Here is a 144,179-nt window from a genome sequence, read left to right on the forward strand (position 1 = left end):
GGGTTGAGATTTCTAACCATTACTGATATACATCCAATAAAATAAACTTCATTATACACTAGTATTTGATTTCTTGCCTCTTAACTGACCGTTCAGCCTCTGAAATGTTAGTGACAACAAGTCGATTTTAGAGGCCTGTCATACCATATGAAATACTTTCTATTCTATTTATTGCTGTATAATGCTTCTTAATAAACTCCTGAAATAGGTTGTCAAAATCAAACTTAGCTCAAGAAAATCATTGTAGATAAAAGGAAATTTCTTATGGATCACATGCTAGTGCAATGTGACATGCTTATGGATTTGAATACGAAATTATATGTTACATATCTTTTATGAAAGTCTGTTAATAGAATGCATCATTGTAACAGAGGTTATTATTTACTTCAATGCCTCTGCTAGGACTCCAACTCAAGACCCCTGGCTTACTAGTCCAACTCTCAACAGATCAAGCTGAAGAGAAGTTCTCTTTAGCTGCTAGTATATTGCAGCTAGTTTTTACCAGTGTTACATACTCTTTTTCCAGGAAATAACTTTTCCTCCAGTTTCCAGGGGTAACAGGGATGGATGTCTTTGGGACAATGCTTAGTACATGGGCGTCAGTGTAGCATGTAACAGAGGTCATTATTTATTTTAATGCCTCTGCTATAATTTGATCTTTAGACCCCTGACTTACTAGTTATCAGCTCAATAGATGGAAGAAAAGAGGAGTTCCTTTAGACCTGCAGTATAATGCGGCTAGTATTTACCAGGGTTATATCATCAATCTTGGGTGACTTGAAACTTGTTGTCTAGGAATCGCTTGAGTCAAAATTCTGTTGTTTGAATGGAAATTAGTTTCAAGTCTCTATTTTTTTCCTTCTGTATCTTTGTAATTTTAGTTTGCATGACTCGAATTTCATTGAGTTGAAATTTGGGTTGAGTTAATGTAATTTTTTAGTCCCTTCAACTGTAAAGCAAGGGAAAAGTCATTTGATGTCTCAAAATTAATTTTTGTCAAAGCATCGGCACATCTTCTGACAAAATTTGTCAATACATACACAGAGTAGAAAGTCACCTGTGCATAACACATGGCTAATTATGGCGTGTAAGTCCATTGTACACACAACACTTGGTCTAAGGCAATTGATTGCCAGTTGAATTATCCAGTTGGCTTCCTAATTAGTGTCACCATCCTATAGCCATGACTTATCTGTATGTAAAAAACAAGTACACATAAAAAACATGAAAACATTAAGCTTGGTTTACTTGCATCTTTAGGAACAATAAAAACAAAACTGTCAAACCAGTATGAACCTTTTTGATAAAATCTGATCCTCACAATTCCAAGAGTAACTAATTTTCTGCATATTTACTAAAGAACTGTGGTCGAGCACTTTGTCAGATTCAGTGTTTAGACAATGAAGTGCTGAATGTCTTTTTCATTGAAAGAATCTATATCTGTTCATGGTTGTACAATGTTTTCTGTAACGGGTAAAAACATTTTAGGGCGATGTTTTTTACATGTTTATTTATTCATAATAAAGTCATATTGATACATCGTTTCTTGAAGCGTATCAAAAGCAAATTTTAATTTCATTTCATTCTCATTTTGTTAAATAAGTGATGTATACATGTGCTTGGTCAGTAAAGGGTATTGTACATGTGTGTGGGATGGAACAACATGATTACAAATGTATTTTATTGGAGTTGTTATTACATGTTTTGTTGTTTGGATGAATAAACAGTAAAAGGAGAAAGGATAAATTTGTTTATTTACTTCAATTTCCAATAGCAGATTAAACTACGCTGTTTGCATGCTATCTTAGCCCTACTTCATTCAACCGTAGTCACTGTCAGGAAACTGATATCGTCAGCCTTATTTATACACTTCGTCTGAGTCAAAATTCAGATAAGTCGAAATATTTTCCCCAGCTCCTTGAATTTTGAGATAACAAGTTTCCACTGTATTTGACCTCTACTATTGAAATCCATACTTAGCAGAGTCTGTATATTTCCAAAAAAGTGTACTAGTAATTGGATAAAATCAGGTATGGCCACAAAGAAATTTCTTAAGGTCATAGCTAAGGTTATAGCTAACTCCGCTGTTGCTCACTAGGATATGACAGATATGTGTACCTTGTGCTACAACCTTACTCACAATATTTTAGCAACAATTTGCAATTTGTTACTGTCTTTTTGGTTTGGCATAAAAATGATCAAATATGGGCTGTTCTGGTCCACTGATATCTCAATCCTCTTGTATGAGTCAGTCTGGTCAGACTCAAAAAACACCCTTTTTTTCAGTAAACCATGGTCTATGCATATTACCCAATAACAATTAATGTTCAAAACTTTTTTACATTTTCCAGAAGAAAAAGGAGAATTGCAGCTATTTTATAGTATGAAAAGTGAATATTGGAGATAGATTAAAATTAGTAATTAAACTTATAAATGAAATATTGTTAAATGTTCAAATTACATTAAATTTTAGTTGAAACTTTCAGAGACAACATTGCCCAAAATCACGACAAAGTGTTTAAAGTTTAAAAATTAAACACCCTAGCAAGGCAGAAAACTACCATTCAGTAGATGGCAATGACCTGTTTTGAATATCAAAAGATGTGATTGACTTCTTTACTTTCTTTCGAATAACTTACATGTAAATAAACTGCTAAGAAACTGCAGGTTTAATTTTGTTCTTCATTACATTCAATCACCAGACAAAGAAACCATGTACCATATTTTCCTCGATTATAATGTGCACTTTTTTTCTTGTGAATCGGATGTGCAGCTTATATACTGATGCGGCTTATGTGTGGATGAAAAAAATCAGCAGGTTAGAAAAAAAAATCACAGATAGTCTACAAGTACATCAGTATGAGACGTTACTGCCTTTTTTGTGAGTACCTGCTCGTCACATGTTTGTAACCGAAACAGTCCTCTGGAGCCATCATTTGCATTCATAGACAGGATGATTTGAAGATGGAAATAAAAATAACATTCTCATGGACTTAATTAAGCATACCTTTTAATATGAATCGTAATAATATATTCTTGACTTTCATGGTTACTTCGAAGCCATAGCGGAAGTTTACAAAAGCCTTTTGCATCTTGGGATATCGACAGGTCAAAGTACTGCAACAAAGACCAAAATCTTTAAACAGCTTCTCTTGAATTAAGTTGTCTGCATAAATTCTTTAAACAAAATCCTCTCAAGAATAGTTGAGGGATACAGGTCCATTGGCCCCCTTTTTGTACCTGGTCAGGTGTCTGAGTATTGGAGTAAAGCGAGTTTCAATATTTGACTTTTAAGCAAAAAACACTGTTAGGCCATTTAGTTTGTTGATTTACTGAAGCCTGTCAATTTCAAAGTTAATGAAAGACGAGAATGACAATACACACTTTAAGCAATTTATTCAAAAGTTATGTAGCATTATCAAGGTTCATATATAAAAATATTGTTGTTTCATTAAACAAACACTTGTGTTATTAGTGAAGACCTTGTGAAAGGGACGGAAGTCCAGACTGTGCACAAGTACTTGTATTTATCTTTTACCGACACTAAATCACTGCATTGGAGCATCCATGTAGTTGGAAATATTTATGAGCACTACAATTCACACAGAAACAGTAAACATTTAAACATCGTCCTTAAAATGTGGCATCTCCTCTATATTAACTACTCAATGGTAATCCTTATGATTCTCATTTGGTATCTAGGCCATGTACCTAATTAATTAATTAATTATGAAAACATTAGCCAAAGTACTGTAAATCACTTACATTTCGTGTGAGATCTATTTTTGCATTAATATGCAAGGAGACTCAACTGTGAATTCAATCTTTTGCGACTATTTGTACAAGAATAAATCTGGATGGCATTCATGTTGATTTCATTACTTATATCAGAGTCCTAGTCTCTAAAAACTCATCATTTGTGAGTTTTAAGTAATTTCTGGATCAGCATTCGTGAAATCTAAATGATATACAATACAAGCCAATGGTTGTTATATCAATTTCAACTGTACAGGTATAGATTCTGCATGACTGACCAACCACACCTTGAGATCCATATTTCTGTATTGGGTGTTAAAGGGCTTTCTGTATGTACTGTTTACCATTTATCTGTGTGTCTGTTTTGAGGTTTCCAGTGAATAATTAAAACATTTTTCAACAGATTTGAACCAACTTCGGTGTGTTGCTTTGTTTCCAAAAGGTCTCAAATGAGTTCAATACAATACATATACAATATTTGACAAAAGGCGTAAATATTTGCCAGCATTAAAGGACTTTGAATTCGTTAGAATAGATGATAACAGCCAGGGTCATATAAGGATGTGCCAGGTTTGGGTCATGGAGGAAAGCGAGAGTTCCTGTAGAAAAACCACCAAACTTAGGCCAGTTTCTGGTGATTGCCCCCACGTAGGTCTTGCAACCTAAAGGTGGAGGGCTATGATAAAGACGGTCAGATATCTCAACCACTCAACCACCGTGGCCGTGGCCTTGGCTCCAAGAAGAATAGCATGATTTTAATAGAATAATATTCCCATATGAACCTTGTATAAGGTTCCAGTAATATGATGCATCATGGTACAGTTCCGTATATCTGCAATGTTATTTGTTTGACACTTGAAGTTTTCAAATGATAGGTAGGTTTTTAGAGAAACTTGGTTTAATGCCGAGAGGTTGGCAGACTGTAAAATATGAAATGGTTTAATATCTACATAAAATATCCTGATTTCATTAAAAAAAAAAAGGATTTATTATGTTCACGGTCAAAAGAAGATTACAGTGGTTAAAAACAGCTTTCACATGCATAGATCTTAAAGAAACTTATATGAACGAAGTGATTATATGTTCAGTGGAAGAGATTTTCTATTACATCTTGTAAACATCTGAAGATACTTAGATATTTTTTTTATATATATCAAAGCTCAGGTTTTGTGAGGTAGTTACTGTTGTATATGTAGGATCGTTAGGTAGGAAGGACTGGAATAGTTCAGTCGGTATAGTGTTCACTATAGTCATCCAACCACCAACATGGCTATAGTTGTTCCAGGTAAGAATGACATGTGGGTGGTGGGTTACATTAGTTATACTACCTACCACTGATTCAGTACAGTGGTGTTGGCCTGTGCAAGCTTAGATGAACATCTGATATATGTGGCTCTACTTTCCCTACCCATGGTGGTTTGTGTTTCTCAAGAAGATGAAAAATGGACCAGTCTGTGCTATTGAGATTTCGTCCTTGCACAAGTTAATTTGAACTGGATTGCCTATGATGTTGTTTAGTGAGGTAGCTACCAAATATGACAAGGAGACCTTGACTCAAAATGACCTTGACTATATACTGACAAACAAAAAGTGTTATGTAAAAATACAGGTCAAGTAAGTCAAGAAGGCACAATCCACCAATCAAGGATCAAGACATATCTTTTCAATATTGGAACTCTTGAAAACAAAAAATGGCAATGCCTGTGTTTTGTGGAGAAACAAAAGAAAAAGCACTACATTAACTAGCTGCAAAGTGTTTAGAATCAGTTGTAATGTTAAGCAAACTTTAAACTACAAATATAGTTGGGATGTGAACATGTTTATATGCCATCGTGCACTTACAAAACTTTGGATTTTTTTAAGTCACTATCATTGTTTTTCCTTTCTTGATTTCAAAGCAGCTTTTGTGAATAAATTGGGAAATGAAGTAATAGTTTCCTAGATAACACTTTTTTTTAGCTAAGTACGAAAATAGACTGTTTAGTTATTTAAAGTGACTGTTTAGTTATTTTAAGTATGATGTTACCAGATAATCATTGATCATGTATCAGCTGATGTCTTACATAAATATTTTGATTAATTTTACATGTAGATCGGTAAAGTAATATAATTAATATTATCATATCATTGTGACATTACTTGTCTTAAAAATGCATTGTTTTGTGTAAAAATATTAGTTTTAGATATCTGTGGATGTGTATCATAAGCTTTTGGTCATTTAATAAACATTGTATTTGGTCTAATGACAGACATCTAAATAAGCCATTTATATTTTATGGATAAAATGATCAAATAAGCCCAATTAAAGAGGAGTCCTGTTAATTCTATGGTATCATTCCATTGTCTGGATGGAGCAGGAAATAAGCAACTTTACTGATTTTATCTGTATATCTATGTTGTACTGTTGCATATGTCATGGTTTAGATCTTTAAGGGTTTTTTTTGATGACCTTTTAAAATGCTTTGTCACCTTTGATTTTGATGAGATATTAGACGACTAGAGGTTGGTGATACTGAAAGTTTAAAAGAAGCAATGTATTTTAACTACTGAACATCAGTTGATTTATTAAAGTGGATGTAATTACCCTGAGTGATTAGTACTGAAAGTATCACATCAAGGATATGTAGGGTGCACATAGATATAGCAATAGTGCTGAAGATGACTTGAAAGAAGGGTAGATGTTGGTCCTTTTACTAGTAAGGAACATCCTGTAAATCATATACATTTTGTACACTGTAATATGGTATGTGTAAATGATATATACTGTGGTGTACAAAAGATCATGATACAAGCAAAAAAGTTGTGTCAATTCCATCCCATCTTGTACTCTGCATACATTAGTGATAATACTTTTAACACTGATCATCTGATGAAGGTGTTGTCATCAAAATGTCACACTTAACTCTTCCAGTTGTTAAGTTATGAGAATGTCTGTTTTAGAGATTGAGGGAAGGTTCAATAGGAGGAGCTTGAACCAGGACCTTTATGATGTACAAGGGAGTTCATTGCAGGAGGATGCTACAAGATGCATATTAGGGATTTATTGAGGAAACAATACTTCAGTGTTTTTCCCAGATTATAAATTTGACCCTTATATAAATAGTATTTGATGTCCCAAAATGAATAGGATCATTTTTTATGGATGGAAGGCAGGGTTCTCCTTGGCAACAAGGAGATAGAATCCTGTAAGAAAATGTCAAAAATAATTTCACCTACTGCATGATTGATTATCTGTGTCTACAATGTATATTAATACTATTGATGAAAGGATAAACTATCTGTGATCATTGTAGCTAAGCTATCAGAAGCTAATAGTTCGGATGATATTTGGGGTTTTGCATAGGGAGAAGGTCACGATAAAGTGAAATACAGCCTTCCAGGTAGGATTTGAGAGTTGGAGGGAAAGGGAGGTAGGTGCTTTTCTAAATAATATAAACATTGAAATATCTATTTTTCAGGACTGAAGTTTGTAGGCAAATAGAACACCATGTCTGACCAGGAAGAAGAAGTGACAATGTCAGTACCTAAGAACCCTCAAGACAGTTACGATCCAGATACAGATGGAGCATGTGGGGGAGGCGAGCCTTTCCGGTCTTTATCACCTGGTAGTAACTCTGTGGATAACTTAAGTATGGAGGTTCAATTCGAGGAAGAGAGTTCTAGGCATCCCAGTGAAATTAGTTCTTTGTCTTATCAGAATCTGTTGGAGGATGGAGAAGGTACTGGTCAAATATTGTCTCGGCATGAAAGTGAGGACAGCAATGATTCATTTCCACCTGATTATAGTGACAATTATACCAGTGAAAATGTTAGTCGTGGTCAAACACTTGCTGATCTTCCTTCAGAAATTAATGTCAAGTACAGAGAAAAGTTTAGTATGGGGACTTCAGAAAGGACTGGTGATCTTAAGTTAGGTAATAATTTTAAAGTTGGGGAAAGAAATGAAATTGTTATGAATAAAATGCCAATTATTGACAGTCGAGATATGATGGAGGAAATTGATTTGGAATCGAAAGATATAGTGAGTATGCACAAAGTTGATGTAGAAGAAGTTCCAATAAGAGAAAGAGTGAAAAAACGCAACAGTCTAGAAATCAGAAACAATATACCTGTGGTAGGTGAGATAAAAAGTTATGATAAAGATTTAGATCCACATACTTATTCCTCTCAAGGCGCCAAACCAAAAATACGTAAACAGTCACCAGGGTTAGCGTGCCGTGTTGGCGATGGGTCTGGGGGGAGTGGCAGTGACAGAGAGGGGTCTAGCTCTGATCGGGAACTAGAACGGCCGGTGAAAAAGGCAAATTTACAACCTCTAGGAAATGCCCTGCATCCACATTCCAATGCATGTCCAGTGCATACAAGTGATACTAAGGTTAAAGATATTGACATGATGAATGTGGTGGTAAACCCAGCTAGTAGCGTAAGATCTGTCATAGAGGAAATGTCTAATGGCTCGTCAGGACAGACCGGACCAGATGTAGAAAATGAATATGATTATGTTAAATATGCTCGCATACAAGATGGAGATTCATACGTAGGAATGCGACTGGCTTATTCAAGTACTGATGAAGGGATGAAAAGAAATAGTTTAGAAGTGAATGGATTTAGTAATAATTCTATAATTGATATATCACGTGAAGGGTCACCAGAGAAATCTTTAGTTCTGCATAAATTGGATTTCTCCTCTCAGAACGTTCTGCAAAAAGTAAATGAGGACACTCTCACAGAGATTCCATTGAATACTGTGGAGAGCATTCATGGAGAAGACAAGCAGGCATTTTCTCTGTCACCCGAGACAACAGAGTGTGATAGTGTTGAAGTAGAGAGTGTGACATCAGATGGCGATAAATCCAACCTAGGCATGCCATTGGTCGAAGATGGGCTATCTAGTAGTCAGGCAAGTGACAACGAGGATTACGTTTCACCTAATCAGGTACCAAAGTCTCCAACTGCTATGCTGAGGCAAAAACAAAAGTCTGACATCGAACAGGAAATGTTAACAACTCCAAAAGAGGATTCAAAGCACAAACAGCTGGATGCAGAAGCTATCATGGAGGATTTGAAGGCAAAGAGGGAAGCTCTTGATCTGGCTATCCATGACATTAAATCAGCCATACAAAATAGTAAAGGCATTGCCCTCAAATCACCCTTCAAAGAAAACGCCCAGGAAGAAGAGCCAGTCTGGGTCATGAGGTACAATCATATGTGTAGGCTGCTTAGCTGATGTATGAAAAATTTTGTCTACTGTTAATCATGTATTTCAAGAGTATTTATCAGGTATTTTGATGAGATTGGCAGGGACGTTCTATGGAAGAACCAAAAATGGGAATTTAAAGATATTTATCTGAAGTCTAATTGCATATATGTTTCAATATGTCTTTGTGATTGATTTTTAAAAAAATCAATTAGCATTTCATTACCAGTTAATATATTCATCTCGTTTATAATGCACATTTGTTTAGAAACTTCCATTATTTTGTTTAGCTGTACCTTATATTTAGTAAATGAAATAACATTTCTCCTTGGTTTGAGACCCTGACCAATTCTACATTTTAACAGCCATAGATGAATCAGTTTACTACACAAAACGATATTTTTAGCTTGCACATTGTAAAATATTTTAAGTATAATGAAAATTATGAAAAACACTTTGTAACTAATGATTTTTTAAAATTGATATTGAAGTTTTCTTTACAATATGTTGGGATTTTTCAGAGAGGGTGCTAACACAGAAACAAAGCCACAGAGTCAGAGACATGAAGGTGTTGGATTGAGTCCCTGTACTGATTATAGTCGCAAGGAACAAGACAATGGTAATTTTCTAACAGTTTGGAATAGTGGGTTTGATATATGATTAAGTTTCTATAAGTACATAGCCAAGTATCCCAACAATTAACTGTCATTGAAGCATTCAGGCTATGGCTTCTTGTAGCATGATATTATGCTTAGCAGTCCAACCTCTTACTCCATGGAATGGCAAATAGGATTTGTATGTATAGAGTAATATCTTATCTTCAAGCAGCTATTTGATCAAACTTCACATACTACACTACTTATAAAGGACAATAAAAACTGGGTTTTTTGAGGTTGCAGGGCCAAGTTCAAGGTCTATGTCCTTTATAAGAGCATTCAAGTTACTTAATTTCTGGAGGATTCTAGGGTTAATGTCATAGTTAATGTTTTTAGAAAATCTTGTCAATGCTGGCTATCTTATTTATTGCTCTTAAGTCAAGGTTGAACCACAAGGGGATTTGTATCATTTGCCATGCCATGTCAATATTAGGTCTTTAATCTCTCACTGCAGATTTTGGTGTCCCCAATTAAAAATTCAACAAAGATTTTGGTGTACCCAATTTAAAATCTCAGAACTGGTTTTTGTGTTTCCAAATGAAACTCGCATCAGAGGTTTTTGTGTCCCCAGTTAAAACTCACAGAATCAGTGTCCCCAATTAAAACTTACAACACAGGTTTTTGTGTCCTCAATATTGGAAAAATGTTATTTAAGTGGCAGTTTTACTATAGCTACATGGACAGTCATTGCTTGTTTGAGTCAATTGTACTGGGGTATGAAATAAAATCCAAAAAGAAATTTGAACAAATCCCACTTGAAAGATACATAATTTAAATAAAAAATGAGCTGTGTTATCAATGCAATATAAACTTGTAGAGGTGTGATGAAGTATGTATCTATGTGTGCTCCTGATCATTTGATTTCCATGATACCCAATTTGTGTTTTGTTTTTTTTATACTTACCTGTAATTCCTTTCTGCCATTATGAAAATATCCTCTAAGATTGTAGATATACATGAAGGGGTCTTGCAATTTAAAGTACCCATGTCGCTTATACTCGGATACTGTAACAAAATGAAAATTTTCTTTTCAGCAAACATTCTTTATCATGTTTCAAATTTCATTATCAGTAATTATCAAGACTACAATACTGCAGTTAGGTACACATAAATAAGTTTGAAAAGTGTCATTCTATAAATAGAGATAATAAATTTACTGTACATTAAACTTCACCAAAAAAATAGACCACAGGTGTACATTTACAATTTTAGTCATTTTGTCATATATGGAAGTTTTTTTTTTACAAAATGATTTACTTTTCATTTCGTTTTGTTTTCATATATATGTTATATGGAAACTTTGTTTGAATTTTATTACAATATTAGTTATTGACGTTAATATGTGCAATTGTGTGTATTTGCATAATCATTCTGTAATTGTGCTATTGTGTATTTTATGTAATAACCATGCTTTATACATGTGCGCAGATCTACATAGGTTTAAATTTGGAAAGAAATTGAAATTCTCAACATCTGTAATAATTCTCTAGTAATTAAAAGTTTGATTACAAAGACCAAACTAAAGTAAAGTACAAATGTTGAAACTAGCCACAGAATTATCAATACAACTATGAGCATTTGGTGGAAAAATTGGCAAAACACACATATGTTTGTTTAAGAATAAAACCATGGAAAAATATTGATGCAACTTCTCTTTTCATTTGGAAAACTAGATATATGGATAATATATGTCAATCTATAGGGAAAACATGTTCTGGTCTAATAGACAATTATTGCCACTGCTGTTTAAAGAATGTGCTTCAACAACATGTATAATTACTTGTATTTGAATGCCTATATTGTATGTTATCATTCTTTTTTATGTTTGTTATTTTTCCTTGCTTTTTTTCTTGAGATTGGATGTAAATTCATTTATTTCCAGTTTACCAAATGGAAAATGAAAAAGACCGATTACTGGAGAACCAATATAGTAGAAATGAAGGGAAATCATACCAACCTCCTAGGGGTAAGTTAGAGGATCTGTATAGTAGTGTCCAGTAGAGCTTTATGTAGGACAATATCCAGTAGTTTGATTTAAGAAAGAATTCGTTTAACAGTTAGTGACCAACAGGGATTAAACAGAGACTAAATGATGTTTTATGCCAGATGAATTTCCATAACTGTGTTAAGAAAAAGAACCGCAAACACAAAGGAATTTATTTCGATTTAAATGACTGTGTGGAAGAAAAAGAAATTAAGGAACAACTGTATACAGTGGAAACCACTTTATCTCACGTCGATTATTATCACCAATTTATTCCCTATATATGCTTTGTAATCGGATATCTGATAATGTCACTGGTGAAGTTCAGCTTGGTCCAGGGAAGTCTGGTGCATTTGGTTTTTAATTGGCTAGCATATAGATTATTTTAAAACCTTACCACGATGGTCAATGCCATGTGTGAGTTGGCAACATCCTACTAAGATTCCCGACATGCTGCCGAAACTTCAACAAAAAATATTATTGTTTCTCAAAAGACCTGATGAAATATACTCAAACATGAACTGTAATTTATGATAGATTGTGTTTGTTTGCTTCTATTTACAATGACCTATGGGACACCAAACCGCAGCAGGTCAATGAAGACCTTATATATATGTGAACACATTTTGGATACAAAGCTTAAGATGGATGCTAGAATAACTAATTCAAACTTTAAGTTTCTCAAAATGAAGTAAGAATTTGACGAATATAGAAAATTCTCATTCTCCATTTAAGTCTTTGCTGATATCGTAACCATCTTCCCCAAAAGATTTGCCCATGATACATTGTAAGGAATGAAGATTGAAAATCCATTTGGTCATATCAGAATGTCAACATTGTTATCTTTCTTTAAATATTAAAATTACAGATTGCTTAAAATATCGTGAGCACTGGTAAGGTGACCATATCATGCTTCATGACATCTGATTGGCCATTAAAAATAACCACTAATATATTAAACGTGGCATATTATTGAAGGTGAACAGTTCATTACTGTCAGCTGTTTTTATGAGCAATGTGATCCTCTGAACATGGTGTTGCAGAGATACACAGTATATATATGTATCAACTGATGGCCTTTTATGAAGCTGACACAGTCATGGATAAATGAATTATGCAGCATAATGTCTGCTAATGACATGGTAGTGTCACATACAAAGTTCACCACATGTAAACTGTGAATATGACATGATCTTTCCTGATGATTCATGATAGCAGGTTAGATATTTCAAAGAATAAACAAACAAAAATTCGGAAAATCACTGTGCATACAGGAAAAACAAAGCAGATAACAAATTTTGGTCTCCAAACCATTTCTCTCAGTTGGTGCATCAGAAAGTTAATTTCAGGGTTTAGGTGTCCACAAAAACGTGTCAACTGTTAATGTCACATTCTGTTTAATATCCAGTTTCCCCCTGGCAAATAGAACATGATGTTAATCAGGTTCCACTGTACTACTATCCACAGAATTTTTGAAAACATGGCATTTGCCAGAATGACTACTATTAAGATCAAACTGTTAACAGCACAGAATTACACAGTTTCTTGAAGTTTATTTTTTGTTTAAAGAAAATAAAACACATTTGGGCATGTCATGATTATCATAAAGCATTAAAATAAACCATATAGAAAACATCAGAAAGTTAGGTAGTAATGGGTTGATATGAATTTTGTATTAGGATTGTTTTCCTTGGTGTGTGTATACATTTACAACATGGATCCCTTATTAATACAGAAACTTTTGATTATATCAAGAAACAGTGAAAAATGTCATTGTACCAGGATACAATTACTGTGCTAAAAACTAAACCTCATCTATATAGGTAACTTTACTCAAAATAAATCTCATCTATATAGGTAACTGTACTCAAAATAAATCTCATCTATATAGGTAACTGTACTCAAAATAAATCTCATCTATATAGGTAACTGTACTCCAAATAAATAATATAGGTAACTGTACTCAAAATAAACCTCATCTATATAGGTAACTGTACTCAAAATAAACCTCATCTATATAGGTAACTGTACTCAAAATAAACCTCATCTATATAGGTAACTGTACTCCAAATAAACCTCAGCTTTATAGGTAACTGTACTCAAAATAAATCTCATCTATATAGGTAACTACAGAAAATAAATCTCATCTATATAGGTAACTACTCAAAATAAACCTCATCTTTATAGGTACCTGTACTCAAAATAAATCTCATCTATATAGGTAACTGTACTCCAAATAAATCTCATCTATATGAATTACTGTGCTAAAGAATAAATATTGTCTATATAAAATAACGGTAACAAATGATAAATTTCATCAATAAATTTTGATGTTATGGATCCTCCTTACATAGGTTCTTTATTACATAATTAAACTCAATGTAAGATGACAGTGAAGAGGTTCTTTATTACATAATTAAACTCAATGTAAGATGACAGTGAAGAGGTTCTTTATTACATAATAAACTCAGTGTAAGATGACAGTGAAGAGGTTCTTTATTACATAATAAACTCAGTGTAAAACAGTGAAGAGGTTCTTTATTACATAATAAACTCAGTGTAAGATGACAGTGAAGAGGTTCTTTATTACATAATAAACTCAGTGTAAGATGACAGTGAAGAGGTTCTTTATTACATAATAAACTCAATGTAAGATGACAGTGAAGAGGTTCTTTATTACATAATTAAACTCAGTGTAAGATGACAGTGAAGAGGTTCTTTATTACATAATAAACTCAGTGTAAGATGACAGTGAAGAGGTTCTTTATTACATAATAAACTCAGTGTAAGATGACAGTGAAGAGGTTCTTTATTACATAATAAACTCAATGTAAGATGACAGTGAAGAGGTTCTTTATTACATAATAAACTCAATGTAAGATGACAGTGAAGAGGTTCTTTATTACATAATAAACTCAGTGTAAGATGACAGTGAAGAGGTTCTTTATTACATTAAACTCAGTGTAAGATGACAGTGAAGAGGTTCATAATAATAAACTCAGTGTAAGATGACAGTGAAGAGGTTCTTTATTACATAATAAACTCAGTGTAAGATGACAGTGAAGAGGTTCTTTATTACATAATAAACTCAATGTAAGATGACAGTGAAGAGGTTCTTTATTACATAATAAACTCAGTGTAAGATGACAGTGAAGAGGTTCTTTATTACATAATTAAACTCAATGTAAGATGACAGTGAAGAGGTTCTTTATTACATAATAAACTCAGTGTAAGATGACAGTGAAGAGGTTCTTTATTACATAATAAACTCAGTGTAAGATGACAGTGAAGAGGTTCTTTATTACATAATAAACTCAGTGTAAGATGACAGTGAAGAGGTTCTTTATTACATAATAAACTCAGTGTAAGATGACAGTGAAGAGGTTCTTTATTACATAATAAACTCAGTGTAAGATGACAGTGAAGAGGTTCTTTATTACATAATAAACTCAGTGTAAGATGACAGTGCAGAGTGTAATAAAGCTCAGTGTAAGATGACAGTGCAGAGTGTAATAAAGCTCAGTGTAAGATGACAGTGCAGAGTGTAATAAAGCTCAGTGTAAGATGACAGTGCAGAGTGTAATAAAGCTCAGTGTAAGCTGACTTTTCCCAATATTTCTGTACATTTATCCTTAGTAAACATACTGATTACATTTTCTATGTACTTAAACACTGTAACGTCAGGCTTAATCTGGTTAGACGTGAGGATTTAAAAAAATAATGAAAAATTCATCACTTTTGCTCCTTCATTTTGCATGTTAGAAAGCATGGAACATGTTTCAGAGTTTTTTCCTTATAATAGACAGGAAGACCTTAGATTTTGCATGGGAGAAAAGAGGATGGAGCTAGAAAATTGTGTGCTAGGTTTAATTTGAGCTGTAGAGCATAGAATATTTTGTGAACTTAAGCTCTAATCAGATTTATCTTGTGTGTCTTGATTAATTGCTGAAGGATGCAACATCTGATTGTCATGTAATTACCTTTGTGCATGTGGATAGTGGTTTTGTTTAGTGAGAACACCATTTTCAATGTTGAACATGTTGAAGTCTTTCTCTGCATCTGAGATATAATGCATACATTGTACATGTATATATGTCTCTGATAGACCTTTATAATCCATTCAATTGATCAAGGAATCAGACTACTGAGATTGTATAGCAATGGGCTGAAAAGAATGGTTGGTTGTTGAACAGATTTTGTAGTAATAAATGTTTACATGTAAATGTGGTACCTGGTAGTGCTGTATGTCTGTGTACTGGATTTCTAGGAAGGACATTGTTGCACTGTTGCTGTACCTTTGACACATCCTTTCTGGATGTTGTCCTGATGTATTTTGTAATCTTATGTGTATTTTTTAGCTGTTTTCTTGTAATGATTTTTCCTGACACAAACCAGATGATACTTCTGAAGTATATGTATCAGCATGATAAAAGTCTTTTTGATTGTGACATCCAGCAGATGAACATGTGACAAAAACTTAGAAACATGTGTTAAGTTCCCCACATGCCTAGGTCTTACTGGTAAATACCCTATCACTTTTCATTTCAAAATTATAAATAATTGATCACCATTATTAGCATGGTGGTCACAAGTTAAATGAGATTGTTGTTGAAATTGTTGTTGAAATAAAAGAATAATGATTTAAATGTAAAATCTTTTAATAACACATTTTAAGGATATCATATTCTATAATGTTATAAATACCCAACTTGTCCTGTCTTTAATCAAACTGATCACTCTTGATACATTTCTTAAGAGATTTTGATCTCAGCTTTACACATATGTCAGCTATGACTTATCCTCAAAATCAAGGTCACTGCTGCTTTTTATAGAAAGTCATCATGCAATTTAGTGGCCTCATCGTAGTGACCTCTTTCATGATGGAACATTGATCAAGTGTTCGACGCAGGTAAACTATGACAGAACCGCTAATGGGTTGGTGTTTCAATGTCAAAAGGTCAAAGTCACTGTTACTTACTACACTTATTTGTAGAAAATTAACAACCTCTATGATGATTATGATCAAACAGTATGATGAGTACACTAACAATAAGTGTCAAGGTCACCATTACAATTTATAGAAATGTTCTTAACAGTGATAAAATTTGCGTAGAAGTGGGTCATTCATGCCTTGAAATTTTGTTCTTTTTTGTTTTTAACCACATTGGAAAGAAATACAATTGAATTTGAATTAATTTGTAAGTGGGACCAAAGCTTACTGTAATATCACAAATTTTTGTGATTAAGTGTTAAAATTAGTAGAATTTGATTCGTTTTGCTGTATTTATCAATAAAATCAAATTTCCACAGAACAGCAATATTTTGATAAAAGTATTTGGGCCAAACTTTTTTTTTTAATCTGGATACAACCATATTGTCACATGTTTTAAAATATGGATGTTTTCATTAAAAGTAAGAGTCCAGGACTTGTGTGGTGGAAAAATATCCTCTGTGAACTGGCAATGGTATATCAGTTTGATGTGACTAAAAATCTAAAAATTGAAGCAAAAGGCAATTTTCAACTACAGCATGTTTGTATGAGTTGTGTCTATTTTATATGTGATTTATTTAGATTTGATTTCAAATTTGCAGCCAGTTTTGAGTTCAGTATTTTGTTAGTCACTAGGCTATGTACCAAGGCAGTTTATCAGTGAATGTTCACCCGTCCTGCTCTACACAGAATGGAAGAGGATTTCAAATCCATCCTGTTTGAAAACTTTCAGTATTATTTTTTTTAATTTTCAGATCAAAAAAAAAAAAGGGGGAAGAAAAAAGAAAGAAAAAACTCCAAAAAATGAAATCTCCTTTTAATGATATAAAGTTTAAATCAATTATGTACACAAATTGTCTGATTTTAGAAATGTACTATGATATTATTTGGTGATCAGATTATGAAATTTAACATAAAATACATCTGTTATATATATATATATATATATTAATGTCTGAATTTCAGGTTTTCTGGAGAAACATGCGTTTTCAAACTTCTTTGCATCTTTTTAGAATTTTAATATTTAGGTACAGACTTATTTTATTTACCTGATCTTGAAGAAAATCTTCCTTCTTGGAAATTATTCTTAAAGATTTGAGTCATGTTTTGTGTTTAAATGTCTCTTATAGCAAAGTTTTTTTCTATTTTAAAAATAATTTATGTGTCCCTTTCATTCTGTGTAGAAATTTGTTTTTGTATGAAAATTTCAGTTTTTTTGCATCATCAGTTTTTTTTTAGTATGTGAAGAATTGGCATGATGAAAACACATTGCATGCTTCTTGTCTTATAGGGTATGATTCCGATGACGAGGATGATAGCGACGTTAAGTATACACGCCGGATCCTGGGTAAAAAGTATGCTTCCTTACCTAAGGACGATTCATTTGATCAACATCCTACACATAAACTTCCATCCCTGAATGGGTCAAACCATGATCTCAGTGTTCATGGAAATGGTAGGAACTCGCATAGTAGTTCAGATTCGTATTCATTCAAAAAAGCTTATCGTGTGAGTACAGGGTCACTGGGGTCGGACTCGGAGGATGTGGGCAGTGAAACAGAGGCGCCCTCTAAGGCATCCTACCTGAAAACCAAGACAGCAGGAGGTACACAGAATATCTATTGTATTATGTGTTTGTACTCTCTCCTTCTACACTAATGTATATCAGATCTCATTTCACACTTCCTTAACTCATCATAAGTGTATCCCACCACACTCCTCCCCCATCCTTTCATCACATCTCAAGACTTTCCCCCTATACCCAGCACACCTGTATATTTCACCTAATCACCCTTCAACACTGATATATCTTTTCCCCCTTCAACACTGATATATCTTTTTCCCAAAATACACATACCCTCCAACAGGTCTTTAAATTTCATCACTGTTCCCCTCCCCCCCTTCCCCCCCAAATAATACATATTTTACCTAGGGGACACTTGAAAACTTGTATGAATCTCAAAAGTTCTTTACTCCAGCTTTTAAAACCTATTCCTACCTTCAAAATCCTATATCCTGATCATTATTATTTTGTATAAACCCTTATCTGCCTTCAATAGCCACCTAAGCCATCTTCAAATACCTTTACCTTACTTCAAAGGGTTAGACACTGCGGTAAGGTAAGCCTATTTCACCTAAAATATCCTATACCAGCCTTGACAAAGTGTACATTAAAATTTCATTGATGATCTGTCATCATTTTATTTTATTTTGAAGATCAAATTTTTAAAGTCGATATGACCCTCATCCCCACCCCACCTCATCCCCTTACCCCCCAACCCCCTTCCAAACCAGGAGTTATGTACGTTTATGAGAATTGTTGGTAACCTTCTGATCACATGACACAACATTACATGACCTCTCACATGACTTTACATGACCTCACTTTTGTTGCCTCACTTACAGTGCATGTATGTGTATGGTCTGTGTATGCAAAGGTGTATGTATGTATGTATGGGCTGTGAATGAACATGTACTTTATAGTACTCTACTACTTTTTGCCCATCTTCTTTATGTTTGTGTATATTGTATGTCAAATGTACTTTCAGTCTTTTCTTAATATTTTGCATCTTGTTGCAATTTAACTTTGCCATATGGAAGTACTGTGTAGCATTTCGAGTATTTTGTACAAATATTATTTAATTTGTAGTTTTGAATGATTTTCATTGATAATTTTTGTGGATGTTAAAAAACAATTTGTCTCTCAGAAAATATTCTTTCTTTGAATGCCGGTGTGAATGCTGTTAAAAGCTTAGAACATATTTCGTGCATAATACTTTTATCTGCATTTTGTTGTTTATGAACCTTCAGGTAAAACCACCTTTTTAATACATAGACTCATTCAATACCTATAGAGGACACTATGATTTTGCTGTCTTTCCAGACTTTGACACGGATGAAGAGACTGACATCTTGCTGCAGAAACAGTACCAGAAGGACCAGTATGTAGATATACCAGAATTAAGCCAACCACCTGTTAACCGGAGTGCTCAGGTGAGCTTTTAGGGACTTCAGAATAGATCACAAGTCAGAGCTTCCTGTCAGGCTTTTTAGATAGAGGTCACATTTAAATATGGCTGCCTGTAAATTACCCAGGGAGCACCTAAAGGCAAACTACAGATTCTGTTTGGGAGGCAGTATAGGGATCAGATTTTAATAAATGAGCTTACCCAGGGACTACCAAATGTTTACTGAGAGCTCCTGTAGGAGAATCAATAGAGAGATCAAATTCAAATAAATGGGCTTAGCCAGGGACTACCAAAGGCTTACTGAGAGCTTCTGTAAGAGAATCAATAGAGAGATCAAATTCAAATAAATGGGCTTACCCAGGGACTACCAAAGGCTTACAGAGAACTTCTGTAGGAGAATCCATAGAGAGATCACATTTAAATAAACTGGGTTCAAATATATGTAAATAAGCTTATCTGGGGAACCCCCTGTAGGCCAAGCAGAGCTTCTGTATAGGACTTCATATAAGGATCACATTTAGATATACAGGTTCCACATGGCTGTCAGTAAATGGGCTTATCCGAGGACCACCTTAAGGTTAATAGAGCTCCAGTTTGGGAGTTAATATGGACAATGCATTTAAAAATACAGGGTTTACATAGCTGCCAGTAGATTGTGTTACCCAGAGACTGCCTAAAGACTTATCCAGAGACTGCCTAAAGACTTACTCAGAGACTGCCTAAAGACTTACCCAGAGACTGCCTAAAGACTTACCCAGAGACTGCCTAAAGACTAATTAGAGCTTCTGTATGGGGGTTGATATGGAGATCACATTTAGATATACAGGATTCACTGCATGATATACATGTGTTAGGTTTGTTTGTTTTCTAGTTAGTTTATTGCCCTATCTACAGCCAAGGTCATTTTGAGGTCAGACCTCCTTACAGTTGGCAGCTGTCTCACTGAACACCATCCAGAAGACCCATCACATGCTGCTCAAAGCAATTTATATAAATTAAAAATCAATATGCTTTTCTCAAGGACACAACCAGGATTTCACAGGACACCTTTTGTCTCAATTAATGAGAAATACAAACCTTGCCTGGTAGATATTAAGGAACATAGATCATCACCTGTTGTTGCCATGTCTTATGCTTTTCCAAACTGAGTTGCAATGGCCCCAAATATTTTCAATTCTTCATATGAGTGCTTTTAAATCATAGATATACCAGTACATTAGATAGAGGTTTCAACAAAATGCTTGGTGGATTTAACTTTTAAAATGTTGGAGTTGTGGGAGGATTGAAAAATGGTGAAGCTATGTTTTCAGTTTTGTTTGTTTCATGTTTCAGGCGGAGAAGCGGCGTTCTCGTGCCAAAGAAGGTGAGAAGGAGTCATGTAAGATATCAAATTTTATTCGTTTTTTGAATTTTTTATTCCTGGATGTGGCACAAGCTGGTTCTACGGTCATTCCATGTGTTGTGCTATTTTGCATTACACCTGCGTAGGTGAGTAGGAAAACCTTAAGTATAGATAAGTTTTGGGCTAAGTGCTTAAAGTTGTGTGAAAAGTTTTGGAGAAATGGCGTAATGGTTTCGGGCTTAACAGTAATTGGATGGCAATTTCTTGATATCATTATTGTACTGGACATAATGGTTGTTTACCGGGCTTATGATTAGTGGTTCTGTAGATATTTGGCTGAGGGTTTATTTTATGTAAAAAATTTGTAGCAAACTAGCATTTTCACTTACTGGTCAAACTTGGAAGGGGTGAGGGGGAAAAAAGAAAAGCTGCAGCATTTCAACCAGATGATGTAACATGAAATAACTTTTGACTTTTGTTTTATCCAAAAAAAAATTCTAGGTAAGTTTCCAAGTTTTAAACAAGAATTTCATGATACAAAGGAACATATTTGTTTCCTTTCTATGATTTTTGGCTAAATAAGTGAAAAAGTGGTGACGGTTTTAATGCTCACCTGGTTTTAGTCATTGCACAGTTTAGTGTATAGCATGACTCCTATGTATATCTGTTCTCAACCCTCGCACCCCTTCGCAGGGTACAATTTACAGACTACATACTTATTTTATTGTAGACATTATGGTATGGAAGCTTCAGTGTCTCCTCCCAAAACACATTACCTATATACAAATACTGTATTGTGGCAACAGGCTGTCCTCATATTACGTTCCATTGATAATAGAGTTTTGTTTTCAGTTCAATTGTGAATTATTTATTTTGATCTAAGGCCAAAATATTCCAATATTTTGATATGTACTTTTGAATTTTGTTGGCATTTTATGCAGTAAGACTGGTGAAATGAAATCTGGGTCAAACATATTATTTTGATGACATCCTGAATACAATGTAGGTATGGGTCTGGTTATTAACTAATATCAATGTCAAATTACTCTGTCTCTTTAAGTACTGAACTCATTTAAGACACTGGTATCAGCTATATTATCGTAGCAAGGCTCAACTAAATATAAATAAAAAGCAGGTGATTTAAGAATGTTAGAAAAAGAAATATAAGAAAAAAGTGACATGATAGGTTCTGATTTAAAATTCCTAGGAACATGAGTAAGATCAGTTTTTGTCATGTTCTGAGTGTTTGTTTCAGAAAGTCTGATATACCAGGTATACCTTTAAGGTCACAACTAGTTTATTGTGTTTTTGATCTTAAAAAACATTGATTCTACAAAAACCATGTGTAGCAGGAGTTATATCTGTCACTGCTGCTAAGACGGCAGATATTTTTCCACTGGTTTGATCAAACCCTCAAGCTACAGTTATTGTAAATGGTGGTTGATGACATTTTGTACTTTGGCTTCATTTTGATATGGGAATGTGTGATATTGTATCACATCTAGTTTATTTCATAATATTAGTATATAATAACCTACAATAAACATGTTGTGGCCTCATTCTTCATTAAATTTATTTAGCTTTAATATCTCTGATTATATAAGCAAAATCTTGGTAATATCTTTTATGAATCTAGAGAAGAAATAGAAAAAAAAACCTGAATCAAAATATGTTTTAAATTCAATAATTGTCTTTTGTTATCATGCCTCTGTCATTTTTTGCGTGGTGGTTGGAGATGGGGAGGAGGGCATTTAGCTTTACACATGTTGGTCACTTCCCATTCTGAATCCATGTCACATCTTGAGAACCTCTCAAGATGAATCATAGAACTAAGTTCTACACCTGATTATGTAACGGTGGCCATCAGTTGAGGTAAACAGGTCAAAGGTCACATTTGACAATTTCTGCAAAATCATCAAACAACCATAGACAAGCTTCAAATGAGAAAGATTAAATATGTGTGTCAAAAATACAATTTATTTCAATTATGATAATTTCAGTGTGTATGTATTTAACAATTTCTGCTTTCATTTACTGCTGTTTTAATGTTGACATATATTGTGTGTTTATTATTCCACAATTGATACTATTTTTATACTGTTTTCCTTCCCTGACAGCTGTAATTAACACTCAATTTTATAGCATTGATATTTATTTAAAATCTTGACCATTATTATTTATTACACTAACTACCATCTGTCATTAATGTTGTCTGTCAACCAGCATTTTGATTACAAACTAAATAAACAACAAAACTTTTTGAATATGAAACTGAGTAAATATTAAAGACAAAAATGATGAAAATTACATATGATAATTCATATTTCAACAAATATTGTTTGATCGAATTTCATGTATTGTTGAAATCAAAAAGCTGAACTAAGATAGATGGCGCTACAATTTTAACAAGTAGAACTGTTTCATTTATTTGCTTACCAATAATAAGTTTTCAGTATTGGCTTTGAGCACACTTTTATGTTGTAATTATCTTATTTTAGTGGAAAAGCTATGATATGAAGACTTCGTGTGTTTGTGGGACTTCAGTCCATTTGCACAGCACTGGTTTCAGTAGCAAAAATAATATTGATTGAAGGGTAGTAACTCTGCTTTCTTTATTTTTCTTAGATGATCAGGAGTTACTGCCCTTGTGTGTTCTTGTAAACTCAACAAAAATTTACAAGCATAGAAAATTGAAAAGAAATAAGCTGAATGTGAAGACAGAAATCATCATTATAAATTCTTGTTAAAAAGGATTCACATCATATAAATTTATGGTTTCTTCAATAGCAGGGTTGTTTTAAAGATAATTGCATACATATGAATTTGGAAAATGTATGATTAAAAAAAGAGATATTGGTACATTTATAATGAGCTATAACATTGATTTCTAACAAAATACTTTCCTACTGTTTTTCATGCCTCCTTTTGGAATCTTCTACTAACTTAACTAAAATATGCAATGATGGTAAGTTTACACTTGTGTAGTTTTGATTAAAGCTGCACATTTTTAAATGTTGTGTTGTTGATTGTCCTTTTAGTGATGAATTTAATTTGTAGTTGTTAAAACCAGATGAATTTTATTCATTTGTTATTTAGTTTTTTTTTTGTTTTTGTTAATTACTACAAAATTAACTTTTTTCAGCTTTATATTTGTGTTATGATTCATTGATTTTTTTTTTTTTTTTTGAAATTCAATCTGTCATTCTATTTTGTTACATGATGAAAACAGACAAAAACATTCCAGAAATGACATGCTTTTCCTTAGATCCTATGTATAATTCATATTAATTATCCAACTAAGGCAGTGCCTAAACATCAAACTGTAATGGTATATTATACATTTCACTAGTTTGGTCTTTGGTGTTTTGAACTTTTTAGTTGGTTGTTAAAAAAAAAATGAAAAAGAGATTCTATAATAGGTCTGAACATATCATTTTTGTGGTTCTTGATAGTAGATGATGTTTGAGGTCCCTGTAATATATCATTTTTGTGGTTCTTGATAGTAGATGATGTTTGAGGTCCCTGTAATATATCATTTTTGTGGTCCTTAATAGTAGATGATGATTGAGGTCCCTGTAATATATCATTTTTGTGGTCCATGATAGTAGATGATGTTTGAGGTCCCTGTAATATATCATTTTTGTGGTCCTGAGTAATATATCATTTTTGTGGTCCTTTATTTTAGCTGTTGAGTTTTTGGTCCCTGTAATATATCATTTTTGTGGTCCTTAATAGTAGATGATGATTTTAAGGTCCCTGTAATATATCATTTTTGTGGTCCTTGATAGTAGATGATGATTTTAAGGTCCCTGTAATATATCATTTTTGTGGTCCTTAATAGTAGATGATGATTGAGGTCCCTGTAATATATCATTTTTGTGGTCCTTGATAGTAGATGATGATTGAGGTCCCTGTAATATATCATTTTTGTGGTCCTTAATAGTAGATGATGATTGAGGTCCCTGTAATATATCATTTTTGTGGTCCTTGTTAGTAGATGATGTTTGAGGTCCCTGTAATATATCATTTTTGTGGTCCTTAATAGTAGATGATGATTGAGGTCCCTGTAATATATCATTTTTGTGGTCCTTGATAGTAGGTGATGATTGAGGTCCCTGTAATATATCATTTTTGTGGTCCATGATAGTAGATGATGTTTGAGGTCCCTGTAATATATCATTTTTGTGGTCCTTGATAGTAGATGATGATTGAGGTCCCTGTAATATATCATTTTTGTGGTCCTTGTTAGTAGATGATGATTGAGGTCCCTGTAATATATCATTTTTGTGGTCCTTAATAGTAGATGATGATTGAGGTCCCTGTAATATATCATTTTTGTGGTCCTTAATAGTAGATGATGATTTTAAGGTCCCTGTAATATATCATTTTTGTGGTCCTTGATAGTAGATGATGTTTGAGGTCCCTGTAATATATCATTTTTGTGGTCCTTGATAGTAGATGATGATTGAGGTCCCTGTAATATATCATTTTTGTGGTCCATTTTTGTGGTAATAGTAGATGATGATTGAGGTCCCTGTAATATATCATTTTTGTGGTCCTTAATAGTAGATGATGATTGAGGTCCCTGTAATATATCATTTTTGTGGTCCTTGTTAGTAGATGATGATTGAGGTCCCTGTAATATATCATTTTTGTGGTCCTTGATAGTAGATGATGTTTGAGGTCCCTGTAATATATCATTTTTGTGGTCCATGATAGTAGATGATGATTTTAAGGTCCCTGTAATATATCATTTTTGTGGTCCATGATAGTAGGTGATGATTGAGGTCCCTGTAATATATCATTTTTGTGGTCCTTGTTAGTAGGTGATGATTGAGGTCCCTGTAATATATCATTTTTGTGGTCCTTGATAGTAGATGATGATTGAGGTCCCTGTAATATATCATTTTTGTGGTCCTTGATAGTAGATGATGATTGAGGTCCCTGTAATATATCATTTTTGTGGTCCTTGATAGTAGGTGATGATTAAGGTCCCTGTAATATATCATTTTTGTGGTCCTTGATAGTAGATGATGTTTGAGGTCCCTGTAATATATCATTTTTGTGGTCCTTGATAGTAGGTGATGATTGAGGTCCCTGTAATATATCATTTTTGTGGTCCTTGATAGTAGATGATGTTTGAGGTCCCTGTAATATATCATTTTTGTGGTCCTTGTTAGTAGATGATGTTTGAGGTCCCTGTAATATATCATTTTTGTGGTCCTTGTTAGTAGATGATGTTTGAGGTCCCTGTAATATATCATTTTTGTGGTCCTTGATAGTAGATGATGTTTGAGGTCCCTGTAATATATCATTTTTGTGGTCCTTGATAGTAGGTGATGATTGAGGTCCCTGTAATATATCATTTTTGTGGTCCTTGATAGTAGATGATGATTGAGGTCCCTGTAATATATCATTTTTGTGGTCCTTGATAGTAGATGATGATTGAGGTCCCTGTAATATATCATTTTTGTGGTCCTTGATAGTAGATGATGATTGAGGTCCCTGTAATATTCTACATTTATTATGACTTTTTTGTATTTTCCTTAAGATGGGTAATCTGTAGCATGGAGACATCTGAGTAAAGTCATGGTGATTCAGAGTTGTTCTTATGAAAGTAATGTTAGTTTGTTATATTCATTTTTTTTCATTAATATAAACTTGTCTTACCAAAAGTGAAGAATACAGGATTCATTATGTCAGGAATATTTTGTTTGCTATGTCTTCTATAATGTATAAACATGGGATATTTAGAGTTAGGTTGGTCATGACTGTATGTATTCTGTGGTCACACTTAATTAGAATAAAGGATGCTCTGTGAATATGTTGTAGAAATATTGTAATACAAAATACAATATGTTTTGTGGTCTCCGTATGTAATTATAAAAACAATCAATGAAGTTCTTTGTACTTTATAACGATTTAATATAGCAGGTAGCTTGCTTCTTATATGAAGCTAAATGAACTGTTTTATAGTTAAGGAAATGTGTTAATTAAGTTATCAGGTAATTTTTTTTTTTTTCAGAAATTGACTTCATTTTAAAACCCTAGACATATATTTGATTGTAATGATTTTTAATGTGGGGAATGTTTAAATTGAAAAACATTTATACAATTTTTTTTCTAAATCATTGCAGTATAAAGTGTGATTTAAAACCCTGTTGTAGGATGTTGTGATAGGCCAGATAAGTAAATAGTAACTAATCCATTTGGTTGAGGTTTTTTGATATCAGTGGTGGTTTATTTTTCCCCCATGATTAGTTGTAACCTAAACCTAAGTTCTGTTTTCCATGATTCCTTGTCAATGTATGATAATATGATTATACTCAAAACCTTTATCCTACTTGATTGCTTTACGGAGTAGCACTGAAAGGAAACCTTTTCTCCTCTCTTGGATCAGATTAAAATCTTAAGATAAAATCGGTTTTGTCCTAAATAATTTGACCAACAGTAAGAAATTTAAATAAAACAAATCATGTTTCCTTGAAGACAGATTGCAATATGAGCTGGTTTAAACGAGCAGATATATAACATGTTACATTTGTTACAGTACAGGTGTATATATTTACTTATATGAGAAAATATACTCAATTTTCAATTATTTGTCATTTGAAATTTTTCGTAGTACAAATTGGTATCTGCCTTATCTGGCTTGCCAGTTTTGTGAAAAGGAAGTATGGAAATGGCAATACTAACACTGTAATCTAAACTAATCAGATCATATTATATTAATAATCATTACATTTTAAATATTATCTTCCCCTTCATCCCCACCCCTCCAACCTCCCTTGTAAAAAAGAACCCCAAATATGATTTGTTCAGAAGCTAATGACAAAAAACCTCGGTGATAATAATGACTACTTTTGGTACTTTTTGTTTCACTGTTAAAAAACATCTCAGGTTCTCATAATTTTAATAACACCTTATAATCATTTACATTTGCCTGACATATCATCACATCTAATGCTATTAGACAAAACTTGTGATTGGTCAAATTAAGTTAGTAATGTCATTGAGTACCAGCCAATGTGACCCAGATTAAGATGTCTTACAGACGCTGACAGTGCTTGTAAGAAAGAGAGCAAAAACTGTTTATACCATTGTCCCTTGCTACAGATATTTCACAGAGACAGACCAAATAGCGACCTGACATACCTTGTTGTCTGGGATACTGTCATCTATCCTACCGACTATTTATTGATCCATGTATGTATATATAGAAAACCCTGTGACAGGAAATCAGCATCAATGATGTATTGCCCTGTGGATACAAATTCTAAAATAAGAATGTGAATAAAGTGGGAAATATAAATTATATAGAACAGGGTAAGAGAAAAGTTTCTTGTAGTGATAATTAAGGAATATGGCATGGTCTTTAATAAAAGAAAATTTATGATGTAAGATCAGAGATTACCATTTCTGTACATTCACTGTTACTGATACTTTAAAATCCTCTAAATCCATTAGTTTGTTTAAAAATCTTCAGTTTTTATCATCGGTTATCATTTTTGTTATACTGTCTATGGTTTTGATTAGTGGTCAGTTTACACACAATCTGTGGTGTTCTAACTGGCTGCCAGTTTGTATAAAATCACTCGATGCATCCACAAGTTGTTTTTTTTTGGACTTGATTCAGTCTGTAGTTCTATTTTCTTAAAGATACTTTATATCACCGAGAGTTTGTATTGATTGTCAACTTTTTCTGCATAAATGTTTAGTTACTTAAGTGGCAAGGGTTACTTCACTTATCAAAATTAAAAGATGAAATTGTCACTTGTAAAAACAAAGATCACTGACATTTTAGACTGTTGAAACTCAGCAGTAAACAACTATCATCAAAGGAAAGAAAAAATATTACTAGCGAGTATTTAGCTGTCGGCACCTAATCTTAAGTGGATTCTGGAATCAGGAAACCTTTTATCATGTTTTTCTCAGGAATGACTTTGAGTAAATAGAAAAAGTATTTTCATGAATTCTGGGAAATTGCTTGCCAAAGGGTTTATGGATGCCAAGAAATTCCATATATCTGTGCATGGCACTACAGAGGGTTAGACAGTAGGAGAGGGAATGATTGACCAGGGCAAGTGCCATTCACACATGTTGTTATTTCCAGATTTCTGGCTCCATATCACAGTAGGTAATTACAAGAAGAAAGTGTTTCAAGACAGTTTTATGTCCTTGCATCAATAGTCCTATAGATAATTTTCATTTGCTTATGAATGAATAAATAGAATTTACATCATGTAATGCTGTTTATGTACATAGAAATTGGATTATTTTACATATTATCATTAATCAGGTTCTTTGTTTTTTTTTTATGTTTGAATCGTATACTAATTCTTATGAAATAAATGAATGAAATATTGGGTTAATATCTAATTATGAATGAACAGTTCTTGTGTTGAATGTTACTTCTAAGAAACAGTTGTCTACCTTGTTAATTAGAACACGTTCAATGTTTTTTGTTCAATGAAGATATATCCATCCTCAAAATGTATGACAGAAACAAACATATTTTGGACATTCATCAACACATGTGTATACCCCCTTCACCTATGAACTGTCCTGTTATCCATCTGTCTGTCCATCCCTCAAATTTTTGTTAGACTTTGGCATTGTCTCAATTATACCCAATCAAAAACAGCTTCAGGATGTGTCTCTGTTATACCCAATCAAAAAACAGCTTCAGAATGTGTCTCTGTTATACCCAATCAAAAAATGGCTTCAGGACGTGTCTCAATTATACCCAATCAAAAAACAGCCTCAAAATGTGTTTCAATTATACCCAATCAAAAAACAGCTTCAGGATGTGTCTCTGTTATACCCAATCAAAAAACAGCTTCAGGATGTGTCTCTGTGATACCCAATCAAAAAATGGCTTCAGGATATGTCTCAATTATACCCAATCAAAAAACAGCTTCAGGATGTGTCTCAGTTATACCCAATCAAAAAACAGCTTCAGGATGTTGGATTTTGCATGAATGTCCTAATTTTTTGTTTAGTATATAGAGCTACAGAAATGATAAATTTTCAATTCATTCCAAGTCTGACGTGCTTCATACTATTACTACATTGGCAATCAAAGTGGGAGCCAGGGCTTCACAGAATTCTCTTCATTAAAACAATAAAGAAATTAGGTCCTAATCTGTTGAGGAAAAAAACGATAATGGAAGTTTAAATTGTTTAAAAGTGGATTCCAGCTTAATATCAGCAATGTTTGCACCCCATGTCACAGAAGTTCCAAAATCGATATAAACATACAAATTAGCTGTGTGACTCTCTGTGAGTGGCCTGTTCTGCACCCATTAATATTTGTTTTAACGATGTCTTGATCTGATATATCTTGAGGTCATGTCAATTTATTTTTTAAATGTAGAATTCTATTAACATATAATGTCTGTTTCCATAAAATCCTGCAGTACTTACACATGTGTAAGGTAGATGACATCAGTGTATCTCCTCATTCTTCAGTTGGTTTTAAGAAAGATACATCATCATAATTGAACATACACAAAGTCAGTCGGACCTGTTTGTTTTAAAAGATTCTGTTTTCATGTTTTTCTGTCATTCACCAATTTTTGCGAATATGTATTCGTGTTAGTTTGATCCGGAGATAATTTGTTGTTGCCTTAGAGATGTTAATACTTGTTGTAGAGCTTTTTAGGTGTCTGGCATCATATAACAAGCTAATGTTCCAATCATACCCTTTTTATTTTGAGACACAAGGGGCGGACAAATTCTCTCTTGTAGCCTGGGGGTGGGCTTCTTACTGAACAAACTGAACACAGCAATGATGCGGCTTAATACCAGATGTGGGCTTATGATTCTGATAAAGAAGGTACATAAATGTAAATTGTTTAAGTATTTAATTGACTGTCCTCTAAATTGTCTATATTCTGCCACAGTTTCCCTGCGTGATCCTGACAACTCTGAAGTCTTGATAGAGGGCGTCCTGTTTCGTGCCAAATACCTGGGATCAACCCAGCTGATCTCCGAAGGGCAGCCATCCAAGGCTCTTCGCATGATGCAAGCTCAGGAAGCTGTTGGCAGAATCAAGGTCAGAATGGTGTTTGATATCATTTAAAAGAGGTTGGCTGCTTTTGATTAGAAAATAGTTCTCTTTGCTTAAATCTGATATTTTTATTTTCAGATGTGTAAACCAGAGAATTTAGATAAGCCAATTAAGTTTCTTTAATGATGAAACCAATTTCATATACATGATTAATTTTACATCTTTTCTGGAGACAAATTTCTCCACATATTTATGAAGAAAACTTTATTTTCCAAACTAAAAAGGTGCCACATGTCACATTACTTAATAAATACTAGATATCAGATTAGAAGGGGAAAAAAAAGAAATGAAATCTTGCTGATTTAAGTAAGAGACTATTTCCCTAGATATTGTAGCAACTTCTATGTAAACTAGGAGCTGTTGTGAAGTGATACAGCCTGCAACAGACAGAAAACTCATTGTGAAAGTCTATGATAACAGCTGAGTTGTTGACTTTTGTTGTAGACCCTGACAAAAAATGGATACATGTACATGTTTTTCTCACATTTTTTACATTTTGATTATTTGAATGTTTACATAATGTAAGTATGGCACAACTTACAACAAATTGTTTCTGTGTTTGAAGTTGGTGTTCAGCTGAATGTTTATGTATATTTCTAGGGAAAAATTATGTTTTTTTTTATGTATTTTCCTGGTAAATGAGGCAGAATGAATTTAATTATGTATTTAGAAAAGAATATATGTAGGTATCTTTTCTTTGATAACAGTTGTATTGCCTGGTTTAATGAGCAACGGCCACCCCGAAAGCGCTTATTGTAAGAATTAATGCATAGGCCATATTTTTAAAAACTATTTTTAAATCCTTCTTATTTACTTCATATGTAATATAATAGTGTATAGCTTTGGAATTATCACTTCTTTGTATACTACTGCTAAAACCCTGACCAAATAAGTGTCAGACATATGATTGATGATTTATATTTTGTTATTATTGGTATGAACATATAGATTTTACATTATTATTTATATCATATTACCGCTGCAAGTTCAGTACAATGAATGTTTATCAACAGCTATAAAGGAAAAAAAATATGACATACCGTGAAAAGTTACACGAGGAGTTCAGTAGGTTGAGGCTTTGTGTTGTTCAATGATACTTCGCCAGTAATAAGAGCATTTCAGAGGAGCTGTAGGGTTTTCAACATAACACAGAGCTTGAATAAAATGAGATGACAGACCAACAGTCACCAGGCTGTTAAACAGTATCTGATGAAAGTGTCTCAAGTGATCAATTATAGCTAGCAGTGACTCCAGCATATGTAGTTAGCCACTGGAAACCAAACATACAGTCTTGTGATATATACTGATACAGTATTTAGTCATATTTATTTTTTCTGCACATGGTGTTTGGTGTTGGTGGCTTGGTACAACTAAAGACAGCTTCCTAACAGATGTTGAGAATGATGTCCATCTTTAGTCATTTGATCAATCATCACTGTTTATCATACTGAAGAGTCTTCAGTTTCTTGTTATCTGTTGTACTTATTTTTTATCTTTTGTTTTTTTTTTCAAAAATATAGATGGGCATTACTACTGCTTCTGATTGTCTTATGTATTCCAAAGTTATGTTGCCTGGACTTAGAAAATTTCAAGAAACTCCAATTTATGCTAATTTTCTCATTACTCTCACTTTTCTATCATTTTGTAAACAAGAAATATATACTCAGATGAATTCTAAGTATCATGTTAGTGTTACATGGCCGGTACAAATCCAGACCTGTCGAGTGTATACCCATATATACAAAATTTCTGTTGCCCAATGCACACCATTCAAGGCTCTGTGAGGTATCAAACTGTACTCTAGAAAGACCGATAGATGCTTGGTCCAGTGTTATTTAAAAAATTGTTGAATTTGATCTAGCTTTTATAAGTAACAATAAAATTTGTTATGCCTATGATTGCTATTTAGTCATAACTAAACAGATTTCTGTTTAATTTTCAATCCATAATATCAATCAACCATTTTTACCAAACAGCACATGTGCCATTTTATTGCACAGTTATAGGCTAGACACTATATGGTGCATGTGTGCGGACAGTGTGCAGAAGATGTCAAGCATGATGTGTGGACGATCTTTGTGTGCACAAAGCTTTTGGTGCATCGTTCCTTACTTGAAAAGTACATGGAAATGAAAAAGCATTTATTTTGTTTTTATTCTGCTGACCAGCAGCATTAAACAGAAACGGTGGAGATTATTACTAATTATGTATTACGAGCAATTAGATACAGGAATTAATGGCTGAATGAAGTCATCAGCCTTGGACAACCAAGTGCTAACACTAGACAGTCTGAAAGTCTTCATGTGCAAATTATTTGATGATAGTTATACTTACAAATGAACACTAAGTGAGCCTTTATGTTTTTTTGTGAACATTTAATAGAAAATGAGTGAATAAATGAGTAAATGTTGAAATTCAAAAGATAATATGCAGAATATCTCATCTTTCTAATATCATACATTCTTAGTCGCTAATGTGTTTTGACTGATTGCACAAACCTTAGCATAGCATCACCCACTGTCCCAGGCATCAGTAGTGTGTGGTATGGTTAGCTTTCTATCTTAATAATTCTGCTTGCCTTTATTTCCCATGCTAACCTGTTGACAGGCATCGGTAAGTTTATGTATTGTTTTAAGTGTTGTATGTTACCCCCCAATGTATGTGTCACTGTGCAAACAAAACCTGTCCAAGTTAAGTCTGGATAGACTAACGGGGGAACAGCAAGGCCCTTTGACTTATTCCACAAATGTTATAGAACTGGTCTAAGTCGTGAAATTTAGATAGATGACATTGTGTATGTCTTGTTGTTTTGTTTGAAAATAAAGGTTGATCTGATCTTATTTGTGCTCTGCTGTGATCAGTTGACAAAGTATACAGACTGTATTGTTTCAGTCCAAGGAGGAGTGGGACATACATGGTTTTTTAGAAGAAAAAGAGACCCAAGACTGTTATAGCATGGAAGAAATCATTAAAATTAATACTTTGTCTTTATTCTTAAAACATCATAGTAGAAGTGAACTCAACATCAACCAGCTTGCCGACTGGTTTTTGTCCAGTTACGGCTCATAACTGACGAAACTGGTTGGCAAGAATAAAAGTATTCCACCTACTTAACCTCACCAACCTGAGGATCCTATCTTAATTACTGGACTGGCGTTGGCTCCTTCCCCCCTTTTCAGTTTGTCTTTATTCTGCTACACCTACTTCTAATCACATTTCCAAAATAATCATTAAAAATCTTGTCACAAAGCTTGAAAACTTACATGATTACGGTTACAATTCAGAATGTCTTGTGAATAATGTCCATATTGGGCAATGACTTGCACTGTTACATTGGCTGCTGTTTTCTTACAAGGATATATGTAGCAGCAATTTTATTAACTGCATATTGATGCACATTTCGATATACCTTAGTCAAGTGTAATTAAGACACCAATAGAGTAGAATAATTCCAATTTCCGAAGTACATTTACTTGAACAAGAAGGTATCTTACTTCTTCATTGTGCAATGCTTCAGTGATTTCTTACGATGGCAAACATCTACGTCTTCAAAATAAATCAAACTATCAACTAAATTATAAGAATATCTTAGCGGAAAACTACTCATCTTTGATGCCAAAAAGTCGATCTGTCCCCATTCATTAGGTCATGTCTAATATCCTTGTATTGCTCAATATGACACTTGATCACAGGGTATGTAGGTGTATAGACAACAAGAATCAGGTGAAGCGAGGCTGCTTTCAAAAGCATTTAACACAGGTAAATCTTGAGGTGACTGAAAGCATATCATCTTGAAGGAAAAACATGTTATTTCATAACCTGACAAGTCATTTGGGTAAGTCACTGATTGTAGTCTAAACATGGGGTTGACTTGAGTGGGTTGGCTTAATATACAGTGACGTGCCATAAGGTTTTCATACTTTTTTGTTCTACTATATATTCTTCATATTTCTATCCTTTTTCATTGAATTTTCCTGACTTGATTTATGAATCATTTTTAATGAAATTTTGTAGATAATTGTTTCCTGCTTTATCTCCTAATATTTCAATTGTTTTCCATCGTGTATGACCAGGGTAATAATAATTATTTACAACATGGGATATTCGGGTACCGTTTTGGAAATGAAATAACCATTTTGGTAAGCGTATGGTGTGACATGGAAATCAGAAGTGTAGATAATTTTTCATTACTCCTGAAATAAATAATGCAAAATTTGTTGGATATTATGAGAAGAAAATATGGATTTTATTTAACGAAATGGCCACATATTGTCCAAATCTATTCAAAAATGAAGTCAGGAAAATTATTTGATTAAGTTTTAAAAATTATATAAAGAATATATCATAGAATAATTTTTAAAAAAAACAGGAAAGACTTTTGGCATTTCACTGCATGACTGTTCTCTGTGTGACAGTATTTTAAGATGTGTACAGAGATAATGTCTGACTGCTTGGTATTGTAGGTTGATGTGGTAAAATGGATCACCAAATAGTTGATTTGATTGTTTTGTTTTTGTGAGAGATCTTCGTCTGATATGGACAGGTTTGGGTTTTTTCAGTGACACAGTTGCATGAAAATATCTTTATGAAAACTGAAAATTTTCCCTCAAAGACCTCATTTTTTTATGCTGAATTGTACCTGATTTGATATTGAGCATGAATATGAGTTATTATAACACTTTGTTCTGCTTATGTTCCACTTCAGTAAGGATACATGCTTTTCAATTTGAAGGTCAAAGATCATAAATCATAGGTTTGGCTCTAAGTTTTGAGTGTTGACTAGGCATGGGGGGTAAAATTCTACAGACAAAAGATGATTACCAAGCACAAGTGTCAATTTTTTTCTCATTGCTATACACTTATTTGGCAAAAGTCTAATGCTGTTTTATAGGTTCAAAGGTCATGTGTTTCACTGCAAAATTAGTTGAATGTAAATTGAACTGATGTAATGTACAGGCATGAAAGAAAAGTGTCGTGACAAAATCATCATAATGTCAGATAATTAAAACCCACAGCTGTCTTGTTTAAATTTGAAATTTGATTTCATGATGGTAATTACTGGTAGGATCAACTGTCGTTGATTAGTGATGAGAGTCCCCAAGAGGAAACAACTGACATTTTACCCCACCTTTTTCAACGAACAAGGCTGTCATAAATCTAGGCAAGGGGAAACACCTTAAAAATAATTGAAAATTTATATGTCATTGGCTCCAACAAATTCCCGAGAGAGAAAAAAAATTTCAACGTGCAATGGTTTCTTCATTTAATGACATGTCATTAAATCTTTTGTGTTATCATAGAAAAAAGTATTTAAATTCTAAAATCAATGAGAACTTGAGGCTTTCAGCAGTTGTTCAATGGCATTTCACTTCTTCTCTCAACATTCCGAGTTTAGATGAGATTTGATAGTTTTGACATTTGAAGGATTCATTTGAAAAGTGTGAGACTGAAATCCAAGTTTGATATTACTTTTATTTATACTTTTGGTGAAATTAAATTAAGAAATATTTTTAACTGATTTGATGCACTAGGAGATAGATTTAGAGACAGAAACTTCCATATCATAGTGTGTGGGATGTGTGTAGAAAGTTTGATTTGTGAAACAAGTTTATTTGTAAGATGTGACTTACTTTGGTAAGTACATTACACTACTAACGATATAGTCAATAGTACACTAGCATCCCTAATTGGACCTCAAAGCATATCATGTAGAGTAGTCTGACTTAGTCGCAATAGCTTGCATACTTCCATCAGGGCCATCAAGAATGATTGCTACAATATCATAGAACTTGATCAGTTATTAGGATAAGATATCTTAGTTTTGTTGGCTGCTTTCTTTACCTGTTTTTGGTAATTTATTATTCTTGTGATGAGAATGAAAATTGATGGTAGATGTTGTATAATTTACGCTGACAGGTTACGACTTATTTTTGCAGACACTTGGTGCACTACATTTTGGTGAAAAATTTCAGGTATTTATAGGTTTACCTGATGCACATATTACCTTTGTGTTGGTCACCTGGTACAGGTAACCTAACACAGATCTACTTATGTATGGGTTTGCCTCTGTCGACCATCTGTATGGTAGTCTTAAGCTTCAGTTGGAATCACATCGTTTTTTCTAATTTGCAAAATCTTGTTATTTTGTTGATTTATTTTCAAGAATTTAAATTTTGTTTGTTTGTTTCTTTTTGTATGATTGTTGTAACTGTATACTATGTGTGTTGTTTGTAATACATGTCTGTATATTGATGTTGTTGATAACAAGTTCTATCAGATGTTAAATTTGATATTCAACATATTCAACATGTACATGTGATAAAACAAAGACTGTGTTACTGCGTGATGACTTATTGCTTACCAATATGATTGTACATCAATATTTTTTAAACAGACTGTATATAAAAACTACTATTTCTCAGTTGGTCTAGACAGCTGATGAAGTTTGTGAGCAAGAAGTGTCAATGAAAAGTTGTGTTGAAAAGGAAAATTTTGAAACAGAACCTCTATTACAAAAAAAACCCCTTGAACTTCTGCAATTCATATAATTTCAAGTTTCCTTCCTTCAGAATATTTTAATTACGATGGGTGAAATTAAAAAAAAAAATGAAAATTCTAAAATATCATTATATTAATGCTTTCCCATTTTAAGATTTTTTTGCGGCTACCACAGAGTTCATATATTTTGGAGACCACAAAACATGAAATTTTCAAGCTGTTTATTGATCCTTTGACAATTTGTTAAACTAACAAAATGAAAGTGTTTAAGATTTAAAAATGTAAAAGAGACATCACTTGACCTTAAATTTTTTCCCCATTTTGATATGTAGGTTCCCCCTTGGTCCTTAAATGAGCCATTTTGATTTTGGGAATATTCAGACAGGCAGCAATCTGGGATTTTGACAGCAAAAGTTTGTTATTGCTGTTTCATGAGTAGAACTTGTAGGAGCCTTCACAAGTTTATATGATGTGGGGCCCCCCCCCCCTTTTTTTTTTGTTTTTTTTTTTACTGATCAGAAAAACAAATTTGCTGACAGTTAACCATCTTAGATTGGACAATTTAAGTTATCCATATTGATTCTGGGATTTTTCAAATTTGATATTCTGAAGAACAATGACAAAGGATTTGATTGAAAAAAAAAGAAAATATTGAATTTTTAAAGAATAGTAAATACTATGGTGGGCACCAAGATCCCTCTGGGATCTCTTTTCTACAAATGTGACTTCCTCATTTTGAAATTTATTTTGTGCTCTTATTGAAAGTATATTTGAGAGGACTTTCTCAAACAATTTCAGTAGTCAGATTGAACATTTAGAATGGGTTGATGTATTTTCACAGTGATGTCCCTTTTATGTAAATTTCAAGTGGTAACAGAATTCATTCAATGTGAATGTCTGAATGTGTATTGCAGAGTTATATCTCACTACAAAATAAGGACACATGCTATTCCAAAAATATTGTCCACCAGGGAATGACACTTAAACTGCTTCTCCACAATTAGTATAATTTAAGAAACATTTTAGACAAGGAGATTGGTATATCTTCGAGGTGATAGAAATTAATGGACAATTATAGGATTGTCAGACACATCTCTCATGTGGGTGATCCAAAGGTAGTAAAAATTTATTGAAAAACAGTCGAAGGGCGTCTGAGTGAAGTTGACGTTTTGTCTCATTAAATCTTAAGAAAAAACAAAGCATGAAATATATAAGTCTTGAGTGGGAATATTCTGGAAAAATAGGAAAGGAATTGTGTAATCATGAAAGTAGATGTCACGGGATGTTTGTGTGAATGAGACTGACTTTTATTTATATATCATTCCCAAGATGGACATTCACAGAGGCCTATCTAGCTTTTTCTTTTATTTATAGCTGTGCTAATAGGGCTGGTGTTCTCTTAATATTGATCTAAGAGACACTACAATAGTCTATACACATCCTCTACTTCCTCCTCTTGTGGCTGTTTTCTTTGACTATTCAGTTTTAATATTTGGGTTTGGGCATACCATGTGATTTGCTTGTATGATGATTTAAGGTATAGTGAGTGGTCAAAGAACATGTAATTGTTTCGTCAGAGCAATACTGTTGAAACATATAAACAGATTGTCCCAAAAGAAATGTAACACTTGATCTAGACCTGTGGTTATGTCTTTAACAACACCACTGGTATTTGGGAATTCAAGATCACTGCTAATTTCAAGATTAAAACTTGCACTCATGAAATAGATTTATGTTTGTAAAGTAAATTTGTGAAGACTCTCTAAACATCTATGAAACTTTTACCAAATGGAGTGTCATCATTAGGGTCAGGATGTTTTGACAAATTGTGTAAGGATGCTGCTAAAATTAAAACAGACAGTCGGACAGATATAGTAACAAGTAAGTTTTATTTTAGGCCGCTGCTAAGGCGGACAATCAGACAGACAGTGATCCAGGAGGAGATAATCCCGTTAAACAGGTGCCCGTTTCATCCATCTTGTTGTTATTCCTAGTTGGCTGCTTGTAAAAATGCTTCCATTCAGTAGTTCCGCAATGTTTACATGCTTCAAAATGTAACGTATAAACCACTTTTATACACTTTATTGCGTTTAAGTAAGAATGCCAGAATTTGTTTCTTCTAAAAGTTGATTGCAGTTGAAGAATGTTTGTGGATATGTTTTGTATTTGATGTGAGAGTGAACATATCTTTAAGGGCTTCCAAGTTAGTCAGTATGATGAAAATGAAAGCTTTCCTTCTTATATAATGAAAAGCAATTCTGAATATTTTCTGGATTTTGAAATTTTGAAAACAAAAGATAGGTAAAAGGAAAGGTAGGAGATGGCAGATTTTGATAGTGTATAAAGGTTTGACACCAAAATAGTAATACATTATTTCATCTATCCATTCACTTTCCAACCTTTTCCGTAATGACCTAGTCAAAATTGCTTATCTGTTGTGTGCTGGATCGTGATATTATGTATGAACACCATAATGATATTGCCAACACGCCATTTTATTGTAGTATCAGCTTTTTTGTAGAAAAAAATTTCTATTCTCAAAGTTTCTTAGGATTTCAGTAGCAATGTGCTCTTGCTTAATACTAATGTTGCAATCTTATCAAAAGATATGACATTTTCATAGTGTTGTCTACTGGTTTATATACTGCAAACATACAAATTTCAATGGTAATCTTATTTTAGTGATTATGCTCAAATATAATTTTTCTAAATGCATTTTTTTGTTTTGTTGATAGAAAAAATGTGATTGTGCAAATTCGTCATTGCACTAATTTGCCATAAAGTGATAATATGCGAAAACTTGATTGTGCTGAATTTCAGATAATTGAAAAAAAGGTGCAATATTTTGGAACAACATTTTACAGTACAGAAATTAATCAAGACTAAGGTCTATTTATATCATTCGTTCCTTAAAATTTCAACATGGTAAAAGTGAGTGAAAATGTAAAAGTTTGATGGAAATTACATGTGCGGTAGATATACAGACTTAAATCCTTGATTCTTAGAATCTTCATTTTACCAAATTGGTATTACCATAATTTTGTTAGGCTGTTTTTTATATAACCATCATCATGCAGATGGTAGACTATTCAAGTTGCCCTACATCCATGAACCGTCGTCGTTGAGAACTACAAAATGGATCTTTCTAAGATATTACAAGCAGGTTCACACTGTTTTTTAGTTCCTTGATTTTGGGACTGATCGGAAAAACAAAATGGCTGACAGGCAACCATCTTTGAATTAGATAAGGGAAGTTTTTTATCACGTGTTCGTGAAATGTACTTGATGGATCTTTCTCAGAGTTCACAGGTAGTTCAGCTTGGTCTCCAAGTTGTGCCGTTTTCATTTAGGGCAGATTAGGAAAGCAAAATGGCCTGCAAGTAGCCATCTTTGATCTGACAGTGAAAGATTATTATCCCTACTTCTTACTGGAATTTTCAAACATCATATAATTAATAGTAAAGCAGAAGAAAGAACAGAGCAAATAAAAGATGAAACAATGGTGGTTGCCAAGATCCTTCTTGGATGTCTTTCTTGTTAACTTCACTTTGATTTATTTGCTTCTACACCAGATATTCTTAAACATTTAATTTGCTATGATTGTGCATTTTAAAATGTTTAATGATAATTTTTGTTTTTGCTTAAACACAAATCATTTGCAGTTCGATTTTTAAAAATCAAACTTGTAATATCTTGCACCACATCATTTTCTTTGTAAATCCTATTTTCTACTCTTTTATAAGGTAGAGTGCTTTTATTATCAAAGCCCCAAATTGTTGTGGATGTAAGTTTCATGCTACGACCACTTAGATGAGTGTTCAAAAGAAACACAATAGCACCTTACAATATAAATTTTAAATTAGGTATAGTTGAGAAATAGTGATTTAAAACTCTGTACATTACTGCAAAATATAATCCATGTTCATTTTATTGTTTATTGTCTACTTCACATTGGAGTTTTACTACATTCGGATTTACATAATTTAAAATGTGTTGTGATGATATTTGTATTGTGATATGTGTTATATAAAGTAAACACAATTAGGTATTGCTTAGGAAATGTAGTAGAACTCTTTAGAAACAAAACATCAGAGAGAGGTAGCATACCTCCTTAAGTTGGTAAAGAATTTATTTCATTACTCTAATCACCACTTCAAAAATTGATATTTTAAAAATATAGATTTCAGTTCTCTATTGTTTTGAATTAAGCAAAATTTATTTTAATACTGACTTTAAAATAATGAATGTCTTTTGTTACAAAATTTGCTATCCGTCAATTTTGGTGAACCCACTTTTGATAGAAAACAAAAGATTTTTAATAACATATTTGAATTTCATGTTTCATGAAACAAAGTTTGGATTAATTGGATAGAGAAAATTCTCACACATTGCACAAAAACCTCACAGAACTGCTTAGATCTTTCACATTTCAGAATATTTTATTGTCATAATTTTACTGACAAAAGGAAATAGGCAACAGGCATAGCCTTTGAAAGCCCTCTCCTTGAGAGATGCATACAGTATCTCTTTGCTGATTATATTTATCTTTCCCAAACAATTCTGTCCAGGTGATTAAAAAGGCAATTTTTCAGTCACAATATCAGAATGTTAATGTTTTTATCTTTTATTAAGTCAATCATTCTTTTAAATCTAATGAGCAGTGGTAGAAGTGACAGAAAGAATTCTGTTCTCAAACCCAGTTTTCCCTATGCCATGTTTCACAACATCTGATTGGCCCTTAAAAATAACCACTTGTGTTACACACATTGGCATTGTAAAGATGAACAGTTCATCACTTGGTAGGTTAAATTTGTTGACAATGGTTCGAAGAAAACAATCTTCAGAGCTTGAATTAATTAAAGTCACAGAGATTTATACTCATGTATATGTAACTGCACAATGAAGCTGTATTATGTGGCCCTTTACAATAACAGTGGAATAAATTCTGCAGCAAAATATCAGCTGATGGCGCATAATGTCGCACACGAATTAGACATGATTGTCGCATTAATTTATGGTTGCAGGTTATATATTTCAAAGAATGAAACAGGCAAAAGTTCAGAAAATCACTGTGCTTCAGATAAAAAAGCAAAACACAATTTTTGTTGTTCTTAAAACAATTTTTGTTAAAAGTTTGGTACATCAGAGAGTTTACTTTGGAGCATAGACATTTTCTCCTGATAAATGACACCCGATATAAAGTGGTTTTCACTGAAGTGAGGATCAGTATAATGGACACTAGTTACATGTTTAGTGTTTAACACTGGTGTTTTTGTTTATTGGATGTGTATTGGATGTATCCTAGCAAATACTCAACTGTGCTTTATCAGCTAATTAAGAAAATGCTTGTTAATACATTTTAGCTGAAATACATTAAGTATAAACTGCTTGAAGAAGCAGAAGTAAATTGTACCAAGTCAGCATTATAGAGTTGATTGTACATCATGAATCAAATACAGAGCTCTTTTCACTGCTTTATAGTATAAATTTTCAAACTCAAACACCTAGAACAATTGATGATTTCCTTAAGGGCTAACAAGTCTCTTCATTGATTATAGTTTCTGTCATGAATTTAGATTATTGAAAAATTATAATTTTGTATCACTGAACTTGTATTTAAATTAATAGCAAAGTTGTATGAGCATTGACTTTCAGAATTATACAATTATATGTGTATTGATAATGTATTTTTTTCCAGTTCTCTCAAATTAAATATTATCATGCACACCTATTGAAAATGATGCTTCATGAGAAACATGTATCATGTATATTGAATGAAGTTGTTTTTATTGTGTTTTAAATTTAATTTCCCACAGGTATAAATTTAATTTAAAGTTGTGCTTTAAATGACCATATTAAATATGACTCTATTAGTTTTAATAGCTTTGTGATAAAAAATTGTCAAACACATTGGTGTTAGAATTATTATTCAATGTTAAATTAGAATCTGAGTCTTGCAACAGATAATGTCAGTGGCTAATTAAAATAATATAGAAATATTGATCAGGATTTCAACATGTTGATTGATTCGTTAAAGGTTTTATTTATAGTCTAATAAAAAATATGCTGATATATTTAGAGCTGAAGTGAACTATGCCCTGGAAACATGGATCGTTTTTTTGTTTTGCATAATTTGATGAGAACAGAGGTGATACTGTGTGTGGATTATTAATTTTTTAATTTGTTTTTCCCTCTAGGCCCCTGAGGGTGAAAATCAGCCAAGTACTGCAGTTGACCTTTTTGTATCAACAGAAAAAATTATGGTCCTCAATACAGACCTTCAGGTAATCCCAATCTGTCATTTATTACCTGGTTAAGTCATTGAAACTTTGGAAAAATTTTTGAATTATTCTGCTTACATTTAACATCGATATATTTCAGTATAATCGGTAGATATCCACTTACTATGAATTAATGTTTTGAAAGTTTTTTAGATATATTGGTGAACTGTTACTAAAAGTTTATAGATCAAGATGTGAAATCTTTATATAGAATTGATCTAAATTTTCTGAATCAAGAGTTTTTATTCACTTGTTCAAAGATTTTTTTCCTCTGGAAAAAAGGGGGGGAAAAAAAGAATTGAATACAGTGGATGCAAGTTGTTTGTTGTAAATAAAGATAATGCATATAAGTTAATTTTTATTTCATTTTGTTCATGAAACATTATTTGTGTGGTTTTTTTTTTTTTTCATTTTTTAACCAATTAACCTACAATGTTCACCTTACTTTATGCAGGAGATAATGATGGATCATTCGCTGAGGACAATATCCTACATAGCTGATATTGGCGACATTCTAGTCATCATGGCTCGGCGCAGGCTCTTGTCAAGTCCAGGTGAAGAAATATTACACCAAAAAAAGCAGGCAAAGATACTCTGTCATGTCTTTGAGTCAGACGAGGTAAGTTCATTTTTATTAAAAGAAGTTGTAGAACTTGATCAAGATTTTTGTGACTGAAAGGATTTTTTTCTTGAATATTGTTTGGTTGTAAAGAAAATGCAGTCAAAGATTTAACAAGCTGACATTTACTGTAGGTAACGTGGCAGCAAACTGTCACTCAAAGAAATTTTCAACATATTTATCAGCACGTTTGTTTTGTGAATGTGCCACATTTGCTGTTTTTATGACATGACAATCGTGTCCTTGTGACAGATTTAAGGCTGTGATTTAAGAATGGTGATGGTTGTGTTTTCCCTAAAGACTCGTAAAGGCAAGGAGATGCGATAAGTTGGCAATCAAAGCCGACAGCGATGGATGCATTGGATATAATACATGAAGTACTTTATACTCCCAGAGAGACTCTACACCACCTCATAGACCAAAAACATCGATACTATAGCAATAATATTAAGTTAACAATGTCAAAATGAGAGAAAATTCCCCCTCCTCTTTGTAACAGTGATCAAGAGAATAGTTTCCGGTACTTCTGGGAAATGAGCAAGGTAATTTATATGAAAATAGCAACTATGAAACTCTCTGAGAATGATACTTCAGACTTAAAAAGAGCATAACTTTCAATTAAACTGTAATTTGTAGATAATTAACCATCAGTTAGACAAAAGTGAAACAGGAAGTTGAGAATAAGAACCTTGAAGAATTTATTTTAGACAATGCATTTAATTCTTTAGAGGATTAATTTGGGGTATGTGCAACCAGGAAATTGTAAAAGGAATATGAGAGAAATTTTTTCGAAGGGAACAATACATTTGTTTCTTAGATGTACTGAAGCTACAGAATTGAATATTTCAATGATCATCATTGTTGTTTGTGTTAAGTACCTGATGTTTATATGGATTAAATGCATTTAGAGCTGTTCCTTGCTTTGGGAGGATCTGACATCAACTTGGTCACAGCTGCTTCATATGTGCTATTCACTGCTTTACTGGATTGGCTTATAAGGCCTAAAAAATACAGGCATGTGTTTCCACTAATTTGCCAGGAAAAAGATAGGGTAGGTTGAAGTATTTTTTATTGAAGGGTTGGTTGAATTGTCTTTTTATTTTCAAATGATTTTTACATGGGAGGATACATAGAGATAGAAACTTCACTTTAATAGTCCTTCCTGGAAAAGTGTTTAAAAAAAACTTCACTATAGGCACAAAAATTTAGGGTCAGTTCAGTGGGTATCTCCTTTTAATGATAAAACATAATATAAAAGAACATTGGTATGGATATTTTTGTGGTGATCTTGGTTTGGCTTAATCTATTAGCATGTCTTTCTATTCACACATGATATATTGTCAGTATGCAGATGCATCACCTCATTGACCTTTAAATTAGGTATGTGTCACATTATCCTGCCGTGAAACATTAGTACTTAATTTTACCTTCAAATTTTCGTTACATAACAAATTTGATATTTTCTAAGTTGAATCATCAAGTGTGATATTAAAGTTGTGAAAGTGACTTGATTTTGCTCAAAGTGTAGGAATTGAGGAGCCTAATAAATACAGATGAATGCTAAAGCCATTCTGTTTTAAATTGGGTATGTACTGCTGTTTTTGACATTTAGCATTAAATCTGGAGGCTGTAAGGACTGGTAGGTCTGTTACAATATTACCATCAGGGTTATAACATTTCAGTAAGATTACACTATAAAATAGCCCTGGACACTCAACATGTGACCTAAGATGGAATATGGATGTCGTTCCTTAAAGGAATATAAAACAGCAAACTGAATAGAGATTCCATTGTAGGGCCTTTTAAACAGTATCTGTGAGATAAAGTTTGGTGTTGTGATTTCACCAAACATAAGTGTTTATTGTACGTATCACCACACAGTGGATCGTACTTAACATTCCACAAACATTTTACCATTGTGTCTACTTAGATCTCTGTGGGGACAGGTGCTCCTGTCAGCAGCCAAGTTGAGAAGAAGTGCTGTCTCGGTCCTGACAGGCTAATGCTTGGTCACTAATGGCTTTCACTGTTTCTGCTGTGTGAAATAAAAACATTTTCCCATTATCTGTCATATAAACTTAGCTCATATTTCACTGGCACCTAAATACCTTCTGTTTGTCTGCATACTTTATGATTGGCTGGATTGGTGAAGTATATTTAAGTGTAAAGATTAAGTAACTTTTGATGTGGTAAGCTTTTCCTTCTTCTTAATTTGTAAGCTTAAAAAATACAGGACATGATATCATTTTAGTTCTGGCTCTTGAATGGCAAAAATTGACATGGCTTCAGTAAGGTGCTACCGTTTTTTACTCTACTTGGTAAAGTTTGATTGTTGTAAAATAAGCCCATCACATGGTAACTAAGAGCTTAAACAGAGTTGTTGTACAAGGTTTGTGAAAGATTAGTTTTTGCCAAATAAGAGTTAAGATAAGATAGATGTTTGGTATCCAGTTGTTGTTGTTTTTCTTGCCCTTTTTGTCTTCTATGTTTGATTGGACAAGAAAATCCTGACATTGCTAGTGGATGCTTACAAAATAACATAGTTCTGTAACACAAGAAATTTTGATTTTTTTTTTAAAGCTCTAAGCTGATTTGAACATCGGGGTAAATCAATATCTGTTACTGACATTGGTTGTTTTTGATGAAGATCTTCCTTGTGAAGGCTTCACAGTATACATGTTCTATGTGATAGGATTCTCAAACTTATCTGATCATGTTGTCTCATCCTAATCTTGACTCTATCTTAACCTTATCATGAAAATGGCTGAATTAGTGGATATTTCTTTCCTTTTGATTAACATTTAATTCAGAGGTCAAGATTAGAGAGCTAAAATATTAAAAATTACTATTGATTAAACTCCATTTATAGTGTTGATGAAGATTTTACCATATTAGGACAGATACCAGGTATTGATTGTAGGATATGTAGAGATTTACTACAGCAGTTTAGGGATGGAGCATGCATTTGACCAGGGACATGTTGAGTTGTAGTAAATGAATTGTCAAAGCCACGGAAACTCTGATGTGTTACTTTGTAGATAGGAGTAGAATAGACAGGGGTCCCATTGTGACAGTCCGTTAATTGGGACCCGAGACATTATCACCCTTCACACCAGGGGAGCTGCCAATATTTCCAATTGAATGATGGAGGAGGAGATTATCACTGTGGTATACGTAGATCAATGTTCTGTTGAGATGTGGTTCGATGAATGTCCTTTCCTTGTACAGTGTGACGCATGAAATCATCTCCTGACATCATCATCATTTTCCTAATGGAATTGGTACTACAGCCTTGAGTCCTTCTACAGATTACTGGGAAATCTCTGACACTTAGACAAACCAACAGAATGGTACTACAGCCTGGAGTCCTTCTCCAGGTTACTGGGAAATCTCTGACACTTAGACAAACCAACAGAATGGTACTACAGTCTGGAGTCCTTCTCCAGATTACTGGGAAATCTCTGACACTTAGACAAACCAACAGAATGGTACTACAGCCTGGAGTCAAACAGGTGACAGGGAAATCTCTGACACTTAGACAAACCAACAGAATGGTACTACAGCCTGGAGTCAAACAGATGACAAGGACATATCTGACACTTAGACAAACCAACAGAATGGTGCTACAGCCTGGAGTCTTTCTCCACATTACAGGAAATCTCTTACACATAGACCAGACCTAATGGTGCTACAGCCTGGAGTCTTTCTCCACATTACAGGAAATCTCTTACACATAGACAAACCAACAGAATGGTACTACAGCCTGGAGTCCTTCTCCAGGTTACTGGGAAATCTCTGACACTTAGACAAACCAACAGAATGGTACTACAGCCTGGAGTCTTTCTCCACATTACAGGAAATCTCTTACACATAGACCAGACCTAATGGTGCTACAGCCTGGAGTCCTTCTTTCTGGGAAATCCACATTACAGGAAATCTGACACTTAGACAAACACATAGTCTTTCTCCACATTACAGGAAATCTCTTACACATAGACCAGATCTCATGGTGCTACAGCCTTGAGTCTTTCTCCACATTACAGGAAATCTCTTACACATAGAGCAGATCTAATGGTGCTACAGCCTTGAGTCTTTCTCCACATTACAGGGAAATCTTTTACACATAGACCAGACCAACAGAATTATAGTACAGCCTTGAGCTTTTCCCCATATCATGGAGAAATTTTAATTCAATGTTTCTAAACTGTTTGTGTTTATAAGATATTTTGGTTTTACTGTATAACTGCCCTGCTTAAGGTGCCATAACACCCATCACAGGATCAATTACAGAACTTGGAAAATGGTCTCCAAATGAGGAAACAGATCTGATAGTCTGAAAGTCAGATAGTTTTATAAAGGGATCTTCAAAAGGAAACGAAAACCATCCCCTTGTGATACAAAGTGTGAACTATTGACCTGGCCTTGTATGTGATTGTATTTGTCTGGACATCAATTCAAATCTTTGTTAGGAGACAAACGACATTATAGAAATCTGTTCTGTGATTTCCTCGCAGAAACCATTGATGTGAACCCCCTGGGAGCTGAACTCATTTCAAGGATGGTAGAAATTAGACCAAATATTCATTTTTGTGGAACTGAACAAAATATTCATTAAAAAGGCATCTTTATTTCATTGTTGATCCTACGTTACATGCACAAGTACGTTTTTGGGTTAAAAATGGTAAAAATGCATTTACTTGCATGATGTGTGCATCCAAACATTCAGTAGAAATTGATCTCCAGGAGCCAAGAAATTGATCTTAGAATAATCAGCTAACATGTCATATCAATGATATATAGTCCAAAACTTGACAATATTCTCTTCAAAATTTGTTATCTCCTTTACTGTCTTTTAATAACTCTATTTAATTATAGGTATGATACAATTGAAGAAAAAAAAAACTGCCTAATGCTCGTGCATCTTGTTTGTTTTCTTTGACGTCAGATATGTCACACTGTATCATTGATTTAACTATCCAATTATCCCTTATTTATCTTCTATGCAAAACCAGTTGTCTTCACACTAGCTCTAATCAACAGTGTTCAGTGTTTAAATCACAGGTACAAGTCATTCTATACCTATTAATGACCAATCCATTTAATTACAATCTCCATGAGTTTTATTTCAAGTATCGCTGTCACATCAAGCGCACGCAACCTGACATAAATTGAGGCCCCAGCTTTGTATATGTAAGCAGCTGGTATGGTAATGGTATACTGTAAACATGTATATGTGAATTGTCTTTGCATGGTAAGCATGAATAAGATTAGTTTTAAAAAATAATTAATTAAATCCATTGTCGGATAAGTCTCAATCGGCATACTTATATGTCAAAGCTAACTCCTGTTATTACACATCCAAATGGACATGTGCTCTTGGCTTCTGCTTAGATGTGATATCCAACATGAAGGAAAATAAAAAGGAAACTTGCCAATCTCTTAACAGTTAAACATGTAAGTGTTGCAAACGATTATCAAATTATAATCAACATATTTTTCAATGTCCCAAACAGGCCACTCTGTCTTTGCTGATCATTAGTTTTTTTTGCCTTGTTAGGTGCTCTTACATTTTCAAACACTTTGTCCCAATTTTGCATGATATTGACTCAAACGGTTTGCATTGATATATACAGTAATTATCTTATTTATCATTGTTGTTCATAGATAAATTGTCAAATCCTTTTTGTGTCAGTTATGAGTACTAGATAACCCTTAAAATCAATGAAGGCAGCCTCACAGAATCTTTGTCTCTGAAACTTATAGCTATATAATGCCCTTGAGTGTGTGAATTTTTGTCCCTCAGGTTTTCCAAAGTTCACCTTGTCAGCCAATGAAAATGCATATACAGTGTATTCCTTTTGTGGTATAGCTTTTTATTTATACAACAGTGACTGATTAATTGATGTCTGGGGAATTGAATGACAACCACCTATTGTAGTAAGAAATATGAATTGTTCATAAGGAGTTTCTAGGATGAGAGAAAAATCCAAATAGATAAAATTGTACTTTTTTAAGTTAAAGGAGTCCTATGTGTCACCATGTTGACCTCATTGGTAAAGCACTTGTTCTCCTTCAGATGTTTTTGGACTGAAGTTTTATTGGAACATTGTACTGGATTTGGGGAACTTTTTTGTGTGGATCACAAGAGAACCTATATTTGTTCTAGGACACCAGAGAGCCTCACTCTCACATGGAAATTTATCTTTGTTCTGGTTCACTGGAGAGTTTATCTGTGTTGTGGGTCATGAGAGAATAGTTGACGTAGATTTTGATATGTTGGTACATCTAATACGATCAGTATCATTAAGCATTTCCAAGGTTCAGTAACTGGTACTACTTTGATGGAAATTCAGAAAGATCAGATCAGAAAAATAAAACAGCTTTCACGGTTGATTGAACTGGATAGACTTTAAAAGACATGACAGCTTTGGTGGTCCATTGGGTGGGGTTTGGTGGTTAGAATAGTTGGATGGTTAATTCAGCTAAGTGATGTTCAAAATATAGACAGGGCTTTGATGATAGTTTATTTGGGTAGTATTCAGAATGTTGTACAGATGACACACAAGTTAATAACACCTTTTTTTTTAAAAAAAAATCAAAGTTAGATAAAGCCAAATAATGAATTTATCCTCATCATATAGCTGTCATTCACGGACTTTTCAGTGATACTCAGGACCTAAATTTTGAAACCTTGGAGGAAAAAAATCAAAGTAATCAAAAGAAGTGTTAACTGTAGAAATGGGACAGTGTATTAAGCCCCATAACTCCATGAATTTCACAAATTTTACATGTCTGATAATTTTAGAAAAGTACATGTGTATATGTGTTTAATTGATGGAACATTTTTTATTGTAATTTATGTGGCAAGACTTGAAAAAAATTGCTTGAAGTAATTTTGTAGACAGAATAGGTTTGAAGCAATTAAGATGGATGAGATTTGGAATTATTTATACACAATAATGTTGATGGTAATTGGTTTGAATGGAGTTTAGAATGTAGAATTAATGATACTATGCAGAAAAAGAAAAAAATTAATATACTGTGTTAGTGTAGTATACATGAAAATTGTTTCATTTGTTAACAACAATTCTGCCAATTTCGTTTTGAAGAAAAGCACTTCATAATCTATTAAGTTTAGAATCTTGCCTTTGTAAGCAACTGATTTATAACAGTTACATTATTTGGTGTTGATAGTATTATGGGTCAATAGTTGGATGATTTATATAATATTGTTTGTGTGTATCTGTGGCATCAGTAAATCAAATTCCTAATCTATACCAAGGTCACTATATCATGGCAGCTCTTACCAAGAAAGAGCAAAATGTTAATCTTAAATCAATTATTGTCTTCAAGTTGACATAAAGCAATCCATAAGGTGTTGTTCATCATGGATGCTGATGGGCTTTCATACAAACTTATGTAGACCATGCTGTCTGGCTACAGGAAGTCAACCTATTGCCAATTCTAGTTGGACAGGAGCACTCTGTTGAGCAGCTTGACGGGGCTATCAGAAAGAGCAACGTCTTACAAGAGAATAGCGCATAGTTGGATTGATTTCTAATCATTTGTCAAAAATGTTGTGAGAAAATCATTATTCATATCTAATTTTGGGTCTGGTCATTTTCATGGAATCTCATACAAATAGTTTTGAGGATATTAAGTCAAAGGTCATGTTTTACTAATGATAGATCAGAGGTTAAGTTTTCAAATCTACTGAATATTTTCCTTGTTTTTATTCACATTGTAAGAGAGTATTTAGTATAGCAGGTCAAGTTTCATCCTGCAGGACATCATCATAATTCAACACAAAAAGTGAAATCTTTATCTTCCATGATTTTACCCTTCATGGCAAGTACCATTTCAATCATACAAGCTTTGTTTTAGTGTTCAGGGTGAAACAGTATTTCTGTGCTAGAAAGACGAGAGTAAGTTGATTTCTTAACAAAGCAAAAGCAGTTGTGTGGATCAAGACACAACAAATCACACATTTAAATTCTAACCTCCAAGGTATAAAGACACTTTGTAAAATTGCATTTGAAATTTCAAGTGTAATTTTGTATTAATGCTAAATTTTACAAATTTATGATAAAAACGGTGATTTAAAATTGATAATCTTAACCCTTAAGAGTAGAAAACCAGAAATTTTGCATTCTGTTTTAGAATTCTTCTGTAGCAAGACCCTTGAGCACAATCCTTTCCCTTCTATCTTCTGTGGTCATTTCAATCATCTCTGGTACACTCTACACACCGTAGTCATACCATTGACAATTAGCTATTCGCAGTCAGTTATTTCCGCAATATTGCCTCACAGTACACAATAAATCAACTTGGTCCATTTTAGCTATGATATTGGGACAGCCTTGATTTAATATCTTAAAGCTCTCTAATGAGATTCTCATAGGAGGATCATCAAAAGATGGAAATCTAATGGTTTCATTCTACTGATCAGAGCCAATGTGAGAAACATTGAGACCAATGCATAAATAATGACTTGCTGGAGGGGATAGAAATATAGATTAAGTGGAGAGTTAGAGAGACTGACTTATAAAGGAGATAAAGAGATAATTTCATAAGAAAATGCCATGATACCCAGCTTAGTTCTGACCTACTCCTCAAAGAAGAAAGTATCTGGATGTCTGCATGATGTCATATCATGTTATCAATCATTATCATTAGGGTAATTACTCAAGGATTAGAATTCAGTAGAGAAAACAGAATGGAAACTACCTATGTTTATTGAGCCACAATAAATGCTTTTTAAAATATTGATATTGTTAGATTTTAACTTACATATATATATTTCCAAGTGCAAATGAAGTCAATTGTTCAGTGAAGTATGCTGTTCTGTTTATAGGATTTTTGCTGTATTAAAAACAAATGCTGATGGAATTAGTTTCAGATTTATATTTATTTGAAGAACGCATTAATTAAGAAATGAAGGTGGTCATAACAACACCATAACAAGGGAAATAAGGAATAACTATCATCATCCTTAACACAGTGGTCAGATGGGGACAAAACAGCATTATATACTATCATCATCCTTAACACAGTGGTCATATCACCATCCTTAACACAGTGGTCAGATAGGGACAAAATAGCATTATATACTATCATCATCCTTAACACAGTGGTCATATCACCATCCTTAACACAGTGGTCAGATAGGGACAAAATAGCATTATATACTATCATCATCCTTAACACAGTGGTCATATCATCATCCTTAACACAGTGGTCAGATAGGGACAAAATAGCATTATATACTATCATCATCCTTAACACAGTGGTCAGATAGGGACAAAACAGCATTATATACTATCATCATCCTTAACACAGTGGTCAGATAGGGACAAAATAGCATTATATACTATCATCATCCTTAACACAGTGGTCATATCATCATCCTTAACACAGTGGTCAGATGGGGACAAAATAGCATTATATACTATCATCATCCTTAACACAGTGGTCAGATGGGGACAAAACAGCATTATATACTATCATCATCCTTAACACAGTGGTCATATCATCATCCTTAACACAGTGGTCATATCATCATCCTTAACACAGTGGTCATATCATCATCCTTAACACAGTGGTCAGATAGGGACAAAACAGCATTATATACTATCATCATCCTTAACACAGTGGTCAGATAGGGACAAAACAGCATTATATACTATCATCATCCTTAACACAGTGGTCATATCACCATCCTTAACACAGTGGTCAGATGGGGACAAAATAGCATTATATACTATCATCATCCTTAACACAGTGGTCATATCACCATCCTTAACACAGTGGTCAGATGGGGACAAAATAGCATTATATACTATCATCATCCTTAACACAGTGGTCAGATAGGGACAAAATAGCATTATATACTATCATCATCCTTAACACAGTGGTCATATCACCATCCTTAACACAGTGGTCAGATGGGGACAAAATAGCATTATATACTATCATCATCCTTAACACAGTGGTCAGATAGGGACAAAACAGCATTATATACTATCATCATCCTTAACACAGTGGTCATATCACCATCCTTAACACAGTGGTCATATCACCATCCTTAACACAGTGGTCAGATGGGGACAAAATAGCATTATATACTATCATCATCCTTAACACAGTGGTCAGATAGGGACAAAATAGCATCATATACTATCATCATCCTTAACACAGTGGTTAAATAGGGACAAAATAGCATTATATACTATCATCATCCTTAACACAGTGGTCAAATAGGGACAAAACAGCATTATATACTATCATCATTCTTAACACACTGGTCAAATGGGGACAAAATAGCATCATATACTATCATCATCCTTAACACAGTGGTCAAATAGGGACAAAATATCATTATATACTATCATCATCCTTAACACAGTGGTCATATCATCATCCTTGATACAGTGGTCAAATAGGGACAAAATAGCATTATATACTATCATCCTTAACACACTGGTCATATCATCATCCTTAACACAGTGGTCAGATAGGGACAAAATAGCATTATATACTATCATCATCCTTAACACAGTGGTCAGATAGGGACAAAATAGCATCATATACTATCATCATCCTTAACACAGTGGTCAAATAGGGACAAAATATCATTATATACTATCATCATCCTTAACACAGTGGTCATATCATCATCCTTGATACAGTGGTCAAATAGGGACAAAATAGCATTATATACTATCATCCTTAACACACTGGTCATATCATCATCCTTAACACATTGTTCAAATCAGCTGGTCAGCATGAAATTATTGTTTCTTGGATGTGATGTGAAGGGCTGTTTCTTGGATGTGATGTGAAGGGCTGTTTCTTGGATGTGATGTGAAGGGCTGTTTCTTGAATGTGATGTGAGGGGACTGTTTCTTGGATGTGATGTGAGGGGGCTGTTTCTTGGATGTGATGTGAAGGACTGTTTCTTGGATGTGATGTGAAGGACTGTTTCTTAGATGTGATGTGAGGGGACTGTTTCTTGGATGTGAAGTGAGGGGACTGTTTCTTGAATGTGATGTGAGGGGACTGTTTCTTGGATGTGATGTGAAGGGACTGTTTCTTTGATGTGATGTGAGGAGCTGTTTCTTGGATGTGATGTGAGGGGACTGTATCTTGAATGTGATGTGAGGGGACTGTTTCTTGGATGTGATGTGAAGGGACTGTTTCTTTGATGTGATGTGAGGAGCTGTTTCTTGGATGTGATGTGAGGGGACTGTATCTTGAATATGATGTGAGGGGACTGTTTCTTGGATGTGATGTGACGGGAATACTGGTCAAGAAAGTAATAGCCCAGCAGGAATGTTGGTTTCTTGAGGTTGGATGGATAGGATGCTGGTGATAGAAAGAAGTCTTAAGTGACCTTATGCCATCATCTTTTGTCCTTAATCATTCCTCTGCATCATGCATTGTGCATTGTCCATCGTAGACTATTTACATTTTTACAGTAGAATGCTAGGATGATAGGCTTCCAGATTTGTTCAAATGACTGACCTTGACCTTCATTCACGGTCACAAATATACATTTTAATTCCAAACTCAGTTGGATCAATTGATTGAATTAGATGACTAATGGAATATCAGTGTTTTTTGCATTTTAGTCTATATAAACCAGAACATTATGTGCATTAATTCCATCTATTATGAGTTTATGGGCCTGAATTTTGTACAGGTCTGTTATGTTTACCTTCACTGTTATGTTTACCTTCAATATTTTTCACTGTCTTGTATCTTCATGGCACAAAGTTTAGGAAAGAAACTTTGGTTTTTTTCTGATACTGGCAATAATAATTACTAATGGATGTTCTAACACAGAACCTATTTCAGTATTTCATTTCTTTTTTTAAAAGTTTTTCAAAAATCCACTTCATATTTATTAAAGATAAGAATATCCTGAAATTGGCTTTAGACCTAAAAGGCTATGTTGCAGAAAACTGATCAATCGTAAATTGGTTTTTGACAATTTTAAAGAAAATGTTGTTAATTTCAAAATTTGTCTCTTAATATATCCACACCCAAAGCTATTTGTGATAAGGAAAATGTTTGTAATTTTTGGGGGCCTGCCCTTACCAGGGATAGCAGCATAAGTTTCTGTATTATGTATTCATATAATAAGTCCATCTGTATATTTTTTACAGGTCTTGTAATACAGATAATACTCAAGATGTTCACTAGTCCATGCATCTGTGCTGCTAACACCTGAATGATTAAGTAATGGGATTTGTAAATCACTGTTATGGTGGTGCATTGAGCTCTATCAACATTTCTGACCAATTAGAGGTGTATATATAGGTATGTTGTGTGTCACAAGAGGATAATTATCAGCTCAGCTTATACATGTATATATGCCCAGACGTGATCATTTCGTGGACTTAAGTCATATCCTGTGATGTTGTAACATTGAAATGACGATAAAAACCAACATCATTAAATTACTAGTCTGAGCTTAAGCCATATGTATGTCTGCTGAAACATTCTTTTAAAAATCGACACCCAATAATGCATTTTATATGTCTTAAGGTTGGAATGTAGGGTCTTCCGAAGGATGTTGATTTTTCAAAATGATGCTCAGGGTAGCTATAGAAATTATTATAGTTTTTCTACCTATCACACAGGGAGTGAGTTGACATAAGACATAAAAAAACACAGGAAAATGGCATAGATCGTACATGTAATCTAGCATGTGTAAATATATTTCTTGTATCTATCCATCACACACATGCTAAAGAAAAGGGGGGACAGCTAAAAGATCTAAGATTTTAATTGTAATACGAGAAATGATATAATGATTGGTACAAAAACTGAATTATGAATTGTAGAAATTTGGTTAATCATATTCAAAAGCAGTAGATGTTCAAGCATACATCTTGACAGTTCAAGCAGTTACAATCAAATTAGATATTTCAATACCAAAGGTATAACTTTGTAAACACCAGCAACTGCATGTATGTACTTATACTTACATGTACAAATTTGTTCTAGTAACACAATAAGCTGATATAGGATGGAACATTAACACCAGGGATTCCGTAACTTTAATTAATGTAATGAATGTTAGGAAGTGGGATGATGCTAGGGGAGAAGGGAGAGAGTTGGCCTGGGAGTTTTTTCTAGGATGTGGAGCAAGTGGGGAGTCAGTCTAGAAAGGATGCTGTCCATAAGGAAGTTAGCCTGGAAGATTGAGTTTAGACTGTGAGGGAATGGTGAATCTGTCTAAAATATTTAACTATGATGGAAACATTTCGCATATATACACACCCAGCAATTGACCTACTTTACAATTAATCCTGAGATTATTAGTGAGCCACTAGGGAAATAAGGCTAGCTTTAGAATAGCTTTCCTTTAGTTGCCGTTATGCTGTCCATTAATAATTTATGTGTAAATACTTCTGGGTGTAATTCAATGACTACAAGATGACATTTTAAGGGGCTTGATGACCATACTCAATATCTGATGTTTTTTTCCCTGAGAGACAAGCACTTTACATTTTACGGCTATTTGCTTGTCTGTTGCTGTTTGAGAGGGCAAGCCAATATAGGCTGGTCATGCAATGACAGCTCATTTCAATCCCAGCGACAGGGGCCTGAAATTCTAACATAATTGGGAGAAAAATATGTATTGGTGTGGTCAATTTAAACCTTTGATGGAATAGACTTTTATATGGGGAAAATTTGGTTGTTAGACATGCATGCATTATGAACATATCAAGAGAATTGACCTTTGTAGGCAGAGTTTGACCTTCACATTCATTTACGTTCATATTTGAACTGAGTCATAAATGTTACGAGTTTTGGGTGTGACCTTTGAAGATTTCTTAAATATGAAAATAGAATATGATATTGACCTCTACATAGTCTGACCTCTTCCAATTTATTTTTTTGAAATTTTGACATTGGATTTAACTGTTGAAGATGAGGTCTGGCTTCTATGATCTTATTTATCTGAACTCTTAAGACTGACCTTGACCTCTATAGATGTGGTCTGACCTCCACAAACATATTTGTTTGCATTTTTGAATTGACCTTTAAGATTTTAGACATGATCTGTCATTTACAAACCTATTTGTTTGGGCTTTGAGACTGACCTTTGTAGATATGGTCTGACCTCTAGCATATTCTATGGTGAATTTGAGTAGTTATTGACTAGGCCTTACAGAGTAGAGTCCTTTGTTCCATACATAAATACTTGCTGTCTGCTTCTCTCAGTCAGGCCAAAGCAAGTTCTGCATTTATAGATTTACCTTCCTGAGCTATGTGTCCAGCGTGGCATGCTTGGATACCACATACACGCTGTTTGCGGGGTTCAGGTAGGATTTTTCTCCCCCAATATCTGCATATATTGATATTGAAGCAGTTTAAATGATAGAGCACTGAGCTGTACAGTAGTTAGTTGAGGAGAAAACGGCATCCATGTCTGATGTCTCCTGATCTGGATTTGAATGCTACAGAGCTGACTCAGAAGTCTATGGGGCTAGTTGTACTAGCTTTTATAGAATTCTTGCATGTTGTGGAAAAAAATCTGTGATGCTGGCATTTTTATTCTAAGTTACACCCAACACACTGTGTATTTGATTACAGACAGTTCTGATTGTCAATACTGGATGATAAACACTGTTTAATGTTGCACATCACAGAGATAAAAAGAACTGGATGTTAGATTGGTGTAATTGTGTCCTAGACTTTCATCAACTATATTGGGGCATAATTTGGATCATAGGTAATCAACTAAAAATTTCTAAATATTTCTGATATTACTAAGGATGTTACTTGTTTATGGATACTATTTACCTGTCTTGGCTTGTCTGAAATGTGAAATATGGACATGCAGAACTCTGAGAAACTGATACTGCACCAGATAAAATCTACCGATGATAAAAAGAAACAGTTTTATAGTTCAGTTTTCATCAATTCACTTGACATTTTCTAATTGTTTGATTTACGCTGTGTGTTAATTCATTGGATTTGATGGAATGTTCTCAAACAATATGTGACATTAATGTTTCTTGGAGTACCTTAAATAGGTGTCTCGCCGATTGGCCGGTTATCGATTGGTGCTTACCAATTAGTGTGTCTATAAAGCCTCATTAACACCTGTTATTGGTTTTTAAAAAAGGATATTGTGGCGTATTTTAATTCTGTGGCTGAGTTATTAAAGTTCTGCTGATGAAAAATTCAATGGAAAGTTGATAAAAAATGACAAAGATGATTATTGTTTCTTCTGCCATAAAGCCAAGTAATGGTAAAACCGACAGCTAGTATTTTAACAATCTCTTACCCAATATGGATAATGACCATATTTTAAGAGGTCCTCCCAGCTGGAACTCCCAGAGAAATCTACTAATGAGTTTATACAGTCTTGTCATTGGCATTCCTAACTCAAGGATTTAATAGAATACATGCTGGGAAATCATACTCCCAAACTTTTTAGGTTATTTTTATTTTCTGAAGACGTGTTTGGTTTGATAGAGCATGCCTCTTTAAACAGAGACAGCAGCTTGAAGAGACAAATACATTGTTGTTGTGACTAGTTTGACATCGACTTCCCAGTGTAGACTCTGGAGAAATGTATGACACAACATTCCCAAACAAAATGTTCGCAATCGGAGGAAACTTCAAAATCTCGGACTACAAGTTCAGTGCTAAATATGAACCACTTGATGTAATTTGTGAGACACAAAATGAGGTGAGTTTCATGATTTTAATCATATTATAACTGAAAATGTTTTCATAGATTTGAGATATATTGTGTTAATCAGCCAGATAAATTCATTGGTGTGTGTCTACTTGTGGTTCTTAAACGTAGTACCTTAATGAGTTGCACAGTAAATACATTCAAGAAGTAACATTTTTTTTAACAAAAATGTGCAGCAAAGGAAATTTGGGACAAAAAACGGCACAAATTTTGAGTGATATTACAAGATACATAGATCTGGAAAAAATTTAATTTCAGGCAATGTTGATCTTGTCTCTGGAGTCTGAAAACTGTTATGGAATCTAGTCCAACTGCATTCTCTTTGGTAAATGAGTACAAGAAATACTGCAGCCTAAACAAACCTTTTTATTCAAAAGACATATCTCCAGTTACAATCAGCTTTTACAATTGTTGCTAAAAAATTAAATTTGATTGTAAAATCAAGAGACTAATTGTATTGTAATTTTTTTAATTTTATCTTGACCCTTGTTCCAAAAATGTAGAATATTAAGAACTGTGAGAATTAGTAAGGTAGTTTGTCTGTTTTTTAATTTCCAAAATGTTTTATCTTTTTTCTGGAATGTACAAAATTTTATCATTTTGTAGGAAAAGTATTTCAATATATTTCTCATTTTGAATATTTGATACTTTGAGATTTTCTTTTGAAAAGAAAAGATAGATCTAATTCTGTGTTTTATATTTATTTATATTTATACATTTGTCTGTTCGTCCATCCATCATAATTTTGTCTTGAGCATAACACTAAAACTTTAAAAAATATAGATATGAAACTTAATAGGTAAATGGATCTCAATGAGGAGAAGTGCAGTGCACAAGAGGCATCACTCACTTTTCTATTATGATTTTTTAAAACAAAGATTCCTGAAAAATGTTTTTAAACCATTGCATCTGCCAGTTCTCTTGTTTTTCATAATTGAAAACAACCAAGAAATATTGATTTAATGGACCTTTTTCTTTCTTATATATATTTCATATATTTTTTTTTTTTCAAATTAATATTAATAGGAAATGTTTATTAAAGTTGACATGAAATTTGACAGCAGTTTATTATAAGGTTAAGGAACCTTGTGAAAGTGTTTGATCACCTAAACAGGGTCTAACTGGTGTTTTCGGACTGACCAGGTTGGAAGCTAGTGATGAAGCCGACCAAGACGAAATATTGGAAAGACCATAGACATTCGACATTTCTATAGAATTAGTAGGCATTATGACAGAAGTCTTATATTACATGTTTGTGAAGGTCCCTGGTACAGTTTGTGATTTGATAAGATCAGTTAAATTTGCTTTTGATTTTCTTATAAAGTTAGTGAGAATATTTTAATGTCAAAGGTCAATAGACCTTAAATAAGAATTATAAATAATTTGAAGTAAACTGACCAAGTCCTAGATTTTCCTGGTGATCATTAGGTAAGATGGTACAATCAGGTGATCATAAGTTAAGATGGTACAGTCACGCGATCATTAGTTAAGATGGTACAATCAGAGGATCATTAGTTAAGATGGTACAGTCAGGTGATCATTAGTTAAGATGGTACAGTCACGCGATCATTAGTTAAGATGGTACAATCAGATGATCATTAGTTAAGATGGTACAATCAGGTGATCATTAGTTAAGATGGTACAGTCACGCGATCATTAGTTAAGATGGTACAATCAGGTGATCATAAGTTAAGATGGTACAATCAGGTGATCATTAGTTAAGATGGTACAATCAGGTGATCATTAGTTAAGATGGTACAGTCACGCGATCATTAGTTAAGATGGTACAATCAGATGATCGTTAGTTAAGATGGTACAATCAGGTGATCATTAGTTAAGATGGTACAGTCACGCGATCGTTAGTTAAGATGGTACAATCAGGTGATCATTAGTTAAGATGGTACAATCAGAGGATCATTAGTTAAGATGGTACAATCAGGTGATCATAAGTTAAGATGGTACAGTCATGCGAACGTTAGTTAAGATGGTACAATCAGGTGATCATTAGTTAAGATGGTACAATCAGATGATCGTTAGTTAAGATGGTACAATCAGGTGATCGTTAGTTAAGATGGTACAGTCACGCGATCATTAGTTAAGATGGTACAATCAGGTGATCATTAGTTAAGATGGTACAATCAGAGGATCATTAGTTAAGATGGTACAGTCAGGTGATCATAAGTTAAGATGGTACAATCAGATGATCGTTAGTTAAGATGGTACAATCAGGTGATCGTTAGTTAAGATCGTACAGTCACGCGATCATTAGTTAAGATGGTACAATCAGGTGATCATTAGATAAGATGGTACAATCAGAGGATCATTAGTTAAGATGGTACAATCAGGTGATCATAAGTTAAGATGGTACAATCAGGTGATCATTAGTTAAGATGGTACAATCAGGTGATCATTAGTTAAGATGGTACAATCAGATGATCGTTAGTTAAGATGGTACAATCAGGTGATCATTAGTTAAGATGGTACAATCAGGTGATCATTAGTTAAGATGGTACAATCAGGTGATCATTAGTTAAGATGGTACAATCAGGTGATCATTAGTTAAGATGGTACAGTCACACGATCATTAGTTAAGATGGTACAATCAGGTGATCATTAGTTAAGATGGTACAATCAGATGATCGTTAGTTAAGATGGTACGATCAGGTGATCGTTAGTTAAGATGGTACAGTCACGCGATCATTAGTTAAGATGGTACAATCAGGTGATCATAAGTTAAGATGGTACAATCAGGTGATCGTTAGTTAAGATGGTACAATCAGAGGATCATTAGTTAAGATGGTATAATCAGGTGATCATAAGTTAAGATGGTACAATCAGAGGATCATTAGTTAAGATGGTACAGTCACGCGATCGTTAGTTAAGATGGTATTATAAGGTGATCATTAGTTAAGATGGTACTTTCTTTCAAATGGAAGATAAAAATGGTGGTCCCATGTTTCTCAAGTGTTCTTGTTCAGAGATATGAAATACTTTCTGTAAATCTTGAAAGGTGAGCACTTTAGGACTATTATCAGATATAAAGTGTGGAAAATTATCTAAACTTGCTAATAAAGACCACAAAAACAAGGATACATTAACTCCAGAAATCTTTGATTTAGAAAAAAAGGGAAAAATTGTAGTTTAAACATATTTTTTGATTCTGGGACTACTTTCCAGTACTTTCATCAGTATTTACATTTGTTTAATACTGTCATCATTATTCACCTATTTGCCATTGATAAGATCAACAAGATAAAACTGTCATGAAAAGGGAGAAACAAAAGTTTTGTGTTTTTTTACTCCGAGGAATTTAATTTCCAGCATTTTGGTGTGTAGTCTGAAATACTTCATGATGTTACTTTCAGTAAATTTGTAAGTTTCCATGAAAAAATTTTGAGTGCTTGAATTTTCCTTCTTTTGTGTATTCCATGATTGTAAGAAAAGACAAGTGAAACTAAAAACTACCCAATGTTGGCCTGAACACGAAAAAATCTATCTGACAGAAGGATCTTGTTTGACATTGAAATTATCATAGGAATCGTTCTGGTTGCAAACATGGGTGTGCTTTAAACAAGCCCTCTAACACTAGATTGTAAATAACTTGTTTACTAATTTGCTTCATTTGAGGAACATCTACATAAATGTGCCATAATTTGAACAGCTAATTGATAGCACAAGTCTGAGGATCAATATCTTCTTTTCTTCAATTTAGTCCCTAAGGGGCACCGTTGTCAAAGGAAAGAAAAATCAAACGGATGCGAAGGTTCTCGACTGGAAAATTACTTCTTTCTTTAATTAGAAGAATCAGAGTACGTAGTATTTTTCTCGGTTTAAGTGCAATATTGAAAACTATAAAGGTTCACAGTCACAAATCTGTGATCGATGTTGCACTTGAAGATGATTCTGTAATCGTATAATGGTACAAATCTGTTGTGTGAGACAGTGTGCAGATTAATTTCATCATCTAAATTAAGTAAACAATTCCATAATAAATTGAAATAAATCAACTCTCGGAGAAATGCTTCGAGAGAAAAGATTTTTTTTTCTCATTTCTTTGTGATTATTGGAATCGTAGTCGTGTTGCATTGTCATTACCTTGTTAAATACATCAAGTTTGTGAAAGAAAAAATATGTAGAACTTTAAAAGTTCAGAATTTAATGGAATTTTACAAAACTGATGAATTCATTACATTTGTACTCTTAAATCTAAAAGACATTTGACATTTTATGGTGTCAAGTTTGACAATTGGAAATCCAGTATTATCAATCTATTTGGTAAGACTTTAATACTCTGGCTTAGTGTGCATGGTGAAGCAGAGCATGAGAAATCATGTTGACAGTCATGTCTCAAATGGGAAAACCTGTTTTCATGTTATTAAACATAAGTGATAGAAGTCTTATTATAGAACTCTAATTCACAGGCTTTTTCAGAAGCCCTAAAGCAGGTGCTTTGTGTTGATTTAGTCCCTAGTAGAAAACAGCTTGTAATGTACTGTTCCATTTAACTTACTTGTGGGATATAATAGACATTTGTTTTATATGTGTGTATTTGCAGTGGTGAGAAAAAAATCTTTTAGTTAAATAAGTCTTTGGAGGAAAACTAGATTTATTCATGAACATTATACAATTTGCTTATAGTTCAAACATGAAACCTTTCACGGAAATAAACAAGTTGAAGATGATTATGAGGAAATTTTATGGTTGTCATTATACTTGTGCAATATAGAGTTTACAGTTTTTGGTGCTATTTAGTATTTCTGGTGGTTCGACCATTGTTAATAATCTTGTTCCCATATTTGGAATGTGACATTACTTAATTGACTATGGTTTACATTGAGTGTGCCATCAATGAAGCAGAATATACTTACCCTTCTGCAGTACCTGGTCTTAATATTCTGGTATATTTTAAGGGGTCTCTGTGTAAATATTTCTTTTATTAATAATTTATCCTGGTTTGATCAAATTTTGATTAAATTTTTGTTTGATTTATTGTTATTTCCTTTATTGTATTTTCTGTTTTATTTTGATGTTGTTTTGTTGTCTATTAATTTGACAATTTCTTTCCCTTCTCATCTGTCATTCTCTCTGAGGCCATACAAAAACTACATATTTTTCTGTTACTACAAATATATTCATCCATCAGACACAACATATTATAGGGTGTCTGTCACACTGTCACGAAACATGGTTCCTGGCAGGAAGCAGAGTGTACATAATTTCATTATGTTGATATTGACAGTATGACATTTTACAGCTGCTTCCCTACACAGATAGGACACATATATAATTCACTCATATTAATCCTTCCGAGATTTAATATAGATATTAAAACTTCTGCTAGACTTAATTATTTTGGTGTGATCCCTGCCTAGCTATCTATAATTCAATGCTTTTGGGAATAGAGGGGACAGGAGATGAGCTTTAGGAATGTGTCTGGATAATTTGTTGGAAAGTTCCTCATCATAGTCTTTATTGTCAAGGGACTGTGGAATCCATTACCTAATGCCAAGTCCCTAAAAAATCTGCTGGTGTTCGTGATATGCTACTTGTCTAGTGAGAAAAACTTGTACCTGCATTACGTTGTATTGTCTGCCATAGGAATCTGGCTATTTGTCCTGAAATCGACAAAGAACGAAAAAGACAAAAAAAAAAAAAAAAAATTGGGAGAGGCACAAGAAGGGGTTAAGATTGGAAAAATGAACAATTTCCATGGTGACTGTCTTTGGAATTCTAGAAATCTGTATAAAGCATACCTTCAAGTGATGTGTATTGTAATTTGGCTTCAGTCTATCTTGAGATCTGCTGAAAAGTCTTGTTAATTGATATAGAAATCTGTATTACATGTGTATCTGGGATGATGAAACAGTAGTCCTTTAATCTAAGATAATGTTTATTAAATCAGTTTAACAAAATGATTGAATAAATGGAAAGTCCTTAAATCTGAAAATAATTGAATGTTTGTTAAATCAACTTATTAGTTTCTGAAAACACTTTTCTTAACTCATTTATTGATTTTGAACTCTCACATTGGTTTCTGAACTCAATCATTTTGGTTTCTGAACTCACTTATTGTTCTCGGAAATGAAAGTAACGACTTTAAAAAATTCTAAATACAGAATTTATCACGTGGACAGTAGATAATGCTTTATCTTCAGTTATCTAGATACTGATGTCCTTAGCAACATATGGTTTGTATTTAGTTGGTGGGTGTCATAAAGCTGTAGCTAGGCTGTCTTCTTCATCCCATACAGAACCTTGGTGAAAACCTGTGGTATTGTCATGACAATGAGTTCACTTGCCTCATTAGGTAGCTACTGTCAAAACATGACTGACAGTATCATCAATATCTGCATATTTCTCAGCTGATTGTGCTTGTTATATTTATCAGAAGGAAATCTAATGTGTACTTTTTCTCATTGATGAAGCTGGTCAATACAGTTGGTTCCATTGTTGATGTTTCCTTGTAAATTCTCTACGGTTTAGTTTTGAAACCATATGATGAACTTGATCACAATATGTGACATTAGTTGATACCTTGTCTCACATGGTTCATACCATTCAAGGCTGGATGACTCCATTTTATACTAAGTTGATACATTCCAGGCTGGGTGACATGTATCAACACTGTTTGGCTCCATGCTTTACTAAGTTGATACATTCCAGGCTGGGTGACATGTATCAACACTGGTTGGCTCCATGCTTTACTAAATTGATACATTCAAGGCTGGGTGACATGTATCAACACTGTTTGGCTCCATGTTATACTAAGTTGATACATTCAAGGCTGGGTGACATGTATCAACACTGTTTGGCTCCATGCTTTACTAAGTTGATACATTCAAGGCTGGGTGTCATTATCAACACTGTTTGGCTCCATGCTTTACTATGTTGATACATTCAAGGCTGGATGACATGTAACAACACTGTTAGGCTCCATGAAATACTAGGTTGATACATTCAAGGCTCAATGACACCATACAACACTGGTTGGCTCCATGATTTTCTGGGTTTATACAATTCAACGCTGGTTGACACCATAAAGATCACTGGATTGGTAACATTGATTTTTTTAATATATTAATGGAATCTGGCCTTTTCTTTTCCTTTTGTAAAAACTTGCAATTTACCATGTAACTCTACATAATACTGTAAAATTTCAAAGGGGAGGTAATAGCTGGATAGTGAGAATATTGACCTATGTTCCTACCCATGATGATTTTGTTTCTCAGGAACATTAAGAGACAAACCGGTCTTTACTGGTGTGGTTGTATCTCTGGAAAGACACTTGACACTAATTGCTGTGTATGACATTTGACAGGCTTTCCACATGTTGTTCAGTGAAGTTGTCACCAGCTACTACAAGGCGGCCACGCCTCAAAATGACCTTGGAAGTTCACTAGCTACTACAAGGCGGCCACACCTCAAAATGACCCGAGAAGTTCACTGAGTGAGAAACCCTACAAACAAACCAGTGTAAATTCAAATTTGAATTACAACGTAATTGAAATACCAGTAAAATCCAGTATTTTATATTATGTAACATGGCTATAGTTACTATTTCCAGTCATTGGAAATAACTGATCATGTTTTGTCTGTCTTCTCAGAAATCTTTTAAAATGTGAGACCTGCACACGGAAACTGGTGATCTGAACCAAGGCTAATTAGAACAAGGTTTCCTTTGGAGAGCAGAGTTGTCATGGTGATATGTACACGACACAGATGCTAAATGCCTTGGAGGGGAAGTAGCAGCAAGCATTTTAAGGACCTCTAATAAAAAGGCCACGGTGGCTTGAAATATAATTTGCTTCTAAATCTTGCCGTTCTTAAAGTTTTGCATGTGCTGAATAGTTGACAGGATTAAGGCTGGATATCTTCTGTAGAACAAGCAGTCTAGTTTCTATTGGGTGATGTAATTGTTTTTGGTTAATCATTGGGAGATTGAAGGCTATCGTAAACAGAATGCTGTAGAAATCTTGGTGACTACTTCTTGTACATGAAAAAAAGAGTTGTTCTGAAGCCTGGAGACTTGAAGAACAGATGTATTTTGTAGACTTGTCGAGAATAATTTGTGTATTTGTCAAAACTGTTTGTTGGTAATTTAGGAATTTTTAAAAAATTGAAAACAAAGTTTGGTGTGTTTGGATTAAAGTTAATCTGCTCAATGAATTAGAAGATAAATTTTCTATAAAAGAACATATTCTGAATATCTCACATTTTTCTGGCCTTTCAAATTACTGAAAAAGTTTGGGTGTTATTACATTAAAACCTAATAAAAATTTATTACATACTTTTCATAAATTGGCTGTTTCATGGAAGGGCTATATGGTTATGTATTATAACAGGTATTACAGTGTTAAACAGTTTTGGCACAGTTTGTCCTAATACCATATTTCGGATTAAATAGGTGCTATGATATATATAGTGCCTAGTACTTATCTCTCTTGGTACAGCCATGAAAACTGATCGAGCCCCCTCTACCTTAGTGTGGTGAATATGTATATTTTGAATACGAAATGTGGTAAGAGTGTTAGGTTGGGTGAGAGTGAGCTTATATTCAGCTAATATGACATTCCTCCACACATGCAACACCTCTCCACATGTCATGCCAATATGTTCAAAATTGTTTTCAAGTAAAGCCTACCTTTGTATACAATGTTTTACATCCAAAATAATATATGGCATTGAAAAATAATGTTTTCAATTTTTTGTGTGGCCTGCAGAACTGGCAGACACTTAGGGATCACTTTGTCCGTCGTCACACGGCGGCCGCATCCGTACGGAAGTTTTCTGGACTTTTTTCGATTATGCTTTGAGTTATCAAAATGAAATTTAGTATATGGCTTCTTATTGGAAGGGTACAGATCAAGTTCAATTCCTTGCTGTCTGTAATCCTTCTTGACAGAGTTATGTCCTTTTAAACTTAGAAAATTCTCTAGGAATATTGTTTTCTGGACTTTCTTTGGTCATGCTTTGAGTTATATTTTGTATATGGTTTCTTGTTGTAAGGGTTCAGATTAGTTTTGTTTCTTGGCTATCTGTGACTCTTCTTTGCAGAGTTATGTCTCTTTGAAAATTCTTCGAAAATATGGTTTTTTGTACTTTTCTTGATCATGCTTAGAGTTTTTGAAATGGAACATGAGAAATGGCTTCATGGTCAAACATTACAGATAAGGTTCGATTCATGGCTTTCTTGGCAGAGTTATGCCCCATTGAACTTGGAAAATTTTCTTGGTTATGCTTTAAGTTATCAAAATGCAATTTTGTATATGAGTTAATTGTCAAAAGTTACGCATCACATCGAGTTCGCTTCTTGACGGTCTGTAACCCTTCTTGGCAGTGAAATGTCCCTTTGAACTTGGAAAATTTCTCAGGAATATTGCTTTGCACAGTTTTCCCTTTATGCTTCGAGTTATAAAAATGAAATTTGGTATTACAACTTTATGGTTGAACGTTGCATATCAAGTTCGATTTCTGGGTGACCGTGACACTTTATGCAGGCGACACATACAGTTCCAAGGAATTCTTGTTTTTATTTACAAATTAATTTTGAAAGGAAAGCAGCTACAGAACAGTTCATACCACCAGTTAAAGCATGTGATGTACATTTGTATTTAAAAAGTAAAGGAAATTGAACTCATTCATGTCATTTATTTGTAGATGTTTTTACTGCTGAATCATCATTTGGATTTATATTTTCTATAAGTTAGTCCTGGATATCTGCAAATGTTCTCCTTTACGTTTGACAAAAACACACATTATATGGAACCAAGTGAACATGCCATCATGTGTAATTACATTGTACAACTGTCACAAAACAGATTTCTACCCCCAAAAATGACAAGCCAGGATAGTAAAACTCTTTTATACAGCATCTGTGTAATTATATATATTCCATGTTACATCTGAAATTTATTTCATACCAGTAACAGTTGTGCTATCTACTTATGCAGATATGTACGTACATATATAATTGAATATCACAGACACATGATTCTCCACTGATTTCATTATATTTAAACATTTTCATTCTTTCTAGTTTGTACAGAAGGATATGAGGTGTTTAGGTAAAGAAGAATGTTTCACTGTCAATCCAGGGTATCTTGAAAAAAAAACAGGATCATATGAGAAATCTGGACATTCTGTATTACTGTTTACATATTAAACATGATCAGTCTGAGTAACTCTTCAATGTATAACAAGTTATTTCTACTGCCTAAAAGTAGGCATCGGGGGCATAGTTTGAGCAGCATCATATTAGTTGTAATGTGGATTATGATGTACCAGAATTTACCAAAAACCTAAATTGTGGCCAAAACTCCTTAAGCTTGTGGAGATTATCCCATTATCCCAAGTATTTCATGGTTGGTAGGGGAAAATGTATTTCATGGTCGGTATGGGAAGCATAACACTACACTGTATATTATACAACATTTTTACCATATTTATAAACATGCCCTACAATGATGGTATACAGTTCTGAAGGTGTATTTGTATAAACTTAAATTAAATAAATTTTAATGTATTTCATGGTAGGTAGGGGAAAATGTATTTCATGGTTGGTATGGGGAAATGTATTTCATGGTAGGTTGGGGAAATGTATTTCATGATTGGTATGGGAAATGTATTTCATGGTTGGTATGGGAAATGTATTTCATGATAGGTATGGGAAATGTATTTCATGGTAGGTATGGGAAAATGTATTTCATGGTAGGTATGGGAAATGTATTTCATGATAGGTATGGGAAATGTATTTCATGGTAGGTATGGGAAAATGTATCTCATGGTAGGTATGGGAAATGTATTTCATGGTTGGTATGGGAAAATGTATTTCATTGTTGGTGTGGAAAATGTATTTCATGGTTTGTTGGGGAAATGTATTTCATGATTGGTATGGGAAATGCATTGCATGAGTAACTGTCAGTATTCTTGTTATCATGGTAAAGCATTATTGTTCTTTGAAGCTAGTATTTTAGTAGGTACTTTATTTCTTAGGTGTAATATCATCAGTGTGAAATTATTACATATTACCGATATGGTGCCATTAACACAGGCTCATACTAGACTGAAACTCTTGTACTCCTACATATTCCTGGAGTTTACCATAAGTGCAATCCGAGAAAATTATTGTAGGCATTATATGTCAGTGGGATGCATCAGTTTTCAAGAAAATGCCAGTACATTGTCTGTTTATGGTATGATATTGCCAAGATCAGGGCAGATTTGGTGGTGCGTGATTCTAATGCCATGTGTAGACATTTCAGTGTTTCCATTGAACTACAGAATACATTCTTATACTTCACATGCCTAGCACAAACATGGTTTAGTCTTCAACAGGTTTAGTTTGAAGCAGGTTTAGGTTTTTCAAAGAGGTTTTAATGACATCTTTGCATTGTATTCCATTAGAGGCGTTTCTGTGTGACGTACAGGGTATTAGTCGGCCCAGACTTAGGTTAAAAATAATTTACTGTTGATCAATATTTGTATAAGTTCAAGTCTACTTAGTTTTTGCTAATTACTGCTTTACGTCCTATAAACAGCCTGGGTCATTTAAGGATGTGCCAGTTTTGTGTGATGGAGGAATGCGGAGCTCTCCTAGAAAAACCACATACCTACTGCCATTACTAGGCAACTGCCTCACATAGGTTTCGAACCCATGACCTAAAGGTGGAGGGTTAATGTATCAATTAAAACCTTAAAACTTTAGTCAGCATGGTAACTAATCAGTAAACAAATCTATTTATAGGGATGAATGGTTTAATTTATGGATCTGAGTTAATGTGAAATCTGTTGGCAGTAGTAGTTTTTTTGTAGCTGAGGCATAGTCATTGGCACTCTAATGATGTAGTCACTGGTGATTTAGCTATGAAGATGTCTTGACAGATCGTGTTGAAATACTATTTATCAAAAACATTCACAAATTTAGGTGTATTTACTGAAATAAACATAAATCAAGAAATTATAAAATACATTAACATTGCTCAATTGATTTAGTGGTTATGTGAGGTGGAAACAGGATTTTTATAGGCCTTGTTATGATGTTTTACTGTGTAATCTGTCTGCTCAAATAATCATGTGTAGAATAATTTAATGTTTTTTACTAAATGGTATTGGACCAGAAACCTGTTGCCAATTTGATATTTTCGTTAATACTGTATTGTCTCTCATAACATCTTACATGATTTTAATTCATGTATTCCTTTGGACCAAGTCATATTCCAGTTTGAACAAAAGCAACACATCTCATGATATGTCAGTTTTATAAACATGTTAATCAATGGATTTGTTATCATTTCTACTTGACCAAGATTTACATGGTGAATGTTGTCCATGAACACACCCTTCCAGAACACTTTGTTTTATTCTCCTTCTTCATTTTCACATAAATCTTTCTTTTGTTCACATTTTGCCCCAGTTTTATCAGATTGGAGTTTAACATTCCATCAACATGTCAGTAATTTATTGTTTTTGTACATTCTGGGTTAGATTACAAACACTGCTTTGACCTAATGCAAAAATAAGAGAAATGACATTCACACCTCATCGGTATCATCCCTGTACATAAACTTTTAGAAAATGTATTAAGAACTAATTAAGGATTTCTGATCTGAAATGTACTATTCTTGATTGCGATATGATAATTTTCTCTAATGCCTGTTATCATTGCTTCTAGTGCGGTTGCTGGAATTTTGGTTTCTCTAAAAACATCTGTGAGAGAGAGAGAGAGATAAAGACAAACAAACAGATAGACAGAAAAACAGCAGAAAGAAAGAGAGACATGAAGAGGGAGAAAGAGAATGTACATTTTAAGAAACATCAGTGAATAGCAGACATTTGTGATAGTTGCTCTATATAATGATTAGATGTGTCACATTCTGTGTGCATCAGTAAGAGATAGTATACCACAGTGGCAGATATAGGAGTGCCTTTATCTCATATATTGATTTAGTATTACCAATCTTTTTACACAGAAATTTGTGTTTTACTCCAAGCATGCTTAAATTATAATTTTGTAATTAAATGATTGATTTCATTTTCGCTCTGATAAAATATCTCGCACTGTGCAAGAACATTTGCTAAATCAACACAAAATAATTTCAAAATTTTCTGCATGCTGTCCTTTCTCAAATCTTTTACAATCCATTAAACACTTGAGCTTGGTGCTAAATCATTTTATTTAATCTTTTTAGTTATGTAATTGAAGTGTCTTAAAATTGAAATGGTTTCTGTAATGTCTATGGAAATTATTTCTGCCCAAATATCTAACTTATTTCTCACCTTCAATCTTTTTCCTTGGTAAAATCTAAACATCTTTTCAATTTGAATGTTCAAATCTATCTTGAAAATTATTACAATTCAATGAAAAATATCTCTTTCCACATACATAGCTTAAAACTTTACAGACATGTTAAGCAGGAAGGTTTAAATAGAGATAAAAGTAAAACAAAAAAAGAATAAATCTTTCACCCTGATATTCAGCATAATCCCCTACCATGAATCTGATCCCATCAATAAATTTCACATGAGGTTGATGGAATATTGGCTTGTCGTAATTCCCTTGTTTGTGCAGATAATATGCTTTAAATCAGGGAGTGCTTTCCTTATCTCAATGCTTCTTGTGTTACTCAGCGATTTAGCAACTAGCAATTAAAATATGATATTACCATGCCACTGATAGCAAAATACTTCATACAATTTGCCTCCAAACATAGATGTCCTTCAAGTTATGGTCTTTACATTGAGTTTACTTATAATTTTGAATTTGTATATAATTTTTGAAATTAACGGTATTTAGAAATGTTGCTATGAATCTCACGTGATGATCTTGTGTTGCAGTGCTTTTAGTAAGAATATTTCATAACATACAAGTTAATCTTCAAAGTAATTCTGTAAGTTTTTATTATATGTGTAATACTAATCAAAATGAATGGATTGTCAATGAGTTGAAATGAAAAGCATTAAACAGTGTACTGGTATTGAAAATCAACTGAATGGCTCCTAAATATGAGAATTTTCCTTGTAAACCTTAACAGTTACTTTGATTGCACATAGAAATCAAAAGCATGGTATATCAATATCTAGTATCAAGCATGCAGAGAAAGCCAAGTCATTGCCTGGGTTTATAGATAGCATCTTCGAGTAAAAACCTCGATATGACTTGATAATCTGTCATATTTTAAGGTGCATGATATGTGGCAATTTGCCTATACTCTGCCATCATACTCAAGTTCTACACCTGATGAGACTTTGGTTGTCATATGGTCCAGGTTAAGGGGTCAAAGGCCACACTTTGCTAGTTTTAAAATAAAAAGACCAGGGATTTGGGGTCTTGTCCCTGCTAACTTGATTTTTATTCTATTCAACTATTTGACTGAATCAGCAGTTGGTTCTTCCGTTACTTTACATTCAGGGGAATATTGATTTATGCTTGAAGCGATTTAACTTTAATACGAAAGAGTAGACCTTGGGGCATCCGATTGTATTCTAACATAGCTAGTTCTAATGAAGGCTTTAAGATACCATTGACTGAACCTACGCCTCTGTTTGATTAAAGCTTTAATCTGATCTAGATTACATACACTAGACCTGTTTTAGTTTGGTGTGGTCATGCTACTATTTGATTGATAAGAGTTGATCAGGTTGTTACTTAAAAAGATTATAGGGTTCGGTGTCATTGGTATGGAAACATCGTTATCACTTGACTGTCTTTATTCTCTCACCTCTGGAGAAATGTACACAAATATTGATTAAACTACAAGGCTGGATAAGAAGACTTGAAATCCTGATGGAAACATCTTTCAGCAGCATCTTAATTTATTTTTGAATGAATTCATTGAGAGGAAAGTTAGAAGTTGATGACCTAGTGTTTTTATATTGCCATGTCTTTGAATAGTTCAGATGTTTTGCATCCTTAATAGAATACCAGTTATTTGAAACTGTCTGTTACTGTAACATTGGTTTTCATGTTCTGTGATATTACACTTGGTAAACCCAGTTTTTGACCTACTTAAACATACTTTATAGAAAGTTTGTCCTGAGGTTGATATATTGGTACAAGAGAACTCAAAGGATTGCTACTGAATAGTGCCTGGTATCTTTTACCTTTTCAAAGATCATTGGGTTTGTACTTTTGTATGGTTACTTAATGTATACAGTAGTTTATAAAACACAGTAATTAACACTCATTAAAAGGGAGATTATTACTAATAAAAATCACATACTAGGTAAGGTAGCATATGCCTTTAACTCTGATGCAAAATCATGCAGATAATGTTTCAGATGATATGTATTTGTAGTTCTTGACAAAGTGTAGTTTAATTTGCTAGACACAAGTGTTGCTGCATGTTACATGAATATGGCCTCTTTATGTAAATGGGACTCAAAATCTAAGTATGTCAGTGTCTCTGTCCTACAGAGCTTCAGACCTGGACCATTCTTCATACACAGCATTGCCTTTCACCAACGTGCTGACAGGAAATGGTGTTTCAAATCTGCAAGTATTGAGTTACTTTTGATGATTGGGAAATCAATAGTATTATTTAGAAAAGTTTGTGGCAATTGGTCAACGATAAAATTGCAGAATCGTTCTACCGGAACATTTCCTTAACTCTGTTGATATTGATCGTTATGAGGAAATAATCTTGTTAATTATGAAGGTTGATCTTGTTATTGAAATTTCATGGTGGGACTCACAGCTTGTTTTTTAAAAGCTCTAAGATTTAACCTTTCCAGGTGTCATTATATATTAGGGCAGTCAGATAGAGCTTCAGACAGAAGACATTGTGGAGTCTGTTGGATTCAAACAGAATTAGATTTAGTTCACTCTTGTGAAACTTCTGTAGTCTTTCAAGTAAAAGTAGATTTTGTTCACTCTTGTGTAAATTCTATACCATGTCAAACAGAACAAGATTTTGTTCACTCTAGTGTGAATTCTACACCATGTCAAACAGAACAAGATTTTGTTCACTCTTGTGTGAATTCTACACCATGTCAAACAGAACAAGATTTTGTTCACTCTTGTGTGAATTCTACACCATGTCAAACAGAACAAGATTTTGTTCACTCTTGTGTGAATTCTACACCATGTCAAACAGAACAAGATTTTGTTCACTCTAGTGTGAATTCTATACCATGTCAAACAGAACAAGATTTTGTTCACTCTAGTGTAAATTCTACACCATGTCAAACATAACAAGATTTTGTTCACTCTAGTGTGAATTCTACACCATGTCAAACAGAACAAGATTTTGTTCACTCTAGTGTGAATTCTACACCATGTCAAACAGAACAAGATTTTGTTCACTCTAGTGTGAATTCTACACCATGTCAAACAGAACAAGATTTTGTTCACTCCTGTGTAAATTCTACACCATGTCAAACAGAACAAGATTTTGTTCACTCCTGTGTAAATTCTACACCATTTCTAACATAACAAGATTCTGTAGTCTTTAAAATAAAAGTAGATTTTGTTCACTCCTGTGTAAATTTTGTAGACAGATGTATTCATATCAATGCTGTACAATATTCTACAGGTTTTCAACCCTGCTGTTGTATACATATACAACTGAGTCATACATAGGTACAAGTCAGAATTATTGTACACATAATTATTGATATATCAAATTCCCTTCAGAATTTCAATATCACAACATTAAAGACTGACTGTATCTTGGGATTTCTAATCCAGAAATGTGACTGACCTAGTGAACCCTTACTTTTGATAGATCATGTCCAGTAATTAACACTGGTATACGTACCTGGAGAGATTGGCAAGGTGCATCATATTGATGTGGCATTGAGTACAAAGGATTGTGGAACAAAGAAGTTTGTCACGCGGCAGTCTCGCTGGTACAGCCATTTGTCTACAGATTCAATAAGCGTAGACTAGGCTCAATTCATCAGGGAGGGTGTCGGTATTAATTTGGCTCAGATCCGATAGCCAGGCAATCCTTGCAGTATGGAAATGGTGACTAAGCCTATCCAAGCAAGTGTATAGCAACAAATTTGAGACTTGTTAAAGTGTCTTGTTCAAACCAAAGCAATAAGAGGGAAATTTCAGTTATACTTAGATTCACTATCACTTGTTGAAGCTGAGATCCAGCACAATGATACCCTGTCATAACCATTTTTGATGTCACAAAGAATAATGATAACAAAATCTTTAACACGGCCAATACATAAAGTGCTTTGTGGTTGGATAATTTTATTACATTAAGAAGCTTATTTACCTGTACCCACCCAAGTAGCCATGTTTCAGGGCCACTTTTTATTTTAAGAATTTTCAATTGTCTCTCTTGTGTCAAGTTAACAGATTTCCAAAAATAAAACAGGAGGAAAATATCTGATGATGGTAATCACAGCTCATTCATATTTGCACTAACTGATATCTGTGAAATGTCTGAAACAGAAAGAAAACAATAAATATTTAATGTAGTTTGGAATGAATTCAAAATTCTACATAACCAAAATCACAGATAAACTTGAACAGTTGTCAGAAAAGTTTCATTTTAATGCTTGTAGGTTCCTGGTTATTTGAACACTTGGGTTTAATATTTGACAGACATATGATTTTCCTAGTGTGTCATTCTTAATTAATTTTCTTCAGCTTGTCAAAGGCAATTAGAAACTAAATTAAACAGGATTCTAGTCATAGAAAAGTTGCTGCCATGATGTTTAATGACTAGTCCCACTGGAATGGATCCAATCTTCTTCTGAAACTAATCATCTCATCTTTTTTTTTTCTTTTGGGGCTGTTGATATTCTTTCATGTTATGTCAAGGAACTTTGGCCACAAAATACCTTTGACTGCCATGGGTAACATTTGACTTTGGCCGCTGGCATATTGGTTGCGATTTCTGATCTTTGAAATGTTTGACCTCTGACCTTTTATTGTGATTTTTGACATGGAATGCTAAACTAACAAATAGGAAAATGTCTTCTTAGTTAATCCTAACTTTGTGGATATTCACATTTTAATGAAATAACCAGGTCTTTGAAATCAATGAAAAATGTTGTCCCTATAGATTTGAATCCTTTTGCAATTCCATAATATCAACTAATTTTTTTTCTTTAACATACATTTGTACCATAGTGTTTCTGTTGTTGATTTATCAAGTGTCTTACCCTTTGTTATCCCAAAAGGTAGTGATTTTAGTGTGATAGTCAATATATCTGTGAACTTCAATGACCTCCTGTCACCTTGACTTATAAATCAATGAACTAACCTTGATTATACTGTTCTCAGACTTTCCTGTAGACCTTGATGTAACATTTATTTTGATCAACTTACTGTAATCCAAAAATGTGTTGTACATTTCAGGCCCAGCTGATAGCCCAGTCCATAGGCCAAGCTTTCCAGGTGGCCTATATGGAATTCCTGAAGGCTAATGGCATAGAAGACACTGGACTTATGAAGGAGATTGACTATCAGGATGTCCTCAATCAACAGGAAATCTATGGAGAAGAGCTGAATCTGTTCTCAAATAAGGAAAAACATAAAGAGGTTAGAATATATCAAAAACTGGTTCATGTCAATTTTTTCATTTTGGAAAAGGGAGGAGGAGGATGGCAGAGGATATATAGTGTTACCCTTGTCCCTCCTGTTCGTCTCTCCGTCCATCTGGATTTTATTTCCTCACAACAACTTTAGCATTACTCAATAAAATCAAATAATATTTTGCATGTCTTTTGAAAGGACGTGTCAAACTTTGTATCTAATCACAGACCAGATGTTGTGTAAGGAGATACAAACACAGACATTAATATATCCTCCCATGAATTATTAAGACAAAGTTTACGAGATTATACCCACAAGTAAAATTACCAAATCTTATCAGTGGATCAACATTGGACCAAGTATTCTGTAAAATAGACTAAGCCCTGAAATTAATGTCTTCTCTATATACTTTACAGACCATTCCATAGTGTCTCTATATACTTTACATACCATTCCATAGTGTATTAGTTTTTTTTTGTACTGTCAGTGGTGTTTCCCTGCACTTTCCTGGTATAAAAATACCTGGAAAAAAATCCATATTGAACACACACAAAAAATGAGATGAAAATTTTTGTGGAGAAATATGTGAAAACGTGTGTATAGTTTCTTGCAGAGCAGCAAATTTTCTCACAATCAAACTCTTCTCACCTATGTTTTCCATATACAATGTGTACTCTGATAAAATTTAACATAGTTAAGTTCCTCTTTGTAATCCTTGAAAATCAGGTTTCATTGCATGAACTTATAAAGGGTTTTCTAAAATTAAATGTATTTTTTTAATGTCACTATTGAAAATTTCCATCAAGTTTGAATTTACACTGATTTCAAGATTATTCACTATAGGTTGAATTTATTTTTGAAAGAGTTATGCCCCATGTACTAAGAAAATTTCAAATAATTTATAGCTTCTGCACATTATCTCAGTCAGACATTTTTAATTGAGATTTGGTATATACATGTATTATGGGAAAATGCAGATCAAGTTCTTTGGGTTGGATGATATTTGATAGAGTTATGCCCCTTGGACTTTTGGAAAATTTGAAACAGTTCACATTTTTAATTTTGTGCCCACAGGGGCATTCAGGTGGTACTGACATATCTAGTTCTTTTCGAATATTACACTTTTAAGATTCCTAAATATCCTTATAAGATTGTGTTTAAACATTTTGGTTCAAAATTCACGAAGTGTTTTGTTTACATTTTTGAGGTGATTAAGCTATGCTCTAGGGGTACCAGGGGAAATCTTATGATTTGTAATATAAAACCTGTTAACAAATTCTGAAGCAATAAATTAATGACTCATTCATAACATTAACAAATTTATAATCAGCACATTCAGAACTGATGATGCTTGACAGAAGTAAATCCGGGGATGAGACACATTACCAGACAATCTGATTCTATAAAGCTGATATCTGCCTGTTTCCACCACCAAATGGAACTATTAATTGTCTTATTATTCGATCATTTTTCACCACTAGACACATTAACCTATGAAAACTCGAGCAAATGAATCCTAGACCCCTGCCTGTCCTTCCCTTACCCCCTGTCCTGCCCTCCCTTGTTTTTTTCCGGTCCTTTTCTCTCACTTTCTTAGTCATAGTGAAATCTGGGGTAGATGTTTATAAATTGATTAAATGCTTGCTTGGAGTTGAATGTTTTCTCAAATATTTTTGCAGTTTTATTGTGTTTTTTAGAGCTATCCTAGACAATACACTACTGATACCATCCATTGTCTGTGACAATCGCTAGCTGCTGTGATATATCTAGAGTCAAATATAGCCAACACATTTCTCTTTAGCGTTTGTCAACGTTCACTTCTCCACAAGACTTTATCAAATTACACCAATTTCAATTTCATTTTGGCAAATCAGCAATGTTCACTGAAAACCTTGCCAGAGCTAGTCAGCAAATTGATGGAATTGGTGTTGGATGTAGAGGGAGAAAAAACCTGAACTGACTCATCTAGTTAGGGAATCTGTTATACTACAGGCAGAGGGTGACTTGATTGATTCAACTTCTCTCTTTTTCAAAATGCAGATGGAAATATTTGGCATGTAAACATATTGCTTTAGCTGCCGTTGGCAATCTGGTATATGTGAAGAAAACTATGTTTGGATGCTGAACAAGAAGAAAAAAGCTACTGAAAAACGCATCTCTAAATTAATGTGCTCCCTTGGTTTCACAGAGCTGTTATGTAATATATTTAAAATCCTCGATATATTTTTTGTGATTTTCGTTATGAAAATTACATGTTTTCTACGATGGATCTATAGAAGGGATATTTAGGGATGATCAATAGAATGATTGTACCTCTTATTTCTGACTGCCCTCCCACATACATTGATGTTTTATAATACAATACCAAAATCAAAGAAAAACCTCATCTCTCTGAAATACAGATTAACACCAGTAAAGGTAAAAGGCTCTTATCTGTTCAATATGGTTCATGTCTCATGACATGAATACAAAGGGGGAAAATAAACAAGAGCTGTTGAGAGCAGCTTAACTTGTCTGTTGATGACAATTATATTTCAATTTAGTAAAAACCAATTAATATTCAAAGTTGCACACTTATCAATATATATATATCAACTATAGTGATTTATGACATCCCTTGAAAAATAAAAGTTTAAAAAAAAAAAAAAAAAAAGAGAAACTGGGATAAGAAATTCTTCAGAAAACAAATAGGGAGAGGGGGATTAGGATGGCATGTATAATGTTAGGATTTCTGTAAAAATGAACTGGTACATTTCTCAATGCTTTCAGCAAACTGAGCGAAAGATTACATCCAAAAATTTGCCAGAATTCAATTGCCAAAAAAATCCTTAGTTCTTTCTGATAAATTAATATCGCAGCCCAAATCTAACCAGATATTAAATATGTGTACTGGAATTTTTGCAGCATTCAGAAACATGCCAAGAATTCAATTTTTGAAGAAAAAAATCCTTATTTCATTCTTTCTTATAAAACATAGCAACTGAAATTACCATCAAGCTAAATTTCAACATAATAGTACACATATTTCTTTATACATTTGAATATTTAGTTTCTAGCTGCAAAACTTAAACTGAGAAAACATCAAAATTCCTGTTAATCAATATTCCCCTTTCTCTTTGCTAAATGATTTGCAGATCTCCAAACTCCTGGCACACATATTAAGTTATTTACTGGAACATTTCAATACATGCAGCAGATATTTAACCTGACTGGCAATGCCAACACCAGAGTGACTACATAAACATTTCTCCCATTGTGTGAGCTGAAAATGGATCAAATTCATGGGTTAAGTAACTCTCCATAATTATGTTTCTGATTTTAATATTAAGGTGTGGTACTTTTAAAAGTCATTGCAAATATTTTTTTCTCAAATGACTTATTAAAAAAGGGTAAGGAAAAAGATTCTGTCATCACTGGGGCATGTATTAGTGACAGATCCCAAAATGTGTACCAAGCCATCTCCTTTGACAATGGAGTACTTCAATCTCTATATGTTGATTTGCGAGTTACAAAAAATTGGTGAAAATTGAAGCTGACATTTCAAACAAGATCAACAAACGACAGAAAATATTCAACAATAACCATGAAAGGGTCAGAACATAGCTACAGTTGTAAGTTCTTCACTGCAAGCTGGATAAATACATTAGTCACGTCTTCGCTGTCTACACTGTTTTTATGACAATTTTTACGACACATTGAAATAATGTCACAAACTTAAACAATATGAGCAAGGTTAAACTAACAACAATGATTTATGTTCCCTAACTCTAGGTCATCCTGTACATCAAAGATTGATAAAGTGATAAGGGTGTTTGTTCTGTAGAGGTGATGGAATACTATATCAAGATTACCAAAAAAATAATGTGTAATAACATCATCATGGCGTCATAGAGACAGTTCTCTGTTTTTCAGAATGAAGTGTTCTAGTGAGACTATTCATTATGTATCAAAGATGTACTAAAGTTTGATAATTTTAGAAAGTTTGAAAAAGTGCCATGTATTTCTAAGTACTGTAATTACTGATATTAAACTCTCTTCTGATAGAAAGCTATTGACCTGAAATTGATAATTAGTGTTCAATGTGGACATTACAAATACATAAATTTTCAAATTTGTAATCCTCAGTATATCTTATAGATGAGGATCTTAGGATGATTTGTAATGTAAAACTGATACAGATGTATCATTTAGTCATCTTAAAGTTCTAATTTTTGGCACTCTGATACTTGAGTGCTGGACTCCAGATTTTCCCTTAGGACTCACTCATATTTTTGAGAACCCACTTAGTCTCTTAGTAATGAGAATAATCAAAATTTTGGAACTGGTGTCCTGGACTCAATGTAATATGTCTAACAAAAATTTCTGGAAGTTCCATCAAACAGATAGATTCTTAGTAATAGGTGATAATGATCACGACGGCCATATTAATGACCAGGAAGAACTGGACTTTCCAACTTGTGTCTGCCGTATCCTCCATCAGTTGCTAGGTCAGATTTTAGTTAACATTGTAGACTTCCTATCAATAAAGAATTGCTCGCAGATATCTAGGTTGTCGTGTCCTGATGTGTGACAGGGCGTCTGTTTGGTTGTGTCACACCACAGGACAGACACGTTTGTTTAGATTTATTAGACAAGACTGTCTGATTGTGATGTTTTCTGATTCTACACTCCTAAGCTCCATTAGCTTAGGTAAAACTTTTCTAGCCCAACGTGAGATGTTACACTGATTTCATGATCTATATTTGTATTGACTCCTAATTTTCCTTTAACAAATTTCCTTTTTTGTTCATGTATATTTGTCCTTTTTTAAACAGGGTTATTTATTTGCCCTTCCTTTAAACAGGATTTTTTATTTGTCCTTCCTTTAAACAGGATTTTTTATTTGTCCTTCCTTTAAACAGGGTTTTTAAATTATCCTTCCTTTAAACAGGAATATTTATTTGTCCTTCCTTTAAACAGGGTTATTTATTTGTCCTTCCTTTAAACAGGAATATTTATTTGTCCTTCCTTTAAACAGGGTTTTTTATTTGTCCTTCCTTTAAACAGGAATATTTATTTGTCCTTCCTTTAAACAGGGTTTTTTATTTGTCCTTCCTTTAAACAGGGTTTTTTATTTGTCCTTCCTTTAAACAGGGTTTTTTATTTGTCCTTCCTTTAAACAGGAATATTTATTTGTCCTTCCTTTAAACAGGGTTTTTTATTTGTCCTTCCTTTAAACAGGGTTTTTTATTTGTCCTTCCTTTAAACAGGGTTTTTTATTTGTCCTTCCTTTAAACAGGGTTTTTTATTTGTCCTTCCTTTAAACAGGGTTTTTTATTTGTCCTTCCTTTAAACATGATATTATTTCTTCATTTGTTATTTATGTCTTTTCTTTAAGCAAAATCATATTCTGATATTCTGATAACTGTTGCCATTTTAAGCTAACATGATGCCTTGGATGTTGCTTTGATATATGGAGTGGACATTACACAGAAATTGACAGTGTGATTAGTGGTATTGTCCACACAAAGACAATCTCAGCTACATCTCGGCTCAGAGGTGTCACACCAAATATCTGTAATCATTCGTCAACATGTCTTCCTAACAATTCAATATTGTGGCTGTAGTGAGCTACAACGACTACAATTTACATCCGTAGAGCAGGATAATAGCCACTTTAGATTTTCATGCCGTAATATATGTCTTCAAAACAATGCTATTGTTCAATATTTTGTGTTTCAAATCCAAATACAGCAGCTTTCAGATTAATTTGTAGATTCCTGTCTTGAATTCTACATTCAGTTCCAAAGTAAATTACAGGTTTTCTTAGGCAAATATTACTGTCATACAATACAGATTAATTACTGTTAAAAACTACCTTTAAGCATTATCAGACTTTTGCTGAAAAGAATTTGACCTAGTCTTATTGTCCTTGTATTTTTTTCATTAGTCTGTTTTTAAGTCTCTCTTTTGTTCATATTCTGCCCTAGTTAGATCAAATTCAAGTATTTTTTTCATTAGTCTATATTTTAGTCTCTCTTTTGTTCATATTCTGCCCTAGTTAGATCAAATTCGAGTAATTTTTTCATTAGTCTGCATTTAAGTTTCTCTTTTGTTCATACTCTGCCCTAGTTAGATCAAATTCGAGTCTGAATTAAGGTTCTGTTGATATGTCACTGTTTCCTTGTTTTTGAAGCCTTATACACATCACTTCCATGTTCACCATAGTTAAACCTGAACTGTTCCAATGTCTAATATTTCACACAATATATTCCCTGCTAAAGACACCCCGTCTAATCAGATACACACCCCCTCCCCTTTTTTCTGTGGTCAATTTTAAACAGGACAATATACATGTATATCACACGATGTAAAGAAAAAGAACCCAGATATTTGTGATTAAGGAATCACAAATAACAACTATTTAAACATATTGATCAAAGTCTCATTACAGTCAATCAAAAAAGCCATTAAATAGCACACTGTAATATTACCACAATGTTTAATGGCCTGGACTATGATAATTACATTCTGAGGTATCTCCCATGTCAGAGTCAAACTCTCACTGTATGTCTCTTACTATGATATAGTTTTTGATGAACTTTGAAGCCTACACTGCAAGAGGATGTACTTATTAGTAACCACACAACAGTTGTTACTAGGTAAATTGTACAAAATTTAACTTCAAAGATTTTATCAGGTGTATTGAATTCATGCTATTCACAAACTTTTCTGTGTTTTCAAATGATAGTGATGACTGTATCTTTGGTTACAGGTGATAGTGATGACTGTGTCTTTGGTTACAGGTGATAGTGATGACTGTATCTTTGGTTACAGGTGATAGTGATGACTGTATCTTTGGTTACAGGTGATAGTGATGACTGTATCTTTGGTTACAGGTGATAGTGATTACTGTGTCTTTGGTTACAGGTGATAGTGATGACTGTATCTTTGGTTACAGGTGATAGTGATGACTGTATCTTTGGTTACAGGTGATAGTGATGACTGTGTCTTTGGTTACAGGTGATAGTGATGACTGTATCTTTGGTTACAGGTGATAGTGATGACTGTATCTTTGGTTACAGGTGATAGTGATGACTGTATCTTTGGTTACAGGTGATAGTGATGACTGTATCTTTGGTTACAGGTGATAGTGATGACTGTGTCTTTGGTTACAGGTGATAGTGATGACTGTATCTTTGGTTACAGGTGATAGTGATGACTGTGTCTTTGGTTACAGGTGATAGTGATGACTGTATCTTTGGTTACAGGTGATAGTGATGACTGTATCTTTGGTTACAGGTGATAGTGATGACTGTATCTTTGGTTACAGGTGATAGTGATTGACTGTATCTTTGGTTACAGGTGATAGTGATGACTGTATCTTTGGTTACAGGTGATAGTGATGACTGTATCTTTGGTTACAGGTGATAGTGATGACTGTATCTATGGTTACAGGTGATAGTGATGACTGTGTCTTTGGTTACAGGTGATAGTGATGACTGTGTCTTTGGTTACAGGTGATAGTGATGACTGTATCTTTGGTTACAGGTGATAGTGATGACTGTATCTTTGGTTACAGGTGATAGTGATGACTGTATCTTTGGTTACAGGTGATAGTGATGACTGTGTCTTTGGTTACAGGTGATAGTGATGACTGTATCTTTGGTTACAATTGATGATAGTGATGACTGTATGACTGTATCTTTGGTTACAGGTGATAGTGATGTGGACAGTGATAGTGATGACTGTATCTTTGGTTACAGGTGATAGTGGATAGTGATGACTGTATCTTTGGTTACAGGTGATAGTGATGACTGTATCTTTGGTTACAGGTGATAGTGATGACTGTATCTTTGGTTACAGGTGATAGTGATGACTGTATCTTTGGTTACAGGTGATAGTGATGACTGTATCTTTGGTTACAGGTGATAGTGATGACTGTATCTTTGGTTACAGGTGATAGTGATGACTGTATCTTTGGTTACAGGTGGACTGTATCTTTGGTTACAGGTGATAGTGATGACTATCTTTGGTTACAGGTGATAGTGATGACTGTATCTTTGGTTACAGGTGATAGTGATGACTGTATCTTTGGTTACAGGTGATAGTGATGACTGTATCTTTGGTTACAGGTGATAGTGATGACTGTGTCTTTGGTTACAGGTGATAGTGATGACTGTGTCTTTGGTTACAGGTGATAGTGATGACTGTGTCTTTGGTTACAGGTGATAGTGATGACTGTATCTTTGGTTACAGGTGATAGTGATGACTGTATCTTTGGTTACAGGTGATAGTGATGACTGTATCTTTGGTTACAGGTGATAATGATGACTGTATCTTTGGTTACAGGTGATAGTGATGACTGTATCTTTGGTTACAGGTGATAGTGATGACTGTATCTTTGGTTACAGGTGATAGTGATGACTGTGTCTTTGGTTACATGTGGTAGTGATGACTGTATCTTTGGTTACAGGTGATAGTGATGACTGTGATTGGTATGACTTATCAATCTTACCTAATGTTACAGGTCATAGTGCCAAAGCTGAAGAGTGAAGTGTTGGGGATTGTGATCGTTGAGTCAGGGTGGGGCTCCATGGTCCCCACAGTGGTACTAGCCAACATGGCTCCGACAGGACCTGCGGCGCGGTGTGGGCAGCTCAACATAGGGGACCAGATTATATCTATCAATGGGATAAGTCTTGTAGGTCTGCCCCTGTCTGCCTGTCAGAACTACATCAAGGTAATTATGAGTTATTTTATATAATAAGTAAACTCACCACAATGTGATATTCTCTTTAGTTTTTGTATTCAGTGTTACTTCTATGTACAAATACTGATTTGTCTAGATAACGGCCCCAGGAGCTTGAAATAAGTTCAACACAGACAATATTTGTGTAATAATTTAATACAACAGAATGTATTTAATTGATACTTACAGAGTGCCAAAAACCAGACAGTGGTCAAGCTGACTGTTGTACCGTGTCCACCAGTGGTGGAGGTATTAATAAAGAGGCCAGATGTGAAATATCAGCTGGGATTCAGCGTCCAAAATGGAGTGGTAGGTATCAAAAAGTGGAGAGATCAGTTCTAGGTTTTGTAGGAGAAATCATTGCAGCATATAATGCTATCTCTGTCTCCAGTCCTATCACATTGTGTCCTATTCCAAATCAATGTCATCTTGAGAACCTCTCAACAGATTTAAATTACACTCATAGTATCATTACATTCTAAACCGTATCATATTGAGGCGATCATCAGTCAAGGTCAAAGGGTCAAATGTCACATTTCACATCTTCTGCATATACAGAAATTTCCAATTTTTTCTGATGTATTAATTTTAACATGGGACTATAATTTCTGTTAATCTAATTTCTTGCGTTGTTCTTCAAAAAGCAATAACTCTTTGTATTTTGAGAACAAAGTTATTTTCTATTAACGGTTGCCTTGAGCTTTTTTCTTGACAACTTTTTGTGTGAACAATTCCTTTGTTGTCTGCTCAAGGCCATCATGATGATGAAAATTGCTCATATTGAGTTGTTCTATTTGGTGAAGGCAATAAAACTGTGTTAGTACCATCTTATCAAGTTATGGAGAGTTTCTGGCAGTTTCTGAATTCTCCAAGTGTTCATATCTATAAAAAAAACATGAATCTCTATGGTTTCTGTCTTCTCTAAATGGTATAAGATTAAGAGGAAAATTGTGAAAGGTAAATGTTGGAGGTTGGGGAGTAATTATTGATGTTTTTTTAGGTTAGGAAGTTAATATGTAAAAATGATTCATAACATGTCACTTCACTTTCTGAAGGTTTATGTTTATCCATAGAATATTCAAGTTTATCTCAATTAATGAAAAATTATTTTGGGGTTTTCCTTACTATTGTCTATGAATGCCAAAATTAAAAAGAGACATAAAAACATTTAGGTAAATTAGCTTATTCATCAAAAAAATTATGTTTGAACAATTTTGATAGAGAATTTTTTTTGATGAACATAACCTCAAGTGAGTTTCCATTTCATATGAAATTTTTATGACTCACAATCAGACAAATTTATAAGATTATGTTAAAATATGAAATTTAGAAAGCACACGCCACATGTCTACTACAACATATTATAGTTGTCATCTCGTGTACTGCATTATATGCTTTCCATACAACTAAGGTTTTACTAAGAGGTTGATCAGCTATAGGGTTTCAGGCAGCCTTACAAGGTGAACTTTAAGTAATGATCTGTCGCTAGTTTAGAAAAAGTCTTCCCATATACGTCAATTTAGACATTATATAGGGAGTGCTAGATGCCAGAAAGAATAATTCTAAAAATCCTGCTTTTGTAGACAGTAAGTGGAATAATCAATAAAAATGTTACGATATTTCAATTAGTTACATGGCCTGCTAATGAGATGTAAAAAGTGTAACCAACATAGATTAATAACCAGCTCAATTGGCTGAATAAGTTTACAAAGTTCATTTGAAACCTAGGAGAAACATTTCCCTTCCCCACACCGTCATGTGTTCCTGTGATGTACTTCAGTGTATAAAAGTGAATTAATTGATGTTAAGTTATGCTCTTGTGATGTTTATTACAGATCTGCAGTTTACTGCGTGGAGGGATAGCAGAGCGAGGGGGTGTGAGAGTCGGACACAGAATCATAGAAATCAACAATCAAAGTGTTGTAGCAGTACCACATGAAAAAATTGTCTCCCTTTTGGCAAACTCTGTAGGAGAGGTAAATTATACTTTGAATAGGATAACTCCTTACCTTATTTAATTTTCTTGTGTTATGATTTTGAGACGAGATGCTATTAGAACAGTGTCAAATGAAGTATAAAGTTTAAGATACAATACATGTATATATTTTCAATTATAGTAAAAGTTTCCCCGATATCAATAAGTGTATTTGATGTTTCAGATCCACATGAGGACAATGCCCACCTCCATATTCAGGTTATTGACCGGTCAGGAAACGCCGCATTATTTATAGTGACTGTGGACAAATTTTATAGATGTGTTAAGGTATCCACGAAAACGTGTTCAACTACAGCTGAAATGTGATTGTTGCCTGCGGAATAGTGTGGATAATTTGTTTTGTGATAAATTGTACCGCTCTTGTCCTAATCAAGGTCAACTGGATCTTACCAACTACAAATTGTCTATGGTTTTAAATTACATCTACTCTCTACAGTTCTGTAGATTTGTGACAAAACAGACTATTTAATAGCAACATATGATCGTCAGCAATGTATATGGGTTCTCATTTTTCATAGGAAACAATTATGTGGGATAACTACCTGTGATATACTCATAGTAAAACGTAGAATATTTAAGAATAGCAAAAATGAGTTTTGAAATGAAAGTATTAGTCTGAAAAAATGAAGAGAAATAATATCTTGAAAGTAATTATATCAAAAAGGGAGAGATATTTTTTTCAAAACAAACCCACAAGTGGGAGAAATAAGCTGCTGACTGATGTTTTTTTTTTTTTTTTTTTTCTCATTGTTGTTTGTTGTCTTCAAGAATTTAAAGAGAGAGAGAGACAAAAAATCACCCACACACAAGGACATTAGGAAGAATTTTATAAGGTATGCAACTGGTTGCTGTTGATTAGGACATAACAGTACACAACATACACTGTGCAATGACTATATATATGTATGAACTCTTTACCATGTGTATTCGAGGTGGCATGGTTTGGAGATATGAGAGAGAGAGGGCTATGTATGTATAATTGAAATGTATGCTATATTGAAGAGTTTTTAATGCTACTGTAATTCTGAGTAAAAGTCTGTAAAATTGTTAAATATCTTTGTTTATAACCATATACATGTATGTTAACTATTCATATTCTCATCTACAGCACGTGTTGTGGCTGGGGTAAATATTCAATTCACCCATCATCATCATTGTGCAATCATTAGAAATTGGTAGAAACACATTGTCTGGGAGGAATTTTTCTCATTTAATTTAATTTTATTATGATAAAAATTGATAGTTTGAGACATAGCTAAATTTATAGGAAAATAAAAATTAGTAAATCTATTTTAGGATAACAACTGACCTTTGACCAAGCTATGCTGGTAAATTATCCAGTTGAAGTCATTCACGTAGATCTGAAGTATTCTTCTATCCTTTAGGATTTGTAACCTTGTGCAGACAGAGTTTCTCAAATTAACACATATTCTTTTCAGCTGGTATAACATTACATAAGTATTAATACATTTTGTTTTATATGCATGTGTCTCATGCACAAGTGTTAATGTGTCTTCTTAGTAATGAAGAATTTCAAAATCTCAAGTGACTATAAAATAGCCATCATTTAACAAAAGCTTTGTTGTGTTACGATTTAAAGGTGTTCCTGATGAATTTAAACATTGCAGATCTTATCTATTAAATTATCTAAAGTATTGAATTAAGGCTTTATGAGGCAAGTTGTTTATGAAAAATAAACACATCTCGAAGCTTTAGCCAGTCAGACCAAGTATTGGTAGGTTATTTATGTATAATCCTAGCATTGTGGAACCTTTCTAGAAATGTCCATCCAACTTTGATATCACGCTGTGTTCGGTAAAATCTAGATACTTCAGCATTACAAACTGTGATGAGTTTTACAGGTACAAGATTTAGCAGTATTACAGTTTCTTTGGTTGTTTTGAGGAGCTACATCATTGATTCTGCAGTAACCCTAGGGTGGGGGACACTTCAGAAACAGATTATCACAGGACAATGAAACTGGTGTATAATTATACTGGGCAGCAGTATATATGAGAATCGGGCTTATATCAGAAGAATAAGGCTTATTACTGATGGTAAGCATATTATCTGATAGATATGATTGTACCTTTATTTTAGCATTTTTAAACGGGACAGAAACTTTAATCTCATGTAGTAATACCTACAGGAATATAAAAGTTCAAATAATAAATTTGATATTATAACATTAATTTGATGATATTATCAGGAAGTCAGTGGCAACATTGAAGGAGTTTTTGTGAATTATAGGGATCATTTGACATGTGATTTAAGATCTTATCCCAAAGACAACCGTTAAGATTTACGATGTATTTGACATTTTTGGTCAAATTGTTAGTCATTATTCCTGTCCATTTGAAAATTGTTTTGCCATGAATCCAATATATTTGTAACAGATTGTCACTGTTTCAGTGTTAAAAGTACCCAAATACTCATGATAATACTGAGTCTGGTGATTTACACCATGTAAAGTAAAGTCCTTAAGAAACATGAAAATTGAAGTTTGTGGCAAGTTGTATATAAGTACAATGTATACATGTTCATTTACTTCAAAATAAAAGATGAAGTTCAGAACAAAACCAACAAAAAAACTAAACAAGAATGACCAGAATCTAGCGTGTATACTTTAATGAATGCGGAAAGGTTATTCTCGAGTTTCTTTTCAGGCTCATACATTTTTTTTTAGGGTTTTAGGGTGATTGTTTCTCAGTCCACACTGATTAAGGGAGATAATTTGCTATCCATCGTATTTGTGGGTAAAATGTCTATATGTAGAAGATAATGTGACTTGGAGACACAACTGCAATAAAAGCCTGTTGACGTTTTAGGTAAGAATTGACCAACTGGCTGTGTCCAGGAAAGAATAATCAAATTAAAGAATATTACAGAAATCAAGAGGTTGATAGACAGCTTACATCTATATAGGTTTTTAATATCTCTATTATATTAATTATATACTTAACATTCAAAAGATATTCTTCTGTAATTTATGTAAGTTTACTTTTTGAAAGGAGGAGTTACATTTAATGCTGTGTATACTAGAAAATATTGCCTATGACCATTATCATGAAATATCTGATTGAATATGAAGTTTGTCACAAGTCACTTTCATAATTGTGGGGGAATTAACTGTAATTTATCACTAATCAGTTTAACTGCTTAACAGAAGAAAGCATTAAAAAATATTTATATTCAGTTATATTGTTTAGCATGGGTCGTTTCCCACTGTAATTGTCACTGTTCGTTGATTAATTTATTTGTGCAATATGTACTACTAGGCTCTGCAATACTGATTATCTTATTTATTTTAAAAAAGGTAAAATGTGAATCATTTTAATTATTATTGACCTGCCTCATTAGTAGCAGTACTTTCAACAGCGAGGTAAGGAGACTGATGATGTAATAGTCCGTAGTATTCTCTTTATCCTGAGGGACCAGAATATCATCTAAGACTCCAGGGGAGTTGGCTTACTGTAAAATCCTATCTAGTCACACATATTCACAAACACATGATTTCACAAATACTGATCAAGAAATGGATTGAAATTTGCAGTTAATGACATATTAGAGACCAGAAATCTTCCAAGACTCTGATATTGGTAACGAAATTAACATGAATGCCATCCAGAGTTAATTGAGTACAAACAACCACCAAGGATTTAAAGTTGCAATTGTCTCTCCTTGTATATTAATGCAAAAATAAATCCCACTTGAAATGCAAGTGATTTACAGTATTACAGAGCAACAAATCTAAATTTATTTTGTTGGATCATGTACAATATGATGTATATCAGGTGAGCTTAAAGCCCCTATATATGCATCATTTGATAAATTCACATGAATCAGAAAGTTTTTTGGAAAACTTTCACTTTATGAATGTGGAAAGATAGATAACCCTCAGGTTAAGCATCTGTCTAAAATAAATTGATGGGAATATTGAAACAAGTTAGAATTTTAAAATTTGTTCCACTGGAAACACCAATGAAATATTATACAAAGTTCCGAATGCCACCACAGAAAAACCAAGTAACCAATTTACATACTCAACATTGGAATGTTTACTGTGCATGTCACACTTTTTGTGATGTTATCACAAATAGCATGCAGGAATATAGTTATTTGAAGACTTTCTGTGTATTATACATGTTTGTGATAAATAGAAGCATCTCGCATAAACACCTGAAGGATTTTCCAACTTTGGTTTGGCAATGGCTGTAAATGGATACTTGTTTACAGAGAGTGAATTTTAACAGCTTTGATATCAATACGAAAGTGATATATTATCTTAAGTGTTTCTGAGATCAGTTAATTTTTATAATATATCTATTACAAACGTGGATCAATTTTTCTCTTAAGGTTTCTAGTGAAAGTTGTGCATATTGGGTTTTTAATACCAGATACAGGCTTGTTACTAGTTGAAGACAGACAAGAAGGAATTAGTATCAGTGCTCCATGTAGAATATGTGCATATTCCTGATTATCTTCAAACTGATTTAATGGTCTGACAGTATGATGTGATTAGTTTGTTTTGATGTCTTTTGGTTGTTACACAGTTACTGTGTCTGATTCCACTTTCGAGCAAGTGTGAGAGTTACCTCCCATATATTGCTTAAACTCATCCTGTAAAACTCGAAAGTTAGACCTTGAACTACCTGCTATGGTATGTAAGGTTAATTTCAATGACAAAGCTTTGCCAGCAATCAAAACTTGTGGCACACTTTGTATTATGTTTACCAGCAAAGGTTTTTTTATATGGACTGTAAATATCCGTTTTTGGTATAAAGTATGTCACTGATTATATAGTACTCTTCATACAATTTAAATGTCATAAGGGATATATGCTCAATGTAATTATCAGTTTAATAAATCTCACTTCTTTTTGTTTAGTTGATATACAGACTTGCTATGCAAGGTCATCACTGAAATTTGAATTTGCAAATTAGTGGAAATAAAAAAAAAAACATTAGCATTAAAATATGGGATATTTTAACTCATTTCAAATTGAGCAGCGATGCTGCCTGTATTACATGTACATGACTTTTGTATATGTACATGTTGATGCATTATATTTGGTTGTAAGCATTCTTCAGTTCAATGAGAGGGACTAGTCTCTCAGGTACAAAATTCACAGCATTATTGGAGAGATAATACCTTGAGAACATGTCATAATTGCAGTCATTTTTAGCACACCACCATACAGAAATTGACAATTTTCCTTTATAGATTTACCAGATATGTTAGATTTAGCCCATGTAAAAACCTTAATTTGAGTCATTCTGATGCATCTTAATACGAAATTTCAAAAACTGTTTTCTTAGATATATATATATACATGTATATATACAGCAGAGGTGATTTGGTACTGTAATCCTGGTGGTTTGTGCTGTGTAGTAGAAATACTTGAGATGTAAGTGACCTTACAAAGGTAGAATAACACTAATATTTATTTGTTTTTGTGTTTGTGTTGTTATTATGGTAAGCCCAGTGCTTACATCTGTTGATATATATATTTATGATGTAATCTATTATCAGTGCTATATACAAGCCCCCCGTGTATTTAGTTATTATAGTAGTTCTTAGTCGTCTCTGTGTAGGAATTTTCATACCCATAGAGATCTTTGTTTTGTTTATTTTTTGTTGATTCTGTGATACGGTGTAATTTTAATTCTCAAAATCTTGTAGATATATGTTTTTGTGAATGCTTTCCTGTAATTTATTCCTACTTTAAGATTAAATCAAACTAAGAAATGGGAGAATTAAGAAAAACAAACTGGAGTAAAGTGAACTGCATTAAAGTACACGAAAAACCAATTACCTGTACAATCATGTTACATTCCTTCCTTGAATCGAAAATGGTTGTTTCATCAATATCTATTAGAATATTGTGTAATTTTTCGAATGTATTTTCATTGTTTTTTTTGAAGCTGTTACAAAAGGCCCCTGTAATTTCTATGATAAGCTTTAGACCAAGAGCTGTGATGGGTGTAGCCACCTCTGTCAGACGATAGTGCTATGATTTGTGAATCATTGAAATCCATTCTAGTTACTGACACAACTCTCTTTAAAATAATTACGCATCAAAATTATCAAAACTATTTAAAATCTATGAAATAGATTAGGTTTACTGTTCTTTTAAACAGTTATTGTCAGGAATGATGATTCAGAATTTATTTAAATTAGTACATGTAATCATTATTACCTAAGTTACAGTACATTGTGTATGATAATAAAACCCATTACTTTACTTTGACCATGCAAAACCTTGTTTATGCCTTTGATATTGTGTAAAATTTCATCTTTGTGATAAATTATTGGATTATCAATCCTTACGCTTGTCCAACGATAATATGTCATGATTTTTGAAACCAGCTGTTGTTCCTGTTCTTTGTCTAGTCATTATCAATTTTGTGTGTTATTGTAAGAGTGAGTGATGTCTGGCAGGAGATATTGTGACACAATAGTGGGGATGTGCATTTTTGTTCCACTTTGATAACATACGAAACAGATGTTCTGTGTATTTCTTAACAACATTTGCTGTTCTCATAATTTACCTCAGCGGTGATATATAATCAATGAAAAAACAGCCATGCTTACCTGTGTCTTCTCTGTTGTCTCTGTGTTTCTGTGGCATACGATACAGATGGTTTATATAATGTTATACAAAAGTATGGCTCATACAATATTACACAAAGTGGGGCTCAGATGGCATTATACAAAGTATGGTGCAAACAGTGTTATACAACATTAATGTATGACCCATACAATACTATACAAAGTATGGCTCATACAATACTATACAAAGTATGTACCATACAATATTATACAAAATATGAATACAATATACAAAGTTTGGCTCATGCAACATTATACAAAGTATGGCTCTTGAAATATTGTAAAAACTTTTAACTTGCATGTATACAGTATAATATATTGTAGGACTCATTCAATATCATACCAAGTACTAATCATTTCCAGATACATAAAATGTAACTCATTAGATGTTGTACAGTGTAGGAATCCTCAGACATTGTACAACTCACTAGGTACTGTTCATTAACAATATGACTCTTGCAATAATGCAAAAAGTACAGATCATTATTGTCCAAATGCTGCTCATCAAATATTGTATATAATATAAGTATACAATATACAAAGTGTGACTTTTACAATGTTGTGTGAAGTATGACTCGTAGAAATATTGTACAATATGAACTGTTTGTTTTTTTTGGATTTCTGAGAAGATTTAACTTCCAATCTATTTATAAAACTGGTTGAGTAAGTATGTAAGTTCAGATTTACATATTGTATATCACAAATATGAAGACATTAAAATCATGATATTTCTTCTTTAGTAGTGAATCGACATTCATCAATATTATTAGTATGAAATGATATCCATAAAATGACAGAAAGAAACTGCATGTTTATTTATTTTACAGTATAGTACAAAAATTTTATTGTCTCCTACAATATTGTACAGTATAGATCTCATATGGTATTGTTTAACATTGGACTCCTACAATATTGAACTCTTTATGACTTGAACAATATGGTATTTTGCATTGATTATACAATATTATACAAAATAAGACTTCTTGATGTACAACATACAATAAGTACAGGATCTTTTATGAGTTTCATTTTATACAAAATTGATATAACTTAGTGCAAATTCATCTTAACTAGCCCAAGGTAAACTAAAATAATAAAAAAAAATGTAACAAGCTTCATCGATTTTATATGAAATAGAAACAAATTTAAGATCCTTTTTATCACATAATCCTGTTACTGAAGTCATGTCACTACATTATAATGTAATCTGCCAGTGTGTGACATCATTTTCTAATCCTGATGTTACAATAGTTATGTAAAAGGAGTTCATACTCCCAAAAAAATTACAAGAATGTATTCCTTGAGTAACAGGAAATCATATGATGAACTTTCACAAATGAATCATGTTATTACATACAAATGTAAGATTTGTATGATATGTAATACTGTACAAGATGTCATACAGTTATAAGGTTTACATGTCATACAAAAGAAGGTCATAATTAGATATCATACAATATTTTACAATATTTTTGAGACCATACTTAGCTATACATTGTTAGGATCATGTAATGTCAGAACAGTAATCACATATTTTATTGTTTGACATTGTGTGATGTCTAACAAGGTAAAATGAGTTCTTCAAGCTATCAACTTTTGTATTCTACATTTTTGCATGGGATTGCTGTCAAACACACAACATGATACAGTCATGCAATATACTGATGATGGGAAAAACCATGTACATTGTATAACTTAATTCTACATTGTATTCCATTGTAATTAAGACATTACAATGTAATGCCATGTCTATATACTCGGTAGTTTGTATGCCATATATGGCAAATGCATAAATATTCACTTCCTTATGTTGCATATGACTTTATTTTATGGCATTAAAATATGAGACAGGTGACACATGTTTAGTTGTTATTTCAATTCCACAGTGTTTGTATCGGTTTGGGATTAGAAACACTATGTATATATCAGCAGTAGAAGAGGGTTCTCAACCAAGTAAAAACCTCTCTACAACACACTGCAATATCTCTTTTTGTTCAAATTAATGTGATCCATAGAAACATTTCCTAGAACATGACTCTCAAGCAATCATGTAAAACCAAACTGTTTAGGGCAGTAATGAATATCCTTGCAAAATAATATTGAATGTCAAATGAAGTCACTTGCAACTGCCCGATGTATTGTGGTGATATTAGTTCTTCATATGTACAGTGTATCTGTGGTCAACGTTTGTACAACTCACTACTACATAACCAATGATGAAGGAAGCCTGCCCATGGACTGCACAAATTGAATACAGCATTAAACACAATGGAGCCAATGAAGACAGCAACAAAGAGATGTTTTGTCTTTCTAGGACTTCTCAGTATCAAGGTCTAAATTGTTGAAACTTAGGAGGAAAAGGAGAATATTGAATATGGCCAAAATCAATCTCAAAATATAAAAAGGTTTACTAACCCCTGAATTCAATAAATTTCATCTTTTTTAGTTGGTTGACAGGAAGCTGCGGACGATTGGTAATGTGTTGCTGAAACATGTCCCATGCATGCTCGATCGGGTCAGCTGAAAGACTAGGCAAGTCAACATGCTCAATGGTTTGTTTTATGCTACTCATTCACAAGTCTAGCTCTATGTGGTCAAGCATTGTTGGCCATCAGTACAAACTCAAGGCTGACAGCACCCGCAATGTGCATTACAGTTGGATGAAAGATTTCATCTCTATAGCATAAATCTGTGAGACTACCAATATCCCTCACATGTATCTGTTGGAAATCCCTAAATACTGGCCACATCCATCTGACTGGAAGACTGCAGATATTGGGTAGCAGTACACAGTTTCTCGGTGTGGCCATGGGTGATTTTTTTGTTCATTAGATTACCCCATTATAAAGGTTTTAATTAAAAATGAAAAAAAAATCCTTGCTAAAATTGGTCTTGTCATGTTAAAGTGGACAATGTGGGGTTTCATTTTTTTCAGAATGATATTTTAGCTTGTGTTGGAGATTACTATTTGGGCAGTCTCGAATCTGTGTCTACGCACCAAAAACTAGCTTTACAGGAAGTGAAATTTTCATAGTGTTTACATGTGGTCATGTTATGAAGGATTTTCGAGTTGGAATTTGCTGAAATGTAAGTACTTTGTTACCATGACAGTGTTTTTAATTTTAAGATAGGTGTTTAGAATTAAATTACTCCTAGAAAGTTGTAGTGTTAGGTTGGAATTAGCAGTATTTTTGCATTTTTAGCATTTTTTCAGTAGGTAACCATGACAATCAAATGTCGGAAATCAGAGGATATTTCTTTTTTACACAAATTTCATCTCTCTACTGTTAATGTAATTGTTATGTAGTTTATAAATATATATACATGTAATGATGTATTTTTCATAACCAATCTGCTATACCTGTATATCTCAAACATGACAAATAATCTCAGGAAAAATGCAAATTAACTGTTTCCTGCTACCTTGCCTGTGTACAAGAAAAACTTAAGATACAGTGCAGAAAATTACCATCCAATATCCCTCACTTGTATCTGTTGCAAATTACCAAAGCATATTATTGTCAGTAGCATCGTGAAACATGTTGATACTCATCAGATCCTTTACCGTCTTCAGCATTGCTTCAGACGATCCAGGTCATTTGAGAGTCAGCTACATTAATTCATTGATGACATCTCCAGTAACATGGAACTAGGGAAGCAATGTTCTTATCATGGACTGCAGTAAGGCATTTGATAAGATCAACTACCGACTTTTAATCCATAAACATAGGAAATATGACATAGTTGGGAAAGTAAACATCTGGAATGAAAACATCCAAAGTAACTGGGCTCTATCAGCAATAGTTGAATGGGAAAAAATTAACACTATCCCAATTAGATCAGGTGTCCACTAAGGCTTAGTCTTCGAGCCGAAACTTTTTCTCTTTTACATCAATGACATTACCGAGGGCATTTCATCATCCATTAGACTCTTTGCAGATGATACCAATATGTATCTTGCAGTAACATCAGAGCGAGATGCATAATCTCTGCAAAGCGACCTTGTCAGACCAGGTCATTGGGAGAGAAAGTGGAAGATGGAGCTCCATCCAGACAAATGCAGACATGTGACTGTACTTCCGTTTCTGATGACATCACTAAAGTCACAGAAACGCTTTAAGATAGCGTACAGTGACAGTATTACATAAGTCATTATTTGAACGGGAATGACATTCTGATGACAGAAAAAAAAATCAAAATAAGATGCTGATGCGAAAGTGGTGGATATCTGTGTTGATATGTGCACATTTTCTAAGGGTTTAATTCGGGCTTTTATTTTTCGGTTGTTCTTTTCTCAAATGAACCATATTTCTTGATAAACTTCTTCTTTATAACACAAACTTCTTAGATAAAGTTGATTTTTCACCGGCCGCTGTACTATAAAGTAGAAATACGTCATCAGAAGTGATGATTTAAAAGTCACCACACTTTTCCAGTAAAAGACGTGCATGTTTGGACTTTCGTAGCCAAAATATTGGAAGAAGGCGTGGTCTATTATTCCTGATCGATTTTCATCCACTGGACAAACGACAACAAAACTAGCTACTTATTTCATCATGTCTGGGAGGATCTTTGACATGTGGGTTCTTATCAGATAATTGGAAAAAATAACGTCCGTCACATGACAAAATAATAAACTTATTTCAGCTGTATTTTTTGTGGGTAGAACATAAAACAATTCCTTAAGTAATACAAAAATGCTTTAGGAAGATAGTTGGTCTATTGGTTTTGAAGAAAATTAGAAAAATGTATGACCTGGTAAATGTGATGGGCGTTACTTATAGGCATGTTTTCTTAGTGAATAATAACAGATGTGCTCATCCCTCTAGAAAAACGAATTAACTTGATGAAAGAGACAGCCGTTACTATTTTCTCGCTTCATTTTATTTTTCTGCTGCGCAACTAAAGGCAAACAAATGTAACAAGTGATCATTTATGATTGCTCAGCTTCGATTGATATTGAGTAAGTGCACAGATGCTGTTCATTGTTTGATGTTGTGTATATCTACTTTACACGGAAGTTACCTTTGACATTTTGACTGATGCTGGTCAGTGCTGTTGTTAAACTCGACATTTTTCGGATTTGACGTGATGTATACACGGTATTATCAATTAAGGAACATCTACTAAGTAATAGAATCCTTTTTATTTAATTGCAGTTAAATTTCACTGAAACTGGATGTTACATTTCAATCAAGTTTACCGAAATTCATTTGAATATCCAAATATATACTCAACAAAAAAAGAAAGGTTAACATGTTTCCTTGGCGAATACCTGTAAATGAGTGAAAACAAAATGACGTTTGTGCAATATTAGAAAATGGTAATGTTTTACATTACAAAATCCAAGGGGGTTATCAAAATCATTCAAGCGTGAAAGTCTGTATTAGCGACTTTATCATTATGGTGTGTTCCCTGAACGCATACATGTCTAGAACAATAGGTAGAAACATCAAAGGGAGGGTAATTATAGTCTATATCATACATGTATTATATTTACCTGAGATATTTTACCTGTGGATCTACCTGTGTTACCTGTATTAACCTGTGATAACTTGCAGAAAGAAAACTAAGATATCAATATGAAGTTCAATATTTATTAACTTTTCTTATGATAATATTACAATTGATTAAATTTAAAATACATTTAATATAAAGAAAGAACACAAAGATGCCAATATTTATGAATATATTCTATCATAATAGCACAATTACCTTTAAATAACATGTAACTTCAACTAAAATATCAAGTTCAACATGTATGAATATATTCTATCATAATATTACAATTAACTTTAAATTCAAATCAAATCTATAAGGTACAATATTTTGATCTAAAGAAAGATCAATGTACAACATATCAGCACATAACTAAAGACATATATACAGCACTAGGAAATGATAAATATATGCAGCACTACTACAAAAACTTATAAATATACAGCACCAGGAAATGACAAATATATGCAACATGACTATGAATACTAATAAATACACTGCACTTATATGTCACACTATTAGAAACTGATTGATGTTACAGCACTAACGGCATATACGAGACACTAAAGACTGATAAGTGATAACACTAATTCAATGATGAATATATAGCACTGACATAAATATCTGCAACAATGACACAACGTACAAAGTCATTCGTTTTGCTCAGAGCAAGTCTAGGCAAGACATTTCAACCCAAGTGAAGAAGTTCAGATGCTGCATCAGCGTACGCAATGATGTCTATGGTGTTGCTCTCCAGTCTCTGTTTCAGCAGGGCAAGGCGGGTGTCAATGTTTCTGTACCTCTTGGGTCGGGGTCGTCTGGTTCCACCGGCGCGTCGTTGGAGTCTTGCAATTTCGTTGGTAGCCTGAATGTCTTTGAATGTCTGGATGATCTCGAAGATGTTTGGATGGGCGTGTTGCACAATCTTCTTCAGCTTCCCGTGCCAGGCTTCTAGGTGGTTGGTGGTACGTGGTCCATCGTTGTCGTAGTGGTTCCAAACTGGTCGGTCTCCATCCACCCATTGGTCAACAACATAGTCCGTGAATGGTGTCACGTCAGCTGGTAGGTCGGCGTACTCAATGTCCTGTAGTGCGTGAAACCAGACATCCTCAACTTGCTGCTCAGGTACCAGAGGTAGGACTGCTGCACGGCGAACCAGTCTCCTGATGTCTTCGTTGTCTCGGTATGGAAGCTGTAGTCCAGTCATCAGTGCCTTTCTCCAGACGCATTGGGTGTAGTGGAAGAAGCAGCCCTTGATATCGGTCCCTGGGAAGACGGTGCGGATTGCGTTGTGGACAGCTGTCTCAAAGTCAACGAATACTGTGTCGGGCGACATGGGTAGGTGGTTGTCTGCCATGAATGTCTTGAGTAGTGTGAAGAATCTTGTGTAGATGTGCTGACTTTAAATAAGTCTATTATACACTATATGTCCTCATCTGTAATTTCCCACCCTAAAATCAGGATGCCTGTACACTCACAGGTAAATACAGGTAACTTGTACAGGTAAATATAACTACCTACACAAGGAAACAGACTATAATCACTGTGTAAACATATCACCCAAGACATGTTTTTAAAATATATGCGTTCGGGGATACAGCCATCATTATGCCCCGGCTGTCACAAGTACAGAGAGAAAGGGCTGTAGGCATGATCCAGGCTGGGGAGTCTCGCCGTCGAGTTGCACGGCATTTTGGTTGCAGTGTGAAGACAATTTGCCAGTTTAAACCAAACTGGGTCAACATCCGATTGTCCCCGAAGCGGCCGACCCCGTAAAACGACCGCCAGGGATGACCGTCGTATACGATTGATACACTTGCGCAATCGATTCGTAACCGCAGTAGAGACTACAAGGACATTGTTTGGGCGTCGTGTGTCTCCCCAAACAGTCCGCAACAGGTTGAGGGCCTACCAATTGAAAGCGCGGCGTCCCTACTCTGGACCCAATTTGTTGCGACGTCACCGTAATAATCGGCGTAACTGGACCCGTGTTCACCGTCGTTGGGCCTTACGACAGTGGAACAATGTTCTGTTTTCAGATAAGTCCAGGTTTTGTCTGCAACACGGTGACGGAAGGCGCAGAGTGTGGAGGCGACGAGGGGAGCGTTTTGCGAACTGCTGCGTCGCAGAACGGAACCGCTTTGTCGGCGGAAGTGTAATGGTTTGGGGTGGTATTTGTGGGGGGAGTCGTACAAGGCTTGTTGTGTTAAATGGCAATTTAACAGGCATTCGATATCGGGACGAAATTTTAAGACCAGTGGTTCTGCCATTCTTAAGACGCCATGGCGTTGGCGCCATTTTTCAACAGGATAACGCACCATCGCACACCAGTCGCGTCAGCAGAATTTTCTTGCAGCAGAATAACGTACAGGTGTTAGATTGGCCATCTAAATCACCTGATTTGTCACCGATTGAGCATGTCTGGGACGTTCTTGGGCGACGCGTGAGAGAACGTCAAAATCAGCAGTCAAACTGGCCCAAACCTTGATCGCTGAATCCGCCGGTTTACGAGTTCCATGCGACGACGCTGCAATGCTGTTTACTTCGCAAACGGTGGCCATACCCATTACTAATGGTGTTACCTTTGAAATTGACCCCAAGCGTCCTTTACAGTCGAATAAAATCAACTGAACGCAAAGTTTTATAATGAACCATGACTGCAGTTTTATCAGAATTGACCAATTACTTTATTCGTACATGATTGGTAGGGATTTATGAAGGGGTTGATTAATTAATCACAGAATAAAGTAGTGTTACCTTTCTTTTTTTGTTTAGTATATATATCTTTAAATTATTATCCCAATTTTACAGGTTAACTTAGAACTAGTTTTAAATCTAAATTTATCTGCTGGAAACAGGAACATTTTCCAATTTCGCATTTTATTTTTGCAAATTCAGTAAATTTTATCTAAAATAAAATTGTGTGTATTTGATCATAAAGAATTTGCATGTACGGTATTTCCCATAACCCATTAACTTTCTTCTTCTGTATGTTATGTTGTCATCTATTTTTCTGTGAATTGTAAAGTAGGCAGATTTTTAATAAAAACTGCCTTATCTTTACATTAGTATATATAGCAGTGTGTTAAGTAAATCTGCCTGCACTTGTGTGTATGATTGCACAGTTCCATTTTGGGTTGGGGTATAATTCACAATGCTACATGCTTGCCAAACACCATACAGATGCTAAAAATACCGCTCACTAAGGAGCTCATCATAGTAGTTGCCGTAACAAATTAAGATTGTGTCAGTCTTTAGTTAACAAAAACATAACTATTGTTATGAATCTTCAACTTTATTATGAAGCAATAATTTTTCACATCAATTCAGTGGCTCCAGAGTTTTTCTTGGCGAAATTTCCACTTTGCGTCTTCCAGTTGAAAAAGAAAAGACATATATATGGCTAACGTAACATCAGGCATTCAGGCAAAGAATGTATTTAAAATATTAAATGTTTGATAAAATCCATCTTTAAACCCTTGCTACTGTGTGTGTTGAAATGGATGTAAGCGCGTCATGCATGACTGATGCGAGCGCGCTGTCTCTCGAATCGACCACGCTGCGCTAACCTGCTAAAAGAAAACTAACTACCAAACGGTTGTGTTGTTCGGTAAACGGACAAAATCAAGCTCCTGTCGGAGCTGTGTTATCAAACAGAACATAGACCAAGCGATTTGCCTGACTGTAAAAGGGAATAACAGGTGAGTTTTAGTTCAGTTCCTGCTTTTTCTTTTAGATACAGCATGAATTAAACAATTGATGTCGTAAAATACGTTTTACGCGCCGATGTCGTAAATATGATTGCTTTTTCAGCAACTTACACGCATTTGAATGGTTGTTGCGATTTTGACCGATATGAGCGTAAACTGCCAATATTGTTGGATTGATGTTCACCAACAAAGTGTTTATGTTGGTTTTATAATTTAACCATAATTAAAGTGTATCTTCTTTTTATAAAAATAATACTGAACATAAAAATCATGTGGCGGTATCGAAGTATCAAATAAAAACACGTTATTTTGACCGACAATGTAACGTCCGCACAGTCATTTTTACAAAGGGATGTTTTCCTCATAGAATCTGAGAAAACATATTTTAAATACATGGTAAGGCAGAAACATTATTGTTTTATTACATAATCACAACATGAGATATATATAAAATGCATAGATATGATGCTAGCAACACTTTTGACATGCAATGTATTGCTTTCTCTTGTAAAAAGTCCTTAAAAAACCATGACATATTCGATAAAAAATCGAACCAAATTATATAACACAAAAACGTCTATTTTATTTCAATTATACATATGTATTTAATATGGAATAAAAACTCCAAAATTGTGCACTGAAAGCTATCAGATTGGAAAATTATGAAAAAAAAGTGACGGGCGTTATTTTTTCCAATTATCTAATAACGACCCATGTTAAAATGTGTATCAAGTAAAATTAGAGAAATCTGCTATGCCCAAAAGATACATGTATCTACAGGGTCCCGACTACTGAGTTAATACTGATCATTAATATGGACTCAAAACATGTTTCAAGAAATTTGACGGAATCTATCCGTCAATCACACATCACTATTTCATTGATGGATGGATATGGAATACCTGTCGCTGTCGGTTACACGGCAGCTGAATGGAAGATCAGTGCGAGATACTCAATACAGTAATTAATTCTGTAGTATGTGTAAACTTCAAAAGAATGATTGATCCGATTCTGAAATAGCTTATATTGTTACATGGTTTTATCAGCTTCGACTTGTTCTCTCTCATTCTCTGACTATCCTCTTACCTTGTAATTTGATAAAGTGCAAAATGAACTTTAAGAAAAATAATAGGTGTAGTTGTAGAAATCAATGGATCTAAAAAGATTAGAATATTAAGATTGAATATGAAAAGTAGTTCTTCAGGAATTACTACTTTTTCAATCTGAAGTCGAGCAAAAAACGAAAAAAAAAAAAAAAAAAAACGAAAAAAATAAATTACCGCTCTTCAAGTCCTTTCCATCACCAGAAATAGAAATCCCATTGTCCATCCATACAAGCTTCATGGACACGAACTCCAACATGTGTCTGAGGCCAAATACATGGGTGTTACCATCAGATCGGACATGGATTGGGCGTCCCATGTCAACAACATCACAAAGAAAGCAAATACCACCGCAGGCTTTCTCGGGCGAAATCTAAAGACATCATCTTCTAAAGGAAAAGAAAAAGCTTACTAGTCTTTAGTTGGCCCCGAACTCCCAACTTGAATATGCAAGTTAAGTCTGGAATACATACCTTGAAAAAAGACACTGACAAAATAGAGGTGGTTCAGCACGGGGCTGTCCATTATGTTAGCAACCGACATCGTAACACCCCAAGTGTTGGTAATATGTTAGACCATCTTAAATGGCACAGTCTTGTTGATCGCAGAAAAGATGCCCAAATACCTGGTTTCCACTATTAGACATGCAAGGTAATGTCATCGAAATTCCTCCGCACTATCGCTTGTAGAACGTCCGTGATTAAAGATTCCTCTTTCCCGGGGCAGTCAATGATTGGAATAGACTTCCGCCTGAAATTCCATTATTAATTCTGTCTCTCTCTCAATTTCTTGCCACAACCAACCATGACATAGCCTTCAACCTGTTGTAGTCATTATCAGGTAGAAGTAGACCTTCAATCACGGACAGGTCAGTCCGACCATCAAAACTGATCACTGCTCAGTGAAACAGTCAACATACCTCTCCCCCACCCCACGCCAAACACACCTCCTGTCATCATGAAAGTCCACACAAAAAATGGGCTCATCTATAAAAAAGAAAAGACCGCCACTGATACAGTCGCCAAGTCAAGTGGTCAGCTGCCCAATGCTGCCTAGTTACACAGTTTCGGCGTGTGAGTCGAGGGTGTACAGCGGATCTATGAGCGAGTAATCCCGAGCTGTGAAGTTTATTCCTCACTGTTTGTCCTGTAATTCTTCTTCCAGTTGCTTTACGAATGTCGTTTTTCAATCTAGCGAAACTTGTAAACCGATTTCGCTTTGTAAGAGTGCTTATTCCTTACGGGCTGTCGTCCCGATCGAGGTCTCTCGATGATGTTTCCGGTCATCTGGAATCGATTCCATAACCGATAAATGGCACTTTGGGTGCAGCCAGAGTTCGTAGTGACTGTCCTGCTTGTAACATCACGTCAGCTCGTCCAGCCGCTGCAGCTGTCATGTGACATCTCGTGCTTATTGTTTAAAACAGGATGTAAAACGACAGGACATTCAGAAGAAATAAAACAATAATTGATTGTTTCAATAAAACCACAACTGAATGTTTGATTTTCACCCTGTGTAACATGATGTCTTGCCACACGTTTACTGTACGTTGCACGGGTAAATTGTTACCAAAAAGTTATTGTGCATACATAGGTGATAAAACAGTGGTCAAGGAGTGTCAAGATTAAATTATTGAAATGACAGAAAAAAAATCACATATATTAATTATCCTTAATTTTTTAGTCTAGTATAGGTCTGTGAATAGCGCTAATCGAACTCCTAATGTAGAATTATGTGTAATGTGTACAAGTTACATTATTCTATGTGTTTCATTTTAACATATATAGAATTATATGTAATGTTAAACATGAAATGTAATTTAATTTCTAAATTTAAAAGAAATAATTTTAAAATTTGATTTTAAAAAACATCTTTAGTATAGTATCTAAGGTAACAGATAACACAGGTAAAATACAGGTAAATGAAGTCAGTAGATACGGGTAGAACAAGAGGTTATATATATATAGTTTCTACAGGTAAATGCATATTTTAATTATAACTTACACATATGTTTCCTATCTTTATATTTAGCTTGATTAAATACTTTTCTTGATTTGTTTTTCATCTTAAATATGGAATAGGTCTGTCCTCTAGAGGAGTTCATAATATCATCAAACCACATCTCTATATATTGATTCTTTAGTCTAGGATATTAGTATAGAACGAAATTTATTGATTCAATCAAGGTGAGCGCAAAATCAATAGTAAGCAGTATATGTAATTCACAAAAAGACCCCAAGGTTTAGTTTAATTTCAAATAACTCGTTCTACAAGGCGTACATTTAAATATATATATATATATAGCATATCCATCAAACTACTCAATAAAAATGAACAAAGTTTACAATAATCTGTACTTGTTAAGTCCTTGCGAAATAAAGTGAGACAAATTATAATTTTATTAATATCTCACCTATTCAGATGGTAAACAATATATACAAAACATATACAGTATAAGTAATACACTGCGCATGTGTGATAATACATAGGTAAAATGTATCATAGATGTAATGTTTGATAAACTAATAATTACTAATAATATTTTTTTTTTGTAATGAAGGTACCATAACTTTTTCAGATAGCAGGATACTTCTAATGATAACACACTATGCCTAATAAATAATATTAATGGTAAGCCACTTCGTCTTTCGTTCCATAAATCCGATTATTCAGATATAAAATGATACCTATCACTAATGTCCCTTTTACTACATTTTTGGCAGATGTGTTCTTCCTTTTAGTTTTCTACAACTTCCAATTTAGACAGGTAAATAGTTATTTCTTAATCTAAACTTACAACGGGTTAAATCATCTTTTTTTGTTAGAATATATCTAAGTAACTTTCAAAGACAATTTCATCCTAAAAATTCCTGTAGATGGAAGATTTTGGAGAGTTTGATATGTTTCCGTCCAGGTTTGTTTGAACTGATCGGTTAATGTTAATTATGAAAGATATCATTTAGGATTTATAGGATTTTGATTTAACCATATATTTGGAAAGTCCCCTTTGATTTGATATATATTTTTGTTCATTCGCCCCATGTAATTGAACTACCATTTTCGTCATTGACAACTGTTGATACTTTATATGATAAATTACTGATCTTATCTTTATCTTTCTTGTTCAAAAACTTCCGGTTTTAATTTCAACATCAAGCGGAAGTCTACCAAGCTCTCCATATACCATAACACCAGGAGTAGAGGAAACAGTTTACAAAACTCTTTCTATGTCCGAATTATCAGAAAACCCCCAACACTTCACAACCATATAATAATACTGGTATTTCTATCTTATCAAATAGGTCCAGTTGACATTGTATTGTCAGATTGTGTAGTCTACCCTTTTTAATACCTCATAAATGACTCTACTTCCTGTAAATGCTTATTTTCTTTAGTTCTTATCAATTAAATTCCTTAACTATATCTAAGGTATAACCATAGTAATATGAATAGAACTTTAGTAGACCATTAAGAAAAACGGAGAAAGGAAAAGATGACATGCTTTCAACTTGTCCTATGCCATTTTTACAGCAAAAACGCTTGAAGTTTCTCCGTTATTTACTTTTTTGGACGTAATTTCGCTAAACATATTAATAATGATTTCATGCATGTTGGCATCAATTTTATTTACTTACATTTTGTGTCATAGTGCTTCATGTCAAACAGTATGTAAGGCCATCCCAAAATGAAAGAAAGCGCATTTTATTTTGAATTTTCATCAGTTGAAAAATGAGATATGGTAAGAGAAGATGTTGTCATTTGTAGAGTATCTTCTAGGAAACCAGTTTAACTTTCATTGATTACACGGAAATCTTCAGAGAAACTGGTTTACCTGCTGGCTGATATAGCTGTATATAGTTTACTATTATTATGGTAATTAGACGATCCTTTTTCGGGATCTGACTCAATATCTCGGAATGATTGCTGTTGAAAGTGCCACATACAGAGTTTAATGTATTCATTTCTAATATGACCATCACCACTAGCTTTGTTGTTTTTTACAAGATCTTTTGAAAAATATTAAATCTATATATATTAAATATTTTATCAACATATATTAGCTCATAAAGGTTTTGGTGATCTATTACAAACCGACGCTGTGGATTTTATTTTCGAACTCATGCTTCACCTCTGAGCTGATAGTAGGTGAACCATTAAGGTCACGGAAAAAAACTGAACAATTTTAAGTAGAAATATCGTTTGTTTTGGTTTTCTTTCATCTTTTGATTATCTTACGGTAATCCTTTATTTATTTTTTACATCATTTCGCGCAAATGGCTGTACGGCGCCTGATTCGCAGCATGCCATGCCGATGCAATTCCAAGGTCAAAGGAGGACACACTCAATTTTGATGTTGCTGAACACTCTGAAGCATTTTGAATTTTCAGCGCCATTGGCCTTAAACTTTGCTTTAGTGGATTATGAACTTTTTATGTCATCATGCACGAGACGCTTGAATGAAAATGATTCCATATGAGTTAAAATTGCTTATTGCATTGTTTGACTTCACTCTTGTATTTCATATTCCAAAAGTTTTTGCCTTTTGACACCAATAAATGTGTCTTTAAAATGTTACCTCTATCTTTTTGTGCCCAGTATACTTCAGTTACTTTAAATCAGTTATGTGTAAAAAAAAACTGACACTTTACTCTTTAACCATATAATATATGGAGAACCATATCTCACCATTTTATTTATCATGTTCTGTTATATCATATGTTGTTGCATATTTCGTTTCATACTTCATTTTTCATAATTTGATGGAGGACAAATAATACTAAAATCTACTTGGATAAATGCATAGTTATTTCAAGGTTCTAATATGGCTGAAATTCATTTGTTCTTTAAACTTCATTATATTTGAACTTGTGCAATGATATTTTGATATTTTTTCTTATGTTCAGCTGTAGACTCACAACTATGTCTATTGTAGATATCTATGCATTGTATCACATTGAGGACAATATTATTTTAGTATCCTACATTATTCCACCTGCCAATATTCACCATAAATTGACACTATAAATTACATAATTACATATAAAGTAAATTTCTTTCTTTATGATTTAATACATTAAAGTGTTTTTCTTAATTACGTTAATTTCTTTTATATATCATAAAGCAAACAGATGCCAAAGGATTAAAAATATCACTGATCCCTTTTGGTGTAAAAAATGATGACATAATTTGCTAGGTATTCTTTGTCCATTATAAATTGAAAATTTCTTGAAATTGAGAATTCTACATACATAAGACTACATTCTTTTGAATTATTTTGTATGAAACTTAAGTAAGGACCCACTCTAACCTCATTTTATGATGTAACAATAATTTATAACATTACACAATAGCGTGTCGTATTTCCTTAGACTGTAACATGCATCACCAATAATTTATCATTGTTTTTATATCAATTAGAAGTGGATTTGCTTGTGCTCTGTTCTCGATAAACCATGTGGCGTGCTTTTAAAAAACACAATATTGACACAATTTTAAATAATAGTAAAATAATGTAAGTCTTGATGCTCAGTATTACGTGCATGTGTATTACCGCCACAAGTATTTGTAACCTTCAAAATTAATGGGTGTATTTTCTCTTAATTTCAATTACTTTCTCTTTATTCCGGAAAAATCAGTTTGTAGTCTTTCTTTGTGCTGTATAGTGCTAAATCATTCAATATATATGTGTAGTCATTTGGTGTTTCATATATAATTTTGTACTAAATTGTCAAATTTAATTAATTTTTTCAGTTTTCAAAACTTATCATTTATCGATTTTGGCTTAATATTGGTATATGCGTCTTTAATTTAGGAAATGTTTTACTTCTTGTAATATCGATATGTGACACTTCAGTAAAATTTATTAAGATTAAGATGTAACAGAATTTAACAAATACTAATATCATTACTTTATATGTGTTGAGGGAATGAAATAGAAAAATAAGAAAAAAACAATTAGAAAGATTCAAAGTATATGCCAAATTGTTTCTCAATTTTTTCTTTTTTCTCATTCTTTGCAATATCTAGCCTTGAGAAATGACAGATTTAAAGAATCACATTTTATTTTACTGCGGGAGAAGAAGAGTTAGTTTTTTTTAAATGGTCGCGAAAGGGTTTGTGCAAGTGGACATTGGTCATTATTCCGTTAGAAGTTTCCAAAATTGTTACAAAAGACACAAAGGTGAATAGCAGTCGTAATTAAAATGTAGGGTTAGACACAATAGAGTCGAAGAAAAATATAAGCTACACCATACAGCTGTTTTGTCCTTCAAGAACTTGTCATTGATGCTAAGGGCCTAATGTTTGTAGCCTATGAGCAACTGAGAAAAATTCTTAGCAATTGAAAAGTCAAAATCAAGACGAGGAGGAGCACTAGCCCCACAGTTCGTATTTGCCAAATATCTGATAATTTAAGAACAACGTCAAGTACATGTGTATATTCTGAACTGTGCCGCTATTAGAAAGTTTTAAAACGTGGCATGCAGATTACGGCAAACCTCTGGGACTAAACCTGCATATGCAATCTCGGAGATTGTACAAAAGATACACAAGTGAATAACACATTTTGATACAAATTTGGAGTAAGCTGATGATATGTTCTATATTTACGACAGGTACCAACCACAATTCTATGTATATAATGGATACTAACAATTCTATTTATAGATTGAGACCGATACCTGTGTGGTGTACCTGGGACAGGTCTAATGTGGTTTTTTCCACTCATAGCTTTCAGATAGAGTGATTGATTTTTAGATATTGGGTAATGTTAGCAAAGCATTTTCCTGTCTATACAGTAGCTAATACTAAGACTGAATTGTGACCTGTGAATGCAGATAAGACTTTTATGACACAGAGCAAATTAACATTAAAGAGGTATAGTGACTGGTTCGGCGGAACGTGAGTGGGATAAACAGTATCTCTGAACGCCAAAATTTCCCTAAAGGGCGATTTTCTTCATCTATTTATTTATTTTTAGGCGTTTTTCTAAAAATACTGTCAACAGGTAAATTACCTGTAAAACTTACTTGTTGGTATTCAGTCTCTTTACCTGTATGTTTATTTCAAAATTTTGATGTTCATACTTTTTGTAAAACTACATCCATTATTATATATAAAGAACGGTATATAATGTTATACATATGACGGAGGATAAATATTTTCTGAATATTATCCTATTTACTTCATGCGTCCACGTATATAACATTACCTGTCCCCACTTGTATAAAACATCTCAACTTGATATTTCCTCAAGCCCAGATTTTTCTCAGCTAATATCTCCTTGAAAATATCAGGAATTTCAGGACATCCTAGCCAATGCCTTCCTCCTGTTCCTTGAGAAAATTTTATACAAGCCGTTTTTGAGGAGATATCAGCTGAGGAAAATCTCGACTTGAGGAAATCTCAAGTTGAGATGTTTTGTACAAGTGGGGCCAGTTATACTAATAGCTGCCTGGCACCGCCCGAACAGCCCGACTGAAGGGTATCGGACTGGTCCGAGTTGTGCTGGACGATGCCAAGCGGAGCAAGTCTGTTATTATAACTGGTAATGGCGGCACAATTGGATTTTTAGGGTGAAGCGGAAAGAGAAAAACATACCGCAATGGCTTTAAAATAGAAAACCATAAGGTCTGAAAAGGTCGCTAAGGCGAATCAGCTTGTTTTATTTTGAAATGAAACCAATATTTCTAAGTACGTTGCGGGAATGTTTGTTTAATTAACTGCATCCATGGTGGATGTGTTTCTACTACTTTTATGGCCACTTCCGGTCTGTCTCTGAAATGAACAAAGTTAATAGAAATGTAAATATTAATAACAGCACAATAAATTTTAATATTGACGTTGAATAAATTTTAAGTCTACCACATACCTCTACAAGGGCAGTTGTTCACCGAGTTGTGTATAATTTCGATTACCCTTCGAATTAGCAATATTTCTTCTATGGTGTTCAAAGTTCACTCGACTTGCTCCCAATATTACGGTTTCCGTGAAAGGTGTCGACTACTGACAGGTAAACCAGCATTACAGGAATCGTATTCTCTTAACTGTTCTCATGCTCAAGCATGAATTTTGTGTTCAAGTCTTGTATATTGTTTTAGTTCAAGATAAATAAGAAAGACTTATTTTGTCAAAGATGTGATAATATTTTGAAAGGACTTCAAACTAATATAGATGATAATCTCATCACCTCACAGCCAATCCACATACATGGATCCTGGGCATTCCAAAGTCCAGCATAACGTTCTCTAGTGAAAACAGTAAATTCATCTGAAATAAATAATCTCTCAAAAGCGTGAAGAATCCGTTGTGGGTAGTTGCCGTCTTTTATAGCAAGGCAACTACTAGTGGGAACATCGCTCTGTCACGTAATATATTTACTTCATCGTCATAGATGGCTGGAATGGGACTCACTGGGATTTTGTTCTAAGTCACCATTCTATTCGGACATGAACTAGTCAATTAGCACGGTCGCTGCGTCTACGATTAGTGGAAACTTTATAACCAGTATGAAGTAGGTTATGACCAACTCTACGATTTCCTAACTAGTCAATCTGTACTTATGCGTTCGACATCTTAAAAAGATTGAGTGATATGAAACCTGATAATCACAGGTTTGTTTGTTCACAGACATACGTAACATACGTCCTTATTATGGGTTTTTAATTTTTTAGGCCACAGGATATAGTTTTCCTCTATCTTCTTGGAGTAATAAAGCCCCAGACCAAGGACTGACGCCTCAGTCCTCAGCGTAAACTCCTTTTCCAGATCAGGTAGTTGTAGCACCGGTTCTGACGTCAACAAGCGTTTGCGAGTGGTAAAGGCTTTCTCTTGCACGCATCCTCCCACACGACTTTATTTGGCACTCCCTTTTTGGTAAAGTCAGTAAGGGGTATTGCTATGGCAACGAAATTAGGGATAACTTTGCGGTAATAACTAGGCCAATGAATGACCTGACTAGTCGTTTGATAGAGGGTCTCGTCGCTTGCTGAATGGCATCCAGCTTTTCCAATACTGGTCGTAGCGTGTTCCGTCCTACCATATGACCCAGACATTCAAGCTCCTCAAAGCCAAAGAAACATTTTGAATGCCTTGTCGTGAGGTTTGTCTCGCGTAGTCGTTCAAGTGGACTTCGCAGGCTCTTGACCTGTTCCTCCCAAATAACTGTAAACACAAGTATGTCATCCAAAAAGTTGTCTTGGTTGCTTAATCCCTCCAGAACCTTTCTCATGAGTCGACTAAAGGTTACCGGCGCGTCGACTAACCCGAAACTCATCACCTTAAATTTATAAAGGCCCCATATGTGTTGTAAACACGCTACGTCGTTTCGCCTTTTTAGTCATGGGCACCTGTCAGTAACCCTTGCTTAGGTCTAATTTGCTAAAATACTTGCACTTAGCTAGCTTCAAAAACAAATATTCAGGCATTGGATAGGGCTTCACCCTCACCGGTTGATCCGTAGAAGTCCGAACATCGTGCTTTATAAGAGGAGTACAATCTGGTAGATCAGTCATAACATCGCTGAACTCTTGTAATAATGACCTAAGATGTTGTTGATCTGTCAATTCTAGTGTCTCTGATACCTGATAAACCTCAAGTGTCTCTGATGGTTGTATTCTTGGCATTGGAATGGGATATACTTCCTCAGACAATGACACCGAAGCCAATACACCCTTTTCCTGATTATTGTTAGACATGATTCCCACTATAGTCTGAGCTGTCTCTCTCTCTCTCTCCACATACTGAAGCATATTTGCATGGAACATCTTAATTTTACCGTTCATATTGATTTGGTAATCCAGATCCCTTGCCTTAGTTATAGGAAATGGTCCTTTCCTCTGCAGTTATAGTTTGTTACTTTTTGTAGGTAGTAAGACAAGTACCTTATCGCCTTCCCGGAGTTGTTTCTTTCTAGCACTACGGTCATACTGTTTCTTTTGAACCGCCTTGGCCCTTGTAAGGTTTTCCCGCGCCAATTTTAATGTATCCTCCGATCTTGCCTTCCGATCAAAGACATACTGATAGGTAGTTTTGGCTTACGCATTATCCACGTCCTTGGTCCAAAGTTCCCGAGGAATTCTAATAGGTCCTCGCACGGTTCGACCAAACAGGAGTTCGAATTGCGCGAGTCATATTGATTCCTGAGGTACTCCCCGGTACGCGAAAAGTAATTGGCTAACATACCGATCCCCATCCTTTGGACGCTCCATACACATACGCTTCAACATATATTTCAGTGTACCGTTGTATCTTTCAACTAAGCCATTGCAAGCTGGGTGGTAAGGAGTAGGTACTAGCTGTTTTATGGACGGCAACCTACTGACCTCAGCCATCATCTCCGAAGTAAATTGTCCGCCTCGATCACACAGAATTTCCTCGGGTACCCAAACGCGACTGAAGATATCTATCAAAGCGTCCGCCACGCTTTCTTTATCGATTTTCTTCAAAGGCACCGACTCTGGATACCTGGTAGCAAAATCTACCAGTGTTAATATGTATCTGTGGTCCCTATCCGATGCAGGACTTGAAGGTCCAAATAAATCTACTGCCACGCGTTCGGTTTACTGATGATGGGCATTTCCCCTAACGGTGCTTTGTTGACACACCCCTTCTGAATGGTCCGTTGACATATGAAGCACGACCTAAACAACCTGGATATATTTTTTTCACCGGGCCAGGAAAATTCTGACTTGACCTCTCGGTTGTCCGCTAAACTCCAATGTGTCCCGCCATAATACCGTCGTGTGCCAATTGTAGAACTGCCTCTATGTATCAACTTGGCACCACAAATTCATTGGTTACCTCCCCTTGATCCTCCAACCTCCTATAAAGAAGACCCTTTCGGTACAGAAAATAGGACACTTTCCCATTAGGTGATAACTTCCGGTACATCCGGTTCCTTCGCTCCTGTTACATTATCGACTAACACGTCATACACTGGGTTCTCCATCAACCTTTGACCTTTCTCATGAAAAAGGGAGAGTTAATGTAAACTTTTGCGACCGGAACAGTAATGTCTGTACCATCAGCCTGACTGTAGCCTAAGTACTGAGACTTGGCATAGATCAACCCTTAGATCCCTTTTTAGGGCACTTAGCCGCAATGTGACCTATCTCCTTGCAATTGAAGCTCTTCCTTGTGCCAGTGTATGTAGTATTACTAGCGTTCACCTTTCCAGCAGAATTACTTCCATTATTAGGTCGGTTAGTACTACCCACCGTACTAGCAGACGGTTGACTTGTCACCTTACTGAAGGGAGAGTACCTGAACATAAAGTTCATAGCTGGCTGTCTTCTTGCCTCTTTAAACTGGTCTGCCAGATTTGCAAACTGCTCTACAGACTCTGGTTTCCTTTCCTTCAAGAAAACTGCTAACTCTTTCTGACACAACATGATCATCTGTTCACGAATCATCAGATCCTTTAGCCCATTGAAGGTTTTGTTACATTCAGCCATGTCTAACCACCGAGTAAAATAGTTGTCTAGACGCAGCGAAAATTGGGAGAAAGTCTCTCGGTCTTCTACTTTACTCTCACGAAACTTCTTACTGAAGCCGTCCTCGGTGTAGTCAAATCTCTTTAACAACGCTCCCTTAAGTAGCCGATAGTTCACAGCTGTCTCTGTGGCCAGTCGAGAGAAAACTTCCAATGCTTTCCCGTTAAGCAACGTACTTAGCGCCACTGCCCACTTCTCCTCCTTCCAGTCCTGGGCTATCACAAAAGTTTACAAAACTCTACGCATGTAGGAATCCCTTGATTTATCAAAATGAGGTACCGTCCCATCTTTCCTGTCTCCTCTCCTTTTTTTGGAGCCTCGGTTTCGAGCATCATCTCTGCTGATCTGCAACTGAATCTCTCTAAGTGTCAGTTCTCTCTCCTCCTTCACCCTTATCTCTTCTCTTTCAGTAGCTCCTTCATCGCGTTCACGGTCCTGCTGTTCTCTGACGTATTCTCGTAATGCGTCATCATTTAGACCCATCTTGGTCCCCGTATCAATCCACCCTTGCATTATATCCATGCCGACTAAGACTTGAGTAGCAATTAAGTATTAAATATTCATTAAAATATGAGACCTGACCTGGCCACTGACTAATGACTGAATCTCTATATATATATATATATATATATATATAGTATATGTATATGTAACTGTATATTTATATATCAAGAAAATAAAAATAACTACTATTCATTAGTCTAATAATCTAATTGAGAGAAAACCTAAATAGGTTAAGTATTACTAATTGCCCTCCTACTATTCTATACAGGCTGTAATAACACTGTCAGCGGCAGTCATGCCCAGCCTTCCTTGTCAGGTCCCCATCCTGTTGTCTACCCCATCACACAATCACCGCGGAGCATTTCCATGGCAAAATCCCAGCCAGAAGTAGTAAAAAGTCCATTGCTATACATGTTTGTACTTTTAGGAAATATATTACACTTAAAATAACCCTGTAAATAACTATATTAAAGAAAACTGTCATACCTTGACAAACACGACTACATTAAATCATTATACCATTATTTTATGGGGTTTTTTAACTGGCATTATTCGATACATTTCATGTATAGTTACATTTATATACATTCATTTTGTTTATATTTTCTACGCTGATATTGTCAAATTTCCTAAACGTTTCATTTACGTATATACGTGTACGTGAAAAATCTATATACGTACGGGCTAGGTTTTCCGTGTAACAAACACGACATTTACAATTTACCTGAGTATATGTTTTTGCTTACAAAATAATAGAAAAGAGGTCATGACACGGTACACGCGAATGTGCGATAGATAATTTCAGGATACTTATATGGGGCTCACAAGATATTCATTTCCCCATTATTTAATGTATTCATTTTTAAAGATCTTACGTTCATTATTACGCACTATCGACCGTTCAGCGGACGAGAAAGGATAGGGAAAAATAGAAAGGAAATTGTATGAAGAGAGTGGGATACAGACATGAGGTAGAGAGGGGCCGTCTATACTACTACGACGACTGTTTTTTTACTTGGCACTAAATAGGCACGGCCAGCAAAGAAGACCAGTTAAAATGTCGATGTGTTTATTATATTTGGTAAGTCCGTCAAAAGCACTTAACAAGTAGTCCTTATTGTTAACCTAACACAAACCTCTCGGCCGGCGTTATCACGTCTGTTCTTTCTCGAAGAACCGCAGAGGGTTATTTAAGAGATTCTCTCTAGAGGGTGTCTACCTCTTTGTACACTGTTTGCTTTAACAATGTCCATACTTTCTGTAATCCCACACTGTTCCTGTCATCACGTAACTGTTCGCTATAACAAGGACCATACTTTCTGTAATCCCACACTGTTCCTGGCATCACGTAACTGTTCGCATTCAGACATTTGAATATTTTTTGTGATTATGAGGTAATTATTTGAAGGGGGTAGACGTGTTAGTTAAGGTTACTAGATTGTCAACGAATATAAACTTGTAAGGATAGAGGTTATATGCTGTGGTCTCTCCAAATTCCATCATCCTCATCATCGTCATCATCATCATCATCATCATCATCATCATCATCATCATCACTTACAACAAATAATGGAATAAAATTGCTAGCATCTTTTTACTTAATTCATTCTGCATTTTTGAGCTTAGATTCCTACCATTCTTAAGTTTTACATTAACATCTAGCGGGAGCCTACAAAGTTCTACGTATATCAGAAAATTCGGGGTAGACTTTTAAAGTATGTGTTTTCAAAATTTTAAATGTGATCGTTCGATACGTTTGTAAATACAGAAACTCCAGACTTCACATCCATATAATATAATAGGATTGACAGCTTTGATAAACATGTCCAGTTGTTAACCTATAGACAACTTATCATCCTTTCTGATTTGTAAATAGCACCATACATTGCTTTAACACCTTAACAAAACTGTTATTCAATATGAGATTGCCAAACCAGTTTTAGTCAAATAAATCCCCAAGATAGTTAAAATCCAGGGATATTTCTGAAACTATACCATTATATGTATCATCAAGAAATCTTTTTACCAGAATTCTAGTTTTACTGGTATTGACTTTCAGATGCCACAGACTGGAATATTCAGAAAAACACATTTAATTGAGTTTGCAAACCCTTTGTCATGTCTGATAGTATTATAATACACGACGAAAGGCTCCCCCGTTACTCTGGCCCAACTGAGAGCACTCCCCTTGGAAGAATGGACCAACATCCCAATAAGGAGGATAAACTCACTCAGGAACCCCATGCCTAGGAGAATCAGGGCTGTGGAAAGAGCGAATGGGGAACATACCCGGTATTGACTAGCCAACTTCCATAATCAGTCCATTTCGATTTCAGATTACAGAGTTCTCTTTCAATTAATTTCAATTACTCCTAAATCACTTACCAGATATTAATAATATAAATAATATTGAACACTATACTCAACGTCTTGTCTAGAATCATCTTCAAAGTTTACTGTGCGTTTCTTTATCCCTGAGTATCATTCCGTAAAATCCACACGGTTACATATAAACCTTTATTCCAACATGAATGTTATCGTTGATCCGATATAAAAAGAATGAAAAGTGTAGTAACACGTGATCCCACGCTGTTTCGAATGATATTGTTTTGCCTTTCAGCTGTAGAATTGATGGATTGCAGACTTTTGATTTGAGTAAATGTATTAAACTGTAGACAGATGTTACATATATTATCTCTTTATCGCTTTATATAAATCACCTATCTCTGTATTAGTTTTATCATACATGTACAATCACACGCTAGGACCTCTTCCCTGTAGCAGCAGTACAATGCCCTGTTGGACAAAATCGTTAAAAAAATCACTTTAATTTTTTTCCACCGCCCGCCCCACGTCCCTGTACACAACGATAGAAGTATCCTATGACCTAAATTTAAAAGAGATATTATATTCTTTTATTCTAGATAGTTCTCTAAAATTATAAAATGATCAATGAAGCAATAGCAACGACACCGTCGATATTACTTACTAGATTATATATATATATATTTCGATATCTCATAGCTGGTAATAGAGATATCGTTATTGTGAGAAATATATATCGTTGTTAGAATTTTACCAAATTATGAAAGATATCTGATACATGTCATTGTGTAAAAAACGTCTTTATTTTCTATAGTGATATCCAATTAATTAAGAAACATACATAATTATTTAAGATGCATCCTATATATAATACATTTCAAAACACTTGAAGACATTTCAAAACATTTCGACACAAATCAGAATAAACAGTAACTTAGTTACCATATAGGAAACGTTTGTCACTATATATCAATACTGGTAATTATCATGTATATATAGATGAGGTATATGTATAAAACACAGTCTGCCTGATCGACTTCATATATTACTTCGTGCCTCGAGGACGCCGCTTGGAATACTTTAAAACAGGTGTGTACAAACATTTTCTCATCAAACTATGACAATATTTAGTTACCCATTTCAGACTCTAAAATCACTAAAATTTCTAGCATCTTATCAAGTTTAAAATATTTTCTATACCATTTTGCCTTGATTAAGAATTTTAAGACGTTAAGGTCTAATACATAACTATACTGAAAATCACACTGGGTTGATATAACTATCAGTATGTACGTGTTCGTTACGGTCGACTGCGTTTGTGTAGTACTTATGGTTTACAATACCTTGGTGTAATTTACAGTTCAGTCAAGTATATGTTTTACGATTTACAGATTACTTTGAGATAAAAAAAAGATATTGTACAGAGTTCTGAATGACTTATGACTTACATGTATTTTATCCCAACCCTTTACATCCGTAGTCAGTTTTTTAGCCATCTTACCGTAGATATAAACGTGGCCGTGTTGTCATCTATTACATTTACTCTGCGTAAAGTTATACAGTAGCTGATATATCACATAATGCGTGTGGAATAGATTCAAGTAATGAACGTCTCTGCTAGAATGAATATGTCTTCGTTTCATTGCAGGATTCACGAAGGAGTATTTGAATAATGGAAATCTAATACAAATGTATCTGCATTGAAGCACCGATTTGTTTTTACAGCGTTTATAGCGGGTATATATGTGTCGTACTATTCCCATATTAAGGGTGTCGGTGGGTGTAGCATTTCTATACTGAGGAAGTAACATTCCCATATTGAGGATGCAACATTCCCATATTGAGGAAGGAACATTCCCGTATTGAGGATGTAACATTCCCATATAGAGGATGGAACATTCCCATAGTGAGGATGTAACATTCCCATATAGAGGATGTAACATTCCCATATAGAGGATGTAACATTCCCATATAGAGGATGTAACATTCCCATAGTGAGGATGTAACATTCCCATATTGAGGATGGAACATTCCCATATAGAGGATGGAACATTCCCATAGTGAGGATGTAACATTCCCATATTGAGGATGTAACATTCCCATAGTGAGGAAGTAACATTCCCGTATTGAGGAAGTAACATTCCCATATTGAGTATGTAACATTCCCATATTGAGGATGTAACATTCCCATATAGAGGATGGAACATTCCCATAGTGAGGATGTAACATTCCCATAGTGAGGATGTAACATTCCCATATAGAGGATGTAACATTCCCATATAGAGGATGTAACATTCCCATAGTGAGGATGTAACATTCCCATATTGAGGATGTAACATTCCCATAGTGAGGATGTATTATTCTACTCTATTCTACAAAATCTATATATTTAAGTCATTCAAAATAATCTGTGATTTACCATTGTATTTTTCGAATAATGTCTCTAGAAGGCGGTTAATGTTAAATCTCTAATTTTGAGGAAAGTGCCGATCGTGGAATATGTTATGAATATACATTGTATGTAAGAGCACAAAAAAAAACAAAAAAAATTGCGTTATCTGAATTTCCAAATCATGAAGTGTTTGTACGCTAAAACTATTTTTAAATTTCATATATACTGACTTTTTTCATATGTGTGTAAATACTTTGACCTAATTGTCATTTATGATATTTTATGTTATGAAAAATCCTTTCCCTTTTCTCTTGTTTTATCGACAAGAGAGAAATGATAGGAGCGCACTATGTACGGTTATGAAGGCACAGTGATCCACTCCCTGTCATATAGAATGTCACATATATCAGACAGAAAATGTTGTATCGGGCGGTGAACCCAGTCAAGACCTTCTCTGTTTAATCCGTCATCCGTCATTATGGATTCTGATAGATGTTGGTAAATGGGACATTCCATCTATCTTATAGCCCCATAGACACAAATTAATAAAACAAACATGCTGAAAGTAGTGATACAAATTTATATACGTATGTTATTAATGTATTTATATTTTTCTTTGATGTTATATTTTCAGAAGAAAATGAGTAAACCAAAACCAAAGAAAGTTTCCCATACAGTAACAAAAACGTGGGTTTTATTAGCATTGCTTCTGGTCGCTGGATGGTCTTTATGCACAACGAAAATGTTTCAGATCATCCTGTTTGAAAAGGTCATGCCCTTACGTCTCCTGGGGAATCCTCTTGCACGTGCTTGTACGGACGATGAACTGACGTCATTTATATATGAAATATCACCGATGATAGATTACAGTCGAGGAACGTTTTCCGAAACTGAGCTAGCCAGGATAAAAGAATGTAACAGGACGGCTGATACAAAAAGAAAACACGGCAATGTGAAGACAAAAATGTTTAAAGCGGATCGCTGGAATTCCCATGCCTACCTCGACAATAGGAGTACAGTGATTGAACTTGGAGGGTACCTTGGGGACGATGTCGAGAAAATGTTTCTCAGATATAAACCCAGGCGTTATATCGTAGTTGAACCAGTTTATGAGTTTTACAAAACACTTGTTGAAAGATTTGAACATGTACCAAACATCTTGATCTATCACTTTGGTATTGGAGCAAATAGTGAGACAACGACAGTGAAAATGAGTCTGGATGGGACTTCAGCTTTTAACACTAAACAGGGAGGTGTTAATATTCGTCTTGTGAATGCCCATAATTTCTTTCTTGCAATAGGAGTAGGTTTTTTCGATGTTGATCTACTGACTATGAACTGCGAAGGATGTGAATTTGCTGTAATCGATTTTCTTCTTGGAACAAATTTGATAAACAATATAAGAAATATTCAATTCCAGCCGCATAAGATAGAGAAAGTGCACGGTTCTGTTTATAAGTATTGTGAATATGAAGAAAGGTTAAAACGAACCCATGATCTTGTGTACCGACATCCATTCTGGTGGGAAAGTTGGAAACTAAAACACAAACAACAACCAAATATATTTGATTATATCACTAACAATGCTACACTGATGAATGAAATTCTGGAGTAGGTATTATTTTTCTCGTGTAACCCATATCTTTGTATCAATATTGTCTGAACATGTTTAAACTAGGCTTTATTGCCGTATATTGAAGTGAATTGTATATATTATACTGGTCTGTAAGATACCTAATTATAAGATGTTACGGCATAATGGGAAATTAATCAATTCCGGAATATATTTGTGTTTGTTATTAGTTTGTACATAAATGGCGTCTTCTATATTTTGTTTCATTACTTATAATTTATGATTAAATTTTATCTAATGTTATATTTTTAACAAGGATATAATTTTACATCCAAAGTACACTACAGCGGTATATTACCCCATTAAAATTCGGGACCATTCAGAAGCAAGTACACATATAGTACCTATGGAAATCTGTCTCCTATTCTTTTGGCAGCAATGGAACAGTACTGACATTATTTCGTATATATTAGTTATACGTTGCATGTTTAGAGACATACAAAGGTTTGGCATGAGATTATAGTGAGGTTTTTCTGATTGCAATTCTGGAAAGAATCTAATTACAATGCTGTCAGATAATGATAAGTTTATTGGGGCTTTACATATTGTGAAACCCCACCTAACGAACACCTCAAAATTACTACCACCCCGCTATTACGCGCACTTCTTTCAGTTTTGTTTTGTTTTTTTTATTGGTCGCTTTTACAAAAGTTTACGAAAGTTACAATACTTGACACTCAGAGTCAAACATATGGAGATTCTTCCATAATGTTGCTTTTATTTCATATTGAAGTTGTCAAAATAATCGTTTTGTTAAAATTTTGATAAAACTATGATGGAGATTCGTGTGTAAATTTCAACTAAAAAATGACACAAATTTTTATCTTAAAATTAAAACAATGACATATTTGTAACGAAGATTGTTATATTTACTGACCAGAGGCGTACATTTTAGAATTCTTTTCTACAAAACGATTAATTAGTATTGTTTCTGAAATGCCGTTATATAATCTATAGTAAGAAATATCTCACATTGAGTGAGAAATATGCGCATGCGCGACGCAGTACGTCCTCGATTGCTGCATATGACACTCAAGCAAAGAATCAAGCTAGACACCTATCTGGAACAGTGCATAATATGAATGTGACATTCTGCAGCTCTGAATTTTTTAGTCGGCTTTTAGCGTTATCCTTTAGTTTCGTATTTTTACTGCACTTCCGGATGCTTTCGTTGACACTGGCAATGCATTTACTACAACGCTATGCTATTTCCAAATTAATGTTTGCCTTGTTTTATGCAACTCATATGGTATCTGATATTTTCCCACTCATAAAACATGCCACTTCGCTGACCATTAATAACTCGTAGTTATATTTTTCGCCAGTTTGATTTTCAAGACTCTGTGACATACCTTTAGTTTTACTGTTTGACATCACTGAAAATACACAGTATTTGGTTTCCATGGAAGGTACTGTATTAGTAGGTCGGTATCCATTATGTTCTTTAGCAGGTCGTTATCCATTGTGATCATACTGTCTGGAATAACCATGAGCATGGATGACCATTCTTATTCTTTGGTAATTAAAAAAAATTCACAATGGAAATAAACGTGTTATCTTGCTGTTTCAAGTGAGCTGGCTGGTACATCCGCATGGCTATATTTATTAGAAATTCTACATGGATAGCCAGAATGTGTGTATTTTATGTTTCTGTATCATATATATGATAATATGGAGGAAACTCTATTTCAATACAATAGTATGTTTATTATATTCCAATTGTTTTAGACACTTTATGATGTGTACATTCTATGTTATAAGGAAAGGCCGTTAATAATACTAGCATTACTTGTGTCCAACTCTTTCGTCTTTTGGTACTGAACTATTTGAACTGGGAAAAAGAAATGTTCAGTGGGAAAAACTGAGATATAAGACAATTTCTTAACTGCATTTTTTAGAATGCATAGCAATATTATACAATCCAAATACTGAATAAATAATAACCCATAGATATCCTTATTAGTTCCATATTACTGACCAGAAGTGTGGACATTGTGGGGTTATACAAAGCCTATAGTCAGTAGTTCAGTTAATATCTTGAAGTTGATACTTTAAGGTACAGTCTCAAAGAATTTGTCTACAGACATTTGGCTTTCAACAAAAATGATGGTTCTGTTACTGCACCCTCGGTAAAAACAACATGCATGAAATTTTGAACATTCCTTGAAAATATCAGAAACTCATAAATGGTAGGTTCTGTGCTTCAAAAACAGTTGCACAATCATGTTACAAAATAACTACTGTGGTAAACATGATTAGAATGAATAGAAACAATAAACCATATCTTTCTTTGAAAATATCAAACTCCAGTTATTTTTCTCGTTGGTTTAACTAAAACATGAGAAGTTCAGACTATTTGTTCTAGATGAATTATGTTGGATTTTGGATCAAAACGTAAAAAGAAGATTTGGTCAGGACAATCTTGGGATCACTCGCACATGTTTTCATGTCATTCACACTCCTCGATGTTTTGGCTCAAATGTTGGTTGAAATCTATCCATTTTGGAGCCCCTCCCCTTGGGGCCTAAGGGTTGAATCAACTTTCTAAATTTAATCATTTGCTAACTCCTACTGATGTTAGACAAAATTTGAATGGAATCCACTCAAGCATTAAGGAAGAGTAGCGTTTTAAGTGAAGTATTGTCTAACTGCCCTTATGGGGCAAAAACCCCAGATGTCAAATCAAATTTCAGAATTTAAGAAATTACCCCCCTCCCCAAATAAGGTTACTGACCTAATTTGGTTGAAATCTGCCTAGGTATTAAGCAGGAGTCGTGAAAAGTTTACGCATGGCAATTGACAATACACGATAGCAATAGGTCATCTGTACCCTTTGGCTAAGTATGAATGATTAAGTATTGTCTGAATATAATTATAGTCACTATACTGGTGAAATGCCCTTCCGATTAATTTTCCAGGAAACCTAGGTAACTTGCAACCATCAATAATACATACATTCTGGAAACATTTACTTCACAAATTCCCTACAAAATTCCGCTTCAAATTTAATGGAATACTATAAATTTCTATGTACAGTGCACACTTTATTTAGGTTAAAAGTGTCTTGTAGAAGAGGGGGTGCATACTATACACAGGAATATGCCATTCTTGGGGTTATTCTCGAGTTCTCTGGTCCACCATATTGGACAACCCCCTTCACCTAGTTAGAGGCATCGGTCATATATGATAGACTGAAGATAAAAACAACAAAGAACAAAACAAATTTCGAATGTTTTAATGCAGATAAGTTTTCATTATTATTTATATGAAGTAAGTAACAAAAAGTTTGTGATAATACTACAAATCTTAACAGAACAGGTTCCATAGTACTTACGACTTACACGAATGGAACAGTAGACCGACAACTCCATAGAACACTAAGTAATTATATGCAGTTCATAGTACTGAAGTCACTATGCACCAATCACAAACACAACCACTGATCACTAAACAAAAATCCTTCAAATTCATCATCATCGTCACTGTTAAAGAAGGATGCCGCATTAAAGTTTGCCTCTATAGTATTCTCATTGTCATGTTAAAAGAGGTCGTCATCCATCATCCTTCAAGTCAACATCAGTGGTGGGTCAACTAATATGGGTCATCTGTTTACAAAATGTCCCATTCCATTGATGCTTTGAAAGTGGTGACCTTATGACCTCTCTGAATCTGCATCTGTAACACATTTTCATCTCGCATTCATTTATCAGATATTTGACTAAAACACCGTAGTATTTTTATGTTAAGAACATAAATCAAATGAACTTCTATTATATATGACGGCAAGATGGACATTTTTTTCTTTTCTTTTATGTTAGGAACATCATGTGCGAAAAAGTCTCAAGAAAATTTCTAATAAGCTACGGTATTTCTTTATAAGCATATCAGTCAAGTTTTGACCACCCTGCAAAAGATACCAGTATTCCTGTAACCAAACCTGCAAATATTCTAGAGGTAAGCTATCAATTGTTTCCTGTACTTTATTTAATACAAATGAATACAATAACCAATAATCAGAAAACTATGTACATGTGTATATCATGTGTGTATATTAAGATAAAAAAAGTATTACCCTGCATCTTCACAGCAACATAGATTAAAATTCCACATAATAGCAAAAATATCCATAGACAGTGTGAAGCATTATGAATGTCTACCAAAACCATAATTACCTATTAATTTTTTTGTTTAGACATCAGTATAATACATCATTGTTTTAATTGAAAATTTTCTACATAGGACACCTTACAGTATACATTTAAATATATTAACTTTGTTTTTTGAACATGGATTCTTTTGTTTTAATAATCTGTGGAATCCTTTTGTATGCTGCATTTGTTCAAATGCACAATCTGTGCATTCTAACATATCATCAGCACATCAATTATGTCAGGTTAGTTTGAATCGGATGTGGGATAAATATAATTGAACATTTAGCTCTATTTGATTCATGTATGCTGAAGAAGATCCAGGGGCCATGAAAATCACAACTTTGGTAAGCACCTTTAGATACTTCCAGTTATGAAGAATGTTTGATTCTACAATACCTGGGTGTCGAGAAGAAGACTTTTGAAATACGAGTCAATATGACCCCACCCATCAGGGCCCTGTGGGATGGGGGCTGTATAATTCATAATTTTGGTTCATCTTAGGCAAGGAAAGGTTTCTGCAAAGGTGATTGCAATAGGTCACCATGAGACTTAATTAATTAATTGTCAAGTTCAAGGTGATCACTTTTCAGCCATTTTGCTTTTTTGATCAGTACAAAATTCAAACGGCCTAACTACGGACCAAAGGGAAAGATATAAGTAAGAGAAATATTCCTGCATTACTTAAAAAAATGATAGCAAGGATTGTTTATGGATGAACAGATCTGAGTTGAAGGGCAATTTGAACAGCACACCATCTAATGATGGGCTAGAAATGTCTACATGTTCACACCTGAAGCCTGATGAACATCCTTTAGACAAGATAATAAAATAAGACAACACAGTGCAATTTAGTCTGCAAGGACTAAATTATATTTCCTACGACCAACATACTTTAATATTTTAACTGTGCGCTACGCAAATCATACCGAAGACTGGGACTTGTTTTATCTGGATTGAAACAGCTGTCCATTTGTGTAACTGGTGTACTGAAGACCATGATGATGGGATCAAAATAAGAGTAATTTTATCACAGGATCATGTGTTGTCTACATGAGAAAAATTGCAGAAGCAATGTATCCAACAACAGCACCCTACATGTAATTCATAGGCTATGTGTATGAAAATGAGCGACCAGAAAAAAACTGACTTTAATTGATTATCTTCTAACTTTTAGCCTCGAAATAAAGAGGTTTTCAAAGCCTTTTTAGAGGTACTTGAACATGTGTTTTCCTGTCTTATATTATAGTCACGGGTAATAAGGACCACAAAGTTCATATGGTTTGGAACACTAATTTAAAACATGTCAAAATGTTTCTTTTCTGGGTTATGAGTTTTAGTTTTCTATAATATTTTATGGCTTGCATAAAATAAAAAATCATTTTATTCACATTTCTTAAAATCTCATATAAAATAACCTCATTTAAGATCTTGTATATACAAGTAGGTTTTAACTATTTCGTTTTTAAGATGTGTGATATATTATTATCTATTCACCATTACTTTTATCTTTAAAATTACTGAAGTTACAAAGTTTTAATAAAATATAACCCATACTTAATACATTTATGTGTTCCGTAATGAGATTAAAGTCAATATTGAAGATCAGCAAACAGTTTTGACAGCTGATTGCCGAATAATTCATCAGCTAAACGTAATGCCCTCCGTAAGTAACATCATTTAGATCAATGTAAGTTTGATGAGATCAATGAAAATATATTTTGTGATATTATCTTTTTATAGTCTTAATATCTGCAAGAATTAATATTATATTCATTAACAAAATATTTAACAATATCTGTTTCAGATATGCACGAATACCTAATCATAGCCTTATATAGATTAAAACTGACATTACTTATTGGTCTCGACTTGAGAATACAAATATAAATAAAAAAAAACAATATGTATGACTGCTGCTTGAATAACCGTGTAACTATAAATTTAAATTTGATATTACCAAAAGCAGTAGAGATTACATTAATTTTTGCATAATTTTAATGATCTGATCACAGTAGCTGCACTGTGCAGTAAGCAGTACACTAAAATCAAGAGGCTAGTAAGGCCTGTATCACTCACCTAGATCTTAAAACCAAGTAATGGTATACATGACTATAGGTTGGGTATTTCAAATATTTCCAAATTAAAACTCAGTCACTTAAGCCCTTTTATGGTGAAAGACCAATGAGTAAATTCTTATAGAATTTCTGTCTTTCTCTTTTGATGCCAAAATATGACCCAGAAATAATGTCTCTAAAGGTGTCCACACTCAAGAGTCCATTCTTACATAACAAATGTATTGATCTCTTAATATCAATAAATTATATATATATATCTAATGTTATGAGGGGGGGGTTCCACCGTTTTAAAGGTATAACATGAAAATTAAGTTCAAAGCGGCCAGTTCTTCATCATAAATGTGCTTATCTCTTAATGCCCAGCATATAGTCAAGGGGTAGGGATCTCAACTGCTTCAAAGATATTATCAAGAAAGTGAGTTACTAGAGGTGAGGCCAGACAGGCCAGACCCCAGGGTCAGTTCATATATCATGATTGTTTTTATTTCTTCATGCGGAGCATGTCATCTATAGTTTCAAAGAAATAACCCAGAAACTGTCTCAAGGGGTGGAGCCAGGCCCAAGGGCCAATTTACATGCTGAATCGAAACATAGGAAATCGAGCGATAAGATAGCCCTTTGACAGCCTGATGAGATAAAATAAATGATTTATGATGTATTCTATAAATCTTCAATGAAATGAAAGCGAATTAAGTTTTTGTTTATCATATCATTAACCTGCTTATTTTGCAAGTATAAGTGAAAGTATCACGATAAAATGATAGTTTTGCTCTTTTGCCAATATTCTGTTTTAATTGACAAAAAAAACTTTTCAGAATAACATATCGGTATGTACATGGAGAGAATTCAAACTCCATGTAGATCTGAATTATGGAAAAAGCTTTAAAATGGCACTATTAATGGCATTATTATTGAAGTCTAAATAATAAGAAATTGTAGGTGAAAATCAGAACCTGAAATGTATATTTATATGGTTAAGTAGATTCTATGTTTCCTTATGACAGATTATATACTTGGGTAGAAATTCAGTTCAATGTGGAGTTAAACAATTTACTCTAAACATGGCACAAGTTATCAATTAAAGTCCAGTTAACAGTACTAAACTGCATGTGAAAATCAGAATTTAAAATGTGTGTTGTAATGGCCATACAGAGTTATATAAACACATTCAAATTTGGTTTATAATGACAACATATAAAGTTCCAAGCTAACCAGAAATTTAACACGCTGCAAGTAATCACCAAATTCAAGTTAACTTTCAACTGTATGTGAAAATCTGTTTGGATGGTTATATATAGATATCCTATGTTTTGTTTTGATTGCTTTTTGTATTTGATGAGAAATTAACCTCGGTGTGGAGCTAAAGACAAAACTTGAACAAGATGTGAAGTGTTACACAAAATTTGAAGATTTTTTTCTAATTTTATTGACATTTCAATTATCTTAACCATCTGACACATCTTTTTAGGGTATGATTTAGATATGTGAAAATTGTTTCTGGCTTTTTACTAAAAGGTGTAGAAATTATTTTATGTATCCAAATATACACTAACAAATATTTCATTTAAACTAAATTTAGAAACATATTGGTCATGTCAACAACAATTATATAGTTGTTTTCCTTTATTCCTATATTATCTACAAGAATTTCATCTTTAAATGTGTGCAAGGCAGCCATGAACTCGTATATGCAGCCAACTACGCAACCACTTCTCCAAAGGAATTTGGATAATGTGGTGCCACAGATCAACTCATCATCATTATTCAATCGCTTTATATGCGAGAATCCTAGCCATATTTTCAGAACAAAATCTTCTTTTGAATTGGCTTTACAAATGAGAAATAGAATTTTACGTACCCACGTGCTTGTAGACCGGCGCGAAAGGAAATCTCAAGACTTTCGGAATACTTTAATTTCGTTCGGGGAGAAGGATGTCTCTCCATTATACCAGTTACTTTCAAGGTATGTTTATAGTATAGTGTTTCCGGTACAGGACTCAAAATTATATATTTGTGGTTAAAGTTCATTTTCCGGTTAGTTACAGTAGCTCTATAATTATATACAATGTCTTGATTTTTCCAAAACTTATCCTGTCTGTTTTTAAAAGTATTAATATTTGGAGCAGATACAATGTCTTCTGTAAGATTATTCCAGGTTTTTACAGTTCTTATAGCAAAGCTTTTTCCTCTTCTGTTGGTCCTGTGTTGTTGAAGAAAAAGTGTTTTAGAGTGTCCTCGACCACTTCTTATTCATACGTCCATCTTAAGCTTTACAAAATTGCATGAATCCTTATCATATATACCATTTGTGATTTTATAGAGTTCTATCATATCCCTCTAAGCCTTCTGTATGTTAAAGTTGGAAGATTTAGCTTCTGTAGCCTGTCCTGGTACGACATATCCTTCATCCAGGTAAACTTTTTGTGGCCCGTCGTTGAACTGACTCCAGCTTATCTATATCTTTCACTTTTACTGGTGACCAAGCTGAACTTGCGTAATCCAGTTGTGATCTCACCAAGCCTTTTTACAGCGGAAGAAAAGTTTTAAAATTAATAAACTGAAATGTTCTTCTTAACAATCCGAAAATTTGATTTGCTTTTTTTCACTTTTTCACTTGTGTGGTCTTGGAAAGAAAGTTCAGAATCTACCATTACTCCAATGTCTTTTTCCTTATCAGTGACCCTTAGACAATTCCCCAGTAATTGTTGCGTTGCTCCTGTTCCATCTATCTGTGCAGTATCATGTCCGACCATCATATGTTTGCATTTATCAGGATGTAATTTTAATAGCCATTTCTCACTCCATTTTCCCATGGTATTTAGATCTTCTTGAAGTATTGCTTTGTCTTCTTCTCTCTTGATTACCCTGACATTTTTTGTATTGTCTGCAAATAGATACATATCTGATTTTACAATATCTGGTAAATCATTTACGAAAATAACAAACAGCAGGGGGCCTAGGACTGATCCCTGGGGAATACCAGATGATATGTCATTCCATTCAGACTGCTTGTCATTTATTCTTACATGTTGTTTTCTCCCATTCAAAACACTTTCTATCCATATGACAATTTGTTCAGAAATGTTGTATGATCTAGTTTTACTTAATAATCTTTGGTGTGGTACTCTGTCAAAAGCTTTCCGATAATCCATATATATGCAATCATTTCCATAACCTTTATCCATAGCCTCTGTCCATTTATCCAGTACATCTAACAACTGAATTGAAGTTGAACGGCCCGATATAAATCCTTATTGCCTTGAAGAGAAAAGATTGTGTGATCGCATAGTCATTTATATGCCCGCGAATGATTGTTTCCATTACTTTACATACCACAGATGTAAGGCTGACTGGCCTGTAATTCCCTGCTGCTCTCTTGTCTCCCTTTTTAAATATTGCACACACTCTTGCATGCTTCCAATCAACAGGAATGGATCCCTCTCGAAGAGTTTGGTTGAATATCAGTGCTAGTGGTATCACTATGGTGGAGGCAGTCTTCTTCAGAAACTCTGGATGCATGTTATCTAAGCCTGGTGATTTATTTGGATTTAAGTTATTGAGTACATTGGTAACCATTTCATTGGTTATCACAAGTGTTTTCATATTGCTGCTTGTTTTAATGTGCGTTAGTTCAGGTAGTTAAGGTATTTCTCCTTTTTCTTCTTTAACAGAAACGCTTTGAAAGAAATGTTTTCTTTTTCTGAGGCCACTATTTGAGATTTGTTGTCCAGTGGGTTTTCGTAGATTTCTGTTATTTTATCTTTGGATTTAGTTTTTGAGTTAATACATTTCCAGAACAGCTTAGGGTTATTTTTGGCTTGTACAGAAATGGATTGTTCAAATTCCTCATCTAGTTTTCTTGTCTTTGACTTAACTTGGTTCCTTGCTCTGCTATATTTTCTCTTAACTTCTATATCTGATGTTTCTGTTACTTTTTTGGAGAGTGCATACTTCTTCCTTATTTTTGCTAGTGTGTCCTCATCTATTGGAATTTGATGTTTGTTGTTTCTTTCTGGTTTTAATAATTCTGGATGGTACATAGATATCAATCAAGTTCTGAAATTTGCTTTTAAAAATTCGCCAGTTTTCATGGATGTCCCTATCTTCATTTAATAAATCTTTCCAGTTGGTCTCTATGATTTCGTTGTTAATTTTGCTCATAGATTGCTTTTTTGTAACATTTCTTAGATATGCTTCTACATGTTACCCTTGTATTACAGACTATGCTCAGAAGAATAACACTGTGGTCACTCTTCCCCAGTGGACTCTGGTACTCTATTGATGTAACGGTGCATTCCTTGTTAGTAATTACAAGATCTAAAACATGGGGTGTGTCGTTTCCTCTCCATCGTGTAGGTTTGTTGATTTTTTACCATATGAAATTGTCTTGTAAGAAGTTGGGGAATCTATATTCTTGTGTTTTGATACTATCTCCTTTAGAATTCCACGTTTCCCATTTGATATTCGGATAGTTGAAATCCCCCATAATTACTGAGTATAGTTTTTCGTTGACACCTCATTGCTTAATCTTATCAAGTTTCTATTACTCTCATCCGTTCCACTGTCGGATCTGTATATCAATTCAATAAGAATCTTTTCCGTGTTTATTTAAAGAGATTTCTATGAATATATTTTCCTGGAACAATGTTTCTATTTCCAACTCTCTGGATGGAAGCAGCTTGTTTATGTAGCGTATCATACCTCGTCCAATACCATTCTCAATGTTCTTATGGAACATATTGATAGCTATTGTTTCCCTCGATAGAGAATACCCGTGGCTTCATATTTAGAGATCTGGTTTTTGGCTTTACTTCTGTAATTCCAATAATATCTGGATTTAATATTGTTCATTCTTACAGTTAATTCAGATATCTTGTTTTAATTGGTCTGCGTTAGTATACATTCATTGAAGATTAGAAAACATGACTGTGCTATGTTTGCTTTCAATAATGCTCTGTGGTGTTTTCTACCTCTGATCTTTACACTCTGATTTTCATAACTTTTCTGGACTAAGGGGGGAGGGGGGCGTACTTTGAAAGTAAATTCCCCTGATGATTGTGACTACCTTTTTTGTTTAGCCTCTTCCAAAAGTTTCCTCTCTTGTTCTTGTTCTGACTTTGTAAGGTCATTACTGATTTTTATGTTCCTAAGACTTTCTCATCTCCTCCTAGGTTTTTCTTTAGATGTTTAAACAGTGTCTTTTTCTGTTCTATTGAAGTTAGTGTTATAAGCAAAGGTCGGGGATTTGGCTGCTTATCCTCCTGCAGTGAATCTTTTTTATAACTCCCAAGCCTATGCCAGCTTTCTGTAGTGTTCTGATGGGCAGGCTTGAAATTTACGTTATTTGTATGATTAAAATGGTAACCGCATGTGAAATTAAGTGAAAAATAAGTATTGTAAACTGTAGAGTACATTTTGACGCGAAAAAAAATAAGAAACTAAATAATGATACTAAAAGCTGACTAAAAAACTCCGAGTTGCAGAATGTAACATTCGTATAACATGGTACTAAGGGAGATAACTCGTGTAGTTAGAACAGAACCACTCAGACAAAATATAGACGATAAACGGAAAGGTCGAAGGGAGCCAACGCCATTATATTAAAATGCCATATAATGAATCAACAATTTGCGCCCACACATACATCGCCATAACTTGGCCTCTTCGTCAGGAGCGTTTCTTAAAGTGTTGTTCTGTATTTACACATACTTACATATCGTTATCAAAGGAACGTTTATATTCAGGGCGTAGCTTCAACAGAAAGAAAAACCTCGTGCATAGAGTATGTCGGACAAAATTACAAAACTATGGTTGAAAATAAATATCTAATATTTTTGATAAATAAAAAAATATAAATAGAAAATTGTTAAATAACTAGGCCTAGTGCATTGCTTACAGGAACTTTATACACGTGATACTATTCTACTTCTTACTATCATTTCAACGTTTCCGATTATAATGTTGTTAGAGTGCAAATTTTCAAAATGAAGAAGGCTTCTGGATTACAGACGTCGATCGACCAGTTTTTCAAACAAAATAAAGTCTTTTATTTAGTCAGGGGATTGAAGTTTGTTGTTAGATAAATAAATAAAAACTGTCTCAGAAAACGATTCAAAACATCTTTGAAATCATGAAATTCATAAAGTGACATTCAGAATCAACATATTGTTAAAAATGCGTTTCCATTTATAAATGATTACCCTTCTGTATTTTAAAAATCGTTTTAATCTTCCGCGGCGAGTTCGACAAATAATCATGGATGGCATTATAACTAAGACAGCGGACCAATCATGACAAATGAAACTGAAATATAAAGTACATATGTTATGATAAATTTTCTAATAATAGCCGCGTTTTCTTAACGCCAGCTATACAAGTCAATAAGGTCTGATTCTGATTTTTTTGCGATTACAAATAATGATAATAATAATGATACGGCATTCAGCCGAGTTATCCGTAAGTTATCATTGATGTGCCATATTGCTAAGACCTCTTAACTGGATCCGCCTATGAAATTATGCAGATTCTTTATTGTCTTCGAATGTTTTGTGAGTTTTTGAAGGAACTGTTTGGCTCAGATGTCGTGAAACAAAACAGGGACCGGTTTACGATAGTAGATGGAATTACTTTTAAGCGGGAAATCCAAACTCAGACCATGAGCAAAACGGAGGTAAGATTCTAGTAGGCCATTGGGCAGGTAATCAAAAACTATTGCAAACCAAAAATGAATTTTACAGGTTCACAAAATCTCCAAATGAAAAAAAAATCTTTCCAGCTTCTGAACAGGACATTCGGTACTCTAGGTTAACGATCAAATTTACCCAGACCAAGGAATCTTTTTTACCAAAACAAATCGGCGACGCTCTTTAATAGCTTCTGTTTCAAGGACCAGTTCTGAGATGATTCTAAGGCAAACTCGATGTTTTGACATTTCCGTCACGATTGTGTGGACCATAAAAACTATTATCTGCAAAACAGTCGCTGATGCAGACCGATGAACCAGTGTGTGTGGTGATTTTGTGCTTTAAACTCGCCAGCATTCATGAATAAAGGATATTTCAAAATCAATTATATGTCCTTATTTCCTCCCAATAGAATTAAGCTCTCATTACATTCAGTGCAGTAATGATCAACTGATGTATACTCAGCTATATCTCTTTAGCTTAAATCTACTATTACACTCGTCTTTGTGGCTTGTAAGCTAAGAATAATTAGGCATTTATCAGCATTTCCTTGTGTCTGTAGAAGTTGAGAGTACAGGTCACCTTACTAGACTTGGCTAGTGGGAATTTCCCTTTAGTCAAGCGGTAGAGTGTCCGGCTAGAGACTGAAGGGTCACTGGTTAGAACCCTAGCAGTGGCAGGGTGTTTTTCATTACTCCTTCCTATTACACATTTGGTGCCGTCGACCATTCCAAGCTTAGAAACTATAGGAGATTGAGATGCTTAAAGATATTGAACCAAGGTTGTTGTTGCCTTGGGGGTCAAAGACTTTGTAAAGGAGGGAGTAGTGTAGAAGTTGAGAGTACAGGTTGCTTTACAAGCATCAGAATTTCGAGCGATAATGTGTCTGGCTACAGACCAAAGGGTCACTAGTTCAAACTCCAGCAGTGGCAGGGTGTTTTTGCATTACTCCTTCCTATTATATGTGGATTTTAATTAAAGCATTACTTTGTAATGCCCCTAGATTCATGAAACTTCAAGTTAGAAAACATCTCCGCATTGATAAACAAGAAACAGCAGTAAATATAATGCACATTTTTCCTTTATGCATTTACAACATCAGGAGTACAGAACTATATTTGGAATGTCCATAGAATGCAAATGAAGACATGAATAGTAGATAAATGTTATATAGCAGAGGAAAGTGTGTAATCTGCAGCGAACTATCATAAATGTTGGCTTCAGTTGACTGAGGATGAATGTTGTCATTGTGCTTTGATTTGGAAAATAAAAAGTTATGTTGCTGAAAATTGATCAAAGCATTACTGGACATTTGATGTTACTACATACTTTACTGGTTATGTCCAGCTATCCGATGAAGTTTGGCGAACACCGTTATGAAGAAGACACATCACATCTAAGCCTATCATGCTTTATTAGAGGTGAAGATTTAAAAAAACATTTCCTTTTTGGTTAAGGGATTTTTGTCTACGAAATTACAAAAAACTGACTCAGTTTTGTATGAAAAGGGCTAAGGTCAAAGACGGGAAATGGTTTAAGTTTTTCAAAATCTATCTTCTCGTGGATTAAAGGATTTTGACCTGAAGCATCATGTGAAAGAACTTGGAAAGCAATAAATCTTTAAAATCTCTTCTTTCTCTGCCTTTTTGGGAAACGGTCAAAATCCAAACTGTAATCAGATGAGTGATGCAGGCCCTATGTGACTCTTGTTTCATGATTCTGTTAAAATTACCACACTGAAGTGTTGTAATGGGACCTGTTTTGACACCTTAATGACAAGGGATGTACTTTTTTGGACTAATTGTGATGATAATTTCGCATTGATATAGGAGAGAGTGTTGGTACATAGAGATGACCTGGCACGCCTTGCTACTGAAATCACACAGCTCCGACAGACCTACCCTAAAGTTGTCAACAAACGTGTAACTACTGCCATTAGCAAGATCAACCATTTAGAAACAGGTATCAATAAGTAATTATATGGTGCTGAACCAAATATTTATATTATATAAGTATGTACTCCTAGCTAGCAGACTTGCAAAACTCATTAACTCATTATGCCAAATTCTGAACGCAAAAGACATGGGGTTTACAATTTCAAATCTCCATGTAAACAGTTGAGTTTGAATGATGAATAACGCTCAAAAATTGAACGAAACAAGTTTTTTTCCCAACTTGAAATATCCATTAAAATGAATTTTCCAGTTTTCCAAATTCTCATTAATGCAGATCATTACTAGTATCTATTAAAATCATCTTGATTTGATGCCAGTAATTTCAGGACTATAATATATTAAGGAGGGCATGGCAATGTAAAAACATAATCATTTTAGAGTTCTTTGAGAGTCATATGGAAGGAAAAGTCACTTGATATAAATTGTAGAATATCTTATCATTCCATCTTATGTTGCTAAATTAATTCTGTGTGATAAAGTTTAAAGATGTATGTATGTATTTAATTCTTTTCCAGTGACACAAAATTACAATACCTTAACTTTGTCAATATACAAATATTTAACAGGTTTGAAAATGAAATATATTCTGGTACGTCATTATACTAAAAGACAATTAAAGAGAGTGACTTTAAAAAAAAACAATATATGGCTGTACCACTACATTTTTCCTCTGGTAGGACGCACATCACAAGACATGTTAGATTCAATTAGGTTAGATACACTTTCTATTATATATTAAAAAGAACATAAGATGTCAGCTAAAATACAAAAACATATCAGAAGATTCTGATACAAAATGTATTGGATCTTTTTACTTTCTAATGTCATGGATTTATCCATAATATCGGGAATCCTACCAATATCTGAAAAGGAAGAATTTTGAGAATTGGAGAAACAGAGCGCTCTTTTGATCAGAATTCAAAAGAGGGATAGGAATGTATGACATACATGAACAATACATGAATGAAATATGATAATGAGGTTAGGTTGATATTTCTTTTTTGTGATTGCATGATTTGAAAATATGTGAAGTAAAAATATACCAATTAGCTCAGTTTTGGAGAAAACTTTCACAAAGGCCTTTATACCAATATACGGGTATTGTAGAAAAAATATTTCTTAATGATGCCCCTAATTATTTTGTGTGTATGCTAACAGGTCTTACAGTGAAAGATTATAATAAACTCCCAGTTAATACATTGGTTGGGACTGCTGTCAGAGTATCTTCTTAAATCTTGTTTATAGAGTTTTGCCAACTTCAACAGAAGTATGATGAGTCTGTGACAGAGACACAGCGCTGGAAGGCTCGTTGTGAGATGGCCGTTACAGATTGCCAGAAGGAAAAGCAGGTTAGGCCAAATTAAAAAAAAAGATTGTTAAGTTTGCTATTAAGCAAACTGGTAGTATTTTTTCTAGCAACTTTGTTGTAAGCATAGTAAGTATTGAAATGTAAATCTTGGTGAAATTACTTATCCTCTTTATCCAAAAGCAAAGCAAGCTTTTTAAGTCATCATAGAATAATGTTTGTTAACAGCAGTAAATTGTAAATACAAATATCAGGATAAAGGTATGTATCCTGCAAGATGAATTTAGAGGGTAAAGGCATGGCCAGCTGTCTCAAAATGTTGACTTAAACATGTTTATACTGACACTGTAAAAATTGCAGATAGGGTTTTTAGTTGTAAGGTTGTGTGAGCTTAACATTGTATGAAAACAATATCTAGGTTCGCATAGTATTGGGCTTGAGAATTTGATGTGTTATAATGTATTATAAGGACAATGTCCATCTTTGGTGTTGTGTGGTTGGAGATTACGATATATTATAATGTATTGACAGGGAGAGGGCAATGTCCATCTTTGTGTTGTGATGTTGGAGATTATGGTATATTATAATGTATTGACAGGGAGAGGGCAATGTCCATCTTTGTGTTGTGATGTTGGAGATTATGGTATATTATAATGTATTGACAGGGAGAGGGCAATGTCCATCTTTGTGTTGTGATGTTGGAGATTATGGTATATTATAATGTATTGACAGGGACAGGACAATTACCATCTTTGTGTTGTGTGGTTGGAGATTATGATGTGTTATTATTGACTGTCTTGACAGGACAACTTTTGTGTTGTGATGTTGGACATTATGGTATATTATAATGTATTGACAGGGACAGGACAATATCCATCTTTGGTGTTGAGATGGAGATTCTGATTATGTTAATTTACAGGACAATGTTCAGCTCCGATGTGAGGTTCGAGACCTGAGCCAGCAGCTCTCCCAGCAATCTGACTACTGCTCCAGTCTTGGCTCTGCCTGTTGTACACTTCTGTGGAGAGTGTCGCGGTGTGAGGAGAGCATTCAATCTATCCTGGTTGGGGTAGGTAGCCTTGACCTGATATAGCTTGTACGACCTTGACCTGTCAATGATTACCTAATGTCATTAGAAATACATATACATGTATGACATACCAGTAACCCTAATGATGAAATAATATGGTGTCAAACTTGTCCTTAATTTTTATGCTCCCCTGAAGGGAGAGCATATATGCCAGTAGTCACTGCTGTGTCCATCCGTCCGTCTGTTTGTTCGGTTTGTCCTTTGTCAAAGTTATAGTTATTCAAAGGAGCTGAAACAGTTTCACTCTTCATGATGTGGGACTGTGACCCTAAACTGATACCATGTAATTATATATAGAGCATGGATTATTTATGATGCAGGTCTGCTGATTGACCACAAATTGGTCAATGTAACTCCAGAACCTAGGTATAGATGAAGTACGTCAAATATATTGCTGAACCTAAATATGCATAAATATAAATTCAGAATTTTGATTTGACCCCTAGGGACTTGGGGTTGAAGGATGTGATCCCAAAGGGAGAGGTATTGAAATTAGATTTAAAACCCTACTCCTCCTTTCTGCCTGGGTGGATTTCAACAAGCTTTGGCCTAAATCATCAGTTAAGATAGGCAATTATTTAAAAATTCAGAAATTTGATTTGAACCCTAGGGACTTGGGGGTGGGGGGTGGGATCCCAAAATGGGTAATCAGACAATATTTTGCTTCAAAATGCTACACCTCTTTAATGATCGAATACATCATTGAGGATAGGGAATCATTTCTTATATTCAGAAATTTGATTTGACCCCTAAGGACTTAAGGACAGGGCCCAAGATGAAATAAGGCAATATTTTGCTTTAAAATGCCACTGAATGGATTTCAACCAAATTCAGAAAGTTGATTCAACCCATAGATAATAGGAATGACCTTGATCCTCTTGAAAGGTCACAGGGATCAATTATATTAAAATCTTCTCAATAACCAAAAGGCCAAGGATGATGATATTATGTCTGTAGCATGCTAGGATGTAGGGGTACCAACTTTGGTAATATGAATGACATTGGCCCACTTTCACAGGTACCAAATGTGTTAAAATGTTTAAATGACTTCTTCTCCATAATCTTCCAATAAATATTGGACCAACTTTTAAGGTCACAGAGGTCAAATGTCTTGAAATGCTTAAACAACTTCTTAATAACCGAAAGGCCAAGGGTCATGATATTAGGCCTGTAGCTTGCTTTTTCAAGAAACAATACGTCCAGAGTAATGGCAATGGTGTAGTGCATGTATAAAGAATATGATTTCGTGTCTGCAGAAAATGTCTTGATGAACCAACATTGTCACTATGTAAGCTGTAGAGTAATTAAGCAATTTATTTTAGTCCTATTTTGCCTCTTTCATATATAGGTCTTTATAGTCAGATGACCGTTAAGGCCCATGGGCCTCTTGTTTCTTTTCAAATTACATATTCACTTTAGTTGATTTACATTTTTTTTATTTATACCATAAAACTTGTCTCCAACCTGACAAATTTGCTAAGAATGCCTGGTGTTACACCCCATTGAACTAGCTACACGTGATGTAGTTACTATTCAATTTCCATAAATGCAGAAAAAAGTTTCAATGTATAGTATTGAATCATTGATTCAGATGAAATATGTCCATAGTTGTAGGAGGTACAGTAAGAATGATTTTTTGAAATTTTAGATGTAGATTTACATTGAGACTGATTGCAAAAACAAATGGCTGACAGCTGTTGTCAGTTAATGTGTTTGTTTTCCATATTTCTTGAGAAGTCTTATTCATGATACCAAGCTAGATTTTTCTGTCTCATAAAATCTGTTGGGAACTTTGATACAATATTTCGCTCCAGGTGACGTTATGATTAAAATCACTGATGTCATGATCAATGTGTGTAACCAAAATGGGAAATAATCTCATTGATACTAAGAATTCGGGAATGAAATGTGTAGATCTGTTATAATTTTCAAAATGTTAAGCTACAGTATTTCATAGTTTAGGTTATTACATTTCTTGGCTGACAGAGTAATTATAGAATAGTCTGTGTTTAAGTATTGATATTGTTGAGGAGGGAATGTTTCCCTGAAACCATTAGAAAGGCTATATTCGTTTGAGTTGAGTTAAAATGTCATCATTTACTCATTATTAAATTAAATCAAATTTTTAATCAAAGAAGAATAACCTATTAATTTTTCATTACTGGAACAGACCAAAGTGGATGAGTTCCTCTGCCTGGTGACTAGCACTCTACAGAGCTACGTTTCAGCCTACAAGGTGGACTGGCCTAAAGATGATCAGGAGGAGACACAGTTCATTTTGGCACTTTGTGGGATCATCACAAGTTTGTAATTATGTCACTGCATCAATATGGGGTGCCCTATA

The 144,179-nt window shown here is 34.1% G+C and overlaps 2 protein-coding genes across 2 annotated transcripts in view; both read left to right on the forward strand.

Moving 5' to 3' along the window:
* Positions 1–7,243: 7,243 nt before the first annotated feature.
* Positions 7,244–89,551, forward strand: LOC132544158 (uncharacterized). Its single transcript, XM_060207731.1, has 16 exons — positions 7,244–8,952; positions 9,475–9,572; positions 11,492–11,575; positions 17,875–18,189; positions 19,468–19,577; positions 20,885–20,930; positions 30,800–30,951; positions 33,493–33,498; positions 36,903–36,938; positions 43,662–43,748; positions 44,200–44,364; positions 78,402–78,584; positions 87,088–87,300; positions 87,499–87,618; positions 89,145–89,285; positions 89,469–89,551. Exons 1-16 carry the CDS (start codon positions 7,244–7,246, stop codon positions 89,538–89,540), a joined length of 3,537 nt encoding a protein of 1,178 aa, XP_060063714.1. The 3' UTR covers positions 89,541–89,551.
* Positions 89,552–137,456: 47,905 nt separating this feature from the next.
* The window catches only part of LOC132544217 (heat shock factor 2-binding protein-like), a 10,882-nt gene continuing 4,159 nt past the window's right edge, over positions 137,457–144,179 (forward strand). Inside the window, exons 1-5 of the mRNA XM_060207790.1 lie at positions 137,457–137,471; positions 139,314–139,446; positions 140,685–140,788; positions 141,665–141,814; positions 144,006–144,138. Coding sequence (XP_060063773.1) covers positions 137,457–137,471; positions 139,314–139,446; positions 140,685–140,788; positions 141,665–141,814; positions 144,006–144,138 — 535 coding nt within the window. The remainder of the gene's footprint in view (positions 137,472–139,313; positions 139,447–140,684; positions 140,789–141,664; positions 141,815–144,005; positions 144,139–144,179) is intronic.

The sequence above is a fragment of the Ylistrum balloti genome, unplaced genomic scaffold (assembly GCF_031769215.1).
Source record: "Ylistrum balloti isolate Yb309-2 unplaced genomic scaffold, AGI_CSIRO_Ybal_v1 Utg369782, whole genome shotgun sequence".
Lineage (NCBI taxonomy): Eukaryota > Metazoa > Mollusca > Bivalvia > Pectinida > Pectinidae > Ylistrum > Ylistrum balloti.

Coding starts and splice junctions, on each gene's coding strand:
- LOC132544158 (XM_060207731.1), top strand. CDS start 7,244: ATGTCTGACCAGGAAGAAGAAGTGACAATGTCAGTACCTAAGAACCCT. Junction 18,190..19,467: donor GAAAACCAAGACAGCAGGAG/GTACACAGAATA, acceptor CTGTCTTTCCAG/ACTTTGACACGGATGAAGAG. Junction 78,585..87,087: donor ATAAGGAAAAACATAAAGAG/GTTAGAATATAT, acceptor CTAATGTTACAG/GTCATAGTGCCAAAGCTGAA.